Raw genomic sequence first — 144,179 nt, forward strand, 5'->3', positions numbered from 1 at the left:
TACGATACACCCCCTATACTTGTGGGTCATCATTGCTTTCAACTTCAACATGTATATCTCATAGATAATTATCAACACAAAGTAATATGATGAATGCAAATAAGCAAGTATGTAGGAATCAATGCACACAGTTCACACAAGTGTTTGCTTCTAAGATAGAAAGAAGTAGGTAAACTGACTCAACATAAAGTAGAAGAATGGCCCTTCGCAGAGGGAAGCATGGATTACTATTTTTGTGCTAGAGCTTTTATTTTGAAAACATAGAAACAATTTTGTCAACGGTAGTAATAATTCATATGTGTTATGCATAAGACATCCTATAAGTTGCAAGCCTCATGCATAGAATACCAATAGTGCTCGCACCTTGTCCTAATTAGCTTGGATTTACATGGATTATCATTGCATAACATATGTTTCAACCAAGTGTCACAAAGGGGTACCTCTATGCCGCCTGTACAAAGGTCCAAGGAGATAAATTGCATTTGATTTCTCGTTTTTGATAGATCTCAACTAAGGACATCCATACCGGGACAACATAGAAAACAGATAATGGACTCCTATTTAATGCATAAGCATTCAACAACAGATAATATTCTCATAAGAGATTGAGGATTAGTGTCCAAACTAAAACTTCCACCATGATTCATGGCTTTAGTTAGCGGCCCAATGTTCTTCTCTAACAATATGCATACCCAAACCATTTGATCATGATAAATCGCCCTTACTTCAGACAAGACGAACATGCATAGCAACTCACATGATATTCAACAAAGGTGTAATAGTTGATGGCGTCCCCAGAAACATGGTTACCGCTCAACAAGCAACTTATAAGAAATAAGATACATAAGCTACATATTCTTTACCACAATAGTTTTTAAGGATATTTTCCCATGAGCTATGTATTGCAAAGACAAAGAATGAAATTTTAAAGGTAGCACTCAAGTAATTTACTTTGGAATGGCAGAGAAATACCACATAGTAGGTAGGTATGGTGGACACAAATGGCATGGGTTTTGGCTCAAGGTTTTGGATGCACGAGAAGTATTCCCTCTCAGTACAAGGCTTTGGCTAGCAAGGTTGTTTGAAGCAAACACAAGTATGAACCGGTACAGCAAAACTTACATAAGAACATATTGCAAGCATTATAAGACTCTACACTGTCTTCCTTGTTGTTCAAACACTTCACCAGAAAATATCTAGACTTTAGAGAGACCAATCATGCAAACCAAATTTTAACAAGCTCTATGGTAGTTCTTCATTAATAGGTGCAAAGTACATGATGCAAGAGCTTAAACATGATCTATTTGAGCACAACAATTGCCAAGTATCAAATTATTCAAGACAATATACCAATTACCACATGAAGCATTTTCTGTTTCCAACCATATAACAATGAACGAAGCAGTTTCAACCTTCGCCATGAACATTAAAAGTAATGCTAAGAACACCAGTGTTCATATGAAACAGCGGAGCGTGTCTTTCTCCCATACAAAGAATGCTAGGATCCGAGTTTATTCAAACAAAAACAAAAACAAAAACAAACAGACGCTCCAAGTAAAGCACATAAGATGTGACTGAATAAAAATATAGTTTTACTAGCGGTGACCTGATAAGTTGTCGATGAAGAAGGGGATGCCTTGGGCATCCCCAAGCTTAGATGCTTGAGTCTTCTTGAAATATGCAGGGATGATCCACGGGGGCATCCCCAAGCTTAGACTTTTCACTCTTCTTGATCATATTGTATCATCCTCCTCTCTTGATCCTTGAAAACTTCCTCCACACCAAACTCAAAACAAACTCATTAGAGGGTTAGTGCATAATAAAAAATTCACATATTCAGAGGTGACATAATCATTCTTAACACTTCTGGACATTGCCCAAAGCTACTGAAAGTTAATGGAACAAAGAAATCCATTCAACATAGCAAAAAGAGGCAATGGGAAATAAAAGGCAGAATCTGTCAAAACAGAACAGTCTGTAAAGACGAATTTTTTAGAGGCACTTAACAGGCTCAGATGAAAAAGCTCAAAACTAATGAAAGTTGCGTACATATCTGGGGATCACGGATGTAAATTGGCAGATTTTTTTGATTCTTCTACAGAGAGACCTACTCAAATTTGTGACAGGTAGAAATCTGTTTCTGCGCAGCAATCCAAATCTTGTATCAACTTTACTATTTGGACTTTACTTGGCACAACAATGCAATAAAGTAAAGATAAGGAGAGGTTGCTACAGTAGTAACAACTTCCAAGACTCAAATATAAAACAAAAGTGCAGAAGTAAAATAATGGGTTGTCTCCCATAAGAGCTTTTCTTTAACGCCTTTCAGCTAGGCGCAGAAAGTGTGAATCAAGTATTATCAAGAGATGAAGCATCAACATTATTACCAGGGGAGTTGGGAGTTTTCTCAACAATGCATTGTATCTTGTCTATGTAAGTAACTCCTCTTTCGTTGCTCTTAGGCTTACTATCCTCATCAAACAAATTTTTAGGAACAAGCCAAGCATAGTTATTTTCTAGAGCTTCATGCATCCCTAGGAGCTTACTAGGTATTGGTACTTTAATCTCCCCCTCATAATTGGCTTTATTAGTGTATCTTAGCCTATCTTTTTCCCTCTTTTCAAGGATATTTGCAAAATTGGTACAAAAGCCTAGCATCTTATGTCGAATAAAAACTTTCCTAGCTTCTCTAGCTACATCACCAAATTCTCTAAGGAGGGTTTCTAAAACAAAATCTTTCTTCTCTCCTTCTTCCATATCACCGAGTGTAAGAAACATATGTTGCATTATAGGATTAAGATTAACAAATCTAGCTTCCAACATGTGCACTAAAGAGGTTGTAGCAATTTCATAAGTAGGAATAACTTTTACCAAGTGTCTATCTTCAAAATCTTTAACTCTACTAACATGAGTGAAAAATTCTTCTATATTATCTCTTCCAATGATAGACCCTTGCCCTACCGGTATATCTTTCAGAGTGAACTTAGCATGAAGCATGATGAAATAAACAAAAGGTAAATAAAGTAAATGCAAGTAACTAATTTTTTTGTGTTTTTGATATAGAGAAAGCAAACAAGACAAATGAAATAAAGTAAAGCAACTAATTTTTTTTGTGTTTTTGATATAAAGAAGCAAACAAAACAGAAAATAAAATAAAGTAAAGCAAGACAATAACAAAGTAAAGAGATTGGATGTGAGAGACTCCCCTTGCAGCGTGTCTTGATCTCCCCGGCAACGGCGCCAGAAAAAGAGCTTGATAACGCGTGAAGCACACGTCCGTTGGGAACCCCAAGAGGAAGGTGTGATGCGTACAACAGCAAGTTTTCCCTCAGAAAGAAACCAAGGTTATCGAACCAGTAGGAGATGAAGGCCACGTGAAGGTTGTTGGTGAAGGAGTGTAGTGCGGCGCAACACCAGGGATTCCGGCGCCAACGTGGAACCTGCACAACACAACCAAAATACTTTGCCCCAACTTAACAGTGAGGTTGTCAATCTCACCGGCTTGCTATAAACAAAGAATTAAACGTATGGTGTGGAGAATGATGTTTGCTTGTGAAGAACAACAGAGAACAGAGATTGCAGTTGATTGTATTTCAGATGTAAAAGAATGGACCGGGGTCCACAGTTCACTAGTGGTGTCTCTCCAATAAGAAATAGCATGTTGGGTGAACAAATTACAGTTGGGCAATTGACAAATAGAGATGCACATACATATCATGATGACTACTATGAGATTTAATCAGGGCATTACGACAAAGTACATAGACCGTTATCCAGCATGCATCTATGCCTAAAAAGTCCACCTTCGGGTTAGCATCCGCACCCCTTCCAGTATTAAGTTGCAAACAACAGACAATTGCATTAAGTGTGGTGCGTAATGTAATCAACACAAATATCCTTAGACAAAGCATTGATGTTTTATCCCTAGTGGCAACAGCACATCCACAACCTTAGAACTTTCTGTCACTGTCCCAGATTCAATGGAGGCATGAACCCACTATCGAGCATAAATACTCCCTCTTGGAGTCACAAGTATCAACTTGGCCAGAGCCTCTACTAGCAACGGAGAGCATGCAAGATCATAAACAACACATATATGATAGATCAATAATCAACTTGACATAGTATTCCATATTCATCGGATCCCAACAAACACAACATGTAGCATTACAAATAGATGATCTTGATCATGATAGGCAGCTCACAAGATCTAAACATGATAGCACAAGAGGAGAAGACAACCATCTAGCTACTGCTATGGACCCATAGTCCAAGGATGAACTACTCACAGATCAATCCAGAGGCGGACATGGTGATATAGAGCCCTCCGGTGATGATTCCCCTCTCCGACAGGGTGCCGGAGGCGATCTCCTGAATCCCCCGAGATGGGATTGGCGGCGGCGTGTCTGGAACTTTTTCCGTATCGTGGCTCTCGGTAATAGGGTTTTCGCGACGGAGAGTTTAAGTAGGCGGAAGGGCAGAGTCGGGAGGCGCTCGAGGGGCCCACACCATAGGGCGGCGCGGGCCCCTCCTTGGCTGCTCCGCCTTTTGGTGTCGCCACCTCGTGGCCCCACTTCGTATCTCCTTCGGTCTTATGAAAGCTCCATGGAAAAATAAGACCCTGGGCGTTCGTTTCGTCCAATTCCGAGAATATTTCCTGTGTAGGATTTCTGAAACCAAAAACAGCACAAAACAGGAACTGGCGCGTCGGCATCTCGTTAATAGGTTAGTGCCAGAAAATGCATATAAATGATGTAAAGTGTGTATAAAACATGTGAGTATTGTCATAAAACTAGCATGGAACATAAGAAATTATAGATACGTTTGAGACGTATCAATGCCATGGACGAAGGTGGTGGCGGCGTGTCTCCGGGCGGCGCGGGCAGGTGGCGGCAAGGGCGGTGGTGGCTGCTCGACCGACTTTTGCGAGGAAGGTGGCTCGACGGCGGCTGCGTGGGGGGCTGGCGGCGGATCGTTGCGGGCTTGTCCTCTGCGGAGCATCTGAGGAACGACGGTGGTGGCTCAGCGCCATCTTGCTTGCCTCGGCACTACTCTCGGCGAGGTGGGGATGCGCGGCTGCCGGTGAAAACCGTGCTCCGACTCCGGTCTTGGCGGGTGATACGTCTCAAACGTATCTATAATTTCTTATGTTCCATGCTAGTTATATGACAATACTCACATGTTTTATATACACTTTACATCATTTTTATGCATTTTCCGGTACTAACCTATTAACAAGATGCCGAAGCGCCGTTCTGTTTTCATTGTTTTTGGTTTCAGAAATCCTACACAGGAAATATTCTCGGAATTGGACGAAACAAAAGCCCACGGTCTTATTTTGCACGGAGCCTTCCAGAAGTCCGAAGAGGAGACGAAGAGGGGCGACGAGGCGGCCACACCCTAGGGGGGCGCGGCCCCACCCCTGGGCGCACCGCCCTATGGGGTGGGCCCCTCGAGCGTCCCCCGACTCTGCCCCTTCGCCTATATATTCTCTTCGTCGCGAAAACCCTATCACCGAGAGCCACGATACGAGAAAAGTTCCAGAGACGCCGCCGCCGCCAATCCCATCTCGGGGGATTCAGGAGATCGCCTCCGGCACCCTGCCAGAGAGGGGAATCATCACTGGAGGACTCTACATCACCATGCCCGCCTCCGGATTGATGTGTGAGTAGTTCATCCTTGGACTATGGGTCCATAGCAGTAGCTAGATGGTTGTCTTCTCCTCTTGTGCTATCATGTTTAGATCTTGTGAGCTACCTATCATGATCAAGATCGTCTATTTGTAATGCTACATGTTGTGTTTGTTGGGATCCGATGAATATTGAATACTATGTCAAGTTGATTATTGATCTATCATATATGTGTTGTTTATGATCTTGCATGCTCTCCGTTGCTAGTAGAGGCTCTGGCCAAGTTGATACTTGTAACTCCAAGAGGGAGTATTTATGCTCGATAGTGGGTTCATGCCTCCATTGAATCTGGGACAAAGGATGTAAAAGTTCTAAGGTTGTGGATGTGCTGTTGCCACTAGGGATAAAACATTGATGCTTTGTCTAAGGATATTTGTGTTGATTACATTACGCACAGTACTTAATGCAATAGTCTATTGTTTGCAACTTAATACTGGAAGGGGTGCGGATGCTAACCCGAAGGTAGACTTTTTAGGCATAGATGCATGCTGGATAGCGGTCTATGTTCTTTGTCGTAATGCCCTAAGTAAATCTCATAGTAGTCATCATGATATGTATATGCATCTCTATTTGTCAATTGCCCAACTGTAATTTGTTCACCCAACATGCTATTTATCTTATTGGAGAGACACCACTAGTGAACTGTGGACCCCGGTCCATTCTTTTACATCTGAAATACAATCTCGCAATCTGCGTTTCTCTCGTTGTTCTTCCCAAACAAACATCATTTTCCACACCATACGTTTAATCTTTTGTTTACAGCAAGCCACTGAGATTGACAACCTCACTGTTAAGTTGGGGCAAAGTATTTTGATTGTGTTGTGCAGGTTCCACGTTGGCGCCGGAATCCCTGGTGTTGTGCCGTACTACACTCCTCCACCAACAACCTTCACGTGGCCTTCATCTCCTACTGGTTCGATAACCTTGGTTTCTTTCTGAGGGAAAACTTACTGCTGTGCGCATCACACCTTCCTCTTGGGGTTCCCAACGGACGTGTGCATCACGCGCCATCAAGACTGTTTTCTGGCGCCGTTGCCGGGGAGATCAAGACACGCTGCAAGGGGAGTCTCCCACATCCAATCTCTTTACTTTGTTTATTGTCTTGCTTTTCTTTATTTTATTTTCTATTTTGTTTGCTTTCTTTATATCAAAAACACAAAAAAATTAGTTACTTGTTTTACTTTACTTAATTTAGTTTGCTTTACTTATTTTTTATTACTGTTAAAATGAATACTCCTGAGAACACTAAGTTGTGTGATTTCACTAGCACCAATAATAATGATTTTATATGCACTCCTATTGCGTCACCTGCCACTACAGCAGAATTTTATGAAATTAAACCTGCTTTACTAAATCTTGTTATGAGAGAGCAATTTTCTGGTGTTAGTACTGATGATGCTGCTGCCCATCTTAATAATTTTGTTGAACTTTGTGAAATGCAAAAGTATAAGGATGTAGATGGGGATATTATAAAACTGAAATTGTTTCCTTTCTCCTTAAGAGGAAGAGCTAAAGATTGGTTGCTATCTTTGCCTAAGAATAGTATTGATTCATGGACTAAATGTAAAGATGCTTTCATTGGTAGATATTATCCTCCTGCTAAAATTATATCTTTGAGAAGTAGCATTATGAATTTTAAGCAATTGGATAATGAACATGTTGCCCAAGCATGGGAAAGAATGAAATCTTTGGTGAAGAATTGCCCTACCCATGGACTAACTACTTGGATGATCATCCAAACCTTCTATGCATGATTAAAATTTTCTTCGAGGAACCTATTGGATTCAGCTGCTGGAGGTACTTTTATGTCCATCACTTTGGATGCTGCAACAAAACTTCTTGATGATATGATGATCAACTACTCTGAATGACACACCGAAAGGACTCCGCAAGGTAAGAAGGTAAATTCTGTTGAAGAAACCTCCTCCTTGAGTGATAAGATTGATGTTATTATGTCTATGCTTGTTAATGGTAGATCTAATGTTGATCCTAATAATTTTCCTTTAGCTTCATTGGTTGCTCAAGAAGAGCATGTTGATGTGAACTTCATTAAAAATAGTAATTTCAACAACAATGCTTACAGGAATAATTTTGGTAACAACTATAGGCCATATCCTTCCAATAATGATAATGGTTATGGTAATTCTTATGGTAATGCTTACAACAATAGTAGGAGTGTACCCTCTGGTCTTGAAGTCATGCTTAAAGAATTTATTAGTACACAAACTGCTTTTAACAAATCTGTTGAAGAAAAGCTTGGTAAAATTGATGTTCTTGCTTCTAAGGTTGATAGTCTTGCTGCTGATGTTGATCTTTTGAAATTGAAAGTTATGCCTAATGAAGATAAAGATATTAAGTCATTTGCTACAGCAAACGCTATCCAAGTTCGAATTAATGACAATATTAGATTGATGGCTGAATTGCATGCTAGGTGGGAAAAAGAGGAAAAAGAAGAAAAACTTGCTAAAGAGAATAATGTAGCCAAAGTTTGGACTATTACCACCACTAGTAATGTTGATGCTTCACATGTTGCTAAACCTCCTACTATCAATGGTAAAATAATTGGTGTTGGCAATGTTTCTACTCCTAGTGCAAAGCGTGCAAAATTGCCTGAAACTGTTGAAACTGTTTGTGACAAAAGTGCTGAAATTTTTCAGAATGCTGTAGATCATAATGGTTTAGATTATGATAGTTGTCATATCTCTGAAGTTATTAAGTTCTTGCAACAACTTGCTAGAAGTCCTAATGCTAGTGCTATAAATTTGGCCTTTACAAAACATACTACAAATGCTCTCATTAAAGCTAGAGAAGAGAAATTAAAACTTGAAGCTTCTATTCCTAGGAAGTTGGAAGATGGTTGGGAGCCCATCATTAAAATGAAGGTCAATGATTTTGATTGTAATGCTTTATGTGATCTTGGTGCAAGTATTTCTGTTATGCCTAAGAAACTCTATGATATACTTGACTTGCCATCATTGAAAAATTGTTATTTGGATGTTAATCTTGCTGATAATTCTATAAAGAAACCTTTGGGGAGAATTGATAATGTTCACATTACGGTTAACAATAACCTTGTCCCCGTTGATTTTGTTGTCTTGGATATTGAATGCAATGCATCTTGCCCTATTATTTTGGGAAGGCCCTTTCTTCGAACTGTTGGTGCTATTATTGATATGAAGGAAGGAAATATTAAGTATCAATTCCCTCTTAAGAAAGGTATGGAACACTTCCCTAGAAAGAGAATGAAGTTGCCTTTTGATTCTATTATTAGAACAAATTATGATGTTGATGCTTCTTCTCTTGATAATACTTGATTTGCACTTTCTGCGCCTAGCTGAAAGGCGTTAAAAAAAGCACTTCTTGGGAGATAACCCATGATGTTTTTATTTTACTACTGTTTTGTTGTGTCTTGGAAGTTGTTACTACTGTAGCAACCTCTCCTTATCATATTATTGTGCCAAGTAAAGTCTTTGATAGTAAAGTTGATACTAGATTTGTATTCCTGCGCAGAAACAGATTTTTACCTGTCACGAATTTGAGTAGATATCTCTGTAGGAAACTCGTAAAATGCTCAAAAAATTCATGCGTGATCCTCAGATATGTACGCAACTTTCATTCAATTTGAGCTTTTTCATCTGAGCCTGTTAAGTGCCTCGAAAAAATTCGTATTTACGGACTGTTCTGTTTTGACAGATTCTGCCTTTTATTTCGCATTGCCTCCTTTACTGTGTTGAGTGGATTTCTTTGTTCCATTAACTTTCAGTAGCTTTAGGTAATGTCCAGAAGTGTTAATAATGATTGTGTCCTCTCTGAACATGTGAATTATTGATTATGCACTAACCCTCTAATGAGTTTGTTTTGAGTTTGGTGTGGAGGAAGTTTTCAAGGGTCAAGAGAGGAGGATGATATAATATGATCAAGAAGAGTGAAAAGTCTAAGCTTGGGGATGCCCCTGTGGTTCATCCCTGCATATTTCAAGAAGACTCAAGCATCTAAGCTTGGGGATGCCCAAGGCATCCCCTTCTTCATCGACAACTTATCAGGTCACCTCTAGTGAAACTATATTTTTATTCCGTCACATCTTATGTTCTTTACTTGGAGCGTCTGTTTGTTTTTGTTTTTGTTTTTTTGAATAAAATCGGATCCTAGCATTCCTTGTGTTGGAGAAAGACACGCTTCGCTTTTTCATATGAACACTGGTGTTCTTAGCTTTACTTTAATGTTCATGGCGAAGTTGAAAACCGCTTCGTTGACTGCTATTTGGTTGGAAACAGAAAATGCTTCATGTGGTAAATGGTATATTGTCTTGAATAATTTGATACTTGGCAATTGTTTTGAGCTCTCATAGATCATGTTTAAGCTCTTGCATCATGTAGTTTAAACCTATTAGTGAAGAACTACCGTAGAGCTTGTTGAAATTTGGATTGCATGATTGATCTCTCTACAGTCTAGATATTTTCTGGTAAAAGTGTTTGAGCAACAAGGAGACAATGTAGAGTCTTATAATGCTTGCAATATGTTCGTATGTAAGTTTTGCTGTACCGGTCCATACTTGTGTTTGTTTCAAACAACCTTGCTAGCCAAAGCCTTGTACTGAGAGGAAATACTTCTCGTGCATCCAAAAACCTTGAGCCAAAACTCATGCCATTTGTGTCCACCATAACTACCTATATGTGGTATTTTTCTGCCATTCCAAAGTAAATTGCTTGTGTGCTACCTTTAAAATTTCATTCCTTGTCTTTGCAATACATAGCTCATGGGAAAATAGCTTAAAAACTATTGTGGTATTGAATATGTTGCTTATGTATCTTATTTCTTATAAGTTGCTTGTTGAGCGATAACCATGTTTCTGGGGACGCCATCAACTTTTTACACCTTTGTTGAATATCATGTGAGTTGCTATGCATGTTCGTCTTGTCTGAAGTAAGGGTGATTTATCATGATTAAATGGTTTGAGCATGCATATTGTTAGAGAAGAACATTGGGCCGCCAACCAAAGCCATGTATCATGGTGGAAGTTTCAGTTTGGACATTAATCCTCAATCTCTTATGGGAATATTATCTGTTGTTGAATGCTTAAGCATTAAAAAGAGGAGTCCATTATCTGTTTTCTATGTTGTCCCGGTATGGATGTCCTCAAGTTGAGATCTATCAAAACTGAGAAATCAAATGTGATCTATCTCCTTGTACCTTTGTACAGGTGGCATAGAGGTACCCCTTTGTGACACTTGGTTGAAACATGTGTAATGCAATGATAATCCATGGAAATCCGAGCTAATTAGGACAAGGTGCGGGCACTATTGGTATTCGATGCATGAGGCTTGCAACTTATAGGAGGTTTTATGCATAACACATATGAATTATTACTACCGTTGACAAAATTGTTTCCATGTTTTCAAAATAAAAAGCTCTAGCACATGAGTAATCCATGCTTCCCTCTACGAAGGGCCTTTCTTTTACTTTATGTTGAGTCAGTTTACCTACTTCTTTCTATCTTAGAAGCAAACACTTGTGTCAACTGTGTGCATTGATTCCTACATGTTTACCTATTGCACTTGTTATATTGCTTTATGTTGACAATTATCCATGAGATATACATGTTACAAGTTGAAAGCAATTGCTGAAACTTAATCATCCTTTGTGTTGCTTCGAAACCTTCTATTAAGAATCTATTGCTTTATGAGTTAACTCTTATGCAAGACTTATTGATGCTTGTCTTGAAAGTACTATTCATGAAAAGTCTTTGCTATATGATTCAATTGTTTAGTCATTATCTCTACCATTGCTTCGAATCACTTCATTCATCTCATATGCTTTACAATAGTATTGATCAAGATTATGATAGTAGCATGTCACTTCAGAAATTATCCTTGTTATCGTTTACCTACTCGAGGGCGAGTAGGAACTAAGCTTGGGGATGCTTGATATGTCTCAAACGTATCTATAATTTCTTATGTTCCATGCTAGTTATATGACAATACTCACATGTTTTATATACACTTTACATCATTTTTATGCATTTTTCGGCACTAACCTATTAACAAGATGCCGAAGCGCCAGTTCCTGTTTTCTGCTGTTTTTGGTTTCAGAAATCCTACACAGGAAGTATTCTCGGAATTGGACGAAACAAAAGCCCACGGTCTTATTTTGCACGGAGCCTTCCAGAAGTCCGAAGAGGAGACGAAGAGGGGCGACGAGGCGGACACACCCTAGGGGGGCGCGGCCCCACCCCTGGGCGCGCCGCCCTATGGGGTGGGCCCCTCGAGCGTCCCCCGACTCTGCCCCTTCGCCTATATATTCTCTCCGTCGCGAAAACCCTATCACCGAGAACCACGATACGAGAAAAGTTCCAGAGACGCCGCCGCCGCCAATCCCATCTCGGGGGATTCAGGAGATCGCCTCCGGCACCCTGCCGGAGAGGGGAATCATCACCGGAGGACTCTACATCACCATGCCCGCCTCCGGATTGATGCGTGAGTAGTTCATCCTTGGACTATGGGTGCATAGCAGTAGCTAGATGGTTGTCTTCTCCTCTTGTGCTATCATGTTTAGATCTTGTGAGCTGCCTATCATGATCAAGATCGTCTATTTGTAATGCTACATGTTGTGTTTGTTGGGATCCGATGAATATTGAATACTATGTCAAGTTGATTATTGATCTATCATATATGTGTTGTTTATGATCTTGCATGCTCTCCGTTGCTAGTAGAGGCTCTGGCCAAGTTGATACTTGTAACTCCAAGAGGGAGTATTTATGCTCGATAGTGGGTTCATGCCTCCATTGAATCTGGGACAGTGACATAAAGTTCTAAGGTTGTGGATATGTTGTTGCCACTAGGGATAAAACATCGATGCTTTGTCTAAGGATATTTGTGTTGATTACATTACGCACAGTACTTAATGCAATTGTCTGTTGTTTGCAACTTAATACTGGAAGGGGTGCGGATGCTAACCCGAAGGTGGACTTTTTAGGCATAGATGCATGCTGGATAGCGGTCTATGTTCTTTGTCGTAATGCCCTAAGTAAATCTCATAGTAGTCATCATGATATGTATATGCATCTCTATTTGTCAATTGCCCAACTGTAATTTGTTCACCCAACATGCTATTTATCTTATTGGAAAGACACCACTAGTGAACTGTGGACCCCGGTCCATTCTTTTACATCTGAAATGCAATCTACTGCAATCTCTGTTCTCTGTTGTTTTTCGCAAACAAACATCATTTTCCACACCATACGTTTAATCCTTTGTTTACAACAAGCCGGTGAGATTGACAACCTCACTGTTAAGTTGGGGCAAAGTATTTTGATTGTGTTGTGCAGGTTCCACGTTGGCGCCGGAATCCCTGGTGTTGCGCCGCACTACACTCCTCAACCAACAACCTTCACGTGGCCTTCATCTCCTACTGGTTCGATAACCTTGGTTTCTTTCTGAGGGAAAACTTACTGCTGTGCGCATCACGCCTTCCTCTTGGGGTTTCCAACGGACATGTGCATCACGCGCCATCAGCGGGCGATGGCGGCGCTACACGTCGTAACCTTCTTGAAGGCAACGTTGTCACAGCTTGCATCTACACTCTCGCGCTGCTCCGGGGGAAACCCTAGATCTGGGTCTCCCGGATCGGACGATGGCGGCGCGCCCTGCTTCGTTATACCTCCTGGGGCATCGTTTTTGGAGTAGCTGCTGGATGTTGGCGGATGTCGGTGGAGTGGTATTCATCTACCACATTGTTGGCACTGAGGCTCGGTGGCATGGTGCTGCAGGGTATCGACGACAGATGCGGGATGATGTATGCGTGCAGGATGGTGGAGCCGTCTGGCGTCATGGTGGCATCGATGGCAGGTCTTGCAAGGTTAATGCGATGATCTCTCTTGAAGATGGAGTCGAGGAAGACGGTGGTAGGAACTTCTATGGCGTATGCGTTGGCGTGCGCGGAGAGTATGTTGACTGGATGTGCTTTTCACCTGCTATTGGGCGGTTTGGGAAGGCATTTGGGTTTTGGATGATGTCAGTTGGTGTATTGTCACCCCCTTCATCACACTGTAGGTCTAGTGAGGCGGCTTCGAGGTTGATTTTTTGTATTGCTCCTTGTAAGGTTTGCGAATAATCTAATAAAAAGCCGTGTGCATCCTTTGGATGCAGAAGCTGGGGCGATTTTTCCCCTTTTCGAAAAAAAAAACGAGCAGGTACAATCGCACACACGAGCAAGTACATGTACAGAAGTACAGTCGTGCATATAAGCAGATACAATCACGCACACGAGCAGGTACAGTCGCGCACACAAGTAAGTACAAGTATAGTCGCGCACACGAGCGAGTACAGTTACGGAGTAATGGGAAAAAACTGCACCAAATACACAAAAAACAAAAAACAGAAGTACTTATCAGTTTAAGCACGAGTATAGTTAGGTACACAACACGAGTACAATCATACTAGTATTAGAAGTACGGAAAAAAGTATCGTGAAACCTATTAACATGGAATCTAGTTTTGAAGATCTGGAAAGTGGAAACGGTTCGTAATTTGGACTTACGGTCTCAAGATATTTCATTTTGAAAAAAAACGAATCTACTCCCTCCGGTCGGATTTAATCGACGCGGAGGGAGGGCTGTGCACGCACATCTTTCGCGGACAGACGCGTCAATTAATTGCGTCCAGAGGTAGTAGAAAATAAAGGGAAAAGCTGATACAACGCACCCCCTCTGCCTTCTCTCTCGTCCCTCAACTCCACCTTGTTTTCCCTTGCGACACGTGGCGAGCAGGGAGTCCACTTCTCAAAGGTTTTCTAGCACCACAACGCTTTGTCACGTGCGGAGCGAGTTGTCTTCCCTTCACGAAGACTGACCTTTTTTTAGCGATTTCGCATCTTTGAGAAGTCCATTTAAGAGGGAAATAGGTGTGCATGCGTGCAAAAAGTGAACTCCATGAAGACCCCACAGTAGTTAATCAAGTGATGAAGTGTGTGGATTTTTCCAAGGAAAAAATGTTTGCTTGTTTAAAAAACTATCCTTAGTTTAATGTTTGGAGACATGAAATGAGATAGTCTCGCACATTTCAAGATTGAAGTTGCTAAACTATAGCGCAGAAGATAAAGTTGAGGAACTGTCAACACCCGGATTTTTAAGTCCAGATGCCTACTATGTCATTCATCGCAATCCCAGGAATATTGTTTTTGCGAGACATAATAGATTAGTATCACAACACATCATTCATTACAACGCATAATGGTCTTACAACAAGGGATCACATGATCCAGTCTTATTACAATACTAGTTGATCTATTGATCAATTACAAAACACATAGCGGAAGCGAAGTAGCGTAGTAGTAGTCCATCTATTCCACAGGCAACTGTTGACGTCAGGAGTGATCCTAGTTGTCGTAGACGTCCTGCTGTCCTTCTTCCGGGTTCTGGTACTCCTCTTCATAGTCTGGCCATTTGAATAGCCAGGGACAAAGCCATGAGTACTTTAAAGTACTCGCAAACTAATACTAAGGTAAACACTATCAACTATAGAAGGGGATGCTAAGCTCTAGTTTCATTTGCAGAAAGCCAGTTTTATTTCATAAAACACTTTTAATAATCAAAAACTCTTCATTTGCTTACTAACTCAAGTGGGAACATTAGTGTCATTCCCACAACTCAGTTGTGATTCAAGTCAAGTTCACCATCCATCCTTCAAGTTCAAAAATCACAAGTCACCCTTCACATGTCACACTTTTGAAAATGGTCTGATGACGGAACAGTATGGCCTTTCCAACCGTCCATAACCGTGGACGCGGCTATTCGAATAGATCTACACTCTGCAGAGGTCGTACACTTGTGCCACAACATTTGCAATAATCCGTCAGGGTTAACTGGCCCTGATTTACCACACTCCGTGTGCGGACTACCAACCATAACCTTTCACTTACATATCCTAGTATAGGCATCTCTCCCCATGAGCTTGGCCTCCCAGTGAAGACAAACTGTCAGCCTGGGAACTGCACAGGGCTTGGGCCGGACATTCACCTCATTTCACGCCATTTCATATCACTTCACTTTTGTAGAGGCAGCCTCCAGCATAACCCCGATGACGCTTGTTTAGAGGGAACCCATACTAAGATACATAAACTTCTAGTTAAGCCCTACCCATATCAGGTATTGTGGGGGTACTTGCAACATTGGAATGGTATCGCATCCGAACCCAACCATCAGTTTTGGTAAAATTCACCAAGTCATATTCACCTTCAAAATCTTTCAATAGAATGACTCATCATTCCAAGGTTTTCAAAGTCATTTCAATTCACAAGTTCCCATCTAGAGTAGTCAATTTTATTTGTTAGCACTAGCAACTAGTCATGAGGGGTGCTAACTAGCTTATAGCCTTCTAGGCTAAGTTTGATACTCTTGTACTAACTCCATACTAATCTAGTAACTCATAAATCAAAAAGTACTTTGATAAAACAAAAGTAAATAAAGCTTGTAAAGTAAGAACTGGGAAATAGGATCATAAGCATAAAGTAAATGGGGTAATGCCTTGCTCATGGTGAGCTTTGCACTTTGCAAGAGTATTATCTTGCAAGAAGATTAGCTTGCAATAGTCTAGCTTGCCTTGAGTGGTGTACTGATCAAAGTGGTCTTCTTCTCCTTCTTCTTGGTAGAAAACCTCCTCCTCTTGATAGTCCTCGGTACTAGCGTCTAAAATACGAATACGAGGATACAATCACCAAACAATTCATTGGCTATTCCAAACATCACATATATATTCACACAAACTATTCTATTCACACAATTAATACAATTTGGTGCATTGGTGGTATTGCTTTGAGGAAGAATACTTTCCTCTCATTTTATATGTAAATAATAGTTTCCATATAGTTCTTGAGGAATAATTTCCTCTCATTGAATCTTATTTAAGATTTAATTTCTCAAATCATCACACATGAATTTATGTTGACCTAAGTCAACCATTCATCATCTTCATTTGAGAAAATGATTTAAATGAGGTAGGGATACCTCATACCATTTAATAATGCCTATTATGATTTAAGATCTCCAAGTATTTCATGTGAGAGTATTTGACCAGGGGTTCAAACTTCATATGAAAGTACTTGGGACAAGATTTAAATGAAGTGAAACACCTCATATAATTTACACAAGTAAACTAGCATCACTCATTACTATTAAGTGTGTAAGGGTGTTGTTTTCTTATTTAGGAAAAATAATTTCCTCTCATACTAAATAAGGTGTTGCTTTTAATTATTCAGAGATATAACTTCTTCTCATTGTCTCATTAAGATTTAATTTCTCTTATGAATAAAATATGACCTAGGTTGACCCAAGTCAACCTCTTCATACTTATCATTTGAAAAAGTGATTTAAATGAGGTGAACACCTCATACCTTTTAATCCTAACAAGGTAAAGATTTAATATCATCAACAATTCATATGAGACCTAAATGACCAGAGTCTCTACCTCATTTTGAATGGTTCATGACAAGATTTAAATGAGAGAAACACTCCCATAGGATTTAATAATTTGTTGGAACAATTTATCATGCTACTATGGCAAACATTCAGTATAAGTGAACAAATATGAGACCAAGCAACCAGGGTTATCACACTACTTCATACAACTTGAGAAGATGATTTAAATGAGGTGCTATACCTCATAGATTTGAAAATCTTAAATTTGGACAATAATTTAAATGGGCTAGTAATGGCCAGATAGCCATTATTTGAGTTTAGCCCATGATCATATGAAACAACTATAGTATTTTATTACATAATAAATTAGACCACATCAAATGTGATTTTTGAGAGGTGGAACCACCTCAAAATAGTTTATGGTTGATTTTTAAGAATTATTCTTAGGCAGAAAAGTACCTGCCTTGTTTATTTTCTCACTTTAATTCTATAACAGATCTAGGTTTGAATCCAGTGGCATTGGATAGAGTTTTTGATGAGATTTCCAAAAATATAAAATTTGTTGAAATTGGCTCAGTAGATTTGGATCTATTAAATTTTGAATTTGTCACCAGATTGCAATTTAAATGAAAAAGAAATAAACCAGTTTGAATTTCAAACGCGGGCGGGAAACGAAATGGGCCGGCCCAGCTTCGCTGGCAATGCGAGCGGGCCGCCTGACAGTGGGGGTCCACTGTCAGTTCTTTTAAAACACCGAACCGGTAGGCTGTGTTGTGGACCGTGGGATTTAAGGAGATCGGACGGCTGCGGTGTGTCCTCATCGTCGACGAGCTCCGGCGAGGGCTAACCCTACCGGCGGCCAGGAGGGTGGAGATGGGCGGCTTACCGACGTCCAGCGAGGTCGGCGAGGCGGGCAAATGAACTGGTCGACGAAGGCGAGTCGAGGGAGGGTCGCGGCGGCTCCAGGGGTGCTGGGCAACGTCGGCTTCGTTGAGCTGCTGCAGCGGCGGGCTCCGGCCAAATTCCGGCGAGGTGGGGTGTAATCGGAGAGGGGAAGAGGTCGAGGAGGTTCAGGAGGGAGAGGAGAACTCGTTGGTGTGCAGAAACCGTCCGAGGAGCGTCGGCTTTTATAGCGGGCGAGGAGGGGCAGCGCGGCATGGGTTGGTCGGTCATGGCGACGACGGCACAGTGGCGGAGAGGAGTGGGCGGTGATGTTGCTCTCTTCCTTACGTCACGGGGATCACGACGCGCTTGAAGGCACCGAAACGAGGGTCCGTAGCGAGCAGGAGCGTGACGCGCGCGTGTTGTACCGTGGCGGACGGTCGTCGATGGTGACGACGGCGACGGTGCTCGAGCGGGGAGATGGGGTTGTGCGGGAGCTAGCGGTGCCGTGGCGATGCTCCGTGCGAAGCTGAGGTCGGGGGAGGTGGAGGCGACGAGGCGACGACGCGCTCGGCGTGCTCCGGGCGTCACCATGCGCGTCTGTCGCGCATGGGCGCTACAGGCGCGTCGGTTCACGTCAGTTTCTGGCCGGTGGCGATGTCAACTTGGTCAAGGGCTTGCAGGGTCAGCCTCAGGAGGGTCAGGGGAGGTCAGCTGACAAGGTGAGGGGAGATGGATGGGAGAGGAGGAAGGGATGGCATGGTGGGTGACAAGAGGCCGGCATGGTTGGGTTTTTGGTCATGGTGACCAAGGCAAGGGCAGGCAAGTGGCTTGGATGGTGTCCAGAGGGGTAGTGGTGTCACAGAGCAGCAGGGGAGGGCCAGGGTTGGACTTGGTCTTCCCAAATTTCCAGCATGGGCAACATTCCACACCCTGCCTGCAAGGTGTTCGAGATAATGCCCGCAAGAAAGTTTTTGTCAAATTTTGGAAAATCCTTTGGTGGGTCTCAAACATATATTCATAGAGATGGAATGGTGGTGGTGGGGTTCATTTTGGTGAAGGTTTGCAAGAATTCAAAAAGTGGCTCATCTTCTCTTTAATTCAAAGTCTCCACTTGGCAATTCTCTACTGGTCAACCTGGTCAACTTCAGCAGGGATGGTCAACATGGAAGTTGTTGACCTTGACATGGTCTTGGATGACATGGTCATAGTTGACCAAGTTTGGTTGAAGAAAAGTCAAATGCAGGGGTGTAAAGTAGGGAAGATTTTATAAATGGATCACATGACCATTATCACATGTATGTGAGTTTTGAATTTTCCTTTGATTTGATTCTTGTTTCTTTGATGCAAATGTGTTTGTTTATCATATATAAGTATTCTACAAGCAAGAGATCAAGCAATGGTGGCCTTGGTTGAAGATTTGCAAATTGGGCTAAGTGTATGTGAGTGAATTTTGGGGATTTTCTCCTTATTTGATTTCTCTTCATTTGATTTGACTTTTGTTGACTCTAATGTGATTCTTCTTAGTTTAGAAACATTTTCAAACCATTGAATCCATTTCAAAAGGTCTTGATCAAAGATTTGCAAAATTGGCCATAACACATAAGAGGTGATGTGTTAAGTTTTATTATTTTTGAAAAGGGTTCACCTTGCTTTACTTGGATATGGGTTAGGGTCAATTTAGTGTTATATTAGGTTGAGAGATGGTTTCCCATCATTTGGTCAAGGTTTAGAGTCATAGGTCAAAGTTTGGTGAAATGGCTATGTGGCACATATGCTTCTATGCATATGTTTACTTTGATTTTTGATTTGAGTGTTCTTGGCCCATTTGATGTTGTTGAGTGTTGAAATGGTATATGGAAGTGATCCATCCATTCACAACAAGTCTTAGGGTCAAACTTCTCAAATTCACAAATTTGCACTTTTCTTACATATGCCTCTATGGCATTTTTAGTTTCTTTTTATTTTCTTTGGAAACCACTTGGATTTGGTTTGATAGGTACTAGGTAAGGTGTAAGAAGGTTTTCCAAACCTCTAAGCAAAGTAGAAAGGCTTAGGGTAAAATTTTAGAAAAATAGCCATAGGCACATATGCCTTTTTCTTATTTAATTCTCTTTTTATTTCATTTTAACTAGGGTGGTGAGAAGAGGGGTGAGGTTTAGGGTTTTGTGGGGTTCTCAAAGGTTCACCACCATTTAGCATAATTAATAAAGATAGGGTTCAAGATTTACCTATTAGGGCTATATGTCCCCATAGGTCTTTTATTTTATTTTGTGTTTCTCAAAATATATCCAAAATGAATTTTGGAGAAGATTAGGGTTTAAGGTTTTTCTTATTTGAATTATTTTTCTTGTATTTTATTTGATTGGTGATCTTCACTTGATCACTTTGGGGTTTTAGGGTTTAGCACATAAGCATAATAACACTCATCATGGCAAAACACAAGATTTAAACAAGGTCTATATGTATCAATCTTATTTTAATAAAAGTTTTTGTTGGTTCCAAAATTTGGAACTAGGGAAAATTCAATTTGTTTGTTTTGAAATTTTTGGGTTGTTACAAACCCTTCCCCCTTAAACAAATCTCGTCCCGAGATTTTAAGAAAAGTTAGGTTCCTAAGAGAGATTGAGCATTTTAATAACAGGAGGACATACTTGGCATTGTCTGGGGTGCTTCACGAGCTTCGGTGGCGATCATGTGGTAGAAACGTCCGTTGTTGTTGTTCTGGTTCCTTCTTCCAAAGAAAGCGGCGCTGTTGTTGAGCAGGTGCTACGGTATTGGCGGCAATCCTGGCAAGCTTCTTGGGGCACTCCTTGGAGAAGTGACCCACAACTCCACATTCATAGCAGTTGACGGTGGACTTGTCTTTGGGGTTGACGGGGGTAGCATTGCTTCCAGTCCTCGGGCGGTATTGGGGTTGTTGTTGTTTCCATTGTTGTTGCTGTTCTTGGGGCGGTTGTTGTTGTTGTTGTTGTTCCCTCCGTGCTTCGGGGTCCTCCGTTGTTGTTGGTGTAGTTGGGGCGATAATTCGGGCAGGGGGCTTGTTGTATCTTGGGGTGAATCCTCCAGGAGGAGTTATTTCGATACTTCTGGTTATGGTGGGGTCCACTCTGGTTCATCATTCTTCTCTTGCGGTTTCGTTGGCCTGATGCAGCTTTCCTTCCATACGTATGGCTGAGTCTACCAGGGCTTCTAAGTCAGCGAACGGAATGTTCACTAACACAGTTTGCATCTCGTCGTGCAGTCCGTTCAGAAATCTTTCCTTTCGCTTCTCATTGGTGTCGGTCTCATCCGGGGCGTACCTTGACAGAGTAAGAAACCTGTCGCGGTATTCCACCACGGACATTCTTCCTTGCTTGAGTTCACGGAACTCGTCTCTCATCTTTTTGATCAGTCCTTGGGGCACATGGTATTTGCTAAACTTAATCTTGAAGTCTTCCGTGTCATCATCATCCTGCATTCATGGCACGGGTGCTGGTCCACCAAGCTACGGCTGGTCCCGGATAATGGGTGGCAAACAGCACTTTCTCTGCGGCTTCAACTTGCGCAACTTCGAGGTTGTTCTCCATGGTCTGGAGCCAGTCCACCGACATCGAGGGGCTCTTCGGTCTTGTTGAATACCGGAGGGTTGGTGTTACGGAAGTTCTTTAGCTTTGATCCTGGGTGATCATGATGGCCTTGATTGTTCTGAGCTATCTGTTGCAGTGCCGCAAGGTTGGCTTGGCGTTCAGCTCTTTCGACTTCTCGGTCTGCCATCATTGTCTGCAGCAGTTGCATCATCGCGTCGTTGGTGCGATTGGGAGGGGCCATCTGAACATGGATGTAGATGATAAGATAAGAGGGAATTTTCTATGGTTTGTTTTGTTAAGTTTAAAAGTTCATAAAATTGAAAACTTGAGTAGTGTTGCGGGGTAAAAACCAACAACACTTTTTCATTCATACCAAGCATCATACATTACAAATCTAACACACCGTTGGTTTGAAGAACCATTCATCGCTCTACGATACAAGGGGGATCCTGATACAACTCACACCTACTTAAGTGCTTGGGTGATACTACTCTTCAGGGGGGGGTTTCTTCGTCTTCACGGGTGAGGTGCTTGGCGAGAGGCGAGGCGTTGTCCAAATCCCTGCGGGTTTTGTACTGCTGAAGTCTGAGGTGCTTCATAGGGGTTCATCTTTGGTTGTGGTGGGGGCATGGTCATTGATCTTCCCATGGAGTCATGTCTTGGGTAGTAAATGAAGCGAGTGTTCTTGATCTTGTCCTCATTTTGTCCACACAGACGGGAAATTGCTTCTTGCATAGCTTTGTCTAGTCCTTCCTTCCAAGTGTTTCCCGTTACAGAAAACCATATGGTTTCCCATACTGGGGCATCAAGCTTCCTTCGTAGATCAGTAGAGACGTCCCACTGAGGTGGTTCTCCTGACTGAGCCTTGAGGGGTATTCCGAAGAACTCGGGATACGGGTGTCCCAGATAGTCCACCAGTTGCTTCAATTCCTTTTCGAAACTTTTGTCGTCTCCGGATCCAAGCTTATAGGACTCCCATTGGTACTTCATCTGTGAGCAAAGAGGAGGAGTAAATTTAGAGAAGTATTCAAGTGTGCAAAATTTTAGATAGTGCTACAAAGAAAGTAGAGTATGAATTTCTCATTTTGAAAAAGATTTCAAGGATAAGAGTGAGAATAAGTTTTTCACAATTATTCACTTCTTTGGTTTTTGAAGCTAAGTTTTGCAGACGTCCATTCTAACTAGGGTCTCCTAAGGTCAAACAATGGCTCTGATACCAACTTGTCAACACCCGGATTTTTAAGTCCAGATGCCTACTATGTCATTCATCGCAATCCCAGGAATATTGTTTTTGCGAGACATAATAGATTAGTATCACAACACATCATTCATTACAACGCATAATGGTCTTACAACAAGGGATCACATGATCCAGTCTTATTACAATACTAGTTGATCTATTGATCAATTACAAAACACATAGCGGAAGCGAAGTAGCGTAGTAGTAGTCCATCTATTCCACAGGCAACTGTTGACGTCAGGAGTGATCCTAGTTGTCGTAGACGTCCTGCTGTCCTTCTTCCGGGTTCTGGTACTCCTCTTCATAGTCTGGCCATTTGAATAGCCAGGGACAAAGCCATGAGTACTTTAAAGTACTCGCAAACTAATACTAAGGTAAACACTATCAACTATAGAAGGGGATGCTAAGCTCTAGTTTCATTTGCAGAAAGCCAGTTTTATTTCATAAAACACTTTTAATAATCAAAAACTCTTCATTTGCTTACTAACTCAAGTGGGAACATTAGTGTCATTCCCACAACTCAGTTGTGATTCAAGTCAAGTTCACCATCCATCCTTCAAGTTCAAAAATCACAAGTCACCCTTCACATGTCACACTTTTGAAAATGGTCTGATGACGGAACAGTATGGCCTTTCCAACCGTCCATAACCGTGGACGCGGCTATTCGAATAGATCTACACTCTGCAGAGGTCGTACACTTGTGCCACAACATTTGCAATAATCCGTCAGGGTTAACTGGCCCTGATTTACCACACTCCGTGTGCGGACTACCAACCATAACCTTTCACTTACATATCCTAGTATAGGCATCTCTCCCCATGAGCTTGGCCTCCCAGTGAAGACAAACTGTCAGCCTGGGAACTGCACAGGGCTTGGGCCGGACATTCACCTCATTTCACGCCATTTCATATCACTTCACTTTTGTAGAGGCAGCCTCCAGCATAACCCCGATGACGCTTGTTTAGAGGGAACCCATACTAAGATACATAAACTTCTAGTTAAGCCCTACCCATATCAGGTATTGTGGGGGTACTTGCAACATTGGAATGGTATCGCATCCGAACCCAACCATCAGTTTTGGTAAAATTCACCAAGTCATATTCACCTTCAAAATCTTTCAATAGAATGACTCATCATTCCAAGGTTTTCAAAGTCATTTCAATTCACAAGTTCCCATCTAGAGTAGTCAATTTTATTTGTTAGCACTAGCAACTAGTCATGAGGGGTGCTAACTAGCTTATAGCCTTCTAGGCTAAGTTTGATACTCTTGTACTAACTCCATACTAATCTAGTAACTCATAAATCAAAAAGTACTTTGATAAAACAAAAGTAAATAAAGCTTGTAAAGTAAGAACTGGGAAATAGGATCATAAGCATAAAGTAAATGGGGTAATGCCTTGCTCATGGTGAGCTTTGCACTTTGCAAGAGTATTATCTTGCAAGAAGATTAGCTTGCAATAGTCTAGCTTGCCTTGAGTGGTGTACTGATCAAAGTGGTCTTCTTCTCCTTCTTCTTGGTAGAAAACCTCCTCCTCTTGATAGTCCTCGGTACTAGCGTCTAAAATACGAATACGAGGATACAATCACCAAACAATTCATTGGCTATTCCAAACATCACATATATATTCACACAAACTATTCTATTCACACAATTAATACAATTTGGTGCATTGGTGGTATTGCTTTGAGGAAGAATACTTTCCTCTCATTTTATATGTAAATAATAGTTTCCATATAGTTCTTGAGGAATAATTTCCTCTCATTGAATCTTATTTAAGATTTAATTTCTCAAATCATCACACATGAATTTATGTTGACCTAAGTCAACCATTCATCATCTTCATTTGAGAAAATGATTTAAATGAGGTAGGGATACCTCATACCATTTAATAATGCCTATTATGATTTAAGATCTCCAAGTATTTCATGTGAGAGTATTTGACCAGGGGTTCAAACTTCATATGAAAGTACTTGGGACAAGATTTAAATGAAGTGAAACACCTCATATAATTTACACAAGTAAACTAGCATCACTCATTACTATTAAGTGTGTAAGGGTGTTGTTTTCTTATTTAGGAAAAATAATTTCCTCTCATACTAAATAAGGTGTTGCTTTTAATTATTCAGAGATATAACTTCTTCTCATTGTCTCATTAAGATTTAATTTCTCTTATGAATAAAATATGACCTAGGTTGACCCAAGTCAACCTCTTCATACTTATCATTTGAAAAAGTGATTTAAATGAGGTGAACACCTCATACCTTTTAATCCTAACAAGGTAAAGATTTAATATCATCAACAATTCATATGAGACCTAAATGACCAGAGTCTCTACCTCATTTTGAATGGTTCATGACAAGATTTAAATGAGAGAAACACTCCCATAGGATTTAATAATTTATTGGAACAATTTATCATGCTACTATGGCAAACATTCAGTATAAGTGAACAAATATGAGACCAAGCAACCAGGGTTATCACACTACTTCATACAACTTGAGAAGATGATTTAAATGAGGTGCTATACCTCATAGATTTGAAAATCTTAAATTTGGACAATAATTTAAATGGGCTAGTAATGGCCAGATAGCCATTATTTGAGTTTAGCCCATGATCATATGAAACAACTATAGTATTTTATTACATAATAAATTAGACCACATCAAATGTGATTTTTGAGAGGTGGAACCACCTCAAAATAGTTTATGGTTGATTTTTAAGAATTATTCTTAGGCAGAAAAGTACCTGCCTTGTTTATTTTCTCACTTTAATTCTATAACAGATCTAGGTTTGAATCCAGTGGCATTGGATAGAGTTTTTGATGAGATTTCCAAAAATATAAAATTTGTTGAAATTGGCTCAGTAGATTTGGATCTATTAAATTTTGAATTTGTCACCAGATTGCAATTTAAATGAAAAAGAAATAAACCAGTTTGAATTTCAAACGCGGGCGGGAAACGAAATGGGCCGGCCCAGCTTCGCTGGCAATGCGAGCGGGCCGCGACGCTGGGGGTCCACTGTCAGTTCTTTTAAAACACCGAACCGGTAGGCTGTGTTGTGGACCGTGGGATTTAAGGAGATCGGACGGCTGCGGTGTGTCCTCATCGTCGACGAGCTCCGGCGAGGGCTAACCCTACCGGCGGCCAGGAGGGTGGAGATGGGCGGCTTACCGACGTCCAGCGAGGTCGGCGAGGCGGGCAAATGAACTGGTCGACGAAGGCGAGTCGAGGGAGGGTCGCGGCGGCTCCAGGGGTGCTGGGCAACGTCGGCTTCGTTGAGCTGCTGCAGCGGCGGGCTCCGGCCAAATTCCGGCGAGGTGGGGTGTAATCGGAGAGGGGAAGAGGTCGAGGAGGTTCAGGAGGGAGAGGAGAACTCGTTGGTGTGCAGAAACCGTCCGAGGAGCGTCGGCTTTTATAGCGGGCGAGGAGGGGCAGCGCGGCATGGGTTGGTCGGTCATGGCGACGACGGCACAGTGGCGGAGAGGAGTGGGCGGTGATGTTGCTCTCTTCCTTACGTCACGGGGATCACGACGCGCTTGAAGGCACTGAAAACGAGGGTCTGTAGCGAGCAGGAGCGTGACGCGCGCGTGTTGTACCGTGGCGGACAGTCGTCGATGGTGACGACGGCGACAGTGCTCGAGCGGGGAGATGGGGTTGTCTGGGAGCTAACTGGTGCCGTGGCGATGCTCCGTGCAGAAGCTGAGGTCAGGGGGGAGGTGGAGGCGACGAGGCGACGACGCGCTCTGGCGTGCTCCGGGGCGTCACCATGCGCGTCCTGTCGCGCATGGGCGCTTCTGGGCGCGTCGGTTCACGTCAGTTTCTGGCCGGTGGCGATGTCAACTTGGTCAAGGGCTTGCAGGGTCAGCCTCAGGAGGGTCAGGGGAGGTCAGCTGACAAGGTGAGGGGAGATGGATGGGAGAGGAGGAAGGGATGGCATGGTGGGTGACAAGAGGCCGGCATGGTTGGGTTTTTGGTCATGGTGACCAAGGCAAGGGCAGGCAAGTGGCTTGGATGGTGTCCAGAGGGGTAGTGGTGTCACAGAGCAGCAGGGGAGGGCCAGGGTTGGACTTGGTCTTCCCAAATTTCCAGCATGGGCAACATTCCACACCCTGCCTGCAAGGTGTTCGAGATAATGCCCGCAAGAAAGTTTTTGTCAAATTTTGGAAAATCCTTTGGTGGGTCTCAAACATATATTCATAGAGATGGAATGGTGGTGGTGGGGTTCATTTTGGTGAAGGTTTGCAAGAATTCAAAAAGTGGCTCATCTTCTCTTTAATTCAAAGTCTCCACTTGGCAATTCTCTACTGGTCAACCTGGTCAACTTCAGCAGGGATGGTCAACATGGAAGTTGTTGACCTTGACATGGTCTTGGATGACATGGTCATAGTTGACCAAGTTTGGTTGAAGAAAAGTCAAATGCAGGGGTGTAAAGTAGGGAAGATTTTATAAATGGATCACATGACCATTATCACATGTATGTGAGTTTTGAATTTTCCTTTGATTTGATTCTTGTTTCTTTGATGCAAATGTGTTTGTTTATCATATATAAGTATTCTACAAGCAAGAGATCAAGCAATGGTGGCCTTGGTTGAAGATTTGCAAATTGGGCTAAGTGTATGTGAGTGAATTTTGGGGATTTTCTCCTTATTTGATTTCTCTTCATTTGATTTGACTTTTGTTGACTCTAATGTGATTCTTCTTAGTTTAGAAACATTTTCAAACCATTGAATCCATTTCAAAAGGTCTTGATCAAAGATTTGCAAAATTGGCCATAACACATAAGAGGTGATGTGTTAAGTTTTATTATTTTTGAAAAGGGTTCACCTTGCTTTACTTGGATATGGGTTAGGGTCAATTTAGTGTTATATTAGGTTGAGAGATGGTTTCCCATCATTTGGTCAAGGTTTAGAGTCATAGGTCAAAGTTTGGTGAAATGGCTATGTGGCACATATGCTTCTATGCATATGTTTACTTTGATTTTTGATTTGAGTGTTCTTGGCCCATTTGATGTTGTTGAGTGTTGAAATGGTATATGGAAGTGATCCATCCATTCACAACAAGTCTTAGGGTCAAACTTCTCAAATTCACAAATTTGCACTTTTCTTACATATGCCTCTATGGCATTTTTAGTTTCTTTTTATTTTCTTTGGAAACCACTTGGATTTGGTTTGATAGGTACTAGGTAAGGTGTAAGAAGGTTTTCCAAACCTCTAAGCAAAGTAGAAAGGCTTAGGGTAAAATTTTAGAAAAATAGCCATAGGCACATATGCCTTTTTCTTATTTAATTCTCTTTTTATTTCATTTTAACTAGGGTGGTGAGAAGAGGGGTGAGGTTTAGGGTTTTGTGGGGTTCTCAAAGGTTCACCACCATTTAGCATAATTAATAAAGATAGGGTTCAAGATTTACCTATTAGGGCTATATGTCCCCATAGGTCTTTTATTTTATTTTGTGTTTCTCAAAATATATCCAAAATGAATTTTGGAGAAGATTAGGGTTTAAGGTTTTTCTTATTTGAATTATTTTTCTTGTATTTTATTTGATTGGTGATCTTCACTTGATCACTTTGGGGTTTTAGGGTTTAGCACATAAGCATAATAACACTCATCATGGCAAAACACAAGATTTAAACAAGGTCTATATGTATCAATCTTATTTTAATAAAAGTTTTTGTTGGTTCCAAAATTTGGAACTAGGGAAAATTCAATTTGTTTGTTTTGAAATTTTTGGGTTGTTACAGGAACAACCATGTTATAGCAGTTTATAAAGGGATGTTCATGATTTTGATCTAGAGAGTGGATTTGGTGATCAGGGGGATAAGTGAGCACCCGATTATCACCGTTGGATTTGGTCCACCACCGTTGGATTCTGCTACTCACTAACGGCCACTACCTCACCGGCCTCCACCTCGCGCATCTGAGGTCGTGCCAGTGTCTCCCCGGTCAAGCGCATCGCCGTGCACCTTCCCCGGGTCTCTTCGCCCTTCCACTCGACGCGCTGGACCGCGTCGATGCGGGTACAGTGCTAACGTCGTTAGACACGTGTCGAGCAGAGAAGTGGTGCTCACGCATCCCCTGATCACCAGGCTTCATCTGTTTTGATCTAATTGTTACTAACTTTGTTCTAAGTGATAAAAATATGTGATGTTTCATGTCTAGAGTCGTGAAGCCAAATGGCCACACATTTATAGCTTAATTATAATTTTTTACTTCTAGGAAATTTCTATATATGCCTCTATGAAGTAGGATCTTAATTATATAAATAAATTAACTGCAAAGATTTTTTGGGGATAAGGAGACACACGGTTGGGATGTAGCAAAGCAAGTTGATAAGCACACAGTCACACACAACTGGAGGACCACCGAGATAAACATCTCATCCCAACTTTTCTAGAAAATGGTTAAAAGGTTGGTCGATCGTGGCGCAAATACGTACATCCACCAGTAGACGACACACCGGAAAGAAGATGGAAACAAGTAACATATCTGTATCTCCAGACAAATACCAATGATATACGCCGATATATATGCATGTGTTTGCACGCATGCGCAATGTTAGCCCCGGTGGTGATGTCCATGCCTACGCAAATTTTGCCGGCCTCGCTTCTGCCCCCCTAGCCCGTTAACTGATCGATCATCACCTCAGTACTCGCAAGAGGGATGTGACTGATGACACTTGTAAGCATGACCTTATACCTAGTATATGTATTGCCATATTTATGGTTCTATCTTTGCCATGATTGTGAAATCCATGCATATATTATAATATTTGTTGATGTTGCTAGTTCTAATTAATGGATACCAATGCATGTGAGCATTTTTTAATTTGCATCATAAATGCAACATCAATAGAAGCATATCTTCCATGATCGAAGATGAGACAAGTAGTGGTAGCATGAAGAAGCATATGCATATGTTAACAAGAATGACACCAAAACCAAGTATGCTATCTGGCAATGCCATGGCATGGAGAGGTTATAGGCCTCGCTACCTGTCGCCGCCCACAGAGGATGCCAAACATTGTAGAGATGGAAAGGAGAGGAAGCTATCTATCTATCTAGGTTGAGATGCATGCATCCATCCGTTGGTAATGGAAACAAATTAAACAAATTGCCAAACAAAAAGGTACAACAGATAGAGGCTTCTCTTGCAAGTGTCTTGCGGTCTCTATTTAAACATGCATCTGTGTTAATCAAATCACCCATATCCATAAATCGGCTCTTGATTATCTCTCCACATTTGTGTAGGGTTGCCTCCAATATCTGTAGAACTCCAGCTTCCAGTTCCCAAGTAGTTACCATGGGAGACCACCTTCATCAATATCATAAACAACAGAAGCAGCAAAATCAACAACATCAGCAACAACTAGAGCTCCCGCCAGGGTTCCGGTTCTACCCGACCGACGAGCAGATCATAACCTACTACCTCACCCCCAAGGTGACTGACAAGAACTTTGTCACCACCATCCTTATTGAGGTCGATCTCAATAAGTGTGAGCCGTGGGAGCTGCCCGAGAAGGCAAAGATGGGGGAACAAGAGTGGTACTTCTACTGCCGGAAGGACCGCAAGTACCCGACAGGGATGCGCACCAATCGTGCCACCGTGGCGGGCTACTGGAAGGCTACCGGCAAGGACAAGGAGATCTTTGGCCCTTCGCCGTCGATGCTAATCGGCATGAAGAAGACATTGGTGTTCTATAAGGGCAGGGCTCCTAGTGGGGAGAAGACCAACTGGGTCATGCATGAGTATAGGATCAAGGCCCGCAAGGAGGATATGCCCTACGCCACAAGTAGTGGCACCGCCGCCCTAATCGCTACATCTAATACGGTACTTACATACTCCTTCGATCCATACTAAGAGTTAATGATTTAGTACTGATTTAATTCAAAGGTTGTACCAAGTCTTGGGAACTGGCTCTTTTAAAACTGAAGAGCAGAGTGAAAAGAATGTAGTGAAGCCGGTACCGTAACATGAGTACCATATTATGTGATGTATTTAATTACTAGTTTAAACTAAATTTTACTACACTATAATTTTGTCTGTATGTAGTTATTCTAAATGCTTAACATAAATTTGATTTGTTTAGAATAATTTAAGTTATTTTAGCCTTAATCATATAATTTGGAAAAAGAGAAGTCAGGGTACTGTAACTTACCTGACTTTGCTCCTCAACATTAGAGGATCATGTCCCCAAGTTTTCGACATTTATTTTTTATTAGAGGGATTACTTATTTACTTGATTACTACTCATGACTTCATGAACATGCACATAGCTGCGTATTAATACCTACTCCGTTCGTTCCCTTTTAATTAACTCGAATTTAGTTTATCGTAGTTGATTAATCTACACTGATTTGATTTATTTGTGTTGGTAGGATGAGTGGGTGGTTTGCAGGATCTTCCACAAGAGCTCTGGGATCAAGAAGGTGGTGATTCCATCGTATGCCAAGGAGCGGAAGCCCATGCCCATGCCCATGCAAGGAATCGAGCAGCAGCAGCAATGCTTAGCCGTCGAGTCTGGTACCGCATGCATGCTGCCTCCTCTCATGGACTATGCCACGTCATCGTCCACCTTGGCGCCGCTCCCACCACAACTGCATGCGGCTTCCTCATACAAGTTGGACGCACTCGCCACCGGCACGTCAACGATTGCCGAGGCGGGGCTACCAATGATGAATGGGCACTGCTTTGGAATCCAGCACCACCAGACGACGATGTTCCCACCGCCGACACCGATGTCATTCTACAACCAGCAGGATCAGATGCCGCTCCAAATGATGGACCAGAGTTTGATGGCCCGGGTGGAGCCAGGCAGCCAGCCGTCGTCGATGTTATCGCAGGAGGACACTGCTGTGACTGGGTTGAGCGACAATGACGCTGCTGACGGCATGGATATCTCGTTGGTGGACATGCTCATGGATGACATGTGGAAGTACTGATGATATGATAGACCATATATATTGGTCTGGACCGCATTCTATATAGTGTGCTTGTGAGAAAGTGTATGCATGCATGAGTAGCGTGGCATAGTCTCATGCTCGCCTGTCTTGTGGTAGTATTTCGATTGTGTGTATCTGTACTGGCTTGTATTTGCAACACCGGTGTATATCTACCTAGCTATATTTGCATATGTTGTAAAATATCTGGCATGTTATTTTGAACCTATATATTGAATAATAATTTTGTTCAATTACTAATATTCGATGTTATTTTACATTACGAATTTCATTTGCACATCAAAATAAATAAGAGTTGTCGAATGTTTCTACGATTTTGGATGTACACGTCTCCTTGAAAGCAGATCATTGTCGAATAACGGAGCCATCACAATGAAGACCTTGTCTCTCAGCCCCAGTCCTATCATGCATCATGCCTCGAGATTCCCCGCGCGGTCCTCTCTTGCGCCGCCTGTCTGGACACTAGACCCCACTGCTGCTCGGATCCGCGTCATAAATGCTAGGTAGAAGTGCGCTCGGTCGGTTTGTTTTAAGAAGCCGTGCGATCCCTACTTCCCACCATTCTTGACCATGAGCTGCTCGACCCGAAGCCCGGCCCGAAAAATCTAGGCCTAAAAATGTTGGCCCGATAACCGTGCTGGGCCGGGCCTGGTTAGCCCAAGAACCGTATTTAACACTTCGGCCCAACCTGCGATCCAACGTGCTTTGTGGGTATTTAGTCGGGCTGGTCTAGGTTTGGACCTGATTTTTCAGCGTCGGGTTTTCTTGGCCCGGCCCGACACATGGCCAGATATAGTTGCCTCCAAGAGCCGCATCCGACGTACGGCCGCGCGAGAGCGAAACGGTTTCTCCGTCCCATTTTGTCCAAAGAAAAAAAGTTGGGACATTTTATCGATTAGCCCTCGCTTCCACTCCGACCACCACTACCCCCAATCCTCCACCATCTCCGCAAGCTCCTCCAATGGCCAGAGCAGATCCTGCCGCTGCAGATCCGGACATTCCCGCCAAGGACGCGCCGGCCGAGGCGGCGCAGCGCCTCCAGCGGGTCCGCGCCAACCTCCGCCTCCCCGACCGGCCTTTCTCGGCGCTCTCCCGCGACCACGACGCCGGCCTCCGCGCGCTCCGCCTCCTCGACTTCGCGCGCCTCGACCTCCCCTCCTCGGGCGTCCCGCGCCCCGACCTCGTCGCCGAGCTCGTCGCCACCTACTCCGCCACCCGCGGGCGGAGCTCCGTCCGGGGCGAGCAGGTCGAGGTCTCCCTCGACTCGTTCGCCAGGGCGCTCCTCCTGCCCCCGCACGCTCCCCCGGCTGGCGGCGACGCTGACGCGGCTGCCCGGGCCTCCGCCTCCAGGGAGTTCGCCAGGGTCTACATCGGGACGCCAGCGGCGGCTTCCACTGGCATGAAGCGCCGGCTGCCCACCATCTTCTTCGACAGGAATGTGAAGCGGGGGCCAGATTACACCACCGAGCTGCTGTGGGAGCTGCTCAAGCAGGAGATGGAGCACCTGGTCGAGAGCGAGAGCACTGACTGTGTCAGCTACTACGGTGCGTTCCTGCAGAGGCTCATCTGGGTGCAGAGGCCGCAGCTCTTCCAACCGCCACCGGAGACGCCTGCCGAGGCAGTTGCACCATTGGCATTGTGCGTCTGGAAGGAACAAGAAAGCAATCTAGCAGCATTGTGCGTCCGCAAGAAACAAGAGAGCAATCCACCAGCATTGTGCGTCCGGAAGGAACAAGAGAGCAATCTAGCAGCATTGTGCGCCCCAAAGGAAGAAGAAAGCAATCTAGCAGCATTGTGCATCTGGAAGGAACAAGAGAGCCATCTACCAACAATCCACGAGAACCACGAGTGCTGCTCTGAGTCCGACATCTGTAGAGCTGAAACAAGCCCCAAACAGGTTGACATGGAATCAAAGACAACCTGGTCTGCTGTCTCTGATAAGGGATACGCTCTAACTGAATCTCGTCAAGACAATTCTTTTCCCAGGAAGACTGCTAGTGTCAGTCGTCGTCGTGCACTTAGCTTTGAAGGAGCAGACGTGGCTAATGAGGTCCAGAAGCTGCCTCCAGTCGTTGCTGCTGCACTGTTACCGGTGCTTCATAAGAAAAGACGTGGCCGCCCTGGCAAAGTTCAGACTGCCTTGGTTGAGCCTGGGAATCACAGCCCTTGTGAAGTTCAGACTTCTCCGGTTGAGCCTGAGAATTGTGGCCCTTGTGAAGTTCAGACTGCCCCGGTTGAGCCTGAGAATCACAGACCTTGTAAAGTTCAGACTGCGCTGGTTGAGCCTGAGAATCGTGGCCCTTGTGAAGTTCAGACTGCCCTGGTTGACCCTGAGAAACGCAGCACTTGTAAAGTTCAGACTGCCCTGGTTGAGCCTGAGAATCGTGGCCCTTGTGAAGTTCAGACTGCCCTGGTTGACCCTGAGAAACGCAGCACTTGTAAAGTTCAGACTGCCCTGGTTGAGCCTGAGAAACGCAGAGTTACTCGTGGCAGCATCAAGAGCAATGGCTCTAAGCCCACTCCTGTGGTGGATCAGCAAGCTAGGCCCAAGAAGAAACTTGGTGCGAAGATGATGTTGAAGAAGCCGACACCTGCAAGGCAACAAGGGACAATGATCAAGCAAATTAAAAGGAAGAAATGAGCATTCCAGCTACACCAATACATGTGATGCAAAAGGCTGGCAGGGACCTTGGGATAGAGCCAGAGAACCTGACAAGGGACAATCTTTGAAGCTTACCCTTCCTCCTCCAGTCCTTCAGCTGCTGATGATTAGGCTTTCCCTGTTAATTAGCCCCTATCTTTATTTCTCTGTTATATTTAGCTTGCTTTTCTAGAGAACCCTTCTGGTCTGTTTTGTAGGATCCCTTGGTGGCTATGCATGCAAGTGTCAAACTTTCATCTATATTTGGTTTATCAATGTGATGCTACTGCTGCCACTACACACTAACCAAACCAATCATATGTAGATAAGCCCGACAGTCCTGAAAGACGCCTATTCTGAACCTCATTCTGCCGATCTGATATGCTCTTCGCTAACTTCCCAGAGCCTCTCCGTCAAGGTTTTACTCTTCGCTAATTTGCTCGTCGTCTTGTTGCAGCTGATGGTTGAGCCCTGCATAAGAGGTAGTTTCTGCTCCCTGAAAAGCCACGGATTGCCTTCATTTAGACCAAAAAAAAATTGAGGACAAACTACAAAACGGTAAAAATTTCTTCAGTTCCTTCATCCTGTGACAGTTAGTCATTTATCTTCTTTGTCAAAACAAACTATAGGCATTGCTAGAAATAAAAATTAGTAACAACAAGTACAGGGAAGAACCTGTGGGACATTCTTTCATAGCATGTAGGCGACAAACTCGAATTGCATCTCCAAGTGAAAACAAACTAGTTTTATAGTGAGGTGCAGAGATAAATTACTATTCCTGAAACTGGGATTTGCATATAGCTATGACTTGGTATTCCAGAAATAGATTCACAAGGGCAAATGAGACTGAGAGCATAGTCATGAGAGCAAAGGAGCGCCTCATCAAATTGGTCATTATCAACCAGGATGAACGCGGTTGACTGCTGTTGGCTCGGAGATGCTGAATAATATTGGTGATAACTGATAACAATTTTTGCAAGAAAAATCAACATAAGCAAGGGTATATTATAGCCTACGTAATATTTGGAAGTCGTAATAATATCAAAACAGTTCATGAAGATCTGATAACAGGTTTTACAGGTTGTTGCTAATAAAGTTCACACTTCATAGTAGTATAACAAGGGAAAAACATCATTGTAGTGACTGGCAAAATGCACTACATCTTCATGCTCCACTGGTCCACTTTTCTGCGTAAATGAAAAAAAAACGCAGTATGTATGCAATCTTAGATTGTCCATAGGCCATTTTATCATTGTATCTGCCAATACAAAACCATATTAGCAACAGCTACATCAAAACCATTTTCCATCTTAAATCCATAAAAACTTTATATTTTCATGTCACCGAGTTCATCAAACTGGATGTCCATATATTTATGGAGGTGGGCAACTTGAGACAAGTTAAACATGCAACCCTCAATACCCGTACAGATGGTAGTGACTTTCATATTTTCAAGGAGATGGTCGGTCAGAAGAAAGTGATTGAGCATAAGGAGTAAGGACTGAAACTAATATTTTTATTTTATTTAGAGAACAGCCCAACGGCACAGCTTTTTTATTAAAAAGCAGATAGTCTGTTACAAGCGTCTAACTGGGGATACCAGTTTTACAATATCAGCAAACCACCCAAAAAGCATAGCACCACCAACAAAGAGAACTCCCAGACCACAAACTACAGAGCTAAACAACTACAGAGGAAGGAAACGACACAGGGAGAAACAGCGCCACCCCTGCTTCAAACAATACAGCAGCATCAACTTCCTAGAAAACAAGGCTTTACCAAGAACTCCTCCAGAACACTCCCAGGTCTTCAACTTAGCTTCCTCATTTTCTTCTTACATTGAACAATAACACAGTCCATCGCGAGCTGCATATCCTCCTCCCACAGCGGACACCAAAGCTGTAAGAAATGAATCACACGAAAGACTGCATCAGCGGGCTTTTTCATGACTTTGTCTTCAAAAATCAGCTTGTTGTGTATGGTCCAAAAAGACCACAACACAGCCACCGCACCAACCCAAACCATTGAAAAGTTTGCAGGATTTCCCAGCCTCCCAAGGGACAAGAGATCCAAGATTGAATGGGGATTAGCAGGCCAATCCACCACTTCCGTGACAATAGACCAGAGAAAAATAGCTATGGGACAGCAGAACAAAAGATGATCCACAGAAGTATGCCCTTTCCTGTGCAAAAACTGCTCCCTTGTTGGTAACCAATCATGGATAGACTTGTCAGGTTCGAACTTACTAAAACTAATATTAGTATTAGTTTTGCCCTCCCTTCTGTTTGTGGCCTATAACCGCACCTTGATGATGGTGGATTCTCTGTAGCTCGTTTTCTTTCCTTCTAATGTAATGACACGCAAAGCTTTTGCGTGTTCGCAAAAAAATAGTATCACTGTGTCCGCCATTGAAATTGTCTGTTTCTAGTATTTTCTAGAGACAATACCGAGATGATTGGTGGCAAACTGCATCTCAACCTCGTCTTCGGCCATTGGAGAAGAAGAACATCACACCCGCATCGTTTCTGCAGAACAGAATGTTTTTGCACGCCTTGTGTCAGTAAAACAAGAACTTAACCGTAACACAATCAATGTATACAAGTAAAGAAAGTATCATAAGGGATGAAGGGAAATATGTTCACAAAGCTGTTCAGAAAAAGGTTCATTGAGTGGAACTGATTGGCGAAGGCCCAGACTTGAGGGAGCTAAGGTCAAAGCTTCAGTACATCGACATGTGCTGTTAGGTTCGAGTGCATCTGCGAGTGGTGCTCCCTTACGGAGCGAGGACTTCTCCTCTCTCCATACAGAGTGAAGGTGTCGACCATCGCGGTGCTGTCGGTGCCTATCTCTGAGTTCGCTCGGTGTCTTCTCCTCTGACCTACAGTCTGTCTGCTGCTACAGTTGCTTCCGCCAACCGTGCTTGCAGGCGATTGATCTGTAGCTGTTGTGAAAGCACAGTGATAGCCAAAGAGCACAAGTTACTCAAAAGGTGCAACCTTAAAGATGAGCACTTATTAGTGGTGCAATGTAATCTATCCACTTTTGGACAGAAAATATCTGTGATGTTTTGATAATAGAGTATGTGTGCCCATGTTGTACATGTATGTTTTGGAATCAAGCACATTCTGGTTTTCAGTACATTCTCTTTGCTGAGTTTACATATGCTAAGATTGCAGCTTTTCGATTTAGATGGTTACAACATCATGTGCAGGTTCAGACTGTGGTAAAAAATCGAAATACAGTGGTTTTGAAATAAGATCGTTTCAGGTGGTTTCACTATTTTACATTACAATGTCTATTATTGAAATCACCCAGTCTTACTGTTATTTTTGTAACATACTTGCAGTTAATTGCATTTTTTGGTTGGAAGTGAAGGAAAAGAGAGACAGAAATCATGTGGCAGCATATATTTTCTGGAAGGTGATGCAGTCCACATATCCTCGTCTCTGATGAACACAAATAAGGTTTCACATTGCTTATGTTTTCCATGCATAGCACATATATTATCTGGTTTTGGTTTGGTGTCTGTTTTTCTCTATCGCCAATTCACCCACTAAACTGAGAATAATGATGATTCCATTTTGAGTAAGATCAGTCTCAGTAATGGTTTAATTTGGTTCACATGAAGTACTTCATTAATCTATATTTTTCTTACTGTTTGTTTTAATCAATGCAACTGTTCATACTGAGAATAAATGTTAGTGCATTGATTGTGTCAAAAAATGTTAGTACATTGATGTTTGTAATGTTCAAGTTAAGCTTGCTGATGCTGCAAAATCTAACAAACATTTACCTATTGCTGCAAAATCTAACAAACATACAAAATTTTTTTTGAATCGGGAGAGGCCCCGAAGGGCCTGTCTTTCATTAAAGCAGTGCAGTTACATTTTACAGATATGCCCTTTAAAAAATAGACAATTACATCACGAAGCCTATAACTTGCAGAAAAGACTACAACAGATAAAAAAAAGCAATCAGGGTCCTTTCACGTCGCCGGGAAACAGAGGACAACACAGGCGACCTTCTTTTCCGGCGCCAGGGACTAAACCACTTGGTCCAGAGCAGAAGATGTGCGCCACCTTGCGTCCTTCACAGGCCTGCAGATGGAGGTTGAACGAGCGCCAGCACTCGATTCTGGCGACAATGCGCCAGCTCTCGATTCTGGCGACAGTGAGCCGCCCTTCGGCCATCTGAGTCCGCGCGGTCAGCCGAGGACCACCGCGATTGAACAGGAGTAACTTGCAGTATCCCAAACTCCCAGCGCTGCCCAGATCCTCCTTCAGCTCCAGCCTGCATCCTCTCCCTACCACCTCCATGCCGACCAGGAGAAGGAGAACAAACCTTGCCGCTGAAGCGCCTCCGAGCAGCATGACGAACCCATGCCTTATTCAGGACGGAGATAACAGCAGCTTCCCTCCCATCCGCCTCCGGTTCCAACCGCTGAGCACCACAGTGAGGAGAGCAGCCACCGGATAGCACCAGATATGACATGAAAGATCTGGCGCTCCTCTCCTAGCATGAAGCCAACAACCAGCACATGATCGAATCCTACCGGTACAACTACAGCTAGTATTTACAAGAACTCGGGCATCATCTCCTAGCTGCCAGCAACCAGCCTCGCCAGAGCGGAAAGCATCGGAGTGACCCGGCTCTCTGAAGTCGACTCTCAAGGTCCTTGCGCAGAGGTGGGAGGAGGGGAAAAGAACTCCCGCCCTAACCTACTTCTACAATATTCAAATATAGTAGCTACAACAAGGTACCAGCAATGATTTCTTAAAAAAAGTTGTGGAAACAAGAACTTACAACAAAAGATACTAATATACAAATTACCCATATAACACGATAAATATTGATATCTCTTGAAGATGGTCGACAACTAGCTTGTTCATAATGAGCTATCAAAGGGATCAGCAACCGACATATCATGTATGTCCTTTGTAACCCTTGTAGAGAACTGAGTGAAGGAACCATAAACTGTCTTAAAATCAACATGAGCTCCTCTAGAAGCTCGGTTATCGAGTTGTAACTGCCTTTGCTGATTAGCCATCCATTCCTCGTCAGGCTTAAAGCTAATGCCCAACCTCATTAACTTGAGCACCCTTGCGTTCAGGATAAAAAACTTGGCAAAGTTAACATCAGTTGGGTGGCCTCGATAGCCGTTCAATCTTATTTCTCTGAGATGAAGATCAAAGCATTCAATGGGATTATGCATGTCATACTTCCACACAATTTTCATACCCTTTATAACTTCTGGCTGAAAAATAATAAAACAACAAATTCAGTATAGTGGCTGCAACAACAACAAAAAAAAGTAAGCTTCTTCATAGCTGCCATATAATCTAGATCAGATTAGTTGCGACATGTGTGAATTAAAGACTACTGAACACCATAGTCACCTAAGAAGTTCGTTTTGTTACCTTCAAGATCTCTTATATGCAGTTTTAATCACTATAGTTGTTATTGTAAACTTAGGAAAAAAATCCAAAAAAATAAAACTCTATCGTGGATGTTACTTCAAACATTGTAAGTGGTTATGATTTAATAGAAAATATTTTTACCTCGATGTATAGCCTCTCGATCTGTGCAGGGAAAGCACCTAATGAATCTAATAATTTTATCCAGATTGGGACCGAAAGAATTCATAACCAGGACCTTCACTGTGCGCAGATACACGGTGGAGCTGATGGGGATCATTTCCTGGAAGACGTAGTACGTATATATCAAGAAAATAGTGAAAATGAATGTTTTAAAAACAAGAAACAATGACGGTTCTACCTGAAAGGTTGGGGTTCCAATAACAAGTTGAGAGATTGCGTTAGACATGTAGCTCAAGATTGTCAATTTTGGCGCGACGATAACTCTAAGTGTTCTTGGACCTACTGGATGAAGTAGGATCAATCTCTCAAGGCAAGGTGCATTCTCGATGACCAACTCCTGTAACATCACATTTCCGCCTTTGGGGAATGACGGGAATGACGAACCAGACACCCGAATACTCCGAAGATTTGGTGAGACGATGCGGAGGCTGTTGAATCCTTGGATCGCGAGAAGCTCAAGGCCGTCAAGCGCAATACATCCGGCGAGCAGACGGTGTATGGCTGCCTCCGAGATGGTGACGTGCCAGAGCTTGAGGTGCTTGAGCCGAGGGAGAAGAAGCGTGGGGACGACATCAATCTCGGGGAAATAGCAGGAGCCGATACAAGCGATGCGTAGCGTCGGTGCAAGACGGAGCGCGGACTGCGGGAGCAAGCACATCCGCTCTCCGCCGTAGAATTTGAGATCCTCGAGGCCATCTAGGGCAGGGGAACGGAACCAGATGTCGCATGTGGTGTCGATGTTGAGACAACATCTTCCATCTCAGCCGACAGCGACACAATCCCAGTCTCCCGTTCCGGCTCACCCTAGGAATTGGACCTGAGCGACCTAGTCTCCTGGGATGCACGACCTCTTGGCCGTCGGCGCCGTCCCGAAGAAGAAGCCGGCCTCGTCCAGTCGTCCGTCGTCCTTTGGCTGCTCGCACGACTCAAACACAGCGACACAAAAAGAAAATAAAGGGGAGATCATATATATGATCGGTGAGATGGACGCTGCAAGGAAATAAAGTTGGGAAAATTACGTGACCTGGTGGAACTCTAACCTGCACTTCATGTAAGTATTACTTAGTAACTTTTTTTTTGACAATAAAGTATATATTACTTAACCTGGTGGAAATCAAATTGGGTTCGGTCGACATAATCTTACTTCACGTGGAGTGGAACCCAGAGAGAACCGATCGAGAAGAATCCTAAGGAACTACAACTCCACCTGAACCTGCGGCGGTGGCAATGACGGTCGTTTGGTCTTTTGCCATATCTCATAGCCCCGCCTATATAGATGCTAACCATTTTTAATTATATTTTTTTTTTCGAGAATGACGGGGGGATTACTCCCCACCGTTTGTGATTTTATTACCCTCGAAGTGACTAGGCAGTCAGTCCATACAAAGATTTACAATGCGACAGGAATCAGCAGGGGGTGGGGAGAGAATACAAACGAAGCACATCTCAATTACATGTTACAGGAAAGAAAGAAGGATCAGAGGGAGTCTAGAGGTAGCCGGTCTTCCTCTTTGAAGCGCCATCTCCAAACAGCCAGGTCCTCACAGGCCCTGCGAATGACCAGCTGGGCAGTGCAGTTTCTATTGTTGAAAACCAAATCGTTCCTGGCCTTCCAGAGAGACCAAAGCAGCACAGCCATTCCAACCCGCCACACATCAAAAAGGGAAGTCGCGAGGCTGAGCAAGGTCCCAGAAGGAGAAACGGTCAGCAGGGATATCGACCCCAAGGCGAGCCCAAACACCAGAGGCAAGCGTGCAGTCGAAGAAGATATGACGTCCGATCTCCTCGGTAGGACAGGCGGCGCAGATCGCCGAGGGAGCACAGTTCTTGAAGAAGAGGTTGGCGCGGGTGCTGAGCCTGTCGATGTCAGCGAGGTAGGCGAAGATCTTCAGCTTTGCGGGGAGTCGAGATCCCCACGCAATACAAGCTGAAGCGTCAACCGGCAGCGCCGGGGAGAGCATGCGGTAGGCGGCACGCGAGCTGAACGGCGGGGCCGAGGAGGTGTCGAAGGAGCGGATATCGTGGCCATCGCGGAGCGACGTGGCGCCGATGACCTGGTTGACGATGGCGAGCTCGCGGGCGGCAGCAGAAGACATGCGCGGCTGAAGAGAGAGACCCGAGGCAAGAACCACAGCGACCGTCGCGTTCGGCCGCATGCAATGGGAGAACAGCGCGGGGAACTGGTCGGCAAAGCTCTCCCCAGGCCTCCACTTGTCCTTCCAGAACGCAGTGGAAGTACCACTAACAACGGAGCACCGAGTGATGGAGCAGTAGAGCGGCAGACATTCAGCAACAATCTTCTCGAGGAATGATGGAGTAGATGACGTGTCCCCAAGGTCCGATGGCGAGTGAAGGCGGAACCAGTCCTTCCACGGAAGACTCTCAGGCTGGTATTATATTTTCTAAATAGTGTTATTTTTAAAATAAAATTTATTAGCTTAGCCAACATATGCTAAGATTGACGGTGGTGCTAAACGTTTTTACCTTAGCTTCTATTCTCACAACTATAATGCTGATAATTGTTCTATGCGCGATAAAATAAAATGCTATTACCTTCTAGTACTAAGTTCTCGACACTTATTATGAATCGGAGGGAGTAGTAGACTTGAACCTAGGAAGAAATTCCATTAACCTGGAGGTTTGCTTTCTATTCTGGCATAATTCAGTTATACACAGTTTTGGTCATTGTGATCGGTTGAGTTACATTGCACAATGCAGGGATGCGATGTTGTTGGGTCAATACTTGCAAATCCCCAATGCAGTCTCAGATCTCTCACCCTTGACAGATGCAATCTTGGGCTTGCAGGCATTAGTCATGTTGTTCAGAACTAGCAGGTGCGGAACAATTATCATGTTGTTCAGGAACTTCAGTCACAATCTTCTGCCATTTCCAGGGAATGACCAACTAGAGGAGCTGCGCATGGCCGAGAACACAAACTTGGCACTAGAGCAAACATTGCATTTCGGTGAAGGCATGCAAGATGTATCAACATGCACTAGGCATCAACATGGTAACAGTGCTGAAGCAAGGGTCAACCAAGGTTTTTTTTCTCGGTCGCAATTTTTTACCGGGGGACCCCGGAAAATTCGGTTACCGCGAAATCTCGAAAATCTCGGGAATTTCTCGAACGAGTTTATTCAAACGAATTTTGAATTCAAAAAAATTCTAGCATGAAACTAAGAAATTTTTACGGTATATTGCCACAACAGCTAACGCAACGTAGTGGGGAGAACATCCTGCGGAAAAGCAGTAGGTTTTAGGTTCGAATCACAGTTGTCCCACTTTTTTTCTTTTTAAGCAAAAACGAAGAATAAAATGGTCGAAAAACATATCGCGCCGTCGGATACTCGAACTCAAGACGAGGGAAAGATAGTATCCTGCGAAGCTAACCACACCGCCCAACCTTCTCCTTAGTACGTTTAATATAGAAGCTTCTTTTATCAATCACTGTAGTCTAAATTCAAATCCATCCGAATTTTTTTGGCCGGTATCACTCTTTCTCGTGGGGTAACGGAATTTGCGGTTTCCGCCGAGATTTCGGATATTCCGGCCGAGAAAAAAATCCCTGGGGTCAACACTGAGAAGATGGTGGTGGCAGATAGCGAAGATGAAGCGGTCAATGAGGATCGCCGGGTTCCTCCCAGAAATGCGCCGGGTCATCCAAGAGCTCACCGATGCCATCGCTTCGGCGAAGCAACTGAAGGTGCTCGACCTCAGCCAGAACGGGCACCGTTCTTCCTGTTGGGGGCATCGTTTTTGGAGCATACAACGGATGGCGGTGGTGCTGAGGTGGAGCGGTGTGCTTTCGCCGTGTCGACGTCGTCGAGTCGCCGCGGCATGGTGCAGTGGTGTCTCAGGACGGATGCAGTTTGATGGACTCGCGCAGGATGGTGGAGTCGTCTGGCGCCGTGGTGGCATCGATGGCAGGCCTGGCATGGTCAATGCGATGATCTCTTTTGAAGATGGAGTTGAGGAAGACGGCGGTAGCAACTTCTATGGCGTAGGCGTTGGCGTATGCTGGGAGTCTGCTTGACTGGATGTGCTTCTCATCTGCTATTGGGCGGCCTGAGAAGACATTTGATTTTTGGTTGATGTGAGTTGGTGAATTGTCACCCCCTTCATCCCTCTATAGGTTTAGCTAGCGAGGTGGCTTCGAGTTTGATCTTTTGTATTGCTCTTGTAAGGTGTTGTGAATAATCTAATAAAAAAAGCCGTGTGCATCCTTTGGATGCAGGGGCGATATTTCCCCCATTTCGAAAAAAATCAGCAGTGTAAATTATGCGTGCTTGTTGGAGTGTAGATAAAACCTGTATGATGAAGCTTTCAATGGAAAACAATTTAGTAACAGACTAATCAGCCCTCCATCTTCATACAAGGAAACCATCAACAATTTCAAAGAGCTGTAGAAACCCCACTACTTAATAGAACATCCGATACAAATCATTTCATGCTGGAAATAGGCATCGTTGCAAACATTCCAGGCAAGATGAATGAGCTTAAGGAAATGAACAACATGCATGTCCCAGGAGTTTATCATATTTGGCCAAGGGAGGCACTTAGCTTGGGTTTTTTAAATGTTATTCCTGTTTTCCTATCGAAGAATGTAATATTCCAGCTTAATAATCTTTGTGGATTATGACTATAAAAAAGATAAAAGAAAATAAAAAGACAGTTGATTTGTATGTTGAGAATTAGATTCCGTCTTCAGTTTTGATTTGGTGAAGTCGTCATTGGCATCTTCCCATTTCTGTCTAATTTATAATTACAAGGAGCGACCTGATGACTTGATCGCAGCAGCGAACCAACTCGTCCAATAGGCGTCCGCGCGAGAGGAAATAAAATGAAGATACCATGAGCTATGCTGCTACTGCTACAAAATATACCACTTCAAACAGTGGATGCTCAACTCAGCGCTTGCTACAAAGCGTTAATATGTTACTACTTGGTCATGGAGAGCAAACCAAGAAATTCAACGAGAATCGCCCTTGCTACATTAGACTAGATTCTTTTGAATTCAGACCAGGCAACGGTGACTTGCATCTTACACGTTCTGAGATTAAACACACCACAACTTCTACCATATATCTTTGGCGTAAAAACTAAGTCATTTCTGGTAGCATTCTGTTCATGCTCAGCACACCGTGCGACGATAGAGACCTTGAGCTGATCTTTTTGATCTTCTCTAGTGTATCCGATGGAGACAACACGGCGTGAAAGATTGATGGTGCCATCGTCAGCGACAGGTAATTTACCATCTCTGAAAGCAAGCAACACAATTTCCACAAAATTTCCACTAGCAGTACTGGCGGTGAATACACCTTGAAAACCACCTGGTGGCAGCAATGCTTTACCCATTGGTCGCACACTGATTGTTGCCTCCACGGCACTGTCAATGTGGTAGAATCCTAACTCCAGCGTGCTACGCTTGCTAGTGTAATCGCCATGAAAATAACAATACCCCCTGCTTTGTAAATTCAAGACAAGAAAGCTTAGGTCTCTGTCATCAGATTCTGTTTCGCCCTTAACTTTGAGCACGATCTCGATGTTCCCGGGGTCGTGGCAGGTCACAATAGCACGGGTAGGACCTGTGAGTACTAGATATGGATGCTGCACAAGTCAAGAAATAATCAAGTCAATAACAATGTTTAATCGGCAAGGGGTGTTGTCGATCATGAGTGAGGAGGAAACATGTGTGATACAAAATGGAAAAGGCTATATATTACCTCCTTTGTGATGGTCTGACAATTACTCCTTGCACGGGCATAGATAATAACACGTTTACGGTAGTCCAAGACGTCGCGCGCGGTGATCATGCCAAATACTTGAATCGGCCACCGTAGACCTCCTCGTATTGAAGCTATTTTGATGGAAACGATCTGCAGGCTATCTCTGGGGCTACAACTGCTGGAAAGATGGTCGGTGTAACGCATAGGAGGGACAGACGCTGCGTCGACAACATACATGCTTGGGGTTAATTAAACTCCACTAAAATTGGGCAAATATACTAGCTAGGGTGCTAGGAGGGTATACTTACTGATGTCGTCGGTTTTCCAGATCCTTGTAGCGAAATAGTCGCTGGGATTCCAATCCTCTTGTTGGGCCTTCTCTCGGTTACGGTTAGGGTACCAGTACTCCTCTGCCGATTGCTGCCGCCGGTACATGGCGTCCCATCGCTCTTCTCTCTTCCTCGTCTCCTCTTGTTCCTGCACCTTGGCCATGACAGATGTCAACAGTCGACCAATCTCCTCGTCCGTGATATGGGCCATTGCGCGTGGTTTAGATTTGCTTGGGGTAGCAGGCACCTGTTGCTGTGCTATACTATTAGATTAGATAGATATATAGGGGCGTATATATATACACGAGATCGATCGGAATCCAAGTCGGTCTCGTCCAATGTAAAATATGTGGTAGATTGCATCCGTGTAAAGCTTACCTGATCAATCGTGATTGGTGGCAAAGGATTCAGACGTTCTTGACTCCTTGTACGGATCGGACTCAGATTCCGGGTAGAATAAGAATCATATTCCAAGGATAGTTGCTCTAACATTCCCTATATATAACGTGTTTTTATTAAAAAAAAAACTAGATACACACCGTAATGTTTTTGAATCTACGCATAAAAATAGACTAGATACCTATACCTAAATAGATAAATCTACAAAATGCTCAAACATCATATATTAGTGATTAGTGAACGGGGGCTTAATAAATATGTGGGTGAGTTACTAGTCATGTGGATGAGATGTGTCTCACGGAGCGCAGGGAGCCTGGCGACTCCGGGGGCGATCGTGCGGGTGACCGGAGCGGGGAGAGGGTTCCCCCTTCGCGCGTGTCCCACGGACGCAGGAAGCTCTCCGCCGGCCGCCGGGGGGCGCAGCGGCGCTCGGCGGGCAACTCCTTCCAGATCTTGGGCGAGATCGGGGAGGACGACGCCGTGGAGCTGGAAGCGGGGGAGGAGGTCACCGGGGAAGCAGGGACCGGGGCGCGGTCACTGCCCTCGTCCCTCGGTGACTTCTTGGCTCTGGCGCTCGAGGGGGTCGCCGGGGATGGGTCTGCTCCGGCGTGTCAGGTGGCGGAGGCGCCTGTTCTGCGGCCGGCGGAGCGGCGGAGCTCGCCGATGCGGCTGGACTCGGAGGTGGACTTCCCCTCTCTGCTGCGGTCGGGCGGCGGCGTGGGGCAGTTGGACTCTCAGGCTCAGGAGGAGCGGTCGGGCGCTCCGCCGGCGGTGCTCGTCGGCGAGATCCAGGTCTCTCTCCGGCCGGCGGCGGCGCCGCCTCGGGCGCGGGCGCTGGAGCTCCTAGGGTTTCCTGGGAAGGAACACAGAGACTCGTGCGTTGGGGCTGGATGGGCTGGGCCATCCCGGTCGGGGCCTGGTTGGGCTGGGCCTCCCCGGTCGGGGCCTGATTGGGCTGGGCCGGCCTTTTCGGCCAGCGTTCGGGACGAACCGCCGGATGAGGGACACGTAGCCCAGGGGCATTTTACAACGGTCCAGATGGAGGCTGGCGCGTCTGTCAGGGGGGAGGACGATTTTACCCCTCCACCAAGGGTACATATGTGGCGCTGGCTACCGGTTGGAACCCTAGATTGGGAGTTAGGGTTTCCAGCCGCCACCAGAGACATCCAGCGCCATCGCCGTCGCGCTAAGCTGCTCGTTTCTGCGGGTGCGAGCGGTTCCTCAGATCCAGTGCTCATACCTCTGAGGATGGATAGGGAGAGGAGGGGGAACCGGTCTTTCGACCAGTTCAGCGGTGAAGATGGGCGTCGTAGAGACCAAGATCTGCGCCAAAGGCTGGAGCGCGAGCAGGAAGAACAACGCCGTCAACAATTTCAGAGGGACAACGAGGCGCATCGGCGGCGTGAGGATGAAGGAAGGGTGAGGGAGCGCAGGGGGCGGGAGTCGAGGAGACCTCATCCACCTCCTCCTCTGGTTCCGCGGGGGCGGGATCCGGGGCGGGTGGCTCCAAGACCTCTGGGCGCCACGCAAGGGGAGCGTGCAGCCCAGGGACGCGCGTCTGCGGAGGGAGGGGCCCCTTCGAGCAGTGACGCGGCTCACATCGTTTGCTACCACTGCGGGAAGCCGGGGCACATCCAACACTACTAGGAAAAAGCTTATAGGTGGAGGCAAAACGTGCCGGCGCACCACCTAGGACGTGCGCCGGTGGAAAGAGTTGCCGGCGCACCAGGAAGTCGCCGCGCCGGCGATGCAGGCATACTGCCGGCGCACCTCCGGAGAAGACGCGCCGGGGAAAATTCCTGGCATGGGCTCGGCCGATTCGGGCCAGGCCCAGGAAACGCTGCCGGCGCACCAGCCCAGGAGCGCGCCGGCAGTAATTTGTTGTTGCCGGCGCGCTCCTGGGCTGGTGCGCCGGCAGTGTTTCCTGGGCCTGGCCCAGAGCAACTATAGCCGGATGGGGTATATATTGCCGGCGCACCATGGTCCAGGTGCGCCGGCAATAACCTGGGAGTTATTTCAGCCACCAACCAGCACACTCACTCACACACTCACTACACTCCACTTCTCCACACAACCCGAGCCTTCTCCCAACCCAGCTCATTTTTGCCTATTCCTATCCCCAATTTAGCTAATTTGACCAAACAAAATCATATTTTTTTAGCAAATCTTCCCTTCCTACATGCATCTCCCACATCCCCCTATGTAGATCTAGATCTACTATCCCGCGTTGACCGCTCAATCTAGATCTAGATCTAGAAAGTTGGCTTCCATATGCCATTGTCACGGCGCGTCGTCTCGATCTCGTCGACAATTATATCAAACAAATAGGTGATTAATGAACAAATTGAGGAATGAAATCGCCGTATGTTGGACATTTGAAGCAAAGCTCTCGTGTGTGGCATATATATATATGTTGTGTTTGTGCTTGTGCTTGTGTGTGTTGGCGTTGAAAATGAGTTGCCAACGTTGCGCCGAAATGTTGATTCTTTAAGTTTCCGTTTCGGCACATTTCTGGCGCTCCTATGTCCTACCGTGTAGGAAGGTCATGCCGAAATTTTCCGTGAAAACTACCGACGGATGCATGGTTCTAATCAATTATGTAATCTTACCATGCAGGTGATACGTCTCCGACGTATCGATATTTTCTTATGTTCCATGCCACATTATTGATGATATCTACATGTTTTATGCATACTTTATGTCATTATTATGCGTTTTCCGGAACTAACCTATTGACGAGATGCCGAAGTGCCAGTTCCTGTTTTCTGTTGTTTTAGGTTTCAGAAATCCTAGTAAGGAAATATTCTCGGAATCTGACGAAATCAACGCCCAGCATCTTAGGATCACGCGAAGCTTCCAGAACACCCGAGAGAGGCCAGAGGGGGTCCACTGGGCCACCAGACGCAAGGGAGGCGCGGCCCAGGCCTTGGCCGCGCCCCCCTAGTGTGTCACCGCCTCGTTGACCTTCCGACTCCGCCTCTTCGCCTATTTAAAGGTCCCTGACCTAAAACCTCGATACGGAAAAGCCACGGTACGAGAAACCTTCCAGAGCCGCCGCCATCGCGAAGCCAAGATCTGGGGGACAGGAGTCTCTGTTCCGGCATGCCGCCGGGACGGGGAAGTGCCCCTGGAAGGCTTCTCCATCAACACCACCGCCATCTTCATCAACGCTGCTGTCTCCCATGAGGAGGGAGTAGTTCTCCATCGAGGCTCGGGGCTGTACCGGTAGCTATGTGGTTCATCTCTCTCCTATGTACTTCAATACAATAATCTCATGAGCTGCCTTACATGATTGAGATTCATATGATGATGCTTGTAATCTAGATGTCATTATGCTAGTCAAGTGGATTTTACTTATGTGATCTCCGGAGACTCCTTGTCCCACGTGTGTAAAGGTGACAGTGTGTGCACCGTGTGGGTCTCTTAGGCTATATTTCACAGAATACTTATTCACTGTTATGAATGGCATAGTGAAGTGCTTATTTATATCTCTTTATGATTGCAATGTGTTTTGTATCACAATATATCTGCGTGCTACTCTAGTGATGTTATTAAAGTAGTTTATTCCTCCTGCACGGTGTAATGGTGACAGTGTGTGCATCGTGTAGTACTTGGCGTAGGCTATGATTGTAATCTCTTGTAGATTATGAAGTTAACTATTGCTATGATAGTATTGATGTGATCTATTCCTCCTTTCGTAGTGTGAAGGTGACAGTGTGCATGCTATGTTAGTACTTGGTTTGGTTATGTTGATCTGTTATGCACTCTAAGGTTATTTAAATATGAACATTGAATATTGTGGAGCTTGTTAACTCCGGCATTGAGGGTTCGTGTAATCCTACACAGTTAGTGGTGTTCATCATCCAACAAGAGGGTGTAGAGTCTAGCATCTATCTATTTATTCTGTTATGTGATCAATGTTGAGAGTGTCCACTAGTGAAAGTATGATCCCTAGGCCTTGTTCCTAAATACTGCTATCGCTGCTTGTTTATCGTTTTCTTGCATCTTTACTGCTGCAATATTACTACCATCAATCGCACGCTTGACAAGCACTTTTCTGGCGCCGTTACTACTGCTCATATTCATTCATACCACTTGTATTTCACTATCTCTTCGCCAAACTAGTGCACCTATTAGGTGTGTTGGGGACACAAGAGACTTCTTGCTTTGTGGTTGCAGGGTTGCATGGGAGGGATATCTTTGACCTCTTCCTCCCTGAGTTCGATAAACCTTGGGTGATCCACTTAAGGGAAACTTGCTGCTGTTCTACAAACCTCTGCTCTTGGAGGCCCAACACTGTCTACAAGAATAGAAGCACCCGTAGACATCAAGCACTTTTCTGGCGCCGTTGCCGGGGAGGAAAGGTAAACGGCACACACACACCGGACCCCGGCAACTAAGCACTTTTCTGGCGCCGTTGCCGGGGAGGAAAGGTAAAAGACATTCATACTTCGGTCCCAGGTAACTAAGTACTTTTCTGTTGCCGTTGTGTGTGTGCTCGAAGCTATTTCCTTTAGATCCTGCAATTGCATCTTTTTGTTTCTTGTTTACACTAGTTTGGCATAATGGACAACAATGAGCTTCTTATTCTATTTCCTGATTTAAGACATGGATGGTTTGATGCGAAAATTAAAAAACCTATGGAACATATTAGTATGAACGCTTTGAACACCATTGTTGCTAATGATATGGAAAATTCTAAGCTTGGGGAAGCTGGCTTTGATGAGCATGATATTTTTAGTCCCCCAAGCATTGAGGAGAAAATTTACTTTGATGATACTTTGCCTCCTATTTATGATGATGATAATGATATTGGTCTTTTAGTACCGCCTGTTATGGAGGATAAATTTGATTATGATTACAATATGCCTCCTATATTTGATGATGAGAATAATAATGATAGCTACTTTGTTGAATTTGCTCCCACTACAACTAATAAAATTGATTATGCCTATGTGGAGAGTAATAATTTTATGCATGAGACTCATGATAAGAATGCTTTATGTGATACTTATATTGTTGAGTTTGTTCATGATGCCTCTGAAAATTATTATGAGAGAGAAAAATATGGTTGTAGAAATTTTCATGTTACTAAAACACCTCTCTATATGCTGAAATTTTTGAAGTTACACTGGTTTTATCTTCTTATTCTTGTTACTTTGCTTTTCATGAACTTGTTTATTTACAAGATTCCTATGCATAGGAAGCATGTTAGACTTAAATATGTTTTGAATTTGCTTTTTGATGCTCTCTTTTGCTTCAACTCTTATTTCTTGGGAGTGCATTATTGAAATTGCTGAGCCCATCTTAATGGCTATAAAGAAAGAACTTCTTGGGAGATAACCCATGTCTTTATTTTGCTACTGTTTTGTTGTGTCTTGGAAGTTGTTACTACTGTAGCAACCTCTCCTTATCTTTATTTTATTGCATTGTTGTGCCAAGTAAAGTCTTTGATAGTAGGGTTGATACTAGATTTGGATTACTGCGCAGAAACAGATTTCTTGCTGTCACGAATCTGGGCCTAATTATCTGTAGGTAACTCAGAAAATTATGCCAATTTACGTGAGTGATCCTCAGATATGTACACAACTTTCATTCAATTTGGGCATTTTAATCTGAGCAAGTCTGGTGCCACTTTAAAATTCGTCTTTACGGACTGTTCTGTTTTGATAGATTCTGCCTTTTATTTCGCATTGCCTCTTTTGCTGTGTTGGGTGGATTTCTTTGTTCCATTACCTTCTAGTAGCTTTGGGCAATGTCCAGAAGTGTTAAGAATGATTGTGTCACCTCTGAACATGTGAATTTTTATTATGCACTAACCCTCTAATGAGTTTGTTTCGAGTTTGGTGTGGAGGAAGTTTTCAAGGGTCAAGAGAGGAGGATGATATACTACGATCAACAAGAGTGAAAAGTCTAAGCTTGGGGATGCCCCGGTGGTTCATCCCTGCATATTTCAAGAAGACTCAAGTGTCTAAGCTTGGGGATGCCCAAGGCATCCCCTTCTTCATCGACAAATTTATCAGGTTCCTCCCTTGAAACTATATTTTTATTCGGTCACATCTTATGTACTTTACTTGGAGCGTCTGTTTGTTTTTGTTTTTATTTTTGTTTGAATAAATGCTTGTGTGGGAGAGAGACACGCTCCGCTGGTTCGTATGAACACATGTGTTCTTAGCTTTTAATGTTCATGGCGAAGGTTGAAACTGCTTCGTTCATTGTTATATGGTTGGAAACGGAAAATGCTACATGTAGTAATTGGTAAAATGTCTTGGATAATGTGATACTTGGCAATTGTTGTGCTCATGTTTAAGCTCTTGCATCATATACTTTGCACCTATTAATGAAGAAATACATAGAGCTTGCTAAAATTTGGTTTGCATAATTGGTCTTTCTAAAGTCTAGATAATTTCTAGTATTGAGTTTTGAACAACAAGGAAGACGGTGTAGAGTCTTATAATGTTTACAATATGTCTTTTATGTGAGTTTTGCTGCACCGGTTCATCCTTGTGTTTGTTTCAAATAACCTTGCTAGCCTAAACCTTGTATCGAGAGGGAATACTTCTCATGCATCCAAAATCCTTGAGCCAACCACTATGCCATTTGTGTCCACCATACCTACCTACTACATGGTATTTCTCCGCCATTCCAAAGTAAATTGCTTGAGTGCTACCTTTAAATTTCCATCATTCGCCTTTGCAATATATAGCTCATGGGACAAAATAGCCGTAAAAACTATTGTGGTATTGAATATGTACTTATGCACTTTATCTCTTATTAAGTTGCTTGTTGTGCGATAACCATGTTCCTGGGGACGCCATCAACTACTCTTTGTTGAATATCATGTGAGTTGCTATGCATGTTCGTCTTGTCTGAAGTAAGGGCGGTTTTCACAATCAAATGGTTTGAGTATGCATACTGTTAGAGAAGAACATTGGGCCGCTAACTAAAGCCATGAATCATGGTGGAAGTTTCAGTTTGGACATAAAACTTCAATCTCTTATGAGAATATTAACTGTTGTTGAATGCTTAAGCATTAAAAGAGGAGTCCATTATCTGTTGTCTATGTTGTCCCGGTATGGGTGTCTAAGTTGAAGAATGATCAAAAGCGAGAAATCCAATGCGAACTTTCTCCTTAGACCCTTGTACAGGCGGCATAGAGGTACCCCTTTGTGACACTTGGTTGAAACATATGTTATGCAATGATAATCCGTGTTAATCCAAGCTAATTAGGACAAGGTGCGGGCACTATTAGTACACTATGCATGAGGCTTGCAACTTGTAAGATATAATTTACATGATACATATGCTTTATTACTACCGTTGACAAAATTGTTTCATGTTTTCAAAATAAAAGCTCTAGCACAAATATAGCAATCGATGCTTTCCTCTTTGAAGGACCTTTCTTTTACTTTTATGTTGAGTCAGTTCACCTATCTCTCTCCACCTCAAGAAGCAAACACTTGTGTGAACTATGCATTGATTCCTACATACTTGCATATTGCATTTGTTATATTACTCTATGTTGACGATTATCCATGAGATATACATGTTATAAGTTGAAAGCAACTGCTGAAACTTAATCTTCCTTTGTGTTGCTTCAATACCTTTACTTTGATTCATTGCTTTATGAGTTAACTCTTATGCAAGACTTATTGATGCTTGTCTTGAAAGTACTATTCATGAAAAGTCTTTGCTTTATGATTCATTTGTTTACTCATGTCATTACCATTGTTTTGATCGCTGCATTCATTACATATGCTTACAATAGTATGATCAAGGTTATGATCGCATGTCACTCCAGAAATTATCTTTGTTATCGTTTACCTGCTCGGGACGAGCAGGAACTAAGCTTGGGGATGCTGATACGTCTCCGACGTATCGATAATTTCTTATGTTCCATGCCACATTATTGATGATATCTACATGTTTTATGCATACTTTATGTCATTATTATGCGTTTTCCGGAACTAACCTATTGACGAGATGCCGAAGTGCCAGTTCCTGTTTTCTGCTGTTTTAGGTTTCAGAAATCCTAGTAAGGAAATATTCTCGGAATCGGACGAAATCAACGCCCAGCATCTTAGGATCACGCGAAGCTTCCAAAACACCCGAGAGAGGCCAGAGGGGGGCCACTGGGCCACCAGACGCCAGGGTGGCGCGGCCCAGGCCTTGGCCGCGCCCCCTAGTGTGTCACCGCCTCGTTGACCTTCCGACTCCGCCTCTTCGCCTATTTAAAGGTCCCTGACCTAAAACCTCGATACGGAAAAGCCACGGTACGAGAAACCTTCCAGAGCCGCCGCCATCGCGAAGCCAAGATCTGGGGGACAGAGTCTCTCGTTCCGCACGCCGCCGGGACGGGGAAGTGCCCCCGGAAGGCTTCTCCATCAACACCACCGCCATCTTCATCAACGCTGCTGTCTCCCATGAGGAGGGAGTAGTTCTCCATCGAGGCTCGGGGCTGTACCGGTAGCTATGTGGTTCATCTCTCTCCTATGTACTTCAATACAATAATCTCATGAGCTGCCTTACATGATTGAGATTCATATGATGATGCTTGTAATCTAGATGTCATTATGCTAGTCAAGTGGATTTTACTTATGTGATCTCCGGAGACTCCTTGTCCCACGTGTGTAAAGGTGACAGTGTGTGCACCGTGTGGGTCTCTTAGGCTATATTTCACAGAATACTTATTCACTGTTATGAATGGCATAGTGAAGTGCTTATTTATATCTCTTTATGATTGCAATGTGTTTTGTATCACAATATATCTGCGTGCTACTCTAGTGATGTTATTAAAGTAGTTTATTCCTCCTGCACGGTGTAATGGTGACAGTGTGTGCATCGTGTAGTACTTGGCGTAGGCTATGATTGTGATCTCTTGTAGATTATGAAGTTAACTATTGCTATGATAGTATTGATGTGATCTATTCCTCCTTTCGTAGTGTGAAGGTGACAGTGTGCATGCTATGTTAGTACTTGGTTTGGTTATGTTGATCTGTTATGCACTCTAAGGTTATTTAAATATGAACATTGAATATTGTGGAGCTTGTTAACTCCGGCATTGAGGGTTCGTGTAATCCTACACAGTTAGTGGTGTTCATCATCCAACAAGAGGGTGTAGAGTCTAGCATCTATCTATTTATTCTGTTATGTGATCAATGTTGAGAGTGTCCACTAGTGAAAGTATGATCCCTAGGCCTTGTTCCTAAATACTGCTATCGCTGCTTGTTTACTATTTTACTGCATCTTTACTGCCTGCAATATTACTACCATCAACTGCACGCCAACAAGCACTTTTCTGGCGCCGTTACTACTGCTCATATTCATTCATACCACTTGTATTTCACTATCTCTTCGCCGAACTAGTGCACCTATTAGGTGTGTTGGGGACACAAGAGACTTCTTGCTTTGTGGTTGCAGGGTTGCATGAGAGGGATATCTTTGACCTCTTCCTCCCTGAGTTCGATAAACCTTGGGTGATCCACTTAAGGGAAACTTGCTGCTGTTCTACAAACCTCTGCTCTTGGAGGCCCAACACTGTCTACAAGAATAGAAGCACCCGTAGACATCAGCAGGCGATAATGGTTATCGAGATGAGTGAAAGCATCGTGATGAGATATCTGAAACACGCGAACATCGACATGTATGAAAATAACCGCACGGGGGTATTGTGTCCGTGCCGGAGATGCAAACGAGGGAAATGGTTTGACCCGTATTCAGGCAAATTGCAGGGGCACCTGCTCACTAATGGTTTCATGCATGGACACACTCAATGGATGAGTGATGATGGCGCGGAGGTCAATGGGGCGACGGCGGCAGGTGGTAAAAATGGCCGGCAAGAAGGAGGGCATCATGATATTGATGATGATGAAGAGTTTGTCGCACAGGACGATAACCTTGACGACGACAATAACCTTGACGACGACAATAACCTTGACGACGATGAAGAGGTGCCGCTAGCTTCAGTCGTGCGGGACCCTCATCTTCAAGATCTGCTTCTCGAAAAGACGAAAGGCGCCAAGCGGAAATCAAAGCTTGAGCAACTCGAGATAGACTCGAATACTCCGTTGTACGACTCAGGTCGCGGGTTGGGGGAGTCTCGCTTGAGAGTAGCTCTCGATGTGTTGCAGATGAAGGCGAAACATGGATGGACGGACACAAGCGTCGACGACATCCTGGAATACGTGAAAGATCTCCTTCCTGCCGGGAACACGTGTCCTGGTAGTCTAGCCGAGGCCAAGAGAATCACGTGCCCTCTCGACTTACCCCACGAAAAGTATCACGCCTGCATCAACGACTGTATCATGTATCGCAAGGAGCACATGGACAAGACCAAATGTCCTGTGTGTGAAGCTGAACGGTACAAGAAAGGGAAGAAGAAAGCTCCTCGGAAAGTTGTGTGGTACTTCCCGCTCGCCCCCCGGCTTCAACGGTTCTACGCGGACCGCAAGGAAGCAAAGCTCATGCGCTGGCACGCAGAAAGAAAGGAGGCAGTGTTGAATGATAAAGAGCGGATTGAGCACCCAGTGCTGACGCACCCTTCGGATGCAAGCCAGTGGAAAGCACTAGACAATGAATTCGGAAGTTTTGGGGCAGATCCCAGAAACATCAGGTTGGGTGCGAGCACGGACGGATTCAATCCGTTCGGAAACCAGAGCAGCACACATAGCACATGGCCCGTGTTTGTATGGATCTACAACCTCCCGCCCTGGCTGTGCATGAAGAGGAAGTACATACAGATGAGCATGCTAATTCAAGGGCCGACACAGCCAGGAAACGATATCAACATGTATCTCGAACTATTAAAGGAGGAGCTTGAAACGTTGTGGGCGGAGGAAGGGGTAGATACATGGGACGCCATCGCGGAAGAATATTTCCCTTTGAGAGCCGCGTTGATCACGACGATGCAGGACTACCTCGGATACGGTTACATTTCGTGCCAGGTGTGCCATGGACACAAGGCATGTGTCAGGTGCATGGAAGAGACGATGTTTTTGCAGCTTGGTAAGGATCCCGGCTCTTCGAAAACAGTTTACATGGGGCATCGAAGGTGGCTACAGAAGACTGACCCGTGGAGAAAGCGTGGAGATCTGTTCGATGGTACAAATGAACCCCGAGGACCTCCACGTAAGAAGAGCGGCGAAGAGATTGATACATTACTGAAAGGTTGGAAGGAGTGCCCTGCGCCGGGAAAGATTCGTCAAAAGCCTGGAGAGAAGAAGAAGAAAAAGGAAACGACGCCGCTCATTGGTGTATGGAAAAGGAGGTCCGTGTTTTGAGACTTGCCGTACTGGAAAATTCTCGATACACCTCACTGCCTTGATGTCATGCATATTACAAAGAACGTGTGCGAGAGCTTGCTTGGCACTCTTCTCAACATGCCGGAGCGGACCAAAGATGGGCCGAAAGCAAGACACGACCTGAAAGTTTTGGGCATCAGGGAAGAGCTTCAGATCCCGGCGGCCCAAGAGGGACATTCGGAGGAGGAGGCGGACGGCGGTCAGAAGCGCAAAAGGGTTAAGCAGCCAGACTATTACTGTCCCCCCTCCTGCTTCACTTTTAGTCCGGCCGAGGTCGATCAATTTTTCAATTGCCTTCTACGAGTCAGAGTGCCCTTCGGTTACTCCGGGCTAATAAGCAGATACATGGACCCCAAGAAACGAAACTTCAGTGGCATGAAGTCTCATGACTGTCACGTGATGATGACGCAGATTCTTCCGGTTGCAATCCGAGGTATAATGGATGACCATGTCCGTGCAACGCTGACTGGGCTCTGTAACTTCTTCGACGTCATAACTCGGAAGTCGATAAGCGTGAAGAAACTTGCAAGGCTCCAGGAAGAGATCGTGGTGATCCTATGTGAGCTTGAGATGTACTTCCCGCCTGCATTCTTTGACGTGATGGTCCATCTGTTGGTCCATATCATGGATGATATCGTCAGTCTAGGGCCGGCATTCTTACACAACATGATGCCGTTTGAATGAATGAATGGGGTCATTAAAGGATACGTTCGTAATAGGTCACATCCGGATGGAAGCATCGTACAGGGCTGGCTCACCGAAGAGTGCATCTCTTTCTGCATGAATTATCTAGACATCGAGGACCCTGTTGGTTTGCCTCAAAACAAGCACTTCCGCAGGTTCGAGGGAGTAGGCCACAAAAATGGAAGGAAGGAACTGCACGTGCACATGTCTGGTCGGACTTCCGACTTTGACAGGGCCAACTTAGTAGCGCTACAACACATTGACTTGATCGATCCTTGGTTGAAAGAGCACAAAACCATGATAGAGAACAGTGGCAAGCCGATGATGACGGAAGCAGAAATATACAGAGAGCACAACTCCTCTTTCGCGCGCTGGTTCAAAGACCACATTGATGCTAATCCCCCACCAATGGATTCTAACAAGGATAAACTAGTATTGGCCTTGTCACATGGCCCCGCGCCCAACATCATGACTTACCAAGCGTACGATATCAACGGGTACACATTCTACACGGAAGAAAAAGACAAGAACAGTGTTTACCAGAACTCAGGGGTAACGATGGATTCCTGGACGGGTGACGTAAAGACTAGATACTACGGAAGAATCGAGGAAATCTGGGAGCTTAGCTACGCTGGGGAGAAAGTGCCGATGTTCCGTATCAGATGGGCTAAGAGCGTCACAAAAGAAGACCGGTATTTCACCACCATGTTTCTACCCGAAGCCAACAAATCAAAGTCCAAGAACGCCACCGCGCAGAATGAGCCATGGGTACTGGCAGAACACGTGCACCAATGCTTCTTCATAACCGACCCATCCAGGCCTAGCCGTGTTATCGTGAGGAGAGGCAAGAGGACCATCGTCGGAATGGATGGAGTCGCCAACGAGGAAGACTTCGAAGGACAAGTCGGAGACCCAATGATGGAAGAATCCGAGGACGAAGACACAACATACACCACAAGAAGAAGCAGGACCACGCTACCGAGGTCAGGTCGACCCTTCAAAAGAAGAAGTCACGACACGGGGCTAAATTATTCAACGACGAGCAAGAAAAGCAAGAAGAAAGCGAAACACTCTTCTCAATCGATGATGTAAAACTTTATTTGCAATCTATAACTCATATTTTGTGTAATTCATAACTACTCATATGGTCATGGCCAGTATTTTATGTATGACTAATTAATATTGTGTTGGTCAATATTTTGTGTATGTATAACTCATTTTTTTTGTAATGCATAATTAACTCATATTGCTTTGTTATTATCTTGAAAAGAGAAGGAAAAAAATAGTATAGGATTTGTGGGAAAAGAAAAGAAACATAAAAGAAAGTGAAAAGAAATAAAGAAAAGAATAAAAATAAAATAAAATAGAAAAGGAAATGGCCAGCCAGGGTTGGGGGACAAGTCCCAGGTATAGCCGGGCTCACCTTACTGCCGGCGCACCACCTGTTTGGTTCGCCGGGGGTATAATTGTCCCCGGTGAACCAATCATGTGGTGCGCCGGCAATAAGGTGGGTCCGGCTATAGCTGGGACTTAACCGCTGCGCGACCCTCTTCTCCCTCCCCATTCCCAATCGAGCGCCACCGCCACTGTCGATCTCGAGCGCCACCGCCACCGTCGATCTCGAGCGCCGTCGCGCGGAAGCCCTGGACCAAGAGACCTCGCTGCACGCCGGAGCTGCCGCGCAAGGAGGAGCAGGGCATCGCCGCGGAGAGGAGGGGGAGGGCGTCACGCGCCAGCCACCGTCGCCACTGTCGCCGAGAGGAGGAGGGCGTTGCGCGCCGGCCACCGTCCCGGAGAGGAGCAGCAGGGTGTCGCCACCATCGCCGTTGGTAAGAACCCCTCTCCCTTCCCCTCTTCCTTCCCCTATCCATCCCCCTCTTCCTTCCCTCTCTCTACCTCCGATTCTTGCTTTAGTTCTTGCAGTAGGTCTTGCAGTAGCCGATTGAATTTGTACATTGAATTGGCTGGTTGATATAGCAATAGTGCTGGTTGATATAGCAATAATGATCTCTGGTTCATTTAAAAAATGATGAAATGAACACTTTAGGGTTCAATTCATTCTATGTTTCATTTAAAACAAAATGAAAATGATGTACATGGTTCTCTGGTTCATTTAGATTAGGAGTAGCTATAGTAGTAGGGTGTTTTTATGCTATGGTTTATGATGAAAATAAAAACTAGACACTAAGCAGTATGTTAGTTCTTCATTAAACAAAAATGAAAATGAAAATGAAAATGGTTTTGCTAGATGCCCTGTGACTTCTTCTGGTTCAATTCATTCTTTTAAATGTGAAAATGAAAATAAAAATGCTTGCAGTACCTAGGTAGCTAGGCAGTAGGGTTTTTTGGTTATGCTAATGCCAATTCATATAAATTAAAGTAACAATTAAGCTCTCTGGTTTGAAACTAAACCAATTTTAAAATGAAATGCAAGATGCAATGCTTATGCTAATAATATGATGGTTCTCTGGTTAAAATAATTTAGTAGGTTTAGTTAATAAAATTTGCTAGCAGTACATGGTTCATTTAAATGAAATGAACACTAGTTGGTAGTAGCAAATGCTACTACTGGTTTAGCTACTGGTTTAAAATTAAAATGTTGCTTAGGTATTTAGTTCATTAGGTGGAGTTCATTGCTGGTTAGTATTTAGGGTTTCAATTTATATTTACTAAATGCTTTATATACTAAATGCTTCTGGTTTGCTTCTGGTTGAGATGGAAATGCAAAATGCAGTAGCTAGCTAGGTTCATTTAGTTGATTTATGTTGGTTTACACATTCTTGATTCATGTTTATTAAATTTTTAGGGTTCATATATAGCAAGAATGCATTCTCTGGTTCATTTAAATGCCTAATGAAATGCATTCTCTGGTTCATGCTAATACCAAAAATGAAATGCTAATATACAAAATGAATTGCTTCCAGTGTAGGTGTTGCATGCTCATGCTCATAACATGAATGAAATGCAAAATTGCTTGCTCATGCTCATGCTCCTAACAAGAATGAAATGCAAAAATGCTGCCATAAATTGCTACTGGTTAAAAATGCTCAATTGTTTGGTTCAAAATGCTCATGCATGCTCACTGGTTGTAAATAAATTTGGTTCAAAATGAAAATGCATCATTACCTACTGCCAAAAAAAGAAAATGAAATAGAGGTTTGGTTCAAAATTGATTTTACTTGCAGTAGCTAAAATGAAAATTGATTTTGTTTAGTTAATTGGCCAGTGCATGTACAAGGTGAAGGAATGTCACTTTAATTCCACTTATTTGTACACCTTTTTCACTCATTTGTATTTCTCATAGCATTCATATCATGGATTAGTTTTCTGGACCCCAAGTAATTCCCTGAAGCTTATGTATATATAATGTATTTGGTTTCTCTGTTGGGGGTATATGATTGTGGTGCCCCTGTTTGGATGATTTTATTCATCCACACATATTTTTCTTATTGTGATAAATTGATGACCCATTTACTTGATGTACATGCTTCTCTGGAAATGAATTGGGGTTTTTTATTATAGTGGAAATGCTACTGGTGGTATTTAAATGCTGATGCTATGCACGCTGCTGATGTGCATGTTGCTGTTATGGTTATGGTTATGGTGATGGTTGAGCTAAATGAACATGCTGATTATGGTGATGGTTGAGCTCCGGTGAAAATGAAGTTGTTATATATATGTTTGCATTTCTGTTACAGGGATTGAGTTGCTATTGAGTGCCGGAATGTCGATTCATTTCCGTTCCGGCAATTCTAGCACTCGGCATGACCAATTTTTAGCAAAGGTCATGCCGAATTTTTCCGTCAATTCTAACTCTTTTTCATCTTATATTAGTGCAAGCCACCATGGCGTCTCAAGAAGAATTAGAGGAGCACTACAATAGGCACTTCTTTAGGACGGAGGAGGATGCCGAGGCCGCTGGTGTTGGCGGCGACGAGGACCATGAGATGGAGGATGACGCTGGGGGTAGTGCCGATGAGCCAAGCGGCAACGAGGCAAGCGACGCCGCCGGGGGTAGTACCTACGCGCCAAGCGGCGACGAGGCAACCGGCGCCGCCGGGGGTGGCGGCGAGACAAGCGGTGACGATCCTAGCGGCGCCGCCGGGAGTAGTGGCACCGGGACAAGTGGTTCCAAGAGGCCGCGGAAGGCAAGGCACCAAAACATGGTCGGCACCGGCAGAGACACAGTCAAAGAGGTGGACCCCGCCAGTGGTTTGCCGGTGGAGCCTAAGGATGTTGCCAAGGGGTACGGCAACCAACTGGCATGTATCCTCCGAGAGGTCGTCAATCTCAACGAGACGGACCTCCGAGCTGAGAACAAAGCGCCTTTGCGAGCCCAGCTCATTGCGAGGTTGCACGCACGATACAAGTTCCTAGGTGACTACGCCTCCAGTCATCAAACCAACAACATTGTGAACTCACAAGCCCTCCTGAAGTTCACCAAACACCTCAGCAGCTATAAGTACATGGTGCGGAAGCTGATTGCTGAGGGCAAAGGTTTCGAAGAGGTCCACTCCGCCTTTCCGCATGTCTCCCAGGCGGACTTTGATGCTTTTGTGGCCAATGAAGAGCTACAAGCAACCAAGAATCGCAAGTTGTGGGGGAAGGAAATGCAGGAGCTTAACATCGGCAACCACAACCTTGGGAGCCGTGGGTACGAGGGAAAGGAGACCTATTGGGCGAAGGAGGACGAGGCGTATGTAAATGCCGGCATTGAGAACCCCTGGCTCAAGTACAAGGACCCGCTTGAAAGAAGATTCATCAGGTCCCGGTACCATAAGAAGAAACTAACCGGGGAACTTGTCACGGACCCGAAGGTCCTAACCGACATAATTTGGTTCACGAACGACAAGAAGGTCCTGGCGTTGGAGAAAAAACTGGTAAGCAATTTACCGGTTTAATTAGATCAAGTATCGTTCATATAATAGTAGCAACATTTCTAAATGGTTCGCGTTTCTTCCGCAGGAAGAAGAAAGACAAAGACTTTCTCAATGTGACGAAGGCTCCTCCTCCCAGGCGTCGACGGGCAGGGTAGCCTGGGACAAGCCTCTCGTACGGGCGCTAAACATCGTTAATGAGCATTCACCGACGAGAAGGCCGCATAGAGGCCGTGTGGCTGGCGCCGGTACAGGCTACAAGCATGGTCACTACGACTTGTCGTCTGCGGCCGATAAAAATGCGCGCAGTGAGAGGAAGCAGCGGGAGGCGGAGGAAATGAGGGAGTCAATCCTAGCCCAAGTCCAAGCTGGTTTGGTACCGCAACTGGTACCGCAACTCAAAGCTACGCTTGTACCTGAAGTCAAAGCTGAAGTCGCCGCTTCAGTCCAAGCAGATTTCGATGCTCTACACGCGTGGTATGAGGGTGGCAAACAAGCCCCCCCTCCCCCCCGAAAATGCAAGTGGTTAGCTTCGACGGCAGCAACTCGATGGCGCCGCCGTCCGCCGGCAATGACAATGTTATAATGGAGACTCCTCCGGCCGCCGCCAATGTCGCTGGTGCTAGGGATTCACCGTCCATGCCGGGTAGCAGCCCCTCCGTCACTTGCACGCCCGCCGCCGCATGTGCCGGCCCGTCGACATTAGCCGAGCTCAACGCCCTCACGGTAATTAACTAATGTGTACATCAAGTTAATATATTAGTTTCGTCATCCTTGCCCTCTCTCTAACGCCATACACATGTTCTCGCAGGCGCTCTCAACGCCATGCACCTTCCTGATGAGAGTAAACGGCGAACTCAAAGACGTCGCGAGGGGGTCCATCCTTCAGCCCCTGGATAAGAAGTGGCACACACGAGATATGGCGGATGACGTTTACCGGGTTGAAGTGGATCGGGCGTTACCGGGCTATGAGGATTTGTTTCCTCCTAATCAACCGCATGGTGCCGATGACGACAGCCCGTTGAATCTGGCCTCACTGAAGGGTTGGGTACTGCTATGGCCGAAGACCCTAATTCGGATCAACACCTACTCGGGGTCGACGGCAAGCAAAGACAAGCACCTTGCGGCGCCACATGTCAGCGTCCCTCCACGACAGCGCCGGCGCGCCGGTGGTCATCGCCCCACCAGAACGGCCAGCTGCGCCAGAGGTTAGCGCCCCACCACAACAGCCAGCTGCGCCAGAGGCCGAGGAATACGAACGTGAGAACTTCCAATGGGATATTCCTACGTCTTCACAAGTTATCCATGAGGATGCGCCGGCCTTGAAATATGTGTGCTCCAAGAAGCTGTTTGATTCTCAAGAAACGGCTGAGGAGGAAAATCCTGAGGAGGTCGCCACCGCCGCCGTCAAAAATATGCTGAGCCCAAACACACTCCGTGCTACGGCCACTACGGCGATGGATGGTCCAGCACTACAACCCAAGAAGAGGAAGAGGGCAAATAAGAAGGACGCCAAAGACAAGGCGGCGGCCAAATCCAAGGACAAGGTCCCACTCCTTGACAAGTTGCCAAACAATTGGCGACCTCTGCATCACTTGGGTGAACCGATGCTGCCGGAGCATGTCCTGAAGAAACTCACCTCGGATATGAGGAGCTTGCATGAGACTGTCAGGCATGTGGAGAACCTTCTTCTCAAATCAAAAGATCCTGGTTACCCTCTCTTCGTGGCGAAGGTGCCAACTGGCATGAACTTCGTCGAGAAGTACCCCGCGGACTTGTGCTTCATCCGGTTCAACGACATCTTCAGCATCTATCGCATGCAAGCGCTCCACTTTAGTGTGGTTCGCCTAGTTGCTCTTAGCTTGTCTTCCCAGATTGTTAAGGAGGGGACGCCGACCATCGCGATAATGGACCCCTTCTATATGCGGGAGAGCATCATCTGCAACGCTGGGGATCGCGCGATTGCCACCCAGCAGGTCGAGGATTTCATGCTGGCGAACATTAAGAAGGGCGCCATTCTCATCCCTTACTTCCCCGAGTAAGTAATCACTCGCTAGTCCCCCATCACCATTCTATCCTATATCTCCATTTGCATTTCCAAAGGTTAATCCGTGTGTTTTCCGCAGAGACAAGTTCTGCACCCTCATCATCGTGCACCCGCAACACTCGCATGCAGTCTATCTCGACTCGGGTAGGGACCGCAAGAAAGATTACACCCACATCAGGGCCCTTCTCAATGATGCTCTCACCGGCTTCGCCAACAAGGCAGGCCCCCTCAAAGTAGAGAGGAAATCCCGAGGAGGCTTGGTCTTAACCCACACAACCAACTTCCCCTGCCTCAGGCAGTCGACGCAAGACAATGGGATGGACGCGTGGTACGCCATCCTTCAGATGCAGGAGTACATAAAGTACGCAGATGACATGTTGCTGCCAGAGAATCTCAGAAACAGGTTTGCAAACATGGCGGATGTCCCTGATAGAGAGATTAGAAAGAACTGGGGTCGCATCCAGCAGTTCATTTGCACGGTAATCCTGCAGGATGTCAACGCTAGGTCTGGCGAGTTCTTCTACGGCTACGGTCTACCACCTAATGACGAGATAGAACTCCGCTTGGAGATGTCGCGTGATGAGAGGCCGTTCAACTCGCTTGAGGGCTGCCGTCCATTCCCCCCTAGGCGTACAACCTGATCCTACGACGGGAACATTTGCTAAAGCTTGAACGATATGTCCTTGAACTTCCGTATTGTAATAATTGCTATATATTCCAATAGAATCGACTTGTTGCTTTTATTTAGTTGTATGAATGTGCATGTGAACATGTGTCTATAGTTTCATTTACTTTGCTATATATTTCAAGATTATGGCGTAGATAGCTTAATAATTATTTGCATTACTTGCCTCGTATTTGGAGTTCGCCGATGATTAGAATGTTCGGTCACTCGTACACTCGGGGGTGGAGCCAGTGAGCCTTGGTGCGACGGCCACAAGTATCAATCTCTTGTGCATCCTACCTAGCCTCACTGACTCCATCCCTGGATGTTAATATTTGTTTCGACCGACAAAGTATGAGGCACGCTATTTAATTCGTACTACTTGTCTTTTATTTGAGTTCGCACTTCTTAATTGCATTGGCCGATGATGAAAATGTTCGGTCACTTGTACACTCCGGGGTGGGGCCAGTGAGGCTTGGTGTGATGGCCACAAATATAAATCTATTGTGCATCCTACCTAGCCTCGCTGACCCCATCCCTGTATGTTATTATTTATTTCGACCAACAAAGTATGAGGCACATGCTATTTAGTTCGTACTACTTGTCTCTTATTTGAGTTGGCACTTGTTCATTGCATTGGTACTAACGTTTTACTTGTCTTGTGAATGGAGATGCCGACGACATATGTCGTCTACAAGGGGAGGGTTCCTGGAGTCTACGACGACTGGGAGGACTGTCGGAGACAGGTGCACCGTTTCAGCGGCAACAGCTACAAGGGATACCCCACTAGGGTGGAGGCGGAAGGAAGATACGCCCGTTATGTAGCGGGAGAGATGAGGGACATGAGGAGGAACCGGATGAAGACCATGGCCTTCGTGATGATGGTCATCATGACCATGTTGGTCATGTTCTATGTGATTGTAGTTTAGGTTAGGACCTACATTGTGAGGTGTATGACGATACTTGTGACGACTATGTACCGAGACTTCTAACTTTGTGAAACTTCATCGTTCGGTGTTGCATATGCACATGTGTTGTATGAATCAACATTCCGGAACGAGACTTGTGTATTTGTGTATTGATACCGAAATGATACTTGACTCTCTATGTGCTTCTCATATTGCATGTGCTGCTGTACAAATATGAACTGTGTTGTAAATATATACTTCTGTCAAATATGTATTCTAATATGCTGGAAAAAAGCTGAAAAAAGATTTTTCGAATTTATTGCCGGCGCACCTAAATGACCTACTGCCGGCGCATGTGGCATGCGCCAGTGCTGGAAGCACTACTGCCGGCGCAGCTGCTGGCGCGCCGGTGGAAATTGTCCTTTGCCGGCGAAGCGGCGATGGCGCGCCGGCAGTATCCGGACTATCGCCGGCGCACTGCCTGGTGCGCCGGTAGTGGCCCATTATCACCGGCCCGTTCGCACCGGCGGGCTCGTGGTGCGCCGGCAATGGGCCTTTTAGGTTCGCCGGCGGTAGGCCTTTCCCTTGTAGTGCAAGCGGAGTGCAAGGACGATCCATTCTGTGTGAAATGCAACAAGGTGGGGCACTTGTCCGCGATGTGTGCGTCCTTGTCTAAGGCCTCAGGGCCCTTTTGGGCGGGCTATGGTGTGGATGGCAGAGGCTTTACGTGCTACGATGTCCCGGAAGAAGAGCTGCTCCCGCCGGCGCCAAATGCTGCCATGGTGATTCTGGAAGAAGGAGACCTCTCTGCTGAACAATTGGAGGACGAGCTCAAGGATCTTGTGGAGGAGGATTGGGAGTGGCGTGTGCGGAAGATCAATCAAACTGACTTCACCATGTTTTTCCCCTCCAAAGAGAGCCTGCTGATACGTCTCCGACGTATCGATAATTTCTTATGTTCCATGCCACATTATTGATGTTATCTACATGTTTTATGCACACTTTATGTCATATTCGTGCATTTTCTGGAACTAACCTATTAACAAGATGCCGAAGTGCCAGTTGCTGTTTTCTGCTGTTTTTGGTTTCAGAAATCCTAGTAACGAAATATTCTCGGAATTGGACGAAATCAATGCCCAGGGTCCTATTTTGCCACGAAGCTTCCAGAAGTCCGAAGAGGAGACGAAGAGGGGCCACGAGGGGGCCACACCCTAGGGCGGCGCGGCCCCCCCTTGGCCGCGCGGCCCTGTGGTGTGGGGCCCTCGTGCCGCCTCCTGACCTGCCCTTCCGCCTACTTAAAGCCTCCGTTGCGAAACCCCCAGTACCGAGAGCCACGATACGGAAAACCTTCCAGAGACGCCGTCGCCGCCGATCCCATCTCGGGGGATCCAGGAGATCGCCTCCGGCACCCTGCCGGAGAGGGGAATCATCTCCCGGAGGACTCTACGCCGCCATGGTCGCCTCCGGAGTGATGTGTGAGTAGTCTACCCCTGGACTATGGGTCCATAGCAGTAGCTAGATGGTTGTCTTCTCCCCATTGTGCTTCATTGTCGGATCTTGTGAGCTGCCTAACATGATCAAGATCATCTATCTGTAATTCTATATGTTGCGTTTGTTGGGATCCGATGAATAGAGAATACTTGTTATGTTGATTATCAAAGTTATGTCTATGTGTTGTTTATGATCTTGCATGCTCTCCGTTACTAGTAGATGCTCTGGCCAAGTAGATGCTTGTAACTCCAAGAGGGAGTATTTATGCTCGATAGTGGGTTCATGCCTGCATTGACACCTGGGACAAGGATGAAAGTTCTAAGGTTGTGTTGTGCTGTTGCCACTAGGGATAAAACATTGATGCTATGTCTAAGGATGTAGTTGTTGATTACATTACGCACCATACTTAATGCAATTGTCTGTTGCTTTGCAACTTAATACTGGAGGGGGTTCGGATGATAACCTGAAGGAAGACTTTTTAGGCATAGATGCAGTTGGATGGCGGTCTATGTACTTTGTCGTAATGCCCAATTAAATCTCACTATACTCATCATAATATGTATGTGCATGGTCATGCCCTCTTTATTTGTCAATTGCCCAACTGTAATTTGTTCACCCAACATGCTGTTTATCTTATGGGAGAGACACCTCTAGTGAACTGTGGACCCCGGTCCAATTCTCTATACTGAAATACAATCTACTGCAATACTTGTTCTACTGTTTTCTGCAAACAATCATCTTCCACACAATACGGTTAATCCTTTGTTACAGCAAGCCGGTGAGATTGACAACCTCACTGTTTCGTTGGGGCAAAGTACTTTGGTTGTGTTGTGCAGGTTCCACGTTGGCGCCGGAATCCCTGGTGTTGCGCCGCACTACATCCCGCCGCCATCAACCTTCAACGTGCTTCTTGGCTCCTCCTGGTTCGATAAACCTTGGTTTCTTTCTGAGGGAAAACTTGCTGCTGTGCGCATCATACCTTCCTCTTGGGGTTCCCAACGAACGTGTGAGTTACACGCCATCAAGCTCTTTTTCTGGCGCCGTTGCCGGGGAGATCAAGACATGCTGCAAGGGGAGTCTCCACTTCTCAATCTCTTTACTTTGTTTTTGTCTTGCTTAGTTTTATTTACTACTTTGTTTGCTGCACTAAATCAAAATACAAAAAAATTTAGTTGGTAGTTTTACTTTATTTGCTATCTTGTTTGCTATATCAAAAACACAAAAAAAATTAGTTACTTTTGTTACCATGTCTAGCTCTGAACCTGTTACTTCTTCGCCTGAAGAATTAGTCTTCACTTTCAAACAAGGGGATGAGGAGGGTTTTAAGGATGCTTGGTCTAGAATTTTTACTTCTTATCGTAAAACTGAACCTCAAATGACTCTAAGTTTGCTCCTTAGTAATTTTTATTTTGGTCTTATGGTTCGCTATAGATATGCTTTGGATACTTTAGTGGGAGGAGATTTCCTTCATTGCAATGGGGATCAAGCTTTTAATGCCATAAAGAAGTTGGTTGCATCACATGATTCAGCTAATAACTTTGATTCAGCCCTCACTAGCATTTATAATAGATTAAACAATCTCGAGATAAGTACATCTCGCTTGGATGACAACTATTGCCATGTTCGTAATCGTCTTGAACAAGTTTTAGTGAACTCTAAACTTTCATTGTGGGATCCTACTGTTAAAATTGTTATCGGTGATCGAACTCTTCATGCCAACTGTGATATTATGTCTGAATTTTGCCTTATGCCTGAGAGCATTTATAAATCTTTGAAACTTTGGGGAGTCGAGGAAGGAGGAGAAGAAATAACTTTCATTGATAACTCCGTTATAATTCCTAAGGGAATAGCTGCAGGTGTGCATACAACCATTCTTGGAAGAACAATATCCATTGATTATCTTGTTATTGAATGTGTAGGGACGGGAAAAATCACACTCGGAAGATCCCTGCTGAAACTATTGGGAGCAGCCATTGATGTGGGAGAAGGCACTCTGAAATTCACCTCTATACCGGGGGGAAATCATATATTTCCTAAATCAAAGGGAAAGAAAAACAATAAGAAAGGTAAGGGTAAAGCCCAAGGTAAGGTTGACACATCGTCTCTTGATAATACTTGATACACACTTTCTGCGCCTAGCTGAAAGGCGTTAAAGAAAAGCGCTTATGGGAGACAACCCATGTTTTTACCTACAGTACTTTGTTTTTATTTTGAGTCTTGGAAGTTGTTTACTACTGTAGCAACCTCTCCTTATCTTAGTTTAGTGTTTTGTTGTGCCAAGTAAAGCCGTTGATAGAAAAGTAAGTACTAGATTTGGATTACTGCGCAGTTCCAGATTTCTTTGCTGTCACGAATCTGGGTCTACCTCCCTGTAGGTAGCTCAGAAAATTAAGCCAATTTACGTGCATGATCCTCAGATATGTACGCAACTTTCATTCAATTTGAGCATTTTCATTTGAGCAAGTCTGGTGGCCTAATAAAATTCGTTAATACGAACTGTTCTGTTTTGACAGATTCTGCCTTTTATTTCGCATTGCCTCTTTTGCTATGTTGGATGAATTTCTTTGATCCACTAATGTCCAGTAGCTTCATGCAATGTCCAGAAGTGTTAAGAATGATTGTGTCACCTCTGAATATGTTAATTTTTATTGTCACTAACCCTCTAATGAGTTGTTCTAAGTTTGGTGTGGAGGAAGTTTTCAAGGATCAAGAGAGGAGTATGATGCAACATGATCAAGGAGAGTGAAAGCTCTAAGCTTGGGGATGCCCCGGTGGTTCACCCCTGCATATATCAAGAAGACTCAAGCGTCTAAGCTTGGGGATGCCCAAGGCATCCCCTTCTTCATCGACAACATTATCAGGTTCCTCCCCTGAAACTATATTTTTATTCCATCACATCTTATGTGCTTTGCTTGGAGCGTCGGTTTGTTTTTGTTTTTTTGTTTTGTTTGAATAAAATGGATCCTAGCATTCACTTTATGGGAGAGAGACACGCTCCGCTGTAGCATATGGACAAGTATGTCCTTAGTTTCTACTCATAGTATTCATGGCGAAGTTTCTTCTTCGTTAAATTGTTATATGGTTGGAATTGGAAAATGATACATGTAGTAATTGCTATAAATGTCTTGGGTAATGTGATACTTGGCAATTGTTGTGCTCATGTTTAAGCTCTTGCATCATATGCTTTGCACCCATTAATGAAGAAATACATAGAGCATGCTAAAATTTGGTTTGCATATTTGGTTTCTCTAAGGTCTAGATAATTTCTAGTATTGAATTTTGAACAACAAGGAAGACGGTGTAGAGTCTTATAATGTTTTCAATATGTCTTTTATGTGAGTTTTGCTGCACCGGTTCATCCTTGTGTTTGTTTCAAATAAGCCTTGCTAGCCTAAACCTTGTATCGAGAGGGAATACTTCTCATGCATCCAAAATACTTGAGCCAACCACTATGCCATTTGTGTCCACCATACCTACCTACTACATGGTATTTTCCGCCATTCCAAAGTAAATTGCTTGAGTGCTACCTTTAAAATTCCATCATTCACCTTTGCAATATATAGCTCATGGGACAAATAGCTTAAAAACTATTGTGGTATTGAATATGTAATTATGCACTTTATCTCTTATTAAGTTGCTTGTTGTGCGATAACCATGTTCACTGGGGACGCCATCAACTATTCTTTGTTGAATTTCATGTGAGTTGCTATGCATGTTCGTCTTGTCTGAAGTAAGAGAGATCTACCACCTTATGGTTAAGCATGCATATTGTTAGAGAAGAACATTGGGCCGCTAACTAAAGCCATGATCCATGGTGGAAGTTTCAGTTTTGGACAAATATCCTCAATCTCATATGAGAAAATTATTAATTGTTGCCACATGCTTATGCATAAAAGAGGAGTCCATTATCTGTTGTCTATGTTGTCCCGGTATGGATGTCTAAGTTGAGAATAATCAATAGCGAGAAATCCAATGCGAGCTTTCTCCTTAGACCTTTGTACAAAGCGGCATAGAGGTACCCCTTTGTGACACTTGGTTAAAACATGTGCATTGCGATGATCCGGTAGTCCAAGCTAATTAGGACAAGGTGCGGGCACTATTAGTACACTATGCATGAGGCTTGCAACTTGTAAGATATAATTTACATGATACATATGCTTTATTACTACCGTTGACAAAATTGTTTCATGTTTTCAAAATCAAAGCTCTAGCACAAATATAGCAATCGATGCTTTTCCTCTATGGAGGACCATTCTTTTACTTTCAATGTTGAGTCAGTTCACCTATTTCTCTCCACCTCAAGAAGCAAACACTTGTGTGAACTGTGCATTGATTCCTACATATTTGCTTATTGCACTTATTATATTACTCTATGTTGACAATATCCATGAGATATATATGTTACAAGTTGAAAGCAACCGCTGAAACTTAATCTTCCTTTGTGTTGCTTCAATACCTTTACTTTGAATTATTGCTTTATGAGTTAACTCTGATGCAAGACTTATTGATGCTTGTCTTGAAGTGCTATTCATGAAAAGTCTTTGCTTTATGATTCACTTGTTTACTCATGTCATATACATTGTTTTGATCGCTGCATTCACTACATATGCTTTACAAATAGTATGATCAAGGTTATGATGGCATGTCACTCCGAAATTATACGTGTTATCGTTTTACCTGCTCGGGACGAGCAGAACTAAGCTTGGGGATGCTGATATGTCTCCGACGTATCGATAATTTCTTATGTTCCATGCCACATTATTGATGTTATCTACATGTTTTATGCACACTTTATGTCATATTCGTGCATTTTCTGGAACTAACCTATTAACAAGATGCCGAAGTGCCATTCTTTGTTTTCTGCTGTTTTTGGTTTCAGAAATCCTAGTAACGAAATATTCTCGGAATTGGACGAAATCAACGCCCAGGGTCCTATTTTGCCACGAAGCTTCCAGAAGTCCGAAGAGGAGACGAAGAGGGGACACGAGGGGGCCACACCCTAGAGCGGCGCGGCCCCCCCCTTGGCCGCGCGGCCCTGTGGTGTGGGGCCCTCGTGCCGCCTCCTGACCTGCCCTTCCGCCTACTTAAAGCCTCCGTTGCGAAACCCCCAGTACCGAGAGCCACGATACGGAAAACCTTCCAGAGACGCCGCCGCCGCCGATCCCATCTCGGGGGATCCAGGAGATCGCCTCCGGCACCCTGCTGGAGAGGAGAATCATCTCCCGGAGGACTCTACGCCGCCATGGTCGCCTCCGGAGTGATGTGTGAGTAGTCTACCCCTGGACTATGGGTCCATAGCAGTAGCTAGATGGTTGTCTTCTCCCCATTGTGCTTCATTGTCGGATCTTATGAGCTGCCTAACATGATCAAGATCATCTATCTGTAATTCTATATGTTGCGTTTGTTGGGATCCGATGAATAGAGAATACTTGTTATGTTGATTATCAAAGTTATGTCTATGTGTTGTTTATGATCTTGCATGCTCTCCGTTACTAGTAGATGCTCTGGCCAAGTAGATGCTTGTAACTCCAAGAGGGAGTATTTATGCTCGATAGTGGGTTCATGCCTGCATTGACACCTGGGACAGTGACAGAAAGTTCTAAGGTTGTGTTGTGCTGTTGCCACTAGGGATAAAACATTGATGCTTTGTCTAAGGATATAGTTGTTGATTACATTACGCACCATACTTAATGCAATTGTCTGTTGCTTTGCAACTTAATACTGGAGGGGGTTCGGATGATAACCTGAAGGTGGACTTTTTAGGCATAGATGCAGTTGGATGGCGGTCTATGTACTTTGTCGTAATGCCCAATTAAATCTCACTATACTCATCATAATATGTATGTGCATGGTCATGCCCTCTTTATTTGTCAATTGCCCAACTGTAATTTGTTCACCCAACATGTTGTTTATATTATGGGAGAGACACCTCTAGTGAACTGTGGACCCCGGTCCAATTCTCTATACTGAAATACAATCTACTGCAATACTTGTTCTACTGTTTTCTGCAAACAATCATCTTCCACACAATACGGTTAATCCTTTGTTACAGCAAGCCGGTGAGATTGACAACCTCACTGTTTCGTTGGGGCAAAGTACTTTGGTTGTGTTGTGCAGGTTCCACGTTGGCGCCGGAATCCCTGGTGTTGCGCCGCACTACATCCCGCCGCCATCAACCTTCAACGTGCTTCTTGGCTCCTCCTGGTTCGATAAACCTTGGTTTCTTTCTGAGGGAAAACTTGCTGCTGTGCGCATCATACCTTCCTCTTGGGGTTCCCAACGAACGTGTGAGTTACACGCCATCACCTGCGTATGGCCATCAGGGGCGGGGGCCTCACGCTGCCAACAACCAAGCTGCACATCATCGTCACCTCTAACACTGGGGACCCCGCGGCAGTAGAGCAGCTTGAGGAATGCTGGATCAAGCTCTTCGACGTGCCGCCGCCTTTCAGACAGGCTGTCCGTGTCCTGCTGGCAGCCAGGGAACTGGGACGTCCCATGGCGGTGGATGTGAGCTCCCTGGACTCACCCTTGGATCCTGTTAGGGTGCTGATTGGGTGCAGGGTCCCGGTGCAGCTCCCTCCATACACTATTCTCTTCGTCAACTCTCAGGGATTCAAGGTGCGCATCGTCAGAGAAGGCGGGGAGCGGGAGGAACACTCAGACCCCCCACCACCACCACAGAGGAAGCTGTCGGACGATAGAGATGAAGAGCTAGAGGAATCGGAAGGGGAGGGTTGGAACGGCCGCAGGGGCAAGCATAAGAAAGACATGAGCCCGGCCAAGGGCAAGGGGGGCTCCACGTCGGTGCCACAACGGAAGTCCGTTCCAATCTATGCAGCTCATGAGAAACCAGGTGACAATGGACCGAGGCTGCCAACCACGGCGTTCTCGCAATACGGGTCCAATCTGACTGAGGATGGGGACATCTTCCCGGTGCTTGCGGAGATCCTGCAACCAGCAAAGGCTCGGCCGGAACCATCAGGGGAAAGGGTTTCCTCTGGTGGGGAACTATCTCCTTCTCTGGTTTCCTTCCAAGAATCCCCGCTGGCAGGAGCGGAATCTGTGAAGAGCCGTCCGTCTCTCTGGAAGGCGCAACAGCTCTCGGATGAAGATCGCGTTGAGGCCGGCATTACCACACCAGTGACTTGGGAGTCGGATCCGTAGGCCATGCGCTCCAAGGAGCGTAGAAGCAAAGGAAACGCGGACCGCCCCTCTTTAGCCCTCAAGGCGGTCGCCCAGCAACTCAACTTTTCTGATGGAGTCGAATCAGTCCTCGCAAATGATGGGGGGGAGTCCCGGCGTATCGAGGAAAGGGAGCTGGAAGGAGAACTCTTCGCTGAAGGGGCGGTGGTTCCGGAGCTGGCGGCGCCGATCATCAGGGCACCAAGGAGCAAGGCGTCACCGGTGGCGGCGGCAAGGACTAGCGCCCGGGGAGCGGGCTCGTCGGTGATTCCCATCCTGGAGAAAGCCATCCAGCGGGCGGTGGAGAAGACCCCAGGTACGTCCAAATCGGTCGAGAACTTCGCTATCTTGCAAGACATTCCCAATCCGTCTTTACTTTCGGTTGCGCGCGATAGTTGCATTGTTTTCCCTTCTGCTGTGGGAAACCCTGCACCACTTCTTTCTATGCTACGGGCTAGGGAACTTGCACAAGCGGAGCTTGTGCTAGCAAGAGACAGAGCGGCAGCTGAGGAGCTGAAGAGGAAAGAAGAGGAGAAACGTGACGGGCAGAACGAAGATCCGCTACAACCCAACTCCACGTCCTCTCCCCCGGTAGGGTCTGGGGGAAGTCGTGCAAAGGGGCTAAGACAAATAAAGAAGAAGAAAATCCAGAAAAAAGTTCCGGCAATAGCAAGAAGAGTCCTAACCCGCCAAGCACGGGGTCGCACAGCGGTTTCCCAATGAGGGCTCTGTTCTGGAACATCCGCGGGTTCGGTGTTAGGGGACGCCGGACTTTGCTCAAGGACTATCTCCGAACGCACATGATTGATATTGTTTGCTTGCAAGAGACAATCAGACAGGAGTTCACGGATCAAGAGCTCACCAGTCTTGAGATTGGGGACAAGTTTGTGTGGTGCTGGCTTCCGGCCAATGGGCATTCAGTGGGAATGCTCATTGGCTTCCGTGACAGCACTTTCGAGGTGGGTGCCATCGACAGGGGTCGGTACTTCATCTGCACTGATATCATCTGTCGCGTGGACCGGCTGCGCTGCAGAATCATGGGCATCTATGGGCCGGCTGATCATTCTCGCTCGGCGGAGTTCTTGCAGGAAGTAACCAACAAAGTTGCCTCCTCGGTCGTGCCTATCATCATGGGAGGGGACTTCAACCTGATCAGAGCGGCCCATGACAAGAACAATGACAGGATGAACTGGGCTAGGATGGACCTGTTTAATGATCACATCGCAACTTGGGGTTTGCGAGAAATCCCACGCACCGGGGCGCGATACACTTGGACCAACAAACAGCTCAACCCTATAAGGTGTGTGTTGGATCGGGTCTTTCTCTCTCCTGAACTGGAGCTTCACTTTCCGCTGTGTACGGTTGCAGCGGAAACAAGTCTTGGCTCTGACCACACCCCGCTTGTTTTTGATTCTGGGGAAGGTACTCCCCCCAAGAGCAACAGATTCTTCTTTGAGTCCAGCTGGTTAGAGATGCACGGCTTCCAGGAAAGCCTTCAAGCAGTTTGGCTGGCCCTCTCCAATAGGGTGGGAGGACGAGATATTATTGACTGGTGGAGTTTCATGAGTTCGGGTCTGAGACAGCACCTCAGAGGCTGGAAAGCAAATAAAGGTAAAGAGAATAGGGACTGTAAACAGGGCCTGCTCTCCCAAATCAAATGCCTTGACGAAAAAGCTGACGCGGTTGGGATTGATGAAGAGGAATGGGCGTTCCGCTATCACTTGGAGGATCAGCTGCTTCAGATTTTCCGTGCGGAAGAGGAGTTTTGGAGACAAAGGGGCCGGGTCCGCTGGGTCCTGCAAGGTGATGCCAACACCAAGTACTTCCATGCGTTGGCAAATGGGCGCCGCAGGAAGTGCTGCATCTCGTCCCTCGTCTCGGATCAAGGGGTGATCACGGACAAAAGACTCATTCAGCAACATATTTACGAGTTCTATCGCCAGCTGCTCGGTTCGGAGGAGGCTAGGGTGTGTGGGCTGCACGCCAACACCTGGGGCACTAAGGCTAGAGTTTCTCAGGAGGAGAATGAGAATCTGATGCGTACTTTCTCTGAGAAGGAGCTGGAATCGATTGTCATGGAGATGAAATCGGACTCGGCCCTAGGCCCGGATGGGTTTCCGGTGTTTTTCTTCAAGAAATTCTGGGGCTTATTTAAGATGGGTTTGCTTCACATCCTGAATGACTTCATCCTGGGAGGATCGGCATTGCGAGACTGAATTTTGGGATCCTCTCGCTCATCCCTAAAGTCCCTGGGGCTGACAAAATCACGCAATTTAGACCCATCGCCCTCATCAATGTGATATTCAAGATCATCTCCAAAGCCTTGGCAACCAAGCTAGATCCCATTGCTCACCGGATTATCAGCCCTAACCAAACCGCGTTTATCAAAGGAAGGTTTATCCTCGACGGGGTGCTGGCCCTCCATGAGATTGTTCACGAGTTGAAAGTTAAGAGGCAAGGGTGTCTCCTGCTGAAACTCGACTTTGAAAAGGCCTATGATCGAGTTAATTGGAGCTTCCTCCTCGAGGTTCTCAGAGCGAAGGGTTTTTACGGGGGAGTGGTCCATCGCATCTCGCAGCTTGTTGATAACCCACAAGTATAGGGGATCGCAACAGTCTTCGAGGGAAGTAAAACCCAAATTTATTGATTCGACACAAGGGGAGGTAAAGAATACTTATAAGCCTTAACAACTGAGTTGTCAATTCAGCTGCACCTGGAAAAGCACTAGTAACAGGGGTGATGTGAAAGCAGCAGTAATATGAGAGCATTAGTAATAAGAATACAGCAGTAGCAGTAATATGAGAGCAATGTCACCAGAAAATAGTTGATACTACTTCCAATGTCATGTAGAACGAGTATATGATGATGAAAGATGGACCGGGGTTCCCAGCTATCTACACTAGTGGTAACTCTCCAATAACAAGTGTTGGGTGAACAAATTACAGTTGGGCAATTGATAGGATTGAAATAGCATTAAGACAGAACATCAAGATCATTAATCATGTAGGCATGTTTTCCATATATAGTCATACGTGCTCGCAATGAGAAACTTGCATAACATCTTTTGTCCTACCAGCCGGTGGCAGCCGGGCCTCAAGGGAATCTACTGGAAATTAAGGTACTCCTTTTAATAGAGCACCGGAGCAAAGCATTAACACTCCGTGAAAACATGTGATCCTCATATCTAAGCCTTCCCCTCCAGTTGTCCCAATTTCTGTCACTTTGGGGCCTTTGGTTCCGGACATAGACATGTGCATACAACTTGTAGATACAATCTAAGCAATAAATATAGAGCTTAAATCTAAGATCATGCCACTCGGGCCCTAGTGACAAGCATTAAACACAACAAGATTGCAGCAACAATAACTTCATAAACTTTGTAGATAGACAATCATAACGTAACAATCCATCGGATCCCGACAAACACAACACCGATTACATCAGGTGAATCTCAATCATGTAAGGCAGCTCATGAGATCATTGTATTGAAGTACATGGGAGAGATGATACCAACTAGCTACAGCTAGAACCCGTAGTCCATGGGGGAACTACTCATGGAGCATGATGGAGGCGGTGGCGTCGATGGAGATGGCTTCCGGGGGCACTTCCCCGTCCCGGCAGGGTGCCGGAACAGAGACTTCTGTCCCCCGAATTGGAGTTTCGCGATGGTGGCGGCGCCCCTGGAGTCTTTCTGGAGTTTCGTCAATTGGTACTGCATTTTTAGGTCGAACGGGCTTAAATAGGCGAAGAGGCGGCGCAGGAGGGGCGACAGGGTGGCCCCACACCAGGCCGGCGTGGCCAGGGTGTGGCCCGCGCGGCCCACCTGTGTGGTGGCCCCCTGGCTCTCCTCCGACTCTCCTTCGGTGTTCTGGAGCCTCCCGGGAAAAATAAGATCTTTGGCGTTGATTTCGTCCAATTCCGAGAATATTGCCCGAACAGCCTTTCTGGAACCAAAAACAGCAGAAAATAGGAACTGGCACTGTGGCATCTTGTTAATAGGTTAGTTCCGGAAAATGCATAAAAACATCATAAAGTGCAAGCAAAACATGTAAGTATTGTCATAAAATAAGCATGGAACATCAGAAATTATAGGTACGTTGGAGACGTATCAGCATCCCCAAGCTTAGTTCCTGCTCGTCCTCGAGTAGGTAAACGATAAAAAGAGAAATTTCTGTAGTGACATGCTACTTACATAACCTTGATCATACTATTACAAAGCACATGAAATGAATGAAGTGACTCAAGGCAATAATCTATAGTTGCTAACAAATAGGTAACATATAGCAAAACTTTTCATGAATAGTACTTTCAAGACAAGCATCAAAAGCCTTGCACAAGAGTTAACTCATAAAGCAATAAATTCAAAGTAAAGGCATTGAAGCAACACAGAGGAAGATTAAGTTTCAGCGGTTGCTTTCAACTTTCAACATGCATATCTCATGGATAATTGTCAACACAAAGTAATATGATGAATGCAAATATGCAAGTATGTAAGAATCAATGCACAGTTGACACAAGTGTTTGCTTCTAAGATGGAAGGAAGTAGGTAAACTGACTCAACATAAAGTAAAAGAATGGCCCTTCGCAGAGGGAAGCAGGGATTAAATCATGTGCTAGAGCTTTTTAAGTTTTGAAATCATATAGAGAGCATAAAAGTAAAGTTTTGAGAGGTGTTTGTTGTTGTCAACGAATGGTAATGGGTACTCTAACTACCTTATCAACCAGACTTTCAAGAGCGGCTCCCATGAAGGACGTTATCTCTACCAGCAAGGTAGATCATCCCTCTTCTCTTTTATTTACACATGTACTTTAGTTTTATTTATGGTTGACACTCCTCCCAACCTTTTGCTTTCACAAGCCATGGCTAACCAAATCCTCGGGTGCCTTCCAACATTCACATACCATGAAGGAGTGTCTATTTGCAAAATTAAGTTGCTTACTGATGAATCAGAGCAAAACATGTGAAGAGAATTATTAATGAAAGTTGATTAATTGGGGGCTGGGAACCCCGCGCCAGCTCTTTTTGCAAAATTATTGGATAAGCGGATGAAGCCACTAGTCCATTGGTGAAAGTCTGTCCGAAGTAAATGACAAGATCGAAAGATAAAACACCACATACTTCCTCATGAGCTATAAAACATTGACACAAATAAGGATTAATAAAGTTTTGAATTGTTTAAAGGTAGCACATGAAGTATTTACTTAGAATGGCAGGAAATACCACATAGTAGGTAGATATGGTGGACACAAATGGCATAGGTTTTGGCTCAAGGTTTTGGATGCACGAGAAGCATTTCCTCTCAGTACAAGGCTTTGGCTAGCAAGGTTGTTTGAAGCAAACACAAGTATGAACCGGTACAGCAAAACTTACATAAGAACATATTGCAAGCATTATAATACTCTACACTGTCTTCCTTGTTGCTCAAACACTTTTACCAGAAAATATCTAGACCTTAGAGAGACCAATCATGCAAACCAATTTCAACAAGCTCTACGGTAGTTCTCCACTAATAGGTTTAAACTACATGAAAAAAAAAACTTAATCATGATCTTCTTGAGAGCTCAAAACAATTGCCAAGTGTCAAATTATTCAAGACATTATGAAGCACTTTCTGTTTCCAACCAAATATCGATAAATGCAGCAGTTTTCAACTCCGCCATGAACATTAAAATAAAGCTAAGAACACAGTGTTCATAAGAAAAAGCGGAGCGTGTATCTCTCCCACACAAGGATTGCTAGGATCCGAATTTATTCAAACATAAACAAAAATAAAAACAAACAGATGCTCCAAGTAAAGCACATAAGATGTGACCGAATAAAAATATAGTTTCAATAGAAGAAACCTGATAAGTTGATGAAGAAGGGGATGCCTTGGGCATCCCCAAGCTTAGACGCTTGAGTCATCTTGAAATATGCAGGGATGAACAACGGGGGCATCCCCAAGCTTTGACTTTTCACTCTTCTTGATCATATATCATCCTCCTCTCTTGACCCTTGAAAACTTCCTTCACACCAAACTTCTCATAAACTTCATTAGAGGGGTTAGTACTCAAAAAACTTGAATTCACATTGGTCCTGTAGTGACATATTGCAAGTACTCAATAAAACATTAGCTACAGCTCTCCACGTCTAGAAAGCCTTGCTTAAAGTCCACAAGAGACAATGCAAAAAACAGAGACAGAATCTGCCAAAACAGAACAGCCAGTAAAGACGAATTTTAAACAGGTACTTCCGTTGCTCAAATCAGAAAACTCAAAACTAATGAAAGTTGCGTACATATCTGAGGAACGCGCACGTAAATTGGCATATTTTTCTGAGTTACCTACAGAGAAAACAGCCCAGATTCGTGACAGATAGAAATCTGTTTCTGCGCAGAAATCCAAATCTAGCATCAACCTTCAATTAGAGGCGTCACTTGGCACAACATTGCAATAAAATAAAGATAAGGAGAGGTTGCTACAGTAGTAACAACTTCCAAGACACAACAAAACAGTAGCAAAATAAACACATGGGTTATCTCCCAAGAAGTTCTTTCTTTATAGCCATTAAGATGGGCTCAGCAGTTTTAATGATGCACTCGCAAGAAATAAGAGTTGAAGCAAAAGAGAGCATCAAAAAGCAAATTCAAAACACATTTAAGTCTAACCCACTTCCTATGCATAGGAATCCTGTACACAAATAAATTCATGAAGAACAAAGTGACAAGCATAAGAAGATAAAACAAGAGTAACTCAAAAAGTTTCAACATATAGAGAGGTGTTTTAGTACCATGCAAATTTCTACAACCATATTTTCCTCTCTCATAATAATTTTCAGTAGCTTCATGAACAAACTCAACAATATAACTATCACATAAAGCATGCTTTTCATGATCCATAAACACATAATTTTTATCAAGCTCAAAAATAGTGCGATTAAAACTTTCAAACACACTTTTATCAATAATATAACAAGATGGTTGATCAATCTCAAGAGATATGGGACTCATAGATAATGTCAAGACCTCTCCAATCCCATTTTCATTAGTAGTACAATTAATATTATCAAGTAACATAGGACCATCATCAAGAGATTTATCATAAACATTTGCCAAGCAGAACTCTTTAGTACCATGCATTTCGACATCAGGCACAAACAAAGCATTATCATAAAATTTATCAAAATAGCATGGATTATCATAGATAACAGTAGCATAATTATTCTCACAAGTTTTACTCATAGGTAATATTTCAAGAGAATCCACAGGAACATAACATTCATCCTTCTTTGGTAAGCATGGAGGACAATCAAATAGTGTAAGAGTGATACGTCCAAAACGTATCTACTTTCCTGAACACTTTTGCTATTGTTTTGCCTCTAATTTGTGTATTTTGGATGCAACTAACACGGACTAACGCTGTTTTCAGCAGAACTGCTCTGGTGTCTCGTTTTTGTGCAGAAATCCAACTTTCGGGAAAAACCTCGGAATTTATGCAGAAGGCCCTATTTTCCCAGGAAACTAACGGAGCCAGAAGGGTAATTGAAGTGGAGGCCCGAGGGCCCCACACCATGGGGCGGCGCGGCCCAGGGGGGGCCCGCGCGGCCCTGTGGTGTGGCCCCCTCGGCCGGCCTCCGACGCCCTCTTTCGGACTACTTATTCGCCTCGACCTAAAAACACCAGAAGAGAAGTTGAAGTCGCCAGAAACCCTCCAGAACGCCGCCACATCGCGAAACTCCGTCGCGAGAGCCAGAAGTCTCCGTTCTGGCACTCCGCCGGGACGGGGAATTGGAGGAGATCATCGCCGCCATCACCGCCATCACCTCTACATCAACCAGCCATGTTTCCCCCATCCATGTGTGAGTAATTCCCCCGCTGTAGGCCGAAGGGGATGGTAGGGATTGGATGAGATTGGTCATGTAATAGCATAAGATTGTTAGGGCATAGTGCCTAGTGTCCGTTATTGGTACTTTGATGATATTGTTGCAACTTGTTATGCTTAATGCTTGTCACTAGGGCCCGAGTGCCATGATCTCAGATCTGAACATGTTATTGTTTCATGAAGATAATCATTGTTTATGGTCTTATCTATAAGTTGTATACACATGTCGCTGTCCGGAACCGATGGCCCCGAAGTGACAGAAATCGGGACAACCGGAGGGAATGGTAGCGATGTGAGGATCACATGTGTTCACGGAGTGTTAATGCTTTGCTCCGGTACTCTATTAAAAGGAGTACCTTAATATCCAGTAGTTTCCCTTGAGGCCCGGCTGCCACCGGCTGGTAGGACAAAAGATGTTGTGCAAGTTTCTCATTGCGAGCACGCACGACTATATATGGAACACATGCCTATTGATTGCTTTGTACTTGGACACCGTTTTATTATTATCTGCAAATGCCCTGCTATGATTGTTACATGAGTTTCTCTCATCCATGCAACGCCCGTCATCCGTCCCCGTGCCTACGTATTTTAATCCTGCCGTTTACTATAATCACTACCGCTGTCTCGTTACTCGTCGTCTGTTATTTCACTACTCATCGCTATAAATCACATTATCGATAAACTCTTGCGAGCAAGTCTGTTTCAGGTGCAACTGAATTGACAACTCCGTTGTTAAGGCTTCCAAGTGTTCTTTGTCTCCCCTTGTGTCGAATCAATAAATTGGGTTTTACTTCCTCGAAGACTGTTGCGATCCCCTATACTTGTGGGTCATCAAGACTATTTTCTCGGCGCCGTTGCCGGGAGCATAGCTTTATTTGGAAGTTCACTTGGATTAATATTGTTCGCTGCAAATTCTCCATCATGGGTAAACCTCGCGATACTAAGATCGCCATATTACCATCCACTACAAGAAAAGGTACAATTCTCGAGTACCTCCGCTACACTTGATTCACCATCTCGTGATTGATAAACTTAGCCACCGCCACATGCTTCGCATGTGGGTACATCTGCTGAATCTGAACACTCTCATAATATTGATAATGTTTCTGCTGTGCTTGATGATAGTGGTTCATTGGGATCCTTTCTAGATGCTACAATTGCTAGGTCTAGACAAATTGAAAATACCGAAACTCGTAATGGTTCTACACCTGTTTGTTCACCTGAACTTGGTTTTTTTAGTGATGATCCTGAGGAAGATTATGTGGAGCTTGATGATGATTTTATTGAAAAATGCAATGCTACTACTGATGCAAGAAAAATTAAAAAGTTGCTTGCGTAACATACTGTTAGATATAAACCGTCTCCTGATCCTAAATTTGCCACATCTCCTATAAACATTAGGGATAAAGATTATGATTTTTCTCTTGATCTATCTCATATAGCTATTGTTGAGAAAACACCTTTCGTGGTACTGAAAAAGAAAGTGCCGTTGAACACATGACTGAGTTATCTACTTTGAGTAGCTTGTTTTCTGATGACGTTAAGAAGCGTACTTACTTTGTTGCTAAAATATTTCCATTCTCATTGAAGGATGACGCTAAAACTTGGTATAATAATTTGCCACCTAGTTCTATTAAAAGTCCAAAAGAATTGCTTGCTGTTTTCTTTCGGAAATATTTTCCTGCTAGTGCTCAACATGTCGCTTTGCAGAGAGTTTATAGTTTTGATCGGGGAGATGAAGAGAAATTGCCCGAGGCTTGGGCGAGATTTTGCTCTCTTATTAGAGCTTTGCCCGACCATGATTTAGAAAAGCATGAATTACTTGATATATTTTATAGTGGACTAACCATTGATTCTAGGGCATACCTGGATAGTTGTGCTGGTTGTGTTTTCAGAAAAGAACTCTGCACGACGTCGAAGAATTATTGGCTAAAATAGGCCGGAATTATGATGATTGGAATACGCCGAACCAACTCCAACGCCAATAGTGAAGAAGAGGGGTTTAATTAAATTGAATGATGAAGATATGAGGGAAGCCAAGAAGTCTCTCAAGGAGAAAGGTATTAAATCTGAAGATGTGAAGAATCTACCTCCTATAGAAGATATATGTGAGATAATTCCCCTTTCGTCCATGATTGAGGTAAACTCCCTTCAACGCTTTACTAGGGAAGATATTCCGTATTCGAAACCTCCTGCACAATGCTTAGATGAGTTTGATAATTATATTGTTAAGCAAGAAAATTTTAATATGAGAGTAGAGAATCATTTAATGGAAAATTCTCAAGCTATTAGTGAATTGCATGATATTGTGGAGAGAACCTCCAATGATGTTAAGATGCTTGTTAAACATTTTCAAATGATTCAAACTCAAATTGATCAACTCACTAAAGTGCAAAATGACTTGTTAGGGAATAATTCTAAAGAGAAACATGCTTATGAAGTAACAACTAGAGGTGGTGTCTCTACCCAGGATCCTCTATATCCTGAAGGGCATCCCAAAAGAATTGAACAAGATTCTCAACGCATTGAACCTAGTGCTCATTCTAGGAAGAAAAAGAAGAAGAAACATAAAAATGTTGTAGAATCCTCTGAACCTGCTAATGATCCTAATAGTATTTCTATTTCTCGATGCTGAAACCGAAAGTGGTAATGAACATGATAATGATAAAGATAATGATAAGAATGATACTCCTGATAAAGAAGAGGCTGAAGAAGAACCTGAGAAGCATGCTAAAAATAAAAAGTATACTAAAGAAGACTTTATTGCTGAGAAACATGGTAATGAAAGAGAACCTTGGGTGCAAAAGCAAATGCCTTTTCCTGCTAAGAAACTAAAATCAAAGGAAGAAGAACACTATAATAAATTTTGCGAATGGATGAAACCTTTATTCTTGCAAATCCCTTTGATCGATGCCATTAAATTGCCTCCTTATTCAAAGTATATGAAAGATATTGTTACTAACAAAAGGAAAATCCCCAATGAGGAAATTTCCACTATGCTTGCTAATTACTCTTTCAATGGCAAAATTCCAAAGAAGTTGGGTGACCCAGGTATACTACTATTCCTTGTTCTATTAAGAATAATTATGTTAAAACTGCTCTATGTGACTTGGGAGCCGGTGTTAGTGTTATGCCTTTTTCTCTTTATAAGAGACTTTACCTAGATAAGTTGATACCTACTGATATATCTTTGCAAATGGCTGATAAATCTACTGCTATTCCTGTTGGTATATGTGAGAATGTTCCTGTTCAAGTTACTACTAACTGCTTGATATTAACTGATTTTGTTGTGTTGGAAATGCCTGAAGATGATAATATGTCTATTATTCTTGGGAGACCTTTTCTTAACACCGCAGGGCTGTTATTGATTGCAATAAAGGAAAGGTTACTTTCAATGTTGATGATAGGGAGCATACCGTTTATTTTCCCAAGAGGATTGAGAAGGCATGTGGAGTTAATACTATTTCTAATGTGAGAACTATCAAAGTGGGAACTATTGATTGTCCTATATATGAGCCTAAGGAAGAATATCACACTCTCGTGATTGGATCCATATCAATACAATTCAAGGTAACATGATTGATTTGAGGTTTATTTCTTCTTATGCTATGAAAAAGTTATTTGGTGACAAGACTTGATCAACCTTGTTAACGGATACTTTTTATATGCATGGAGAGGGTAAACAACATCTCTTTCTTCCTCCACTTGCTCTAGTTGCTGTAGCACTTTTAATTTGCAAAGTTCTTGAGTTATTCGAAGATTTCAAAATTTTTCCCCGGCCAAGTAATAATAAACTTAATACCCAGAAAATATGCATTTTTCAAAGTTTTCAAAAATTCGCGAAAATTATACCGTTGGTCCTATTTTTTGACGAGGCACTGGAGTACCAGAGGATGACCTGTGGGCACCAGAGGGCGCCACACCACTGGACGGCGCGGCCAAGGAGGTGGCCGCGCCACCATGTGGTGTGGGACCCCCTCTGCCCCACTTTGTCATCTCTTTCGCCCAGAACAGGCTCTCTCCCGAAAAAACTCGTACCAAGTTCCTCTCACTCGCGTTTTTGCTCCAGAACTCCAGATTTTTCGATCTCTTTACTCAGCCCAGATTTCTGTCTGAAATTTGGCACATTTGCTCTTCGGTATGTGACTCCTCCACCCATCCAAGTAGAATTTCGTTTGGTTGAGTATATCTTGAATATTTTGCTGCTGTAGGTAACATGATTAGTGAGCTTGCATGCTTGTTCTAAGTGGTAGAAACTAGTTTTGATGCATGATTAGTACTCTAGCAAGTTCCTATTGTAGTTTCCCTCAATTATATGTCACCAAATCAAATTTTTATGTCATTTGTTGAAAATTTCAGAGAAGCTATGAAGAAGTTTAGCTTTGGAGAGTTGTTCAAGAAGGGGACAACCAGCACCGGGAGGCCTTCTAGGGCCGCCACCCGGATTAGGCAATCATACAATGAAGACATCCTCGCGCCTAGCTTCGCGCCCGAAGAGGACCACGGTCCCCCTAATGCTTCTACTTTTCCATGTTATGATTTTCTAAGGAATGCAGGGATACTGGAGGATTTCTTGACCCTTGTCAACAGGGCAGGGTTAACCACCTATATGAGCGATGAAAGGGAGCAATACCACATGCTCACCAAGATCTTTGTCGAGAGTTTCCAGTTCGACAACAAACAATATGAGCCAACGGTTGCATTCAGAATCTATGGTAAGACTGTGACTATGCCGTTGAAGGATTTTTGTTGTGCTTTGGACATTTCACCTGTAGGTACAGCAAGTAGGATTGATGACAACCCCCGGGACTTGCTGGAGCTCTACCGAGGGATCACCGAGGATGATTGTCGCACCATCCAGCGGGGCAAGATAAGGAACATCCAACTTCCCGCCATTAAGTATTTCACATACTACATTGCTACTAGCATTCTTGGTAGGGAGAACACTAGTAATATCTCTAGTTACCATCTTGCTTTCTTGCATATTGCACTTACTGGTCAAACCTCCTATCACCTCGGTGCTCTTATTGCTCGCCGCCTGACTACCAGGGGGCCTATTTTTGGAGGAACTATCGCATTGCGTGTTTTAACATATCTTAATCTTCCTCTTGATCCTAATGATGTGCCATTGGCCCCTAGGAGACTCGATATTACTGCTATGAAGAGTCATCATTTTGTTACCACTGACTCTACTTTAGATAATATGGTGTATAGAATGTTGTTTTCTGACGGGGAGGAGAAGGAAATCCCTCTTCCCCAACCTGGTTTGTTAAGTATTGACAGGCAATCATGGTCGTGCACCAAGGAGGAGGTGGATGAACATATGAAGATACAAGAATTCCACCAGCAACATGACTCCGAGGATGTCGGGACCTCCTACGACCACACCGTCACATATCCGGGTGCTTCTTCTAGCACATACCCGGAATACGACCCATCTTCTTCATATTACGGAGACACTACTTCATGGGATCGATGGGATTGAACTCCACTTAGGCCAAAAGCCTAAGCTTGGGGGGAGGTATACCGGCATCACTCATTCTTTGCATATTATGATTGCTGGATACTTGCACATACTTGCTTTGTTCGTTTGAGTGGTTTTCTAATGAGAGGAAGATGATATTTTGGGAAATGCTGCCTGAAAACAGATTCTGGAACGTTACTGTAAAAATCGTCAAAAATAGGCAGAGCGTCATTTTGAGCTGCAAATTTTTGTGCAGGTTCCCCAGGTTGTTATCTAACTTTCATTAGTTGAACACTTTTCGATCTGAGCAACGTAAGATTTTTGTAAAAATCGATTTCTGTACTGCTGTCAGGTTTTGGCAGATTTCTGTCATCCTGCTTTTCTGTGTTTCTTTTAGTTCGCTATTTCTTGTTTTTGTTTTGTTTCCTTCCCAAAACACAAAAAGACCAAAAATATTTCTGTTGTTTCTCTTCACCATTTGTTTGCTTTGGTTTCTTGCATTTGTTTCACTTTATTTGCTATTGCTAGTTTGCTATAAGAAAACCCAAAAAGATTTTGCTTTGTTTGTTTGTTTCCTCTTGTTCTTATTTGCAATTTGAAAACACCAAAAATATTTGCTGTTCTTCTCTGGTTTGTAAAGTTCTTTTTGAGTTCAATGGTCTTCGGTGGCTGGAGCGTGGTTTTCATTTCATATTATCCAAGCTGCACAAGTGAAAAGGCAATAATGACGATCTACGACAATCTGATTGTGGTGAGAGGCTGGTATGAACTCTATTTGTTTTCATTTTTGTACATATACTCATCCATGTGAGCATGCTTAGTTGGTTCATGTGAGGTATATGTTATTTGAGAAAGTCTAGTAGTTCATGATCTCTCATGTTTAGCTTCAATTTATTAATATGAGTAGCATGTCATGTATGTTTGTCTGCATTGTTTTATTCATAAGTAAGTATGGCATTGTGGTATCCTCCTCTGAATAATTCATTTATATCGACTTGGCACATGCTCACGCATGCATATGACTGAACAAAAAAGTCAATTAAGCCTCGATGATCTATATTGCTTCAGAGTTCTTGTATCACTTTTATGCCTCCGTTAATTTATTTTGCCGCAAGCATGATTATGACAAGCATCGCTCTCTTGATTTGTCGCTCCCTAGTCTATTGCTAGCCTTCACTTGTACTGAGCGGGAACGCTGCTCGTGCTTCCAACCACATGAAAACCAAGTTACTCCAGCGTGTCCACCATAAATACCTATGCATGGCATTTCAAACCATTCCAAGTAAATTCTCATGCGCTACCTTTAAAACCTTCAAAATGCTTCTCAATTTGTGTTTATGTTTCATAGCTCATGAGGAAGTATGTGGTGTTTAGCTTTCAACCTTGTCATTTACTTTTGACGGACTCTCATATGGACTAGTGGCACATTCGCTTATCCAATAATTTTGCAAAAAGAGCTGGCAATGGGATTCCCAGTCCCGAATTAATTAACTTAAATAGACACTCCTCCATGGTTTGTGATTGTTGGACGGCACCCGAAGGATTCGGTTAGCCATGGCTTGTGTAAGCAAAGGTTGGGGGGAGTGTCATCATCATAATAAAAATAAAATAAAAAGGCACTCCTTCATGGTATGAGATTGTTGGCAGGCACCCGAGGATTCGGTTAGCCATGGTTTGTGAAAGAAAGGTTGGAAGGAGTGCCAAATAAATATGCAATAATTCATGGGAGCCGCTCTTGAAAGTCCGGTTGGCGAGGTAGTTAGTGTACCCATTACCATTCGTTGACAACAACAAACACCTCTCAAAATAATTTTACTCCTGACTTTATAAAAATGAAAAGCTCTAGCGCATGTTAATCCCCTCGCTTCCCTCTCGCGAAGGGTCAATCTTTTACTTTTATGTTGTGTCTCCATTATTTCTTTGAGCACTATCTTGAGAGCACAACTGTCATTCTTAGTATAATATGCTTGTCTCAAAATATGATTGATTGTGGTATAACTTTGATGCATTTATCTTTTGACAATCACTACTTCTAGTCTTTCTATGAACTCCAGAGGTGCCCGGGCATTTATGTTTTGCCAACCAAATACAGGCAAGCGAGATACCACTTTATCATGCTCTCTTATGAACATTACAATTCTGCTTATATACATGATTCATGATGCTTATTATTAATTGTTGGTGCTTCTCCATGATTGACATAGCTGTTAGATGATCTTATTTGCATGTATCTCATTATGAACTGCTTAAGTATTAGCCATACCATGAGAATATATACATCATATGAGCAAATGTGTTCGTGAAAGTTCTTTTATCGCTCAGTTGTTAACTGAATTGCTTGAGGACAAGCAATAAGCTAAGCTTGGGGGGAGTTGATACGTCCAAAACGTATCTACTTTCCCGAACACTTTTGCTATTGTTTTGCCTCTAATTTGTGTATTTTGGATGCAACTAACACGGACTAACGCTGTTTTCAGCAGAACTCGCACTCGGTGTCTACGTTTTTGTGCAGAAATCCAACGTTCGGGACTAACCTCGGAATTTATGCCGAAGGCCCTAGTGTCCGAGGAAACTATGGGAGCCAGTCGGGCCATTGTGGTGGAGGCCCGCGGGCCCCACACCAGGGGGCGGCGCGGCGCGGGGGGGGCCCGCGCGGCCCGGTGGTGTGGGGCCCTCGGGCGGCGTCCGACGCCCTCTTTCGGACTACTTATTCGCTTCGACCTAAAAACACCGGAGGAGAAGTCGAAGTCGCCAAAAACCCTCCAGAACGCCGCCACATCGCGAAACTCCGTCGCGGGAGCCAGAAGTCTCCGTTCTGGCACTCCGCCGGGACGGGGAATTGGAGGAGATCATCGCCGCCATCACCGCCATCACCTCTACATCAACCAGCCATGTTTCCCCCATCCATGTGTGAGTAATTCCCCCGCTGTAGGCCGAAGGGGATGGTAGGGATTGGATGAGATTGGTCATGTAATAGCATAAGATTGTTAGGGCATAGTGCCTAGTGTCCGTTATTGGTACTTTGATGATATTGTTGCAACTTGTTATGCTTAATGCTTGTCACTAGGGCCCGAGTGCCATGATCTCAGATCTGAACATGTTATTGTTTCATGAAGATAATCATTGTTTATGGTCTTATCTATAAGTTGTATACACATGTCGCTGTCCGGAACCGATGGCCCCGAAGTGACAGAAATCGGGACAACCGGAGGGAATGGTAGCGATGTGAGGATCACATGTGTTCACGGAGTGTTAATGCTTTGCTCCGGTACTCTATTAAAAGGAGTACCTTAATATCCAGTAGTTTCCCTTGAGGCCCGGCTGCCACCGGCTGGTAGGACAAAAGATGTTGTGCAAGTTTCTCATTGCGAGCACGCACGACTATATATGGAACACATGCCTATTGATTGCTTTGTACTTGGACACCGTTTTATTATTATCTGCAAATGCCCTGCTATGATTGTTACATGAGTTTCTCTCATCCATGCAACGCCCGTCATCCGTCCCCGTGCCTACAGTATTTTAATCCTGCTGTTTACTATAATCACTATTTCTTGTCTACATTACTCTCGCTTTGTTATTTCACTATCGCTATCGCTATAAAACTGTTACTACTGATAAACTCTTGCGAGCAAGTCTGTTTCCAGGTGCAACTGAATTGACAACTCCGTTGTTAAGGCTTCCAAGTGTTCTTTGTCTCCCCTTGTGTCGAATCAATAAATTGGGTTTTACTTCCCTCGAAGACTGTTGCGATCCCCTATACTTGTGGGTCATCAAAGAGATAAAGAGTTACTCTCATTAGAAGGTTGGCATGGGTAGCTGATCCATTCTTCCTCCTTTTGTTCATCACTCTCCTCTTCTTTTTCATCCAATGAGCTTTCAGGTTCATCAATTTCCTCTTCTTTTTCATCCAATGAGCTTTCAGGTTCATCAATTTCTTCTTCCAGAGGTCCCTACAAATTGTGAGTGCATTCTTGTGCATTAATGAGTCTCTCTTTATAATCAATGATATAAGGATTATCAGCGTAACTTTCATTGCAAAAATTAAGGATAGAAGAGACATAATCTTTAAGGTCCTTACAAACAACACAAGTTTCATAATTTTTAACCATGAAGGATTCTATCTCAGAGGCTCCCATAAATATGACAAATTGTTCTACCTCTTCAAACCCAAAATGAATATAGCTATTCCAATTATAGTTCTTAATTAAAAATTCCTCACTAAAGCCACATTGAAATTTAAGATGTTTAGTGTCCTGTTGAGAGCAACTGTTTATATCATGGCGTTTAAGCAAGATTTTAGCAATTGTATTCAATTTTTCTATCACAGCACTCATAACTTTTCCCGTTCTTGATTCTCTATAATTATTATAATATTCTATAAGCTCCAAGTAGGTTGTAGGTTCTCCCATAGCAACAGTTTTTAATTTTTCGGTTTTTCAAATTTTTATGGATTTTCGGGTATATAAGGAAAATAAAACAAAACAAAAACAAACTAGACAAAAGTAAACTAAGCAAAGTAATACTAGACAGAAATAAACTAAGCACAAATAAACTAGACAAAAGTAAACTAAGCAAAACAAAATAAAATAAAACGGAGAGAGAGGTAAAGTGTACTCCCCAGGTGAACTTATGAGTAGAGCTATGCCTCCCCGGCAAACAGCGCTTGAGAAACGATCTTGATAACCCACAAGTATAGGGGATCGCAGGTCTTCGAGGGAAGTAAAACCCAAATTTATTGATTCGACACAAGGGGAGGTAAAGAATACTTATAAGCCTTAACAAGCTGAGTTGTCAATTCATTTGCACCTTGAAAAGCACTAGTAACAGTGGGTGATGTGAAAGCAGAGTAATATGAGAGCAGTAGTGATAACAAGAATACAAAGAGAGCAGTAATATGAGAGCAATGGCACCAGAAAATAGTTGATACTACTTCCAATGTCATGTAGAACGAGTATACGATGATGAAAGATGGACCGGGGTTCCCAGCTATCTACACTAGTGGTAACTCTCCAATAACAAGTGTTGGGTGAACAAATTACAGTTGGGCAATTGATAGGATTGAAATAGCATTAAGACAGAACATCAAGATCATTAATCATGTAGGCATGTTTTCCATATATAGTCATACGTGCTCGCAATGAGAAACTTGCATAACATCTTTTGTCCTACCAGCCGGTGGCAGCCGGGCCTCAAGGGAATCTACTGGAAATTAAGGTACTCCTTTTAATAGAGCACTGGAGCAAAGCATTAACACTCCGTGAAAACATGTGATCCTCATATCTAAGCCTTCCCCTCCAGTTGTCCCAATTTCTGTCACTTTGGGGCCTTTGGTTCCGGACATAGACATGTGCATACAACTTGTAGATACAATCTAAGCAATAAATATAGAGCTTAAATCTAAGATCATGCCACTCGGGCCCTAGTGACAAGCATTAAACACAACAAGATTGCAGCAACAATAACTTCATAAACTTTGTAGATAGACAATCATAACGTAACAATCCATCGGATCCCGACAAACACAACACCGATTACATCAGGTGAATCTCAATCATGTAAGGCAGCTCATGAGATCATTGTATTGAAGTACATGGGAGAGATGATACCAACTAGCTACAGCTAGAACCCGTAGTCCATGGGGGAACTACTCACGGAGCATGATGGAGGCGGTGGCGTCGATGGAGATGGCTTCCGGGGGCACTTCCCCGTCCCGGCAGGGTGCCGGAACAGAGACTTCTGTCCCCCGAATTGGAGTTTCGCGATGGTGGCGGCGCCCCTAGAGTCTTTCTGGAGTTTCGTCAATTGGTACTGCGTTTTTAGGTCGAAAGGGCTTAAATAGGCGAAGAGGCGGCGCAGGAGGGGCGACAGGGTGGCCCCACACCAGGCCGGCGCGGCCAGGGTGTGGCCCGCGCGGCCCACCTGTGTGGTGGCCCCCTGGCTCTCCTCCGACTCTCCTTCGGTGTTCTGGAGCCTCCCGGGAAAAATAAGATCTTTGGCGTTGATTTCGTCCAATTCCGAGAATATTGCCCGAACAACCTTTCTGGAACCAAAAACAGCAGAAAACAGGAACTGGCACTGTGGCATCTTGTTAATAGGTTAGTTCCGTAAAATGCATAAAAACATCATAAAGTGCAAGCAAAACATGTAAGTATTGTCATAAAACAAGCATGGAACATCAGAAATTATAGGTACGTTGGAGACGTATCACTTGTCATGGGAGGACAAACTGCGATCTCTATCAATGGAGAAGTGGGTCCGTTCTTCAGGAACAAAAGAGGAGTGCGCCAAGGGGATCCCCTCTCCCCCCTGCTTTTTAACTTCATGGCGGAGGCGCTATCCAAGATTCTCTCGTCTGCGGCCGCGGCGGGACACATAGCGGGAGTTGTCCCTCACTTGATTCCGGGCGGGATCACACACCTCCAGTACGCAGACGATACCCTTATTATGATCCAAGATGACGACACTCAGATTGCCAATTTGAAGTTCCTTCTCATGTGCTTTGAGGATATGTCAGGGCTGAAGATAAACTACCACAAGTCTGAGGTGGTGGTCATGTGGACTACCGCGGCTAGAAAACAGCAAGTGGCTGACAGGCTCAACTGCAAACTCGGTTCCTTCCCTTTCGTTTACTTGGGACTGCCTATTTCCGATAGGAAACTCACTATGGAACAATGGCTGTTCTTAGTTCGTAAGCTGGCAGGCCGTGTCGAGCCTTGGTGGGGCAAGTTCATGTCGTCTGGGGGACGTTTGATTCTTTCCAACTCCTGTCTCGCTAGCCTGCCCCAATTTGCGATGGGGTTGTTCCTTCTGCAAGACGGCATTCATGCTAAGTTCGATTCGCATCGTGCCAGGTTCTACTGGGAGGGCACGGGTCCTAAGAGGCGATACCACCTGGTCAACTGGCCGGCAGTCTGTAGGCTGAAGGAGTGTGGAGGGCTGGGGCTCCTTAACTCCAAAAAGTTGAACTGGGCCCTGATGCTTAAGTGGATTTGGAAGCTCTTTCAACCAGAAAACCCTATATGGGCTCAGATCATCAGAGCGAAATACACCTCCGCCAACAACATCTTCGAGGGAACGGGACAAGGGGGTTCCCAATTCTGGCGCAGCCTTCACAAGATCAAGCATCTTTTCAAGCTTGGTGCCAGGTACAATATCCGCGACGGGAGGTGGACTATGTTCTGGATGGACAAGTGGTATGGCGAGGTTGCCCTTAAAGATAGGTTCCCCAACCTGTTCAGCATTGCCAACTCACAGATGGGCACGGTGGCCGAGGTGTGTGGGGCTAGGGGCTCTCTCTCTTTCCGGAGATCCCTCGACCCCCAGGGGGTGCTGGACTGGCAGCAACTGAGAGGCATCATAGAGCAAACCAACCTTTCCTAGGGACAAGATGGGGTGTCTTGGTCGCTACAACCTTCTGGGTGCTTCTCGGTTAGGTCCATGTACCTGAAGTTGGCCCAAGGGGCTTCCATCGCTCACTTCTGAGATGTGTGGTCGGCCCGTATCCCGCTTAAAAACAAGATTTTTTCGTGGCAGCTGGTTCTAGACAAGCTCCCCACAGCCATCAACATTGCGACCAGGCAGGGGCCTGGCAATGGTTGTTGCAAGCTGTGTGGTAGTCCGGAAGACGCGTCGCATATTTTCTTCACTTGTTCTACAGCGGTGTTTGCCTGGAGTGTTACCCGCCAGCTGTTGGGTTGCAGCTGGTGTCCCGCTAATTTTGCCCAGCTTTTCGCTATCATCTCTAGTCTGTCGGGTAGATTTAGACGATGTGTGTGGTTGCTGTTCATTGCTCAATCTTGGGCTCTTTGGCTTTTTAGAAACAAGATGACCATTGAGTCAAAATTCATGAAAAACCCAGCTAACATTATTTTCAAAACTATGCTGTTTCTTCAGATGTGGATGCCGCTGGCAAGACCCCTGGACCGACCTTGGATCGAGCACGCGGTGGCAGAACTAAAGTTGCTGCACGACGCAACTAGCCCAAGAAGGCCTGATCAAGACGTCTAATTCTTCTCCAGTAGCCGTGTGTGTTTTACCGCCTGCGGGGCGTTCGTTGTTGTTCTGAACTTGGCCGAAGCTGTAGTGCCGCAGCATGTATCTCTTAATCCTTGTTGAACCTAAGGGATTTATTAATTTAAAGTCGGGCAGTCCATGCCTTTTATCTAAAAAAAAGTTACTAGTCATGTCGATCAAGGCTACACGTGAGCGAGCTTTACTAGGTACATATTCTGCTCGGCCAGTAAGAACGCGTTTGGTAGCCTGCATTCAATTTATGGCTCACTCCGCTAGTTAGATGGAATTCACATCTTATTCCATACGAGCTTCGGTACAAAAAAGCAATTCGTTTGATTGCCTTGATTGCATCAGTTGGTACCTGTTAGGGCAATATGCTTGTTGTATTACCAGGGGGCCAAAGGCCACAATATATAGTACATGTACAGGTGCACATATGCAGAAAGCCCCCTAACATATGGGGAAACTACAATAGACAAATATATACATCTAACACCCCCCCTCAAACTCATGGTGGATCCACAACACTGAGTTCGGAGAGTAAGAAATCATGCTGTGCTCGAGTCTGTGCCTTCGTAAAGAAATCCGCCAACTGCAAATCTGAAGGCACATAATGAACCGCAACAACATCATCATGTACCTGTGCACGTGTGTAAAAAGCATCAACACCGATATGCTTGGTCAGCTCATGCTTGACCAGATCACGTGCAATACTGATAGCACTGTCTTTGTCGGACAAAAGTGGAGTGGGTGTCGTAACAGAGACCCCAAAATCTGCAAGCAACCACCGTAACCAAGTCACCTCAGCAATCAACAAAGCCATAGCCCGCAACTCAGCCTCAACACTCGAACGGGAAACTGCGACCTGTTTCTTCGTCTTCCAAGCAACAAGCGAACCACCAAGAAACACACAGTAAGCAGAAAGCGAACGACGATCCGTAGGATCACTCACCCACGTAGCATCCGAATAGCACTGGAGCTGGAGAGAGCTGGAACGGGGAAAGAAAAGGCGACGAGTGATCGTGCCACGAAGATAACGAAGAACACGGAGCAGATGACTATAGTGAATAGTGGTAGGAGCTGAGACAAACTGACTCAGAATATGAATAGGATAAGAAATATCAGGACGAGTGACAGCAAGATAAACAAGACTCCCAACAAGATGGCGATAACGGGTGGGATCAGGAAGAGGATCACCATTAGTAGGACGAAGCTTAACATTAAGCTCCATAGTAGTATCGACCGTGCGCTCATCCCCAAGAGCAGCACGAGCAAGAAGATCCTGAATGTACTTCTCCTGAGAGATAGAAAAGCCATCAGAAGTGGAGGAAATCTCAATGCCAAGAAAATAGCGAAGAGGACCAAGATCAGTCATAAGAAACTGATCACGAAGACGAGCCTTGACGAAGGCAATATACTCAGGATCATCACCAGTAATGATCATATCATCAACATAGAGAAGAAGAAGAGTACGTCCACGAGGAGAAGTGTGAATGAAAAGTGCGGGATCATGAAGACTAGGAGAGAAACCAGCAGCAGTCACCACAGAGGCGAAGCGCTCAAACCAGGCACGAGGGGCCTATTTGAGACCATAGAGAGAACGTCGAAGACGACAAACCATCCCATCGGGAACAGAATACCCAGGAGGAGGCTGCATGTAAACCTCCTCACTCAACTCGCCATTAAGAAAAGCATTCTGAACATTAAGCTGGGAGACAGACCAGCGGCGAACAGAAGCAACAGCAAGAAGGGTACGCACAGTAGTCATATGAGCCACAGGGGCAAAAGTCTCATCATAGTCACGGCCGTGCTCCTGCTGAAAGCCACGAGCCACAAGACGCGCATGAAGGCTGCGAAATCAGGGTAATTCACGCCATCAAAGATCACCGGGCAGCGAGGGATCGCAACATAGCCCGAGGAAGACATAGTTTTTTTTTTGCTTTTTTTTCAGCAGGCAGGAGAGAGAAACCGGATCGAATCGGGAATCAGAGGAAAGAGCAGCGGACGGCGCGGGAGCAGCAGGTGGGGCGGCACGGTGGAGCAGGAGGTGGGGCGGCGCTGGGATGAGCAGTTGGGATGAGCAGCAGACGGCGCGGTGGAGCAGCAGGTGGGGCGGCGCGGTGGAGCAGCAGGTGCGGATCGACGCGGGAGAGCAGCAGCGGGATCGACGCGGGAGAGCAGGCGTCGGGCTGAGCGGGGAGCGAGCGGCCGTACGCGGGCGGGCCTCACGCGGGCAGTTCTCACACGGGCGGATCGAAGCAGAGCGGGCCGGCGCCTGGAGATCGAAGCAGACGGGCGCCTGCAGATCAAAGGCGTCGGGGAGACGGAGATCGAGGCCCCTGGCGGATTAGAGGGCGTCGGGCAAGCAGAGGCGGCGCAGAAATCGGGCGCCGGGGACGGAATCGAAGCAGCAGGTCTCGAGATCGAGCGGAGGAAACAGCAGATCGGGACGGACGGGCGACAGAACAAGCAACGTCGGCCGCGTCGGCAGGGAAAATTTAGAGGATCAACTTTGGCTCTGATACCATGTTAGGGCAATATGCTTGTTGTATTACCAAGGGGCCAAAGGCCACAATATATAGTACATGTACAGGTGCACATATGCAGAAAGCCCCCTAACATATGGGGAAACTACAATAGACAAATATATACTTCTAACAGTACCCAAGTGTCATTTTGTTTGGTTGGTCGCATGCTTTTCCTAGCCTCACCTACATGGCAACATGGTGATCTTACCTCAACTATCACAAGACCACCGTGGCACCACTGTTTACAAACTTCTGCACGTCGGCGATGGCACCGCCGGTCACGCCGGTCAAAAGCATCACCACGTCGCCGACCACGAAGACGAAGACCACCATGACGGCGCCGGTCACAAGCACCACCACGTCGCCAACCACGAAGACGAAGGAACACCACCATGACACTGATATTCACACCCGTCACAAGCATCACCATATCGTCGACCACGAAGACGAAGACCATGATGATACCGCCGGTCACACCGGTCATAAGCATCACCACGTCGCCGACCACGAAGACAAACACCACCATGATACTGCCGTTCATGCTCGTCACAAGCATGACCATGTCGCTGCGATGAAGCTGAATACAACCATGACACCATCGATCACACCGGTCACAAGTATCACCACGTCACCGACCACGAAGACGAACATCACCATGCCGCCACCACCATGGATTATCACTTCTCACTTCTCACATGTCATCACCACGTCGCCATCCATGAAGATGGCAAGCAAGAAGTTGAGCAAGAGTGCTCCAAACTATACTCACACATACATACACATTACAGTATACTAGCGAGTCATTTATTTATCCGCGTATGTACACCGAAACAAAAACCTGTCAACATGAAAGTCATGCGGAATGGTGAGGTAAACCTACTCCTCAAAGAAAATTTCAAACGGTTGTGCGTGTGCGATGAATTTGGCAAAATTCGCTTAAAAATTCATACACGAAATTGACGATTTACGACTGACGAAACTCGAAACCGATAGTGGAAATTGATTCATGTCATCGACACACATCTTTTTCGTGTACAACTTATTTTGATTCGGAGTATGTTTGTATTGATTTGAAGAGAGGGCGCGTGGAGTAGTGTAAAGAGAGTTAGCCTAAGCAAAAACACGTGCAGCCGTTGCATCCATCGAGCCAAAAAGTCACGACAACGGGACAGACTCGCTTGAAACTGCCTATTCGAACGTTTCTCCAGCCTGTCATGAGGATGCTTTGAGAACCGTTTGGGCCACAACGCGGAGGCCTTTCATGCAACCAAACAGGCCATTTTGTTTCTCCACCCATGCAAAAAAAAGTCCATCCAGTCTACCAAACGCACCCTAAACGAACTAACAGAGATACACGGCGGCGTGCATCTAGGGACAATGACGACGACATGGTACTATCTGGCTTGCTCTGTCTACTATTTTTCTTTGAGGGAAGCAACATGATTTTGCTGCGTATTTTATTAATCATCAACAATAGTTATATTGTTTAAGAGTTTATCTAGGAGAAAGCTGACAGTAAATTAACCATGGCATTTGTTTTTAGTGTTATTATGGCCAAAACAGAGATGGACCGGCAGGAGTTTGTTGTATGCATGGCATTATCAGTAGGGTAAATTATGCGTGTTTGCTGGAGTGTAGATAAAACCTGTATGATGTACTATCTGGCTTGCTCTGTCTACTATTTTTCTTTGAGGGAAGCAACATGATTTTGCTGCGTATTTTATTAATCATCAACAATAGTTATATTGTTTAGGAGTTTATCTAGGAGAAAGCTGACAGTAAATTAACCATGGCATTTGTTTTTAGTGTTATTATGGCCAAAACAGAGATGGGCCGGCAGGAGTTTGTTGTATGCATGGCATTATCAGTAGGGTAAATTATGCGTGTTTGCTGGAGTGTAGATAAAACCTGTATGAAAGCTTTGAATGGAAAACAATTTAGTAACAGACTAATCAGTTCTCCATCTGCATACAAGGAAAGCATCAATTTCAAAGAGCTGTAGAAACCCCACTGGTTAATAGAACATCCGATACAAATCATTTCATGCTGGGGAAAAGGAAACGACCCGATGCCGACAAAGATTCTGATTCGTCGACCGCATCCAAGCCGAAACTTGGTGTGCCAATAAGCTCGGCTGCTCCTGCCTCTTCTTCCGCTCCTCTGAACCAATAAAATTTTGGCTTCTCTTAGCTAAGAGATCATCTCTTAGGACAATCTCTCTTACCACATATTTAGGATGTCTCGTTACTAAGGATAAGACTAAAAAATTACTTATTGTACATCATATTTTATTATTATATCTAGATTAACTACGTGGCAGGAGTAAGATAAAACGATCGCATCAACCATTGCACATGTGTGCAAGCGCTGGAAATAATTTATTGGCAGTTTTCTGTTGTTCTCAGCCGTTTAAAAAGCATTGGCCTGCAATTAAGAGTCCGGCGTTCCAAATACGTTTGCTCGGTTCATTCATGACTATCAACATGGGATGGAAATGCATATATTATCTCTTAATCTACCTAGTTGAACTCATATGACAAAAAAGTGTACACTCGCAACTAGTAAACTGGTCATTGCATGGGCTAAATTAAACTAAAAATAAGAATGCCTTGGTCCAGAAAATATATGATTTCTAGTTCCATCAAATTATCTTGCGAGTTTCTAAAAACCAAGCTAATTTACAAGCTTTTGGCACGCTGAATGGTCGAAGCCAAAGCTACATAGGCCAATTCTGCCGGCAAGGTCGTCTGGCGTCCCCAGGATGTCTGTGCATGTTTCGGTGAGAGGATCGTAGATCTGAAGCACCAAGGACCATCCTTTATGATTTCTATTCTTATCACATCCTTTATCAAAAGAGCAGTGCAAGAGCAGCTTTCCACCATCACTCATCACCCACAGCGGCATATATCGGCATGCAGATGGCGCCATTGTAATCGTGTAAGCTTTGCTCCAGCTTCTCTTATCTTTATTATCGAGGATCCATATGTTGGTGAATGGATCCAGGAGACGGTTGAACACCGATTGTACGATACACAAGGCGCCATTGAGCTCTGTTAGGCGGATCCCTATTGTTCCCGTGTTCTCACCATGAACGAATTTGAGTGGTCCTTGGATCACATCGGCCTTCCATTGCTCGCTCTCGAGGTCAAAGCAGAGCAAAGTGTCGTCGTTATAAAGTCTCTGGTCCTGAAAGACGTACATGACACCGTCGATGACGATGGGGGAGCCTCGCTCATGGCATATCTTGACCGGCGACGGCTGCGTTTGCCTCCAGCACCTGCCGTCTCCCAACGTGAAGATCTCGCAACTCCGGCCCTGGTCGGCGACGAAGCGGACGAGTTTGTACTCGGAGGAAGGGATGGCACGGCCGAAGCCGAAGGTGAAGTAGAAGCGTTGATAAGCATAGGGGAAGGAGTGATGCTCTATGATTTCCACTTGCGGGCAGGACAGGAGCACCTTCCCGGTGGCCGGATCCACGACATTGACGCCGCCGCAGGAGGCGCCGTTGACGCAGACGAGGTCGTCGAGGCTCGTGTTGCACGTCATGCCGTAGCCGCCGGCACCCCTGATCACCCTCACGATGTTGCCCTTGATGTCCAAGAGACGCATGTCGCGGCCGCCATCTGGCTCTTCCTCTTGGAAGGATCCGGTGTCGACGAGGAGCGGGCCGTGCCGGGACCTGTGCGCGGCGGCGAAGACGGGGCTGGACATGAGGCCGCGCCACCCCTTGGACGTGCATCGGAACCGGCAGACGGGCTTCAGCGGCAGACGGGATAGGATGTCGAACACGACGTCGTAGGGTAGCGGGATGGTGCTCATGTCGATCGCCATCGTTCGTATGTGTTTAGCAAACATGCGTAGGGTAGCGGAATACGCGCGTACTTAGCAAAGATGTTGGCGTAAAGCTATCATGGCTTGGTCTCCACGTAGAGCAGCTAAACCGGAATCTGAGTCCAACCTGATTATAATCTGAGTCCAACCTGATTATATTATTCAGAATCTGAGTCTAACCTGATTAGGAATCCTACCCGGAATCTGAGTCTAACCTGATTAGGAATCCTACCCGGAATCTGAGTCCAACCTGATTATTCGGTACGTAAGCTTGATCTGAAGTCAGGCCTTCTATATACACACCAATTTCTAATACGTCGACACGAGATTGATCGACGGTCGATTCATGTCTATCATGGCGGACCTGCAGGAACAGGAGGATCGGAAGAAATTGGCAGAGGAGTACTGGTACACTAACAAAGAGAAGGCCCAACATACGTAGTGGAATCCTTGCGACTATTTCGCTGCAAGGATCTGGCGAACCGACGACATCAGTAAGTATATACCCTCTCGTGCTCCTAACCACATATTACTAACTTTTGCCCCGTTCCAGTGGATGAGCTAGATGCACCTTACCTATGTATGTTATCTATATATACAGCATCTGTCCCTCCCATGTGTTTCACCGACCATCTTTCCAGCTTCAGTTTCCCCAGAGGCAACCTGCAGATTGTTTCTGTAAAAATTGCTTCAATAAGAGGAGGTCTACGGTGGCCCATCCATGTCTATGGCATGGTTACCGCGCGCGATGTCTTGGACAACCGTAAGCGTGTTATTATCTACAGGGGCGGATCCAGGATTTGAGCATAGGGGGGGGCGGGCGGGGCGACAAAGACATTGATCATAAAAATGATATAACTTCAAAAATAGCAAGTCTTATAAGTATATATTATGGATATCAAAATGTAACAATATACTGAATAATAAAACTATATTTCTACTAGCTGGAATGTAGATCTACGACTGGGCCTAGCAAACAAGTCAATAACCTCATCAACGTCGATCTTTAAAATTCTCAAAACACCGAGTTGAGTAGTTACGGTCTGAACTAGCATCTCTACCCATATGAGTTAATAAAGCACAGTCTTTTCCAATATTACCTTCTTTCACCTATCGAAGCCCACAACAGTGAAAGTATCTGATCCACTCTTTCCAACTAGTTTTTTTGAAAAGAGGAAACAAGACAAGCATTATGATTTGAAGAAGATGAATACTCTAGCCAAAGAAATTGCTTGAACCAGCTAAACTGGAACCGGCGACGGTGTTTTGGTTCATCAATATTATATGGGTACTAAACTGACAAATCAGACTAGCACATAGCAATTATTGGATTTAAAATAATCAAACTAGAAGGTGATTTAGTAAACAGCAATGCGTCAATACCTTGGTATGATCTGGATAGGAATTAGGGTGTGGCGCCGTGGCCCGCGGCCGCGCGGGATGAGGGGAATCGACGATTGAGAGAGATCGATCGAACCCTCTGCGGAGGCGATGCTCAACCGGCTATGCAATGGATGATGAGGAGAATAAATCCAGTAGATGAGATCGTGTAGTGCTGGACTGCTGGGAAACCAAATTGACCAGGAATCACGTACGTGCATCAAGCGATTAGGTTTGCCTAGGCCGTAGGCTAATACGTGCGTGGCATTATGGGAAAACCTATACACCGACCAGGTCGGTGGCTACCGGCCACCGCACACCCCCTGGTCGGGTATGGGCCAGGCCCATTAGTGTCTATTTAGCTTGTAGCAGTTCGTTTTTCCTTTTTCTTTTTTCTTTTTTGGTTTCTTTTTCTGTTTTCTTTTTCTTTTTTCTATTTTCGGTTTTGTTTATATTTTTCAGATTCGAAAATTTCAATTTTTAAAAATTATTCAAATTGAAAATTGTTTAAATTCAAAAATGTTCAAAATTGAAAACCGTTCAAATCCGAAAATCGTTCAAATTCGAAAACCGTTCAAATTCGAAAACCGTTCAAATTTGAAATTTGTTCAAATTCGAAAATTGTTCTAATATGAAAATCGTTCAGATTCGAAAAATTTTCAAATATAAATTTTGTTCAAATTCGGAAATTGTTCATAGAGTAAACTACATTTTTGTTCAAATTTATAAATGTTCAAATCTGAAAAATGTTCAGATTTTTAGAAAGTTATATTTATATTTATTTTTAATTTTTTAATTTTGACAAATGTTCAGATTTAAAAAAATTCTTTTAAAAAAGAAAACAAACAACAGAAAACAAAAAGAAACGAAAAAGAAAAAACGAATTACCTGATGTTGGGCCGTGGCCCAGCTAGCTACCCGGGAGCGCGAGGGTGTGCGGCATCCTCCCAGCGCCGACCAGGTCGGTGTCGAGGAGCTCCCTGGCATTATGGCCTTTGGCCATTGACTAATTGCTTTGGGCTGGGCTGGATTAAGAAATTAGGATTATGCCTTGGGCTAATGGCTGGAGTACTAAGACTAATGAAAGTATATGCCTAGTGGCCCCTGCTACATTACGTTGGGGGAGGCCGAAGCATAGGGGGGGCCTGGCCACCGCTCGCCCCCCCTGGATCCGCCTCTGATTATCTACGCCCGTGCTAGAGGTGACTGTCAGACTATAACAGAGGAGGTAATTTGTCCATTTGCTCACTCATGATCCACCACCCCCGGCCCTCCTCTTCTGATTAAACACCAGTGTTAACTTGATTAATTGTTTACTCGTGCAGAATCCATCTCTCTTACTCACAGGTCCTACGCGTGCAATTCTGACCTGCCAAGACCCCGGGAACATCGAGATCGTGCTCAAAGTAAAGGGTGAAACTGAATCTCAAGACAGGGACTTAAGTTCTCTTGTCTTGACGTTAAGTGAGTATTGTTCTTTTCGTGGGGACTACACTACCAAGCGCAGCACACTCGAGTTAGGATTCCACCACATTGAGAGTGCTGTGGAGGCAACAATCCGTGTGCGAATCGCTGGTGGATCGGTGTTGCCACCAGGTGGACTTCAAGGCGTATTCACCGCTAGTACCGCTAGCATACATGATGCGGAAATTTTGTTGCTCGCTTTCGGAGATGGTAAACTGCCCCTCGCCGACGATGGCACAATCAACCTTTCACGCCGTGTTGTCTCCGTCGGATACAGTAGACAAGATCAAAAAGATCATCTCAAGGTGTCTGTCGTGGCAAAGTGTGCTGAGGATGGACATGATGCTATGAGAGATGACATAGTTTTTACACCGAAGATATATGGTAGAAGTTGGGGTGTGTTTCATGTTGGCGCCTGTAAGATGCATGTCACGGTTGCCTGGTCTGAATTCCGTTACTAATTTTTAATATAACTAGACTAAAGTACCAAGGCCGATTCTTGTTAAATTGCTTGGTTTGTTCTTGACGTCCTGAGTAGTTAGTTGCTAACGTTTTGTGACAAGTGGTGAGTTAATCATCCACTTTTTGCAGTGGTATATATTTTATGGTAGCTACTAAATATGTCGAGATAATGTTTAGTGTTCTATGTATGAAACGTTTTCTAGTACTATATTATTTTTGTATTATCCAATTGGAGCAACAAATCGAAATCAGTGTTGCTGATTCATTGCCAGAGGATGAAGCGGGTGTTGCTGAGTCACTCCAAATCTTCTGTTAGAGACGGTACATTCTGTACTTATACAACACAAGTACTCCAACATGGCTTGAGGACACACCATCCATGTTATTGTCCCTGTCTACTACTATATTACTTTTTGTAGAAAGGTTAACACCAATAGGGTGGCTGCTCATGTATATATAGGCGGACACATGTACAATTACAGGTACAACCCTGAGAAAACACGGGGACCTATACCTATACAATATGTTACTCAACACCCCCCGCAGTCGAAGGGTCGGCACCGACACATAGACTGAAGCGAAACTCAGGAAAAGTCGTGGATGGCAATCTCTTCGTCATGATATCGGCAAACTGCTGTGACGTCGGTACGTGAAGAACTCGAACACGACCGAGGGCAACTTGCTCACGAACAAAGTGGATGTCCAACTCGATGTGCTTGGTGCGCCGATGATGAACGGGGTTGGCGGAGAGGTAGACAGCCGACACGTTGTCGCAGAAGACCACCGTAGCCTTGTCAACAGGACAAGAGAGCTCGGACAGAAGCTGACGAAGCCATGTGCACTCAGCCACAGCGTTAGCCACGGCGCGGTACTCGGCCTCAGCACTGGAGCGAGACACGGTGGGCTGCCTCTTGGAGGACCAAGAGACGAGCGACGAGCCGAGGTAGACGCAGTATCCGCTGGTGGAGCGGCGCGTATCCGGGAAACCCGCCCAGTCCGCGTCCGAGTAGGCGACAAGGTCAGTCGACGTCGAGGGCGAAGCATGCAACGACAAGCCGTAGCCCATGGTACCACATACGTAGCGGAGAATCCGCTTCACCGCGGCCCAATGAGCATCCCGAGGAGCATGCATGTGTAAGCACACCTTCTGCACGGCGTACTGGAGCTCCGGTCGCGTCAGCGTCAAGTACTGAAGAGCACCGATGATGGAGCGGTAGAACGGCGCGTCGGACGCCAGCGACCCATCACTGGCGGAGAGCTTGGCCTTCGTGTCGACAGGAGTAGGCGCAGGGTTGCAGTTAAGCATCCCTGCACGCTCGAGAAGCTCGTGGGCATACTTCCGCTGATGGAGGAAGAACCCGTCCGCACGCCGGACAACCTCGATGCCGAGGAAGTAGTGGAGCGGGCCAAGATCCTTCAACGTGAACTCAGCACGAAGACGGTCGGTGAGCTGTCGAAGAAGACCAGCGGTGGAGGCCGTCAGGATGATGTCGTCGACGTACATCAGCAGGTATGCCATGTCATTGCCGGTCCGGTAGACGTACAGCGACGCATCGGAGCGCGTGGAGCGGAAGCCAAGCTGATGCAGGAAGCCGGCGATGCGCTGGTACCCGGCGCGGGGCGCCTGCTTCAGTCCATACAGGGACCGAGAGAGCAAGCACACGTCATCGGGGCGCTTGGTGTCGACGAAGCCGATGGGCTGCTGACAGTACACCTGTTCCTACAGATGGCCATGAAGGAAGGCGTTGGAGACGTCCATCTGATGCACCGGCCACGCACGAGACGCGGCGAGGTGCAGCACTGTGCGGATCGTGCCCGGTTTGACAACCGGGGCAAACGTATCCGTGAAGTCGACGCCAGCGCGCTGCCGAAAACCGCGCACGACCCAGCGCGCCTTGTAGCGCTCGAGAGTACCGTCGGAGCCGAGCTTGTGCTTGAAGACCCATTTGCCGGTGATGACGTTGGCGCGAGGGGGCCGGGGAACGAGCTCCCAGGTCCTATTGCGCTGCAGCGCGTCGTACTCCTCCTGCATGGCGGCGCGCCAATGCGGGTCGCGCAAGGCAGCGCGAGCCGAGGTGGGCACCGGCGAAGGAGCGGTCGCCGGGCCGGTCGCGGAGCCGGTCGGACCGGGCGGCAGGCCGGGTCGACCGGCCGGGGGGGCGGTCTGGCCGGGCGGCAGGCCGGCGTAGAACCGGGCGGCAGGCTGGGCCGGCCGGCCGGGGGCGGTCGACCGGGCGGCAGGCCGGGTTGGCCGGCCGTGGGGCCGGTCGGACCGGGCGCTGGGTCGGGTCGGCTGGTGAAAGGGCGTCGCCGTCGTGCGGCAAGATGCAGCTGCCGCCGCCCGAAGGCGTACGCGGTAGATGGAGACGCCGCGCAGACGTACTGGTCGGCGGGGTAGCGTGTAGACGGCCGCTGCACGCTGCGCGGGCGCGGGTGAGCATGGGCTCGGGAGCCGCAGCGACAGGTGGCGAGGCGGGCGACGAGGCAGACGACGAAGAGGCGGCCGAAGGGGACGCCGCGGGCGATGGCGCCTCGGGCGGCGCGGGCGCCGGGGGCGCCCGGGGCGCCTCGGGCGGCGCGGGTGCGGGCGATGGTTCATTCGATCACTGAAGTCATCGTTGAATATGTGGGAGCCATTATGGATCTCCAGATCCCGCTATTGGTTATTGGTCGGAGAGAGTACTCAACCATATCCGCATAGTTCGCGAACCGTAGGGTGACACACTTAAGGTTTGATGTTGAAATGGTAGAACTTGAATATGGAATGGAGTTCGAAGTTTTGTTCGAAGTCCCGGATGAGATCCCGGACATCACGAGGAGTTCCGGAATGGTCCGGAGAATAAGATTCATATATAGGAAGTCATTTTATAAGATTTAAAATGATCCGGAAGATTTTATGGAAAGTTCTAGAAGGTTCTAGAAAAGTCCGGAAGGAATCACTAAGGAAGGAGGAGTCCCGGAGGGACTCCACCTCCCATGGCCGGCCAACCCTAGAGGGGGGGAGTCCACCTTGGACTCCACCAAGGGGGCCGGCCACCCCCCACATGGAAGGGAGGAATCCCACCCCAAGTGGGATTCCCACCTTGGGTAGGTTTCCCTACTACATGGAAGGTTTTGGGTTCGGGTCTTATTCGAAGACTTGTAGTCCAACACTTTGGGGTTCCACCTATATAATGAGGGGCCAAGGGGAGGGGCCCGGCCACCCTAAGACCACAGCCTGGCCGCACCCCCTTAGTGGCCGGCCACCCCCTCCCAAACCCTAGCCGCCCCCTCTCTCCTCCAACACTCCCGCACGCTTAGCGAAGCTCCGCTGGGTTTCTCCACCACCACCGCCACCACGCCGTCGTGCTGTCGGATTCAAGAGGAGCTACTACTTCCGCTGCCCGCTGGAACGGGGAGGTGGACGTCGACTTCATCAACACCGAACGTGTGACCGAGTACGGAGGTGCTGCCTGATCGTGGCACCGTGATCAAGATCTTCTACGCGCTTTTGCAAGCGGCAAGTGAACGTCTACCGCAGCAACAAGAGCCTCATCTTGTAGGCTTTGGAAATCTTCAAGGGTGAGTCTCGATCATCTCCTCGTTGCTACCGTCTTCTAGATTGCATCTTGGCTTGGATTGCGTTCTCGCGGTAGGAAATTTTTTGTTTTCTATGCAACGAATCCCTACAGTTTTATTGCTATAGTTAATGTAAAGCTAAATATACTATAGCTTGTGCGCTAAATATATTTTATTATCTTTAATTTGTTAGTGAATTATTATCTTTAAAATGCGTGCTTACTTAAATTCTTGTACAACTCATGTGTACAGTTAGCGAATACAAAAATGAAAAGGTTGATCAAACATGCATCCTTCTTCTGCCTCCAGATAACGGTTTGCTCCAGATAATAATTAGGTTTCCCCTAATCATTGGCAAATGATGGTATGAGGGTTGAATCCCAGCCTTGAGTTTCCATCCATATCTAGAAAATAAAGAGGGAATTTACTTTAGTGTGAGTTGTGGTATTATAATTTTTTTAATTAGTTTAAATACAAATACTTAGTGCAAACATAAGGAAATAGACATTGCATCTTCTTTTGATTACTGTAAAAATTCATTCATACAATCATCCAGTGTGTTATTATTCTATTGTATTTTGATAGTGGTTTAAACCACATTAGATGGTATTTTTTTTCCGAGAGCTGAGACTTGAATGTCAAGTTGTAAGGCAAATGCATGGTGAATTTTCTTGTCGATCTCTCAGCTGCCCGGTGGCGACCATTGTACTCGACCAATGAAGGCTACATATCTCTTCTCGTCCCTCGCGTCGCCTCACAATGGCGGCTCAGGGGAACCCTAGCCCACCGCGTCGCCACCCTCCCTCTACCGCCGCCCGCCGCGCCGTTGCCGCTGGAGGAAATCGCCAGGAGAAGCCCTCGCAGTGGACGGCGGTAGTGGGTCCTTCGTCTCACACACGCAGCGCCCTTGGCGGCGCGAGATCTTGGTGGGGGAGGCTCGGCCCCAAGCTCCGCGGCCAGCGTGTCCCGGTGTTCTCCGACGTCCTCGGCCTCTGCAGCGCCCTCCTGGTGGTCGTCTCCGGCGCCCGCCCGGCGCGGCTGTGCCACAAACTTCTTCTTGGCGCGTCGGAGTGGGGTGGCAGCCCCCCTCCTGCTTCTCTGCCTCGGGATGGAGGATGACCGGCGTTGCTCTACCACGGCTTGGGGCACCGGATCTGGTCGGTGCCTTGGTATGGCCCGCCGGCTTCTGCTGGTGGTGACGATGGTGGCTCCTACGCGTTGGTGGTGCCGCCTTCGCGTTGGCGGTGTTTGGACCAGTGGGGTTGCAGGTCGGCGGCGATGCGGGTCTTCCCGGCCTCGGTTCCACTGCATGGGGTTGAGGAGTCTGGGCATTTCCGGGCGAAAGCGTAATGACACGTCGGTCGCGGACGTCGCCTTCCTCCTTGGGGGGCCATCGTGGAGCTCCCTGTTTCCCTCAACCTCGGGTCACCTCTCCAGGTGAAGACCTTGACCCTGAGCTGCAGGGCCGGACGACAGCATCGTTCCGCGTCGATTCCCCTCCTGAGGGCGTTGTTTCTGGAGTTCGTGATTCTCTTTGTGATTCCCCGAGGATGGACTTGCACAACATCGCGGTTCAAAGTTGGCCGGCGATGCGAGTGTTTCGTGTGGCGGCCTGTGTGGCAACGATGGTGTTGAAGAGTGATGGTTTGGTCGCTGCAAGCGGCTCTGCTCCGGCGTGTCCGAGTTTCTTCATGTTGGTTCTCCCTTGTTGTGAGGTCGGAGCTGTTATGTTCTTCGAGCGTCTTCATTTGAGCGGCATACAATGACCTTTAAGGAGCGGTCAGGTGAATTTCTTCTTCAGCGCGGGTCTTGTGCATCACCTCTCCGGAGCTTGTCACCAACGCGGGTCTTGTGATCCACGATGATCGGCGAGGGTGTTTGTACCGGTTTTTGGCCGGTTTCTCATTAATGAACCGGCCACCTTTTCTTCTCAATTAATGAAAATGGCAAGTCTTGCCTAGTTTCAAGAAAATTCTGGAGGGCACCATCTGTGAAATTATTCTGTATATTTAAATATTCATTTTTGTGTTCAATATTTAATTTATAAGGTAATACATGTACATATCCTCTTAATTTTGGAGCTGCTCGTATACTTTCCCGTTAGGCTGCCACCATATTTTCTAGTTTATAGTATTTTTTAAAATCAATCATCTTTCAACGTTTTTTCATCATCGCGCTTCGAAATGCTTCATGTACGGTTGTAATCAGCATATGCCAACTTTCAAGTTCTTTCTTCATCAACGTCCGTTTTGGTATTAACATCCCTATATGGCTATAATCAACCTAGAATCCATCTACATAAATCAATTCAATAGGAATGTCTCGTCGTGTGGCTCTTGATTTCTTCTTAAATCTGACAATATACCACAAGCAGGTCTCCTTGTACAACACGGTAGAAAAGGAATACAATTTATAGTATATTGCACAATATTAGCGGACCCCTTAACATACGTATAGGAACCCGGCACATGTTAGATCGATCGGTTCTAGTATACATCTAGCATTAGACACAGATTTTACATGTAACTAACATGGACTAAAATTACACGCTCTTCATTAATTTGTGAAAGCTAGAGTCCTAGACATATACGTGTGATTTAAAAAAAAAATGAACCGGTCAGTTCACCTAATATCTTATCTGGTAGTGTATGATGCGGAAGTTTCCTTCCCTGATTGGTACATAGTCTAACATGTCAAACACGATTATACATTTACGTAACTATTAGACTCATATTAAATCTTAACCACAAATTTTAGATCTAACCATCAAAATAATTAAAATGATGTGGATTAACGTGGTGTCTTTATTTTAACCATTCGTATTTTACTTTTAGTATATAATAGATAATAGATGTGACTTTCCAGTAGCATCTGGGGAAGGTCACAGTATAGGAATACAATCAGCCCTACATGCTGAAGCTTTTGCTATGCTGCAGGCAATAAAAATTACTTCTCAGATGGGATGCAACAAAGTGCAATTAGAAATAGATGCAACGGAGCTGAACAAAGCAGTCACAACTCAGTACTATGATCTATCACAATTAGGACCTCTTTTCAAAGAAATAAAATCCCTTCTAGGCTTGGCTTATGATGATGTAAAATTATTAGTATGTAAAAGAACTTGTAACAACGTAGCTCATGTACTAGCAAATCAAGGTGCTATGTTAGAGGATAGCAACCAGAATGTATGGATTGCGGAACTTCCACATTTTGTAACTGAACTTTGTGGTGGCGAGTTGGCCAGTTTATATGTTTAATGGAATACAGTAGTGTTCCTTCTCAAAAAAGAATCGGTGGAAACGGCTGTCCAGAAAAATGTCTGAAAAATGAAGATTTTTTGGGCGTAAGCTTATTTTGACCTCTAAGCCACTTAGAAGCTCCAAAAGAACTGAGCCTAAGTCCCCTCTCAAATTTTACAAAAAGGAAAAAAAACTACAAAATCTGTTAAGAAAATAAGAGAGTAAGAACAAATTATGGAAAACCTCAAAGAAATGCAAGACCAGATCTAGTATGTTCCCCTCACTAAGAGGGGATATTGATCGGTCGAAATGTAGATCTAGATATCCTTACACCTTTCCCTCAAAAGTATTCAAGACACATAGAAAGAATAGGAAGATAGGGCAAGCTTCTCAAAATCAGCAATGGTAGAGAGAGAAATCGAAACAGCTACCTACACTTGGAGCAGAAGAGGATTTAAATAGTTCTCTCCAAAAACTAGCCATTTTGTTGGTTATTTACCCTTGAGTCTACAGCCTAAGAAGGAACAAAGTCTCCGGCCTAAGAATAGTCGGTAGCTAGGTGGGCTAGAGTCTACGAAGTAGAAGGGTCGGAGCCTCCGGTGTCAAGCCCTAAAATCTCTAGCAACTGAAGTGAACACGACTGGGTCACCCTGGATTTTCCCAGTTTGGAGCTCCTCAAAACAGTTGAAACTACTATTGGAAGATCTTCCACATTCAAACTCTGAAGATGATGAGATAAATTTTGTTAAAAAGATAATGACGATTAGTATCCCATAAAACTGTAGATAGAACCACTTACATCTTTAAAAACTTCGGGTTCAGACTGAATGGCTAAAGGACAAACTGTTTTGGTTTTCAGCTGGTAGAGATCAAGTTCTAAGGTATGGTGAGGTAATGTGTTATTTAAATGGATGTCATGATACTTCTGCGTACCATGAAAGACCAGCTAGCCAGTTGGGTGTGTTTTTGCTAACTAGTCTAAGTCAATATGGAAATTAATGGCGAGCCTAAGGTGGAGATACTTCGCAGCACAACATCTGTGGTCATATTTTTTCGAGAAAATGGAAACATAAACTTTGTATTTTGATTCAATGATATGCAAGAAGTTTTTTACAAGCCAAGAAAAGTCGATAGAACCACGACTAAAACAAGACTATGACTAAAGAAGTTAGACACAAGTTACATCAGACACCTTCAACCTAAACATGGCACATATGCTAACCACACACGCGTAGGGTGGCCACAACCCACCAAAACCTCCTTGGGGACAGACAGACTTGAATTCTACAAAGAAGGGCAGAATCGGGATGCTCTTGCTTCAGAAAGTCAATGTCGCTACGGGATACATGTCCATATTAGCGAAGGTAGTTTGTAGGTTGAACGACTTACCCCGGGGTCGTCGGCTTCGTGTTTATATAAGATGAAAGCCCATCGAGACATTATACAGGAGACCAATACCATATTGGAGTACTACTCCATATACGGTATGGCATAGACAAACTAAACTGAACCTATTACAAACTATGTTTAACAGCCTCCCTTAATCTCAACCATGAGAAAGGTTGAGATTACGTTTAAATTCATCAAGATCCTTCACTGGTAATGCCTTTGTAAACCCATCTACAACTTGATCTTTACTAGAGATGAACTTGATGTCAAGCAGTCTGCCAGCAACATGCTCGCTCACAAAATGAAAATCAATTTCTATGTGCTTTGTTCTAGCATGAAACACTAGTAGAAACAAGGGCTTTGGTTTTTTGCTCCAAAGAGCTTTTGCATCGGATTTGGCAAGAACCGGTGCTAAAGGGGTCATTAGCACCGGTTTGTGCGGTCTGGACGTCCAGGGGACCAGCCGCGGCATTAGCACTGGTTCGTGCGGGACCTTTAGCACGAACCGGTGCAAAAGGTTTTTCTGCTCCCCATGCACCTCCACCCCCACTCCCCCCGTGGATCGCCTTTTTTAACACTGTAAAATAGAAGAAAAAATGATAGAAAATTCAAAAAATAAAATCTTTTGAGATTCCTATATGTTACGCAACCTACAATTAGGAAATATTAACAAATTTGAAATTATATTTTTTTGCATAAAAAGTTTGAAAAATGGTAAAACCGCATTAACTTTTGCATACGACGTCGAAAAAAAATGTATAATATATCAAAATCATTGTGGGAAAAAGTTACATCTGAATTCACCTGGGTTTACCTGGTTAGCCAATTTTTAGATTCTCAAAATTCCAAATTAAAATATGAAAGCAGGAAGATTTTAGTTTTTTGCTAGAAATTTAGGATTATATATTTTTTATTTTTTAAATTAATATTAATAATTGCATCATGCATAAAGATTACTATTACTTTTAGAAAATTATAAGATTTTCAAATTTTCAGGTTTTAGGTTTGGCAAAAAAAATTAAAAATACAAATTATACAAATTATAAAGTTAATGTTTATTTATTTATTCAAGATTATTATTATATCATTACTTTTGTTTTTTAAAAGAATTATTTGAAATTTGAACAATAAAGAAATATGACATCGACCGACATGTTAATAGGATTGATATGATACTACTATCACATACATGCGCGCGAGGCACTTGGATGCGGGATGAAAGGGAACTTGAAACTTAAGCGTGATAGTGCTAGAGTAGTGGGAGGATGGGTGACCGAGCGGGAAGTTTAAGAACGAGTAATTAATTGGACTAGAGATAAGGGTAGTTAGAGACAAAACTTGTGAAATAACTAAAATATTAGAAATTCTGAAAAAAAGAAAAAAAGGGAGTGAAAAATAATTTGAAAAAAAAATTACGGTAGCGGGGTTCTACCGTGGCAGCGTTTTGGGACGTTTTTCATGCCGCGGCTAAAGGTCCTCTCGCTCGGACGCCTCGCCACGTGGTGCCCCTTTTAGCACCAGTTCGCAACTGAACCGGTGCAAAAGGGTGGGGCTTTTTGCACCGGATGCTTTGCACCGGTTGGGCATCCGGTGCATATAGCACTTACCAACTGGTGCAAAAGACCCGTTTTCCACTAGTGAAACACATGATTAGCAGACAGAAAAGTGGCACCTATATTGTCACGCCATAAGCAAAGTCTAACTCTGAGAGCTACACCAGGTTCTCTAAGAAGAGCTTCAACCCATATTAATTCAGTTGTAGCAGTTGCTAATGCCCTGTACTCAGCTTCAGTACTTGATCTAAAAACTGTGGCTTGTTTTCGAGCACTCTAAGAGATCAAATTTGGTCCAAAGAATACATCAAAACCACCTGTTGACCTTCTATCATCAAGGCAACCTGCCCAATCTGCATCTGAAAAAGCACTGAGCAAACTAGAAACAGACTTCTGAAATGTGAGACCTACTTTCAAGGTTCCTTGAATATATCTTAAAATTCCGTTCACATCTGTCCAATGTGTTGTTTTAGGAGCATGCAAATACTGACAAACTTTATTGACTGAATAGGACAAATTGGACCTGGTCGAAGTTAGATACTAAAGAGCACCAACTATACTTCTATATGTAGTAACATCATTAGATTCAAGAGGATTACCATCTATCAAAGACAACTTTTCGGTAGACGATATTGGTGTAGGACAAGTTGAACACTGTGTCATGCCGACCTTTGCAAGAAGCTTAGTAGCATATTTCTCATGTGTAAGGATTCCATCATTAATCTTTTTCACTTCAATTCCCAAAAAGAAATGTAAGTCACCCAAATCCTTCAGAGCAAAATTATTATTTAGATCTTGAAGAAGCGCAGCAATTGCTCCTTGAGAAGAGCTGGTAACTATAATATCATCAACATATATAAGAACATAGATAGTAATGCCTCTCTTGTTGTATACAAAAAGTGAGGTATCGGCTTTGGAAGGATAAAAAGTAAGGGACTGTAATTTTGCACTTAACCTTGAGTACCATGCATGAGGAGCTTGTTTCAGTCCACAGAGAGCTCTCTCAAGCTTGCAAATGTGATGAGGATTTTTAGGATCCTCAAATCCCGGGGGCTGTCTCATGTATACCTCCTCTTCCAGAACACCATGTAAAAAACGCGTTCTTGACATCTAGCCGCCTTAAACTCTAGCCTCTAGAGACTGCAACTGCCAAAACAAGTCTAATAGTAGCTGCCTTGACAAAAGGGCTGAAGGTATCCTCATAATCAATACCATAACGTTATTTGAAACCTTTAGCAACAAGACCAGCTTTGTATCTATAAATTGTACCATCAGCACGTTTCTTGATACGGTAGACCCATTTGCAATCAATAATATTCTTACTTGGGTTTGAGGGAACTAAGTTCCAAGTTCTGCTATGCATGAGTGCATTATATTCCTCAGACATAGCCTCCCACCATCGAGAATCTTTTAATGCCTCTCCAAGTGTCTGTGGTTCCCCCGTAGCTGCAAACATCCTGTATCTGATAGTGACATTCGTGTACTGCTTTGGCTGGCGGATGCCCTGTTGAAGACGTGTGCGAGGACGCAAAGTGGTTGTCGAGGTGGATTACTAGTTGCAGTAGGATTTGGCGTAGAGTGTGTGGCCACAAAAGATCCGGCAGAAACAACAAAATCAGAGGAATCATTGAGGCCATCATGAGCAGCAGAAAATTTGCCATTTGTCGCATCCGGGTTGGTAGGCGCAGAAGCTGTCGGGATGCCAACAGCGGGCGTGTGGCCACCACGCGCCGGAGAGGGGGACCGCGCAGGCTGGGCGACGTGGTGCGCGGAGGACCGCATGGTGCGGCGCGGCGACAGAGACCTCGAGCGCCCGCACCGAGGCTGATCTCCTGATGTGCCTGCCGATGCGTGATCCAAGGACTGGGCGGGAGAATCCTCCTGGGATCTGGCGCCAATTTCTTCATCTTGTGCAGTAACACCAGAATCATCATTTGAGCTCAATTCTTCATGGTTTTCACTATTTTTTTTTCTGTAAACTCCTGTTCATCAAGCACATCTGCAGGGGCAACATCTATAGAAGCATCAGTAGTAACAACAGGGACAAATGGCAAAGGCATATAGTCATTAATGTGTGTCTCCCCATGAGTGGATATGAAGGGTGAATCGGTGGGTAAAAGAAGAATTTCTTGATGGAGACGAGCACCAGCATTGGGGTTGAGTGAGGCAAAGGGAAACCGATTCTCATCAAACACCACATCACAGGAAATATAAACGTGCCCAGTGGAGGGATCAAGGCACTTGACTCCCTTGTGGCGAGAGCTGTAGCCAATGAAAACACAACGAGTAGAGCGAAAAGCAAGTTTTGTTTTGTTATAGGGGTGCACACTAGGCCAACAAGCACAGCCAAAAAATCTAAGAGATTCACAGTTAGGGGTGGTTTTGAGAAGGCGCTCAACTGGGGTGTCATGATTTATCACTTTGCTGGGAAGAAGATTGATAAGAAAGGTTGATGTAAGAAAAGCTTCATCCCAGAATGTAAGAGGCATAGATGCATTGGCAAGTAAGGTAAGACCAACTTGAACTATGTAACAGTGTTTGTGTTCAGCAGACCGTTCTATTGATGAGCATGTGCACAAGAAACATGATGAGTAATGCCAATTTTCTGAAAGAAACCATGCAGCTTTTCATACTCGTCACCCCAGTAAGTTTGCATAGTAACAATTTTCCTATCAAACTTGCGCTCTAATAACTGCTGGAAATTAAGAAACACTTGCTAGACATCAGATTTATTTTTAAGCAAATAGATCCAAATGAATTTGCTAAAATCATCAATAAAGCTTACATAATATGAATGTTTTCCAACAGATACTAGTGTTGGACCCCATACATCAGAGAACACTTGTTCCAATGGAATAGTGGAAACGAGACAGGGTATGGTAATTGATAACTCTTAGCTAGTTGAAAAGAATCACAAATGTATGGGTTTATTTCAGGAGAAACGGAAATTCTATGCTTTCTAAGAACTTGATGCACCACAAAAGAGGATGGATGTCCTAGGCGGTGATGCCATGTAGATGAAGATGGCTTTATTGCAATGAAGGCTTGCTTGGAGGACCCAATAGACAATGGCACTAGTGGGTATAGACCATCACGGCATGGACCTTTAAATAGAGTGCTCCCGATGGCTAGATCCTTAATCATAAAGAAAAAAGGATGAAACTCAATGAATACATGGTTACCAAGTGTGAATCTATGGACATACATAAGATTTTTAGATGCATTTGGGACATGAAGAATATATTTAAGATGAAAAGAACTATGGGAAGTACGCAACATAGAATGACCAATATGAATTATTTGCATACCATTGCCATCGGCCATGTGCACATGATCATGCCCTGTGTATTTCTCTTGGGTGGACAGTTTGCTCAGATCGCTTGTAATATGATTTGTAGCACTAGTGTTAGAATACCAGTTCATGTCCACACCGTAGGATGCCAGATTTGCACTCTTGTTGTCTTGATCATCTCGGCGACCACCACCATTACGCTTGTCACGCTGAAACCTCCACCAACACTCATTGGCAGGATGCCCATGCTTCTTTCATGTCTGACACTCTACATCAACAAACGGAGTAGGGATTCTGTCACGGCGGCGTCCATCATCACGAGGCCCATCTCTTGGGCCATCATCTCGAATCTTGGGCCGGTCATCATAGAAAGGACGCCTTTCATCATAGCAAGGGCGCTGGTCATCACGTCTATCGCGACTGTCATCACGGTGATTGCGATAGTCATCAGGGCGGCGGTCATCACGATGGTCGCGGTAATCATCGCGACGGTGATCATCCTGGCGGGCACCATATGCTGGCGGGCGGTCAGTGTGTTGACGTCCGAAACCCACCGGCGGGCAGCGACGGGCAACACCGTAGAGCCGGGAACAACCTAGAGCTGCGGCTGGCTGAGGTCCCTCCGAGCGACGGCCCGCAAAGCCTTCTGGTCACACGTCCGATGCTGATTGCAAGGGCGTGCCACCTGACCTATACCTGGTCAGGAAGGTGATGGAGATGCCTCGCTTAGTTTCCTGCATGGCATACACGTAAACATTAAATACGAGCCTCGATCGGCTCTCAGGTTATCCTGTGAATCGGCTCAAGGAGCCGATCCACCCATGATTCGTACGAGGTGCACGAATATATGGTGGTCCTGCTTGATCAAGATAAAGCTAATAAGATCTACGACGATTTAGGGTTTTCACCGCATAATCGGATCATCCTACTCACGGTTGGGCCTCGCGGCCACGCACGGTGATCGTAAGCCGATCCTAAACAAGGCCTAAAAACCAACACGAGGTTGATCCCCGGAACATCCTGTTTAGGGCTAGCGAACGACACCCTACGTGCCGCTGGATCCTCCACCCCTTTGTAAGGCCTAACTATTGCAGATATTAAACTAATCCTTGTAGAACAAGGAGCAATCGTAACGGATCAGATCTACTAAATAATGATCAAGCGGGGTGCCGCCCCTACACCTAAGATAGGTGTAAGGGCGGCTAGACATGCAAGGGTTGCACTACGATAGCATGTTACGCGAAGAACTATGCTAACCCTAACACATCTATGATAACTACGTTGCTCGCCATCAACAAGGCTTCAGTACGAGCAACGCGTGAACAACGTGGAGCTTGTGCTGCCTAGATCGCAAGATGCAATCTAGGCAGCATGTTGCTTACCGGTAGAAACCCTCGAGACGAAGGAGTTGGCGATGCGCCGAGATTGATTTGGTTGGTTGAACGTTGGTTGTTGTTTATTCCATAAACCCTAGATACATATTTATAGTCCAGGGGACTTTCTAATTTAGGCGTGCACCTAACCGTGCACGGGTAAAACTCTAACTAACCGACACGTATCCTAATATGTTACAGATACACGGGCAAACTAGCCCAACTTTGCATATAAGGCCGATCCACGTATTTCTTCCGTATACAATCTTCAAATCCATCTTGATCGCGGCCCACCTCTGACTCGGTCAAATTCTGGTGATAACACATGCCCCTCTGGTTTTGGAATTGGTAATTCCAAAATCACTCTGCTTTTCCTTCGTTGGGTCATGTCGTGGCAGAACCGTTGCAGTATCCGTCATCATGATGCCTTGCCTTCTCAACTTCTCCGCGTGACCTGGCAGTTTTTTTTTCTTAGGCACCACTTCCTCGGAAACTGCTGTGGCATTGAATTTCCACTATATCCCCTTTTATTTAACCGCTCCGCACAGTTTATTTCCGCATCTTCTTCGCATTAGCACTCCAAAAGCCCTCCTCATCGGATCTTTCCACCCAGTCCTCTTCCTCTCGCGAGCCGACGCCGGAGCCGAACCCGGCGGAGGTCCACGCAGCCAACACCCGCCGCGCCATTGAGGCCGGGGAGGAGTCCAGCCATGACTTCTCCATCTGGTCGGAGGACGACCAGTCCCTGACCGACGGGGAGAGCGACCTCTGCTTCCTCGCCGACGGGGAAACAGAGGAGGAGAGCGACGACGATCGCTTCTCCTGTGACTTCTCCTCCCCCGAGGAGGAGGAGGAGGAAGAAGAGGAGGAGGAAGAGGACGACACCTCCTCCGACGAGCCGCCGGCCAAGCGGTTCTGCCCCTGGCCGGGCAACCTCAGCGACTTCGACAGCGACGACGACGACGCTGACGAAGAAGACGAGGACAATGAGGGCCCAGTCGGCGGCCATTGGAGCGACGACGAGCCCGCCGGGAGCAGCGCCGACAGCGGCGATGACGGCGACGACGAGGGCAGCGACGGCCCGTAGATAGGACCTCTAGTATAGGACCAGTAGCAGTAGATGGGGCAATGTATCCCCTAGTACTTCCTTTTGAGAGCAATCAGCTCTTTATGTAAGAAATCTCGCCTATCAATGAAGAACTTTTCCCAATTTGATTTTGCCGATTTCCTCTAAGCTTAATTTAGCCGATTTCCTCTTCTACTGACCTTGCCGATTTGTCCCCTTTGCCAATGCGTAATGAGCCGATAGCAATGCATCGGTCCTTTAAAATTTACCCTTCCATTCTTCAACTGATGATTTTGAAATCTGGTTGATAATGTAGAATCTTCAGGGAAGCCTTTGAATTCTTCCAACCAAACCTAATGGACTTTTTAGCACTCATCATTTTGTGAAGAAGGTTGCGACGAAAGGTTAGCCGATGGTACCCCAATCGGCTTTTAAACAGAGCATCCACCAGGCCTGCTGCCCCCCGAGCCTTACTCGAGGCGAAAATGTTAGAGAGGATGCACCAAAGCCGATCACCTTTCCTCCTTAGAAAGCGATATACCCCTTCTGTCAACACGGCTGAACTAGTACCAAAGGTTGAGAATCCTCGACAAGAAGGTTCAGGAACCCGGATCGGCTCAAAGCAGCTGAAGGAGTTCTCATTGTTTTACGCCCGCGCAGAAGCAAAGGGCCCCACAGCTGAACTGGATTTGGTGGAGATCCGGTAAACCTCGTATAATTGCACTAGAGTCGATGGCTGCGCATCGGCTTTGTTTAGTTCTAAGTCGATGCCCTTGCATCGGCTGTATAAATTTTTTTTTTTTACTGGCCGAATTTTCTCCTATCGGCCCCAATATTTCACTGCACACATGTCCTCCTGCACCTGTTCCCATGTTCATTGTGTTTAGGTGCCCCCCCGAGCCGAATCTGTCAGGGAATGGCAGATATCGGCTCTGTAATTCGCACGTCGGCTCCTGATAGGATCAAGGACGAACACAAGCAGAACATGTGGTGAGGATAATTTTGGCCGATTACTGGGATCGGCCTCCATAATGATTGAATCGCTGACTGAAGGTTCTGTAATGTCCCTTCATAGATTTTTGGGGCCGATCACAAGGATCAGCCTCGTCACGTTTGCTCATTGCTTCGCTTCAGCTACATGGTCAGGCCAGTGGATAAAACCAGCTTAACCCTTCCCTTCGTCACGTCGATGCGCTCGCAGTCGTCCAAATTGATACCTGAGAGGGGTTCTTGGCCTGCTGCTTCCCATGCGTTCATGCCAGCCGTTGAAATTTCGGCTGAGTCATCGGCCTGGACGACTTCTACCTCATCTCCATCCCACTGTATTATGCATTGGTACATCGTGGAGGGAATGCAGCAGTTGGCGTGGATCCAATCTCTTCCTAGCAGAACAGCATAAGTGCTCGTGCTATCGACGATGAAGAACATTGTAGGGATAGTTTTCCTTCCTACGGTCAGATCTACGTTCAGAACACCTTGTGCGTCAGACGCTTGGCCGTTGAAATCGCTCAATGTTACGTTGGTCTTGATTAGATCTGAGCTAGAGCGTCCCAGCCGACGTAGCATAGAGTATGGCATGATGTTGACTGCCGCTCCGGTGTCCACCAGCATCTTATTTATAGGCCTCCCATCGATATAACCTCGCAAGTACAGGGCCTTCAGATGTCTGTAGCTTCTCTCTCGTGGCTTCTCAAAGATAACCGGCCGTGGGCCGCAGTCAAGTTGCGCCACAGGTGCCTCGTCTAATCCCGGAGCACTGAACTCCGAAGGGAGGATGAACACCATGTTTGTGCCAGCCGATGTTTCATCATCGGCTTTCCTTTGCTTGGGACGCCACTCCATTTTCCGTGGACGACCCTCTTCGTCCAGGGTTCGCTGAACTTTCGCAGCCAGATCAGGTCGTGCCTTCCTTAGCGTATGCAAGTATAACCTTTCGGCTTCCTCCAGGCCGCGCAATCACTGAACCCTGCGCTTTTGTGAACGGCTGAGTCCATCAGGGCACCACCTTGGACGGTGGTACCTGTCTTCTTCCTCTACTTGTCCCTCGTCTTCGGAATCCTCGAGATCTGCCCACCGAGGGGACTCAGCACGTTTGCTTTGTGGCGGGAGAGGCCCTAAGCGCCTGAACACAGACACGTTGGCTGCCTCCTTCTTCTTCTGGTTGCATTCTGGGCAATTGCCGATTGTGGGCAATCGGCTCATTCCTGAATCCCAGCAGTGTCTGAAGAAGGGGCAGTCCCAGTGCCTGTCGTTGTCGTCTTGCTCCCTTGATTTTTCTATGGCACGGCGCTCGTGCTCCTCCTCATCGCGATCATGCCGACGATATCTTCTGGCTTCTCTAGCCAGACGATCTCCTTCATCATCATAGCTGGACCGTCGGCGTTGGTCATACTGACTTACATACTTGTTGAGGAGGTGATCAGAGAGGGGTCGCTGATATCTTATGTTCTTCACTTCTCCCTCTGTGACGTAGCGCTTGCCATCATGATGGAGCCGATCGCGTGGAGCGGCCTCCTCTGTGTCCTTGCTACGAGAGCAGCTGCCCTCATCTACATCTTTGCCAGAGTGGTGCCCAGGTCCTACCATGTTGATGCTGAACGAGGATCCTGGCTGGCAACCTTCAGGGTAAGTGTATTCTACCATGTTAACGGCGGGAAAGGGCTGGGTGTCGACCTTCATGGCGTACTGGTTGAAAATCAGACGCCCTTTTTCTATCGCCGCTTGGATGTGTTGACGCCACACCCTGCAGTCGTTGGTGGCATGGGAGAGCGAGTTATGCCATTTGCAGTATGGCTTTCCGTTCAGCTCTTGCACCGTGGGGAATTTGAGACCTTCGGGAATTGTCAACTGCTTCTCCTTGAGCAGGAGGTCGAAGATTTGCTCAGTCTTGGTCACGTCAAAATCAAATCCCCTAGGCGGGCCTGGTGGCTTTACCCATTTGCAGGACACGGGGGTTCCTCCCCGAGTCCATTCAGCCACTGCTACCTCTTGATCTCCCGCAGAAACTTCGTCTTCCTCTGCATCGACCAGGACTACTGCACGTTTGAATTTGTCCTGGTACAGGTCCGGGTGGCGCTGTTCATATGCCGACAATTTCTGAACCATGTGCGCCAATGAGGGGTAGTCTGCTTGGGAGGCCATGTCCTTGAGCGGTGTTGCGAGGCCTGCTACTGCCAACTCGACTGCTTCCTTTTCAGTTATACGAACCGAATAACATCTGTTCCTGAGATTCCTGAAGCGCTGGATGTATTCTGTCACAGTTTCTCCGCGCTTCTGACGTAGTTGTGCTAGATCGGCAATGCCGGACTCGGAAGCCTCTGAATGGTACTGCATATGGAACAGCTCTTCCAACTGCTTCCAAGTCCGGATGGAGTCTGGTGGTAGCGAGGTGTACCACCCGAAAGCCGATCCCGTGAGGGACTGTGAGAAGAGCCTCACGCGTAGTTGATCCGACACTGAAGCCGGTCCTAGTTGTGCCTCATATCGGCCTACGTGCTCGATGGAGCTGGAACCATCTGATCCACTGAATTTGGAGAAATCAGGGAGCCGATATTTGGGTGGTAGCGGGATCATCTCGTAGTCGTCGGGGTACGGCTTGGAATAGCCGATTGCCCTCCTTTTCGGCACCATGCCGAACTGATCTCTCAGTATGGTATCGATCTGATCCATTGTCTTTGGCTGCAGGAGTTGAACTCTGAAGATTCGCCGGGGTGGCGTACTTAGCCAGCCATGTTTGCTTTTCCAGCTCTGAGCCAACTGCATGAGCTGAGCTCTAGAGGTTCGTCGGGGTGGCGTACTTAGTTAGCCACGTCTGCTTCTCAAGCTCTGTCGCTGACGTCCCTCCTGCTTTCCCAGAAGTCCCTGATGTTGTGGCCTGGTTTGTGAGTGCCCAATTACCACAATCTGGCACATACGTGCACGTGTACCCGTGAGGGATCTCCTTAGGCGCCTCAGGCAAGAACTGGTAGTCACTAGGGTCACCACCGATCTTGTAGACGACGAATGCCGGTGAAGCCGGCACCTCTGGTGCTGCCAACGCAAATGGCAGCGGTGGACGGGACTGGAGTGGCAACTCTCCTTGATGTGTCCCGAGAGCTGGTCCTGACGGCGAGTACTGGTGCCTCATGATCTCCTGGATCACGCGAAGAGCGACACGCTCCAACGTGTTTACCAGGTTCTCAGAGTGGCGGTGTAGCGAGTGAGCCACCAAGTAGTTGATCTCCTGCCGCAGGGACCTGGTGCGTTCCTCCGACGGGGCAGAGAGGTCTATCCCATCTAGTGCACCATTAGGTGAGAACCCCTTCCACCTGATGCCATGTAAACGGGTTCTGTGGAAAGAGCCGATGAGGTCGGCTTCGAGGATGACTTTGATCTCGTCATACTTCTTCTTGAGCTCGTCGGTCAGATCCTCGTACATGACTGGCGTGTCGTCCGCCATCTCAGATGTAGATGGCGATGTGGTTGATGTAGAAGCTGGTCCCACCGAGCGTGCCAGAATGTGTTGACGTCCGAAACCCACCAGCGGGCAGCGACGGGCAACACCGTAGAGCCGGGAACAACCTAGAGCTGCGGCTGGCTGAGGTCCCTCCGAGCGACGGCCCGCAAAGCCTTCTGGTCACACGTCCGATGCTGATGCAAGGGCGTGCCACCTGACCTATACCTGGTCAGGAAGGTGATGGAGATGCCTCGCTTAGTTTCCTGCATGGCATACACGTAAACATTAAATACGAGCCTCGATCGGCTCTCGGAGTTATCTGTGAATCGGCTCAAGGAGCCGATCCACCCATGATTCGTACGAGGTGCACGAATATATGGTGGTCCTGCTTGATCAAGATAAAGCTAATAAGATCTACGACGATTTAGGGTTTTCACCGCATAATCGGATCATCCTACTCACGGTTGGGCCTCGCGGCCACGCACGGTGATCGTAAGCCGATCCTAAACAAGGCCTAAAAACCAACACGAGGTTGATCCCCGGAACATCCTGTTTAGGGCTAGCGAACGACACCCTACGTGCCGCTGGATCCTCCACCCCTTTGTAAGGCCTAACTATTGCAGATATTAAACTAATCCTTGTAGAACAAGGAGCAATCGTAACGGATCAGATCTACTAAATAATGATCAAGCGGGGTGCCGCCCCTACACCTAAGATAGGTGTAAGGGCGGCTAGACATGCAAGGGTTGCACTACGATAGCATGTTACGCGAAGAACTATGCTAACCCTAACACATCTATGATAACTACGTTGCTCGCCATCAACAAGGCTTTAGTACGAGCAACGCATGAACAACGTGGAGCTTGTGCTGCCTAGATCGCAAGATGCGATCTAGGCAGCATGTTGCTTACCGGTAGAAACCCTCGAGACGAAGGAGTTGGCGATGCGCCGAGATTGATTTGGTTGGTTGAACGTTGGTTGTTGTTTATTCCATAAACCCTAGATACATATTTATAGTCCAGGGGACTTTCTAATTTAGGCGTGCACCTAACCGTGCACGGGTAAAACTCTAACTAACCGACACGTATCCTAATATGTTACAGATACACGGGCAAACTAGCCCAACTTTGCATATAAGGCCGATCCACGTATTTCTTCCGTATACAATCTTCAAATCCATCTTGATCGCGGCCCACCTCTGACTCGGTCAAATTCTGGTGATAACACAGTGCTACAACGTACTAGATTTGCAGAAGAAACGAACTCGTCTGCCATTGCATCTCCCAGCTTGTGCATCTGATCAAAGGACTGAAGCTGGCTATAGAGATATATCAAGGTGGTCGACCGATTTGCACAAATTGATGTCTTCAATTGTTGTAATCATCACCGAGTCCGTAAAGGATGGACCAGATCATCTCATCATCATCAAGCGGCTTGCCCACAGCAGCAAGCTCCGATGCAAGAACTTTCATCTTTGAAAAGTATTTTTCAGCGGACATATTTCCCTTCTTGGTTTCATTGAGGGGCAGAGCGGATATGTTGGGCCCTAGCCTTTGACTGAGATGTGGTAAGGGAGGTGATGGTTTTCCACACCTCCGTAGAGGTCTCAAGTCCAAGCACATGTGAGAGAATATCTGGTGATAAACAGCTCAGGAGATAGCGTAGAACCCGTTGATCGCGAGCTATCCATGTGTCGTATGCAGGATTGTCAACTTCGCTCTTGACGATGTCGGTATCCACTTCAAGAGTTTCTGCACGAGCCTTGTCATCCCCTTCAACGAGTTTGAGGACCCGAGCACCTCGAAGTGTCGGGATGACGAGTGCCTTCCATATCAAAGCATTGTCACGGGTGAGTAGCTGTGCTAGAGGCGCACCAAGGGCAGCAGCCATGGAGGAGAGCGACGAGGAACCCATCTAGGGTTTGTTGAGTTTTTCTGATTGCTGTAAAGAACGGCGACTAGGTTTGCAGCAGCGGCGGCGCCAGATGAGTACGATGGTGGCTGGTTGTAGATGTATTTGGTTTTGAGGGCAGCAGCGGCAGTGTATGCAGCGATGGCGGCTGTGGTTTTTGTGGGATTTGATTTGGGTTGTAGGCGCAGCAACAGATGATCTCTGCGGTGGCGATTTTCTCCGGTTGTTAGTTTGGGGCGGCGGCGGCGGTGATCAGGCAGCGATGTCGAGGAAGAGCGGCTCTGATACCATATTAGCGAAGGTAGTTTTTAGGTTGAACGACTTACCCCCGGGGTTATTGGCTTCGTGTTTATATAGGATGGAAGCCGATCAAGACATTGTACAGGAGACCAATACCGTATTGGAGTACTACTCCATATACGGTATGTCATAGACAAACTAAACTGAACCTATTACAAACTATGTTTAACAGTCCAACCACTTGTAAATGGTCTCCAGGTGTATATACTTCGCACATGAATATATGGTGTCGATGAAATGGATGCCAGCCATGGTATTTGCCTCGTACCGTGAAAGACCAACTGGTGCATCTTCGGGTGACCAGTCTAAATCAGTTTGGAATGAGCAAAAAGTAAAAAGTATGTTATAAAAGCGATAAGCAAATAACGAAAAATGATAAAAAAGACACAGCAGAGATATAAGATTTTAATTTGAAAAATCCCTCTAACACAAAGGGAAAAAATACGGGCGTCAGCCAACAAGACTTTACTATATAACGCCGTGGATTATTTTATAATCTGATAATCCCTAACCGACGGCTTACAAGAGGTATATATAGGAGGTGGCATCAATCCGTACCGCTACGCTTTGGCCAAAGACTACCGGCGACGGATCTTACTCCGCTCGTCAGAAGTTAGCTTCCTTTTAGTATATGAATTTGGACTACATTATAACAAACTTCACCTTGAGATAAAATTTCATCTTCTAGCATGAACTTCAACAATCTGCTGAACAATAAAGAAAAAACAATTGCTGGTGCCAACAACTACTTGGGATAAATAGTTATACCAAGCAAGTTCGAGCAAAGCTCAAACTTGGCAACATAAACTGGCTTTGTCATCATATCAACAGAATAATCATGAGTACTTATCTTGCATACCTCTAGTTTATCTTGAGAAATAATATCGCGAACAAGACATCAATGTGCTTTGTCCTCTCATGAAATATTTGATCTGTAGTAAGGTATATGACACTTTGACTATCACAAAACAAGTTAATGCAAGAATCATCTCCACAAAGCTCGGCATACAAACCTTTCAACCAAACAAACTCTTTGTACGCTTCAGCAATAGCCATATATTTTGCTTCGGTAGTAGATTGGGCAACAATAGATTGTAATGTTGCCTTCCAACTCACAACACATCTACCAATAATGAACACATAACTTGTGAGGGACATTCTCTTATCCAAGTCGGCAGTAAAATCTGAATCCACATAGCCAGCGAGTCCCTCACCAGTCTTGCCAAACTTCAACCAAGCTTTGGATATGCCACGAAGGTACCTGAAAATCCACTAAATAGTTTTCCAATGTTATTTACCAGGATTAGTCATGTATCGACTAACCAAACTCGTAGCATGTGACAAATCAGGGCGAGAACAAACCATGACATACATCAAGGAACCAACAACACTAGAATATGGAACTCGTGACATGTACTCAATATCTCCATCAGTATTAGGACATTACAATGCTGACAATTTGAAGTGAGGAGCAATAGGTGCACTAACAAACTTTGCATCATGCATATTAAAACATTGAAGGGCTTTCTTAATATAATTTTGCTGACTAGGAAATAACACACTAGATTTTCTCTCTTGTAATTTCCATACCTAGTGTTTTCTTAGTAGCACCAACACTACTAGGAAATGCCTTACCGCCGGCGACCTGAAATGCCTTACCGCCAGCGTTTTCGCATTCGCCGGCGATCACCTCGCCGGTGGTAACCACTTATCGTCGGCGTTTTCCAAATCGCCGGTGGTAACTGCCGTTATCCCCGGCGTTTTTCCCAAATCGCCAGCGGTACTGTCTTCCCACCGGCGGTTTACCAATTCGCCGGGGGTAACCTGCTGCAGCGCTGGCAATTTCATTTTTGCCAGGGATACAATTTAGGGGCGCCGGTGGTATTTATCACGGGATTAAAAAATAAAACTCGAAATATACACCAGAATACACACAGAATATACAGTATACACCAGAATATACGCGGAATACATAGAATACACCAGGATACGCACAGAATACACAGTTATATAGAAAGTCCCAAATGTTCATAACATGCATGCATTAATAACACAAGTTTAGATAGTAGATAGTTAATCATATGGTTCAAACATCACGACTCGAAGTAGCACATATTACACAAATACATATAAGTCCAGTCGACGACCTAGCTAAACAACAATGACATAGTAAACTAGAGAGGCGGTGGCGGCAAGCGTCATCACGATGAAAGGGGTCATCCACATCTCCCTCCTCTGTCCCGCTCGAAAGTTGGCGTATCGAGCTTCCGCCTCCTCCAAAGTGGTGTACCCCTTGTAACTGTTGCCACTGAAACGGTGGACCTGCCTCCTACAGTCTTCCCAGTCCTCGTAGACTCCAGGAACCCTGCTGTGGTAGACGACATAGTACGTCATCTATGCAAACACAGAAAAAAGAAATGTAAGTTGTTAGTACATTAGTAGAGAGAGATATAACATAGAGTAGTGCAAAGAAAAAGCATGGAAATTACTTAAGTAATTTTATGACTAACATTTGCAAAGGACAAAAGTTTTTGAGTCAAGTCGGCTTCGGCGGGAAGGGACGGATACCCTCGAGCGTGTTGAATGTTCTATCGTCACATGAAACTATACCCTCCATGAAACTATACCTGAGCAGGTGCTCATTCACTATGCCTGAAAAGGGGTCGAACAACGACCCTAGCTTGCATCTTCGACAAGGACACATTATATCCTTTCGCTTTTTTTGATACATGTCGGCCATCGCGCGTTCCACGTATCTATCCACGACGCTTTCCCTCATCTTGATGACCATCATCGCCTACAAGACAAGATAATTGATTACAACCGCCGCCTCGGTTTTCACGAAAAAATTCGGCATGGCCTTTGCTAAATATTGTCATGCTGGAGTTACAAAAATTCGTCGGAACGGAAGTTAATCAACATTCCGGCAAAACATTGGCAACTCAATGTTCCTGCACACGTCAACAAATGCAAAACAATGCATTTACATATATGGAACCGCCTTTTGCCATCACTAGTGACATAACCGCGACTTTTCACCAACTCATGAACATTCCACTCATTAGTTATATACCTATTAGTTGACGCGACGTCCAAAAGCACCGGAGAGATGCCACACGTCGACTTTATGCTCGAGAGATCTAGAGATCTAGAAATAGAGAGATCTAGCTAGATCTAGTAGAAAAGGTGGTGGGAGGAGATAGATCTAGATCTAGATCATGCAAATCATGCTAGAGGGGCTATGTAGTGCATGATTTGCTCAAATACATCATATTTTGTTGGTTGAAATGGCTAAAATGGGTGGGGGAATGAGCTAACTAGTGCTTGGGTTGATTTGCCATCACATATGAGTGTGTGTGGGTGGTGGTAGGTGGTTGGTCGTCTTAAATGGCCAAGCCCAGGTTACCGCCGGCGCGTCCAAAGAAGAATGCCAGCGGTAGGGCCCGTTACCGCCGGCATCTACGGGCCTCAAACACCGGCGGTAAGTGATGGTTGGGTGGCCCACCCTGGCTCGGCGACACCCCCGGCATCTCCTGGACACGTTCGCCGGCGGTATGGCCCAGTATCCCTGGCGCTTCGGGGTCCAATTCGTCGGCGGTAAGGCCAGGCCCAATTGGGACCCCGCGGCCCATTGCACCTCCGGCGCCTCCGTTCCCATTTCACCGGCGGTAATGGAGGTATCCCCGGCGCCTTCCTACCTATTTCGCCGGTGGTAGTGTTAGGCCCCCCTGGAAGGTATTACCGCCGGCATCTTCAACTCGTATTTGCCGGCGGTAAGGAGTGCGGCTATAAGCCTTTTCCTAGTAGTGCAAGATCGTTCATCTCAAATCCACTACTTAATTGTGCTTTCAAAGTAGTGATCTCTTTCTTGCACTTGGCAGCAATCAACATATCATTAACATATAATAACAAGTATATATGTGATCCATTAACAAACTTGATGTAAACACAATTATCATACTAAGATCTCTTCAAATCATGTGCAAGCATAAATGAATCAAGCCTTGTGTACCACTATCTTGGGGACTATTTCATACCATAAAGGGACCTCTTTAACTTACAAACAAGATAATCCTTACTAGGCACAACAAAATCTTCTCCTCAAGTTCTCAATGCAGAAAAGCAGTCTTCATATCTAACTGCTCAAGCTCAAGATCAAGCATAGCCACAATACCAAAGAATGTAGGAATGGAACTATGCTTCACAACCGGAGAGATACATCATTATAATCAATACCTAAAATTTGGCTAAAAACTTTTTTTCTACTAACCTTGCCTTAAACCTTGGAGCCTCATTAGGAGACAAACCTTCATTTGTTTTAAATATCCACTTACAGCGGATGGCCTTCTTTTGTTTAGGCAAGCACGCAACCTCCCAGATGATATTCTTGTCAAGCGATTGCATATCCTCTTGCATAGCAGCAATCCACTTCTCGCCGTCAACGGATGCAATGGTGTCAGCATATGTAGCAAGTTCAGTATCATGCTCCACCTGTTCAGCACAACTCAAAGCATAATGAACAAGATTACACTCTGCAAATAAATAATGACATGTACCTTTGTTACGTCTCAGTCTATCAGCAGCAATGGAACTATTTGTTTGCTGCAAAACAGGTGGTGAGTGCTGAACAACAGTGTTCTCATTATCAGCAACATCATTTTCTTTCTCCTCCACATGCTCCACCTTCACGCTAATCCTCTATTGCTCATCATCAGAAACATCGGAAAAATCAATAGCATTAGAAACATCTGTAGATGAACTCTTATATATAAAACATGATAGCCTCATTAAAGACAACATTCCTGATATGCAAAAATTTCTTAGTTTCAAGATTCCATAACTTATATGCCTTAACTCCTGAATCATAATCAAGAAACGCACACTTAACAGCTCTGGGATCTAGCTTTCCATTATCAACATGAGCATAAGAAGTGCAACCGAAAACTCTCATCTGTGAATAATCAGCAGGTGAACTAGACCATATATCAATTGGAGGTTTCTTATCAAGCGGAATGTAAGGTGACATGTTTATCAAGTAACAATCGGTGGATGCTACTTCAGCCTATGCATACCAGCATTGGACAATATGTAGCGAGCTTTGGAGATGATGGTTCAGTTCGTCCTCTCCGCCACACCATTCTGTATAGGAGTGTATGAGATGGTGTGGTGCCTGACAATGCATTTGTCAATGCAGTAATCATTAAAAACAGTAGAACACAACTCCATGCCATTGTTAGTATGAAGCAATTTAACTTTCTTTTATGTTTGCTTCTCTACCATAACTTTCCACTTTCTAAAAGCATCAAAGACATCAGACTTATGTTTCCGAAAGAAAGGTCACACTTTTAAGGAGTAATCAGCAATGATAGTAAGCATGTAATTTGCACCACCAAGAAAAATCTTGCGGGAAGATCTCCACACATAAGCATGCACATAATCTAAAATTCCTTTAGTGGTATTAACGGAAGAACTGGATTTAACTCTTTTATGCTTACAAAAAATACAGTGCTCACACAACTCAAACTTACTCAAATTGCATCCATTTAGCAGGTCTCTCCTGTGTAATTCTGCCATGCCATGTTTAGTCATATGTCCAAGACTCATATGCCACAGATTAGTTTTACCAATTTCATCAGGAATAACAGCAGCAAACTTACCAGACACAGTGCTACATCTAAGAACATATAATTTTGCAGAATTCATATCACCGATCATGTGAACAAGAGAATCTTTTGATACCTTTAGAACTCCGCGAGAACCGGAGTGTTTGTACCCATCAACATCAAGGGTACTGAGAGAAATCAGATTTCTCGCCATGCGAGGTATGTGTCTCACATCTGCCAGTGTGCGTGTCATGCCATCATGCATCTTGATCTGAACGGAGCCAATGCCCACGATCTCACGTGGGTTGTTATCTTCCATACGCACAACATCTACACTCTGCACAAACTCATAAGAACTGAACCAGTCTTTGTTACAATAAATATAAAACGAACATGCAGAATCAAGGATCCACTCATCATTGCTAGAAACACAACCAGCAAACACTACTAGGCAATCACCATCACAATTATCACTGGAAAAACAACAACAACCTTACCATCACCATGAGATTTGTTTTTAGGTTGGTAAGTATATTGTGATTAGTTTTCTTATAATACTTGCAGAACTTAGTATCTCGTCCCTTAGACTTTGAGCGGCCTATGTCGGTCTTGCTCTTATCTCTGTTGTAGTTGTTGTTTCTATGCTCGGTCCTGCCTCAGACCTGCAGTGCTTCGACCTTAGATGATGAACCCTCTGCATGCACCATAGATTTCATCTTTCCCCTCTCTTGGAGGGCCTCATAAACTTCGGTAAGGGTTAGTTCATCACGGCTGTATAATAAGGTGTCTCGGAAATTCGCAAAAGAATTAGGCAATGAGACTAACAAAACAAAAGCGAGATCCTCATATTCATACTTTACCTCCATGCACAGCAGATTAGATACGATCTCTCTAAAGATCGATAGATGGTTCATCATTGATGCACCTTCTTGCAACTTGTGCGAGAACAAGTTCATCTTAACGTGTATCTTACTGGTTAGATCTTTGTACATGAAGATCAATTCCTGTTTTAACCAGCGCTGCTGCAGTTTTCTCAGCCAGCACTTCCTGCAAGATATTATTGGATAGATGAAGTTGAATCAAAGGAAAAGCCTTACGGTCTTTCCGCTTTTCATCATCGGTCCAAGTCTTTGCATCGGACTTGCCGAATCTTTCGAGAGCTTCATCCAAATCAAAAGTTTGGGCGAGGATTGCCCTCATCTTCACTTACCACGGAGAAAATCTCGTGGTGTAATCCTGCTGCGGTAGATCGAACTTCAAGGAAGACATGTCAAAAACCCTAGACTTAAACACGGTCTTTGATACCACTTGTTATAAAAGCGACAAGTAAATAACGAAAAACGATAAAGAAAACACAGTGGAGACACAAGATTTTAACGTGAAAACCCCCTCCAACACAGAGGAAAAAAACCCATGGGCGCCAGCCAGTAAAATTTCATTATTTCGAGGAGTGTTTACAAACGCCGTGGGTTATCTTATAATCTGATAAACCCTAGTCAGCGGCTTAAAAGAGGTATATATAGGTGGTGGCATCGATCCGTACCGCTACGCTTTGGCCCAAGCCTATCGACGACGGGTCTCGTTCCGCTCGTCAGAAGTTAGCCTCCCTGTAGTATATAAATTTGTATCACAATATAACAAGGTGAAATTTTAAGCAGTATGTAGTATATAAATTTGGATCACAATATAACAAGGTGAAATTTTAAGCAGTATAAGTCATGGTGGAACCCGTTGTGTGTTAACTGACAAGTGTACCCCAATATTTTAACTTTTTGCAGATTCTTCTATCTGTGGTTGTCTTTGGGTCTTAACGTTGTTGTCTGCTTCCTGCCGTCCACCAAGGCCTCCCTCTCTCCATTCCCATGCTGTTCAACAAGTAGATAACTTAGACATAAGTAGAATCTCTTCATACTTAGGCTTTTGTCAGGGAGAACGGGGCCAAAACGATGTGTCCACCAGTAGACCATGAGATCTTTTTTTTCCTTGAAAAAATACTCTGTGTTGCTTGTTTCGAAAGCACATGCGCCATCATCCTGAGACGGGATGTTAGTATGTTACAGTCTTACACTCTATTTTTCTAGTAACTGTAGTAACAATCCCCAGAACGAGCTACAATAGATATAGATCATACATTCATGGCCTACAAGGAGTAAGTATTCACATGAAACATGCAGTTCATCCGTTGAAGTATCTCAGTTAACGGGACACCTGCATGCATTCATCGTCTACTAGTCAGTAAGACAGTAACTAGTATCACTCAACTTTCAGCTACTGTAGAATTTAGAGTGAATTTCAATGTTTACCCTCTAATTTGTCATTTTTGACACTAATTACCCCGTTTAACGATTTTTCATCCAAATTACCCCATTTAGTGATTTTTTTGCTAATTTTTACCCTCTTAAAGATTTAAAGTGTTTTGACAGAAGGTTCGTGTTATGTAAATGTTTCGGAAGCTTTGTATCAAGAACTTTTCATTTGACGGTGAAAAATTGATATATTCCATATACTCTTTCCAGTTTTCAGGTGAAATATGATAATCTGGTTCAACTTCATTCTTGAGGTCTCATATATTGAGATCATCGGGAAATTGATACTTCCATCCATGAGTAGTACATGCATCGAGTCACAATCATACTTCGCTGAATTACATAACAGCAACACGAAAAGCAACAACTAGCACAAGCAGAGCTGCAACGATGGTGCCGTCGTCATTGTCACTAGAGAACCAGAGGCTGCTGCCGTCGTCGTCACTTGAGCATGCGAGGTTGCCGCCGCTGTCGTCTGTATTGCGGAAAAAACAGGAAATCCTAATGTGTGGCACGCCACATGGATGTCTGTCAAACGCTATTGATATTTAAGAGAGGTAAATACTAGCAAAATTTTCACTAAATGGGGTAATTTGGAGATGAGCGGCCTATTTATAGATGTGTCGACACAGTTGGATGACACGAGAAATATTTTCATCTAACATAGATGGCCTATGAATTGGATCTCCATCAACTTAGGCACCATTACAGTTCAGTAGTGGATTGATTGTACTATGCAACTTTTTTACTTTATCTCCTGTTCCTTTAAATTTGAGCGGCTATATGCATCCTATTTATGTAGAAGTCAGATGTAATACTTAGAACTTTTTAAAATCATAGCAAAAGTGCCTGTGCGTTGCACCGGGAGAAATTCATACTCGAACCTCTAGTGAATCATACCTAATAACACATCTTCTCGGTGCCATCATCAACGTCGATGGTCACATTTTCTCCTATTCTGATTAATCCTAAAATAATGAGCTGCGAGGCTCTCAGTGCACTGACTTTTACACAAACTTGTAATGATTTTCATCACGACCCTTATATAATTTATCCATAACATATGCACTACTTTAATATTATACACTAAAAAAGCATAATAATATATTTAATAAAAATTTGGCAATGAGAAAATGTATCGACGATACTCATATATAGATTGTGCCTCGTCAACTAACCAAGATGCACCCATGTCAATTGTGGGTAACTAAAAGAATAATCAGTATACACGGCTAACGCAAACAACTATAGAGTAAAAGTAGCATGAGGTATATCTGGGACACCTTTTCATTGTGTCAAAATATAAACCCTCTCCATTGACCCGCCATTATTAGTAAACTTTTGGCTCTCATTTTCCTTTTTGAGGACGAGTGGTGCTCTGATTTTAACGCTGCAGGCGATCACACTCAAATATTTCAGTACTTGCCCGTAACGAGTATTCCAATTCACTTGCCCTTCGACTGCAAATGCTGCATGGACAACAGAAGTTTCAGAAATTTTTCTCAATCAACAAGCCTAAACTTACAAATTTGGTTGTAGCAAGCATATAGGCTAACACCATTATTTTGACCGGAGGAGTGCTTCACCGAGTCGGTCTCCACCTGAACCTGAATCATGCCATGCGTCTGCTGCAGCCTAAATCAAACAACACATCAGAGCGTACATCGGTCATCACTTGCACAAATGACAAACATGATCACCTGTTACCAGCAATTCAACATCTATGTTATTATCTGAGTTCTGCGATTTATTCATACAGAGTTAGCAGCGAAACATTAGCAAATCTTAAGCATCTGGCTGCTCTGAATTTTTCTGCTTACCAAAGGAGTGAGAATGAAGCGCACCCAAGGCTTCTCCTTGGCAACCAGCTATAGTGTACGATGCGGCTGCAGCCTAGCAAGTAGAACCTCCTGACCACGGAGTCGCCATGGCAACAGGCACCGGCCACTCTGCGCATTCGCATGGACTGGGTTCGTGGGCGACACGTTGGACGAACATGCAAACGAAGGGCGACAGGGAGTGGCTGCCTGCAGCCACTGTCGATCCGGTTGTCGAGGCCCGCATCCGTCTCCCTCCAGGACTGCGATGATAAGTATCTACCGAGGGGGGTCCTGACCGAGTCACCACGGCAGCCTGTTGCCGTCGTGGCGGCCTTGGAGTGGAGGACGAGCGCAAGGCCAGGTCGTGGTGGAGTAGCAAATCTGCCGAATCCGTACAGCTGGAGACCAGGTCGTGCAGCCTCGCCGGATGCAAATATCTTCCTCTACAACGATTCCTTTTCAAGCAATGCGCCATGGATACACACCGCCATTAAGACATCTCGGCAGGGGAGGAGTCGACAACAATTAGGGGCGCAATCAGGGTAGCATTTGTTTCCTTTTTTCTCTGCTAAGTTTGGCTGCCGTTGCAGCACGAGGCCCTGATCCGCCGCCGCCCGACGGAAGGATGCACACGGGAGAAGAAAGGAAGAAACATTTTTTTTTTTTGAACTTTAGGCAACTTTATTACTGAATAATAATACGGTCCTCAACTATTACAGGAACTAAGAAATCTGGGGGATCCGAAAACCAGAAACCCCTAAAACCCTGCGAAGAACCGTAGCGAGCAAGCTCGTGGGCGGCGACATTAGCTTCTCGCGGAACATGTTGAAACGTTGCCATGCCAAGCATCATTAGTAAATGCCGGCAATCATCAATTACCACCGCAAAGGACCCTCTGAACTCTGACGGATCGAGAACAGCTTGAACTACCTCAAGAGAATCCGAATCCACTACAAGGGAATTGGCACCAAATTGTTCAGCCAACTGAAGACCCGAGAGCAGCGCCGAGGCCTCCATTGCTGTTGCATCAATCGCTGAATCAGTGTAATTACAGCTAGCTGCAACAAAATTTCCCCCAGAGTCCCTGATTATCACCCCTGTAGCACCTCTTCCTGAGTCCGCATCAAAAGCGGCATCCACATTCATTTTATATACTCCCTTAGCCGGCCTCATCCACCCATTCCGACGAATAGCATTACCAATTCCTCTAATCTTCACACTATTAGCCAAGATACCCTGGATATTAATGATTGTTCTCTCCGGGCTCGGTACAGGCTCTTTGTTCTTAATTTGCCTTCTTGACCACCACAGATACCAACATGTTATCATCACTAGCTCAGCCCGGTGCTCCATATCGCATGCCATGCCTCCAGGTCGCGGGGAACACAACAGTTCTTCAAGCACTAGCGAGCCAGAAGGGTCCATCCGCACTGCCACGTTGACTGCCTCGGCAAGTCCTAAATCCTCCCAGACCAACAATGATCTTGGGCATTTGAACAACATATGCCTTAAATCCTCCGCATCCACAGTACAGACTGGACAGTTAACAGCCGATCCAACATGTCGATTAGCCAAAACACATAAACATGGAACAATCCCATGCAATGCTCGCCAAGTAAAAATCTGGACTTTCCGAGACACGTTTGCTCTCCAAATTCGATTCCAAACCTCATGAGGTGACGATCTATCAGTATTATCAGATCTCTGTGCTCTTCTTCTGTACTCCACCCGCCACTCCATATGGTAAGCCTATTTAACCGTGAAACAACCTGTTTTGTTTGGATGCCATGCAATGAAATCAGGTTGATCATAATTCGGCAATGGTATCCGTAAGATGCGATATACATCAACGGGCCAGAAATTCTCCCGAAGCAGATCCTCATCCCAACCACCTGTTGTTGGGTTAATCAATTCCTCAACCCTTGTCAAAAGACAACGACCTCTTGGAGTAGCCACCATCCGTGTTGGACTATCTGGTACCCAATGATCCGTCCAAATATCTATAGTAGTACCATCTCCAGGTCTCCAAATACAACCTCTTTTAAATGTTTTCAACCCTGCCATAATACTCTGCCAGGTAAACGATGAGCACTTCTTCAGTCTGGCATTAATCAGATCACCATCAGGGTAATATTTTGCACGCAAAACTTGGGCACATAAAGAATCAGGATGTGGTAAAAGTGCGTAATATGCGTTTTGGTGGGAGGGCAAAACGGTTCAGAAAAAAGCGTGACGAATTTTTTTGGTAGAAACCTTAGCTTATTTATTATTAGGTATAGATAAATAAAACGTTTTTATAAAAAAATGTTCTTTAACATTGCCTACCCGTCCACTAGCTCTATTTTGTCGGTACCCTAGTTGTAGCTTTCAGTCTCCTCTGAAAATCAATGAACGTGTCCTATCGTTGTTCCTCTGCAAACCACGCAGCCGCAACTGGCGCTTTGAATTACACGTGGTCTTAGCCAGGAATGCATGGAAGTAAAATCCGATTTCCAAAATGCATGAAGATGTTTGTGGTCTTGTGGACATCATTATTGGGCAATGATCAAACAATAAGGTGAGACCGTGAGAGGGCCTGAAAAACAGGGTGTGGGTTTTAACAGCCCTGCTCAGCATGTCGGTGCATAATTGTTGAAAAGTAAAAAGAAAACACCATGCAGAGTTTTTTTTGGGCAAGACAGGAAGGAGACGGCCAACGCCCGAAGTCATGAGGTCAGCAGCAGATAACAGAATCTGCAAGGCGTTAACATATTGGGGTACACGTGTCACTTAAGACACAATGTGCTTAGGGTTCCACCATGACTTACACAGTTTCACTGCCTAAAATTTCACACGAAGACTAGTTCCACCAGGACTGGTTCCACATTGATTTAGACTGCCCACCCGAAGACAGTCTTCCCCGGTATACGGCAAATACCATGGCTGGCATCCATTTCATCAACACCATATATACATGTGGCCAAGCTGTGTAGCTTTACTAAACGCTAAAGGATATATACATGTGGCCAAGCTGTGTAGTCTACATTTACCACACCTGCACAACATTTTCAAGTAATACACTAGGAGATGAGGACTATGGTCTATGGGACGACCTGAAGCCAATTATCCATAGAAGATTCTGCAAAAAAAAAGCAACACATTGGTGCATATAATTAACAAAAACACATATTGTGCTTACAAGTCCACAATGATCTAGCCTGCCTAAAATATGACCGCAACAGTTGTGGTGTGAAGTACCTCCACCTTAAGCTTGCCATTAATTTCCACACTGGAGACTAGTCAGCAAGAATCAAGACCAGGACAACTGGTCTTTCACGCTACATGGAAATACCATGGCATCCATTTAAACAGCACCATACCTCAGAACCTGATTTCTACAAGATGAAAACAAGAACAGTTTCCTCCTTCAGCCATTCAGTCTCAACCTAAAGTTTTTCAGGATGGAAGTGGTTCTGTCTGTGGCTACAGGTGAACTTGTTAGCAGATTCTTCTCCTTTTTGATGAGCAAGTGTTCTGAAAATGCATGCTCAGAGGAGAAGCGTGTGGAGAGGCTGCAGCAGCTCCTGCTACGAGCTCACATGGTTGTCGAGGAGGCGGATCGGCGGTACATCACCAACTCTGGTATGCTTCTGCAACTCAAGATACTATCTAGGGCTATGTACAATGGTTATCACGCGGTAGACACCTACAAATGCAACCAGCTAATCAAAGAGGGTTCTAAGGAAGTGACGACTACTGACTCGTTTGCATCATATCTTGGCACTCCCCTGAAGCGCTTCCGCACAAATAGTGGTATATCAATTCATAAAGTTGATAACAGCTGCGACCTTCAAGATGCCCTGGTAAAATTAGAAACTGCCGTTTCAAATATGACTGAGTTTGTTATACTTTTGAGTGGATGTGAATCCATGATGGTTCGTAGACCCTACGACACCTATCTTTACGTTGACAACTTCATGTTTGGTCGTCAGACCGAGAAGCAACAAGTCATCAACTTCTTGTTACAGCACAACCCTCTTGGTTTTCCATCTGTGCTTCCAATCATTGGTGGCACCCTAGTCGGGAAGAAAACTTTAGTAAAACATGTGTGGAATGATGAGAAGGTGAGCAGTTACTATTCTTCAGTTTTGCACATCAACGGGGACAACTTCAGTATGATAGACAATGAAAGAACCACTGGGAGAACAATTGTTGTTGTCACATTTGTTTCAGATGTGGATGATGAGAAGTGGAAATCTTTTTACCAGGCAGTGACATGCATAAGCACAGAAACAAAGATTATAATCGTAAGTAGGATGGAAAGTTTGGCGAGATGCGGTACCGTGGAGCCAATCCACCTAAGTAGATTACAAGATGAGGAATACAACTACCTCTTCAAGACGCTAGCATTTGGAAGTGCGCGAGCTGAGGACAACCCAAAGCTGACACTATTGGCAGGAGAGTTCATCAAATTACTGGGTGGGTCATTTATAGGAGCATATTCATTTGCCTATACATTGAGGACGGATCTAAGCCTTCAATTCTGGCTTAGCTCGTTGAACCTATTAAAAAAAGCAATGAAGAAGAACTTGTCCTTGTATAGTGAGAATGTCTTCCCTTTTAAACAACGCTATCCAATAGACTTGACCGATTTTCTACCCTCTACGGCTGCTCCGCTACACATTATGCCTCCTCGAACTGAAGCCGAGGTTTCTGAAAGGAAACTCCCCAAGATAAGGCTTAAAGACATCCTTGTGAATCCATCCCTTCGTCCCAGGGGTGACTTCGATTTAGTGACATGGGAATCACGGATACCTCCTTATACCGAGTTCTGTAATCATGTTACGCCTTGTGCTCAACAGCATCTTAAAACAACCTTGCGGAGGAAGCGTGATGCAACTATTTGTCTCTAGTGTTCTTCTGTATCTTGCATCAGACTCTTTTGTTACTCTTGCTTGGTGAAATGGAAAATTTATTGTAATGGAAATTCAATAATCAAATAAAGGACTGTGTGCAACACTCGATGCAGTACATGTTCTGATTACAGTTGTCAAGTCCATATGTGCATTGTCTATATGTTAGCAATTCTTGAATAATGTAAGATTGTCTGATTATTTTGTGTGTATCAGTTTGCGGTGAAGCACATGTTCATGTGTCATGTTAATTTCTGCTACTACGACTGTGACGTGAGGGGTGTAAGGGGCTATCAATAGTTGGTAGGCCTTGTACCAATGTTGGGAGATGGGCGACCACTGTTAGTTGGCCTGATGGTGCTACCTTGCTACTGAAGTAAGGTAGCACCACCAAAATGTTACAGATTCTGAAGTTTTTGGTAGAGTTCACATGATCTGTACCTATCATGCTGTACAGTTTCACTTGATAAATGGCTTACTTGGCAGGAAGGACAGGTTAATTCTCGAAAATTATTGGACTCCTTAATCAGTTAGCTAGGCCCCCGGGGTAGCTGACGCACGCCTTAAAATGACCAATGAAAAGTTCTCCTTCACAATACATGATGCAAAATTATTGATTTGCTAAAATAGATTAGTGCTGCTATATTTACATGGTAGATGAGATGAAAACTGGAAAATTGGCGGTGCAGCAAATGTTAGACCAGCTAGAAGTTCAGAGCAACTTGTTACTGCGTAATATTCATATCCAAAATTTGGATGTATCTAGACACTAAATAGCATCTAGATACATCCGAATTTTGACAAATCTCAGACAACCTTCGGAGGACAGAGGGACTACAATGGA

The 144,179-nt window shown here is 44.9% G+C and overlaps 5 protein-coding genes and 2 long non-coding RNA genes across 8 annotated transcripts in view; 5 read left to right on the forward strand and 2 right to left on the reverse strand.

The window, feature by feature from the left end:
• Nucleotides 1-30,086: 30,086 nt before the first annotated feature.
• LOC127339176 (uncharacterized) lies at nucleotides 30,087-31,726 on the forward strand. The gene is made up of 2 exons (XM_051365055.2): nucleotides 30,087-30,614; nucleotides 31,163-31,726. Exons 1-2 carry the CDS (start codon nucleotides 30,087-30,089, stop codon nucleotides 31,724-31,726), a joined length of 1,092 nt encoding a protein of 363 aa, XP_051221015.2.
• A 904-nt stretch (nucleotides 31,727-32,630) lies between these two features.
• Nucleotides 32,631-34,666, forward strand: LOC127341003 (uncharacterized). The gene has a single exon (XM_051366770.2). It carries the CDS (start codon nucleotides 32,706-32,708, stop codon nucleotides 34,383-34,385), a length of 1,680 nt encoding a protein of 559 aa, XP_051222730.1. The 5' UTR covers nucleotides 32,631-32,705; the 3' UTR covers nucleotides 34,386-34,666.
• Nucleotides 34,667-37,777: 3,111 nt separating this feature from the next.
• LOC127341005 (uncharacterized) lies at nucleotides 37,778-104,066 on the forward strand. Of its 2 annotated transcripts, none has more exons than XR_011754695.1 (3): nucleotides 37,778-37,849; nucleotides 103,481-103,786; nucleotides 103,894-104,066. It is a non-coding gene; the product is annotated as an uncharacterized lncRNA (long non-coding RNA). The 2 variants fall into 2 exon arrangements; XR_011754694.1 differs by lacking the exon at nucleotides 37,778-37,849 and having other exon boundaries at nucleotides 103,432-103,553; nucleotides 103,663-103,786.
• Nucleotides 104,067-105,852: 1,786 nt separating this feature from the next.
• On the forward strand, nucleotides 105,853-106,643 carry LOC139838384 (uncharacterized). The gene is made up of 2 exons (XR_011754696.1): nucleotides 105,853-105,900; nucleotides 105,998-106,643. It is a non-coding gene; the product is annotated as an uncharacterized lncRNA (long non-coding RNA).
• A 203-nt stretch (nucleotides 106,644-106,846) lies between these two features.
• On the reverse strand, nucleotides 106,847-108,630 carry LOC139837827 (uncharacterized mitochondrial protein AtMg00810-like). The gene is made up of 3 exons (XM_071827120.1): nucleotides 108,400-108,630; nucleotides 107,335-108,318; nucleotides 106,847-106,855 (listed from the first exon to the last, which is right to left on the reverse strand). The coding sequence occupies exons 1-3, from the start codon at nucleotides 108,628-108,630 to the stop codon at nucleotides 106,847-106,849; spliced, it is 1,224 nt and encodes a 407-aa protein (XP_071683221.1).
• Nucleotides 108,631-141,155: 32,525 nt separating this feature from the next.
• LOC127339178 (uncharacterized) overlaps nucleotides 141,156-144,179 on the reverse strand; it is a 7,095-nt gene continuing 4,071 nt past the window's right edge. Inside the window, exon 4 of the mRNA XM_051365057.1 lies at nucleotides 141,156-141,561. Within this exon, the coding sequence (XP_051221017.1) occupies nucleotides 141,524-141,561 (38 nt within the window). The 3' untranslated portion in view covers nucleotides 141,156-141,523. The remainder of the gene's footprint in view (nucleotides 141,562-144,179) is intronic.
• On the forward strand, nucleotides 141,684-143,494 carry LOC127341006 (disease resistance protein RGA2). Its single transcript, XM_051366774.1, has 2 exons — nucleotides 141,684-141,911; nucleotides 141,975-143,494. The coding sequence occupies exons 1-2, from the start codon at nucleotides 141,884-141,886 to the stop codon at nucleotides 143,333-143,335; spliced, it is 1,389 nt and encodes a 462-aa protein (XP_051222734.1). The 5' UTR covers nucleotides 141,684-141,883; the 3' UTR covers nucleotides 143,336-143,494.

This window comes from Lolium perenne, chromosome 3 (assembly GCF_019359855.2).
Source record: "Lolium perenne isolate Kyuss_39 chromosome 3, Kyuss_2.0, whole genome shotgun sequence".
NCBI classification, from domain to species: domain Eukaryota; kingdom Viridiplantae; phylum Streptophyta; class Magnoliopsida; order Poales; family Poaceae; genus Lolium; species Lolium perenne.

What these genes read in the sequence shown, in the direction of transcription:
- LOC127339176 (XM_051365055.2), top strand. Translation starts at nt 30,087, where the DNA reads ATGGGAGACCACCTTCATCAATATCATAAACAACAGAAGCAGCAAAAT. An exon ending in TAATCGCTACATCTAATACG is followed by an intron (nt 30,615 to 31,162) that starts GTACTTACATAC and finishes TTGTGTTGGTAG; the next exon opens with GATGAGTGGGTGGTTTGCAG.
- LOC127341003 (XM_051366770.2), top strand. Translation starts at nt 32,706, where the DNA reads ATGGCCAGAGCAGATCCTGCCGCTGCAGATCCGGACATTCCCGCCAAG.
- LOC139837827 (XM_071827120.1), bottom strand. Translation starts at nt 108,630, where the DNA reads ATGCAGGAGGAGTACGACGCGCTGCAGCGCAATAGGACCTGGGAGCTC. An exon ending in AACCGGGCACGATCCGCACA is followed by an intron (nt 108,319 to 108,399) that starts GTGCTGCACCTC and finishes GGCCATCTGTAG; the next exon opens with GAACAGGTGTACTGTCAGCA.
- LOC127341006 (XM_051366774.1), top strand. Translation starts at nt 141,884, where the DNA reads ATGGAAGTGGTTCTGTCTGTGGCTACAG. An exon ending in GGTTCTGTCTGTGGCTACAG is followed by an intron (nt 141,912 to 141,974) that starts GTGAACTTGTTA and finishes ATGCATGCTCAG; the next exon opens with AGGAGAAGCGTGTGGAGAGG.